We start from the raw sequence: 144,179 nt of genomic DNA on the forward strand, positions 1-144,179 counted from the left end.
TAATCAACTGTTCAACAGGTGTTTACATCTTTTGTAGTAAGTAACGGTCTAACAAACGTGTTGTCGAAATAGGATATAATTAAATTATGCCTCGAATAGGATTCCTATCGTGACTCGTGCATCACCTTTTTGACGATATTGTATAAAGTCAGCACAACAAGTGAGTCACAATATTATGATAGTCATGTTTACCATTGGCCTTATCTACTAACCACAACTACAGTCATCTTGAATGAGGTACACCTGAAAAACTGAATGGACGTCCTGTTTCATTGACTCATTAATTGATAACTCGGTGCAAATAATATAAGGGATCATGCCCAAACTACGTGTACCTTTTAAGGGGGGGGGGGGGGGGGGTCGGTAGAAGTCCATAAAGAATTGGGGCTAAGTCGCTCTGGGATGGATGGGATTTAGATTTTTGTTATATTGTTGTTGTTGTCGTTATATTGTTATATAATATTATTCGAGGAAAATGTCGTGCGATACTCCTATAGAGTAGATAATATAAGATGCGTAGACCGTTATTAATAGATACTCCGCATGTTTAAACTCATCGTACGGGGGAATATAAATGGGTAAAAAGTGGTCAGGTTGTTTGGGTACGTTCCCTTATATGACATCTGTCATCAATCTGCAAGAGGTTCAAGGAAAACAAGTTAGATTTCCTTTAATTCCTTATATTAATATAATAAATAATAAATAAAAAATATTATGTAAATATTGTGCAAAATACTCGTATTATAAGCAAGAAATTTATTTTTATTTCTTTAATTAAAAAAATATACAAAAGTATAAACTAGGCAACGTACATCACGTCGTCTAATAGCTTTGTCCACACTGTGCCTTTGTGGACATAGCTAATTCCATGTTAGGTAAAAAATTTACAAGAAAAGGTAGGTATCTGTGTTACAATATTATTACACCTACCTATTTTACCTTTATATAATTTATTAAGTTAGCAAGAAGAAAGTTGTTTTGATTACAATATTTAATATCAAGCACAAAATTCCCAAGTTCGTGGCAGTAAGTGACTCTCAAATTGAATTACGTTCTCGAAGAAAAAGTTTGCTCTTTTATGAGTGGCCCGTAACGTATCTTTGAGAACTTCTCATAAGACTTGGTGATGAGTCTCGAGAATTTATGCCGAGATTACGCAGGGAGTGTTTTGTTTGTAAGTTCCCCTTCGCCTCGGCACCACTTTCGACACCATGAGACTTAACATTCCTACTGTATCTTGTTTACAAAGTCCGCAATTTATTTATTGTACAAACATTCATTCATGTGTAGACTTCATAAACGCTTGAGCTGTAATTTTATTGAACGCAATATTCTTGATTTTTATTACTATTAGACATTTTTTGGAATTATTCCTGTTTATTTTACGCAAAATTTTAAAAACCGCAATTCTAATTTTGTAGCATTTTAGTCACTACCATAAATAAAGCCAAGATTTTTTATTGTGGTTGAATCCAAGGATAATTAAAATTGAAAGCCACAACAAATCCAAAACATCACCCTTTTCAATCGCACCATTTGAAAGTGTTGCTAGAGCAATATAAGTTAAAAAGATGAAGCGAAACGGCTACACTTTTCATACAAAATGGCATTGCCCTTTCAATTTAATGGTTATTAATGACCCTGGTTCATATTGGTCCACTCGTCCACTGCTCGGTATAAAGTGGCATCAAACGAGAGTGTTCGGTCATCGGTGTCCACTTGTATTATTGAGTGGAATCTGACCCTTTCACTGATGTCCATATCGTTTTACTGTAATAAGTGGCGAAATTTGTAGCTCTGAATCTACATATACTGTAAATTAGTAATATAAGATGTATAGAGGAATATTATGTAGAGACAGTATCTGGGAATAAGAGTGTTTCTAAAAGTTTAAGCAATGAAAAAAGTACGAGCCACTTAAAAGGAAAGAAAGAAATTTGAGTTTTTTGAGCTAAGCATAAATTATATTATACTCCTGTACTTAATTATTTTCGTCAAGTCTAACAAGATATTGTATTTTTTTCTAAAGTAGAGTTGACAGCTACGTATATCCTCACAATTTTCCTTGTAAACAATATAATATTACCAATACAAAAAACTAAACATCTGTTGAACAGTTGTTTTGAGACCATTTTGTACTGAATTTTTCTTTAATCAACTGTTCAACAGGTGTTTAAATCTTTTGTAGTAAGACCATTAGGGTCTAGTCATATTTTCTTAGCCAGCAAACCTCAATTACACAACTGCGAAATTGAAATGCAACAAGTAGGAGAGGCCGGGGTATTCTATGGAGCACGATTAAATTCTGTCACGTCAGGAGCACCGCGCTTGTTTATAAAATGACTCATATCGTGCCCTGTCGAAGGGATAGGCGGAATATAAATGAAGTGACTAATAATGACGAATTCAAGCACTAATAAAAGGCCGGTAACGCACTTGTGACTCCTTCGATGTCTACAGATGACGGTAACAGCACCTCATCAGGTAACCTATTTGGTCGTTTGCTGCCAATCTAATGGAACTTAAAGTTTTTAGCGAACTTTTATAACACGTACGTTTTCCGACCCTACTACAATACTTATATTTCTTGTACCATAATGTAGCTAATAGAAGTAAGGAACGATAATATTTGAATGCAACATAATTTAATAGTAAATAATCATACGATAAACTACTGAAAAATACTTTTAGCATGGTTAAAGTTCAAAATAATGTAATATATATTGCACTTTTTCGCTTACAATAATAATTATTATGCTCCTACTTTGCACTGGTTTTGTATAATTTAGCACATACAATTATTTTTTTGTATGTTTTGTCTAAATTCAGTTCAATTTAATTAAACAATAGAACTGGTCTGTGGTCCATTGTTTAATTTAATCATTTTATGATTATTGTCTAATTATTTCATTTTCCGACAGAACAAAAAGGTATAATGAGTAACAAGAGCACGACTGCACAGTGGCAGTGTACCTACAGTAATGCAAGGGAAGCAGGCAGGCCTCTTGTGTATAAGATCCTACTCTACCATTGTACCAACTCTTCTATAATGACTGATCTTGAGACTGGTTGGAAATTCATGTTACTGCTTTCAGTTGTTTGTACTGTAGTATATTTCTTTTAGTCTATAATACTAATAATTTTAAGCACTTACGTAATTTTTAATTATATACCTTGTATATTTTATTCCATTAAGGAAATTTGTTTGTAGATATTTTTTATAAATTATGTATTATTTAACAACTTTCTTTATTTTTAAATATTTGTTTACCAAGTAAGTATGAAAAAAGTATAGGAGCTACATAATACGAACGCTATATTATTGTGCCATTAGAATTAATGTCTTTTTGTACAATAATATATTTCTTTGGGTATAATCCTTATTATGAGTGTAATTGGGGTCTTTTTTTATAAGAAGTGTTGGGCTTGGGCCAAGTACTTTCATCCACTATTTTATAATATTATTAAATTACTTAAAAAAGAACGCAGCGCCATCTACCAAAAACACACAGAAGCACTTATTCAGGTTGAAGACAATTTGTGTTTAAGTTTTCAAAACCATTAACTGTTCCGCTAGATGTCGCTATTGTCTTAGCAAAAGCTTACGAAGCTTTCAACGAGATGGCTCTATATTTGTAGAGTCGTTTTAAACACGACTTTTTAACCTATTAGAGAGAAAAGTGAGTCAATTAATATAAAAATCTAGAGTTTTCTTAAAAAAGTAACTTAAATAAATGAATCATATTGTCCAATAAGAACGTTGAATTAATGTATGAATGTTGATGGGTGATTTGTTTGTAGAGCTTTACAAACGTGAGCTGTCGGCAGGTCGGCCGCCGATGGCCGGTACCAGCCACCAGGCCGGCAGTACCGCCAGTGCATATTTGTCCGCCGCGTTGACAGGTGGTTCGACGCCCCCACAGAAGTTTGTTACGCTCGCGTGTTTGCCCTTTGTTTATAACCCTCGGGGACGAAATGTATGATTATTACGTGTAAACTGGGATCCCGCTTTCTGCATCTCACGTCGTCTGCGATGTGATTTCTTGTCGTGAAAGTGTTTCGTAGAATTACCGGCTCAGTGTACATTCGAAACTAAAACTATGCACGGATACTTTGTGATATAAAACTTCGCCGCGTGAGACTTTTTGTAAGTATTGTGGTTATTTCTCTGAGGTGATGATGTTTTATGGATGGATGTCTGATTATGGATAATTTGTGTTTATCGAAGCGAGGTAGCCGCGGGAAGACGAGGCGATGTAAAGTTGTGGAGAGCGGTGTGGGACAGTGGCTCGGGAGTTGAATGCCCGCCATCGTGGCCGGTAGTCTCTACATTTGGCAGAAATCTAATCCACCTAACGATGCAATTGACGTAACAGAAAACGAGCAAAGAAATCTCTCCGTACAAACGAAATAACAAAGTTTCTTTTCGACTTCCTCGCATCGAATATTTATTTGGGTACAGTTGCGAAAGAAGATTTGATAACTTATGTAGAGTTTTTGTTTGAATTGAAATAAGTTTTGCCAATGATAAAATAAGCTGTGTAGAGCTAAGGTTTGTAGCAATGGAGTTTCACGTATAAGCTCTATCTGTGAGTGTAGTTCAATATTCTTTTATTAGTTTTTATAAATTAATATTAATATTATGTTCCTTTATTAAAACATTGTTTTAGCGTGCCTATCATCACTACCAGAAATATTATATATTTTCTAAGATATAGATAGAACGCAGGTTCAAAACAAATCAACAAAACAATATAGTTCTAAGAAATATTTTCAAGACAAATGTTTACGAAAGTAGTAAAAACAGGGCTATTTTGGTCTCAAGACTCTCAAGTAACCTAACCTAACTTAAACCTAACCTAACCTAACCCAAACCCAACTTAATCTAAACCTAATCTAATCCTATAAACATAATGAAAAGGTAAAAAAAAAATAAGACATCTATTTAATTGGTTGAATAATACTATTTAGTAGTAGCAACAATCTATGTTCTCATAGTTGAATAATATGACAACATAGCTCGTGAATTATAATTTTTGATGGTAGAATTCGTTTTAAAGATTTGATAGTTATTCTTTACATTTATATTGATACAGGCTGCTACACCGTGGGAAAAGTTTAATATTCATGACACAAGACATAACATATTAGACAAACAGAATGACTCACATGTTACAAACTTTAAGTATATTTTATTATTAAAATAGTTAATAAGTACAATTTTATTTAATCACATCAAAACTTTATAAATTCTTTTTCAATATCCTAACATTTTTTACAAAAATCACTCAGGATACTGATACGAACTTTGTGGACTTCCGATCGCTTTCGCTAACTCAACTTTTTTTCAATCTGCATCCTTTACTGGCCATTGAATCCTTACGCAGTTTCCTGTGGTGCCTTTTATATTGAAATCACTTGATTAGTTTACCAAACATTAAATAAATCACTTGATTAGTCTACGAAACGTAAAATTGATTTAACTTCATATAAAAATGGTATACATCAAGAATTTTTTACAGCGGCCTATTAGTGCAAAGGTTAAATTTAACCTAAAAATAATATTTGACCTTAACCTGAATTCAAATAATTTTGTGAAAAAACTCGAATAAATAGTTATAAAATAATAATAATAAGAGAGAGCTGATAACGTTATAATATTATTTTAAACATAAACGAGGCCTTAACTTTAGATAATATATCTATAAGTTTAGATTATATCCCAAATTACAAACCCAATAGTCAATACACAATATTTGTTGTGTCGTTGATTTATTTAATTAATGAAAACATAAAATGGAACAACCGTACACTATGAAAGTACCAATAAACTTTTACCGGCTTCCGATCCCAATCCTCACAACCAGTTATGTAAATTAAATTTAACCTAATAACGTCATGTTCATTGAGACATTATATACTTTAATTCGTAATTCCTATAAAAATCTGATTTGTATGCTGTTTATTATTTGTTAATTATGAGTTTTATTAGTGCAATGCGGAGTAAATATTATAAACGCGTAAGGAGCATAGGCATTATTTATGGCTAAAGGAATATGGAATAATATTATGATACACAAAAATTGCATTCAATTACACAGGCAACTTTATTAGCAATAGACATAATTTATAAAGTTCTACAGTCTTTTCTACAGCTTATTGATTAATGAGTTTTTTTGTATATAATATTTACGGTAAATTGCCTTTAAAGTAAAAACTAAAAACCTCTCTATCAAGAAGGGCTTACAAAGACTTTTTATAATAGTATGGTGCTGATAACTTTTACCATCTTTACGCAGTAGCTATCCATACTAATATTATTATAAATGCGTAAAATGTGTCTGTCTGTGGGTCTGTTACCTCTCCACGCTCAAAGCGCTGAACCGATTTTGCTGAAATTTGGTATGCAGATACTTTGAGTCCCGGGAAAGGACATACGATCAAAAATTTGCGGTTCTCACGCGATTAACGAATTTTGGCGCAACGGAGTTGCGGGCGTCATCTAGTTATTAATATGCGCCTTGAATCTCTCATGAATAGTCCTCCAAATACTGACATTAAACACTATAGATAAATGCATATCAGCAAGCAGACAGTAAGTACTTAAAGCTATAACATACGTCATGACTCGTGAAGCTATGCTCACATTCTAATTTGGGCAATTCCCACCTTTTCTGTCGATGTAATAATTCACCCAATGCGTTATTTCAGCAGATATTTTTCGGTTTCCGCTCCTTCGGGAAATCGTTCCTTCTACCTTTCGATTTGATTTGTCAGTGAAAACAGGATGTTACATTATTTCAATCGAACGATAAGTAATATAATGTATTAAGCATTTATTATGTCACGATTTCTTTAGAAATATCTTATATCTTTAAACGAGCAATTCTTGTGTGTATGTATATATATATATATTCAGAAAATGTCTTTTTTTTATTCGTTAAGTTCAAATAATTCCTAACTTGTGTAAAGTAATATTTTAGTCCATCATTGTTGTCACGGTGTGTCGGGGGACCGCCAATCAAACTACAACCTACAACCACCAAGTCGCTGTTTAACTATCTCGATTCAGATCGCTGTGAATTGATCCTTAAACTTGTTAAGTGAAATTAAACATCTACATTAGTGGTCCCCCGACACACCTTGACAACAATTATGGACTAAAATATTACTTTACACAAGTTAGGAATTATTTGAACTTAAAGGCAGTAAATATTATTTCATTACTTTTTAAAGTTGTTTTGGCGGGGGTTTTTTAAATTTCTTAATTTAATTTTATTTCATACTTTTTAAACTTGTGTTGGATATAGTGCAGAATAATTCCTATCAACAGAATGATATTCTCATGATTACCATCTATCAATGTCCTTTTCGATGAGGCCGTTAAAATGAGCCCAAAAATGAAACCTCCACTTTGGGTTCATACGAAGCTCGGTTCCTATAGAATCCAGGTGATGCTGCAGCAGCAGCATGTAAATATTTACTGTTTATACTTTATCTACTTCTTACTGGTTGTCACAATTAAAATGAGCCCAAACACGAAACCTCTGCTCTTAGTTGGCGAGGAGTTGGATATCCTATTGATTACCAGGTGATGCTGCAGCACCAGGTCAACTTTCCATTATTATGTGTATACGTATATTGTATATTCTAACTAGAATGAAATATTAAACCCATCAAACGACTACAAGTTGCTAACGGCCTTTCATGAACCAGATAAACTCTGATTGTCCAGGACTGAGCAACCTGATGCTGATGAATTATAGCTAAAAACACTCTCGATCATGTCAGCTTTCAAACAAAAAAAACTAGATCAAAATCGGTCCACCCGTTTGGTTGCTACGATGCCACGGACAGATACACACACAGACAAACAGACAGACAGACAGACACGTCAAACTTATAACACCCCTCTTTTTTGTCGGGGGTTAAAAATGTCACGAACTAGAATGCAATAAAGCCCACCAAACGACTGCAAGTTGCTAATCGGTTCTTCACGAACCAGATGAACCGCGATTTTTCAGCACGGAGCAGGCTGATGATGATGAACTATAGCTAAAAACACTTTCAATTAAGTCAGCTTTCAAACAAAAAAAATTAGATCAAAATCGGTCCACCCGTTTGGATGCTACGATGCCACAGACAGACAGACAGACAGACAGACAGACAGACAGACAGACAGATAGACAGACAGACAAACAGACAGACAGACAGACCGACAGACAGACACGTCCAACTTATAACACCCCTCTTTTTTGTCGGGGGTTAAAAATAAACCTCGACTATCGCTTATAGAGGTATAGAAAAGAAGCAGTCTCGCTCACAGAGGTCCATGAGAGAAAAACGACTCTCTCTAACAGAGGTTTCTGTTTCTCGCTCATAGAGGTTTTGGGAGCTTAAAATGACGGGTCCTAGCTATTACTCTCACTTATACAGTTTTCTCACTTATCCGGTTGTCACTTACCCAGGTTTAGCTGTATTATAAATAAATATTGTTACGCTCTATTAGCTCTATCTACTTCAGAGTATGAACGGTTTTAAATCCATTTATAATTTAATGGAAAATACTATTTTAAAGTATACAATGTCATTAGAAATTATATATTTTATTTAAATATGAACCAACCAAGCAGATAAATTAATATAACATGAATTTAACTTAGGAACCGCTATAAATCAGTATGATTTAAGCATTTTCTCAATTAAAATTTATGTACTTATTAATAAAATTATAATTAATAATATGCAGTTTTATAAAGTTAAGAAAATTATACATTATACAACAGTACAATTTTATTAAAAAATTAACCGAATTTCTTTTGTATCGGCGGAATTAATTAATCAAGCCGCCGCCGCAACAAAGTACAAAGTTAAGTAAATGAATTCACAAAATGTGACAATTTTTTATTTTTATTAAAATTGTATTAAAACTGTTTTATATTTTCTGACGTTTTAAAATCTCATTCTGAATATATAATTCATTACTTGTACAAAAATAAATATTTTTAATTCTTTTTACGTACATATATACTTACTATAACTCTTTTACTAACAAAAACTTTCATGCGGTGTACAGTGTAGACTGTAGAGTTTAGTGTGTTTTTTATGAAATAAGGGGGCAAACGAGCAAACGAGTCACCTGATGGAAAGCAACTTCCGTCGCCCATGGACAGTCATAGCATCAGAAGAGCTGTAGGTGCGTTGCCGGCCTTTTAAGAGGGAATAGGGCAATAGGGGAGGGTAGGGATGGGAAGGGAAGGGAATAGGGGAGGGTAGGTAAGGGAATAGGGTAGGGGATTGGGCCTCCGGTAACTCACTCAATCGACGAAACATAGCGCAAGCGCTGTTTCACGCCGGTTTCCTGTGAGAACGTATTATTTCTCTGATCGAGCCGGCACATTCGTGCCGAAACATGGCTCTCTCACGTCTAAATACAAATAATAGGACAAAACAAAAACGACTGTAATAATTCGCATATACAATGATGATGTTTTTATCAGTAAAGGGGTAAATCTCAATAAATGTTATAAAGTGAGGAAATAAAAACGAAGCAATAGGAATAATTACACAAAAATTTCCGCTCCGATAGTAGCCGCTATTAGCATAAACAGTAAATAATCGGAGCATAATCTGACATGCTGTACACTGCTGTCATATCTAAATATTGACAGAAACCTACTGTCTGTGCTGCTGCTGCCGTCTCGCTTAAAAATATTGCAGTGATCCTATTTCAATATCCCATTGACATCATATCGGAATGCTAATGAGCCCATACAAAAGTTCCCACAAACTTAGCTCTATTTGTGGGGAGGTCGAGACTCTTATCCCTGATAAGGACCGGAGATCGTGGACTGAGGACGCCCACTTAAACGGGTTCCTACTTCGCCGGCTGTCCATGAAAATTTTATGACTTCTTATTGAAAATCGAAATACTTCAACGGATTTTATTTTTACCGAACGAGCTCGGTTCGATAATTATTTTTAAGTGTTCGCTTTCAGGGAAACTTCAAAGGGAATTAAAATCGTAAAGCGAAGTAAAGGGGTTATGAAAATCTTCTAAACGGGGGTAACCTTTGAACGGGGACAATGAGTTTAAATTAATTTGTACGAGTAATTTTTGATTAACATTAAGAAAATCAAAAGAAGTAGCTGGAAGCTTTGAGAGTTACAAGGACTTAATGTGATTAAAAATTACCAAAGTCAAAATAAGTACTCGTACCTAGAGGCTAATTTAAAAGTTACAAGAACGAATTTTTATTAAAAATGCTCCTTCTCTTAAATAAACATCTCATACATCTTGTTGGTTGTTAAACGTCACATAGTGAGTTTTCTATAATCCTCTTAGTCTTGGAAATCTAAGGTTAAGTGAGGTCTCAGTCTTAAAGGTCGAGTATCTCTCGTCGGTTGAGGTTTCGCTGTCCCGGCTCCCGGTGTCCCCTCTTCAACCACTTAAGAAAACCTCCTCCACTTTGAGAAAGACTCATTAAATGTTATGCTACAATCGCTTCTCGATTGCTATTGAACTCTAATTTTGGACAAGACGTATCGCTAGTAGTTTTCTTTTGGCTGCTATTTTCTTTGTTTCTCAATAAGTGACGAATAGTATTATAATTTATATGGAGGTTTTTTCTCAAAGTAAGCAACAGAACGATAAGTTTAATAGCTGCTGTCAGTACTATTATGTTCACGATTGTGAAAATACTCTATATTCTATAAGGTACTATCGTTGGCGATATTTAATAAACTCTTAACAAAATATTAAGTAGTTAAAATTTTGTGCATAAAGAAAGGATATTTATCAAGCAACATGTTTTGAATGCAATTTTATTAAACAAAAGTATTTCGGTGATGATTGGTTATGCTAAAACTTTTTTTGCCAAATAGCGTAGATTAAGAAACTACTTATTTCAAAATTAAATGGAAAGGGATTTTAAGAATTCTAGGAAAATAAATACGACTGATAGAAATTAATCATTCAATGTTTCTAAATGTAGACTAGACTAGGGAGTCGGTATTCGGTAGAATAGGTCCGCTTTAGACCACATGGCTCCTTTGTTACAGTCAGTCAAATCGAGCAGACAAATGTGCCGGACATTATAATCAAAATTGAATATTCGCAGACACGAAAGCAGCGTGGGCGAGTCCCCTAGGGCTGCCACAAAATACGATTCCATTCTAAATAAAATAAAAACTCGCTAAAATAAACCATAATATTATAAGTAAAAGTATATTAAAAGTAAATGTTATAAAAACAAAATATTAACTACTAATAGCTCGCTAGGAAGCTCATACCCTAGTTGGACCAGTTTGTCCAGAACGACGTGTGAGTAAAGTTGTCATGTGTCAGCCCTACGGGGCGGACGGGCGCAGACCCGCTACAATGGAACCTTTGTTGCACAATGCCCATTTCCGATTACCAGATTGAATCGTCCCCGTCAAAGAGCCCCGCTTCCAATAATCGCAGGACACTATATATTTATTATTTTTATAAAAATCTACTTCTAAATATGAAATCTATGTACCTATAATCTATATAAATAAATAAAATATTTTTAAAATTTGTTAGTCTCGCTTAAACTCGAGAACGTCTGAACCGATTTTGCTAAACTAGTATTTAAAGCCATTTGCTAAAATATTATTTGCTAAAATAGTATTCCCAGCAACGGACGATTTTCAAGATTTAAAAGTGACAGGAGACATAAAAATATAGTAATTTAAGTTTTGAAAAAAAAATATATGTGTTAGTTAATGATCTAACACAGTGGAATTTATATTCCATTACACAATATCATGAACTTCACTCGATAGAAAAAAATCCCAAAGTTACCTCTTCTTGTAACGAAATGGCCATACTATGTCCAAATTATTTGGTATTGTGTGACTAAAAGCGTACCAGCCGAACCATTGCGCCTGCAATTTTATAGTTTTTTGATCGTCGTTTTTTATACATCAATTAAATTCATCAATCAACGAGTTAAAAAAAACGAAATGCCCTAAATATATATTCTTTGTCTTTAATTCAGTACAAAAATTATGTGAAAATTCTAAATAATTTGGACATAGTATGGCAATTTCGTTAAAAGAAGAGGTAAGTTTGGGATTTTTGTCTATCGAGTGAAGTTTATGATATTGTGTAATGAAATATAAATTCCACTGTGTTAGATCCTTAACTAATACATATATTTTTTTTTCAGAATTTAAATTACTATATTTTTATGTCTCCTGTCACTTTTAAATCTTGAAAATCGTCCGTTTCTGGGAATACAGCGCCATAAATGTTCAGGGAGTCCAGGGTAGCTTTTTATTAAGAAGTAAGTGATACCAAGGTTAACCGGGTTATCTAGTTTTTAATAATATTTTAGTTTCTTGTACGTGATCTTCAGGATCTCAAATTACATTGACCTTTTTCTTTTTGCAAAGTTTCAAGTACCGGCTAGAATTCAGAATTGAAAGCTTAGTTACAAGCATACACCGCACAATAAATTATTATTTGGTACCACAATACTTTCCTTATTTTACTTCTTATCACTCTGGGCCAGCTAATGGGAGCAGCTGGTGCACTTAACATTAAAACAATTTGAAAGTAATGATAATTAAAAAATAACATACATCTTTAAAGTACGTAAGTAGTGCCTGACCTGCTGTGATTTGAAAGTTGTGATGAACTTGCTTCTACTTGGCTTCTACACCTACATCATTCCAAATTTTTTGACAAGACGAAAAGATTAATCACAGGTATTTATTAATTTAATTTTAGATATTTAGGGCCTGTTTCCTGATAAAATAGAAGCAGTAGTCAAAGAAGCCAAATTCTTGGCTTTCAAGGAAAATAAAAATATTGATAACATCTTTGCTATATGTCTCTTACAATAATTAGATAAGTAATACTTATCTATACTTATATCATTAATAAATTTATTATGATCTAAATTATTTATATCGACAACCTGACATTTTGGTTGTGTGTCGCGATAATAAGTTGACAGTTGTGGATAGGCTATCCGGCACTTTATCAGGAAGTGGTGAAACAGGCCCTTAGGCTTCAAGCTTAATATCATCCAATTAATGTAATAATATATTAAAACAACATCCATTAATATCATATTGTAATTAATTATTTACTTCACTAGGAATTTAAGTTCAAAAGTTCAATTTTTTTTTTGTAACCAAGTTCATAATAAGGCTGCTTTTTAGCATTCGTGTTCTATTCCACATAAAATCGGGTTTGGAGTTAATAATGCAGTTTTATTCTTTAGAACGACAGTGAAATCCATTTTTTTGAAAACCCACTGTAGCGTATTCTAGAGTACAAAAATGGTTATTTTATTCCTTTAAGTGAGGTTTTGTATTTAGCATTTATGTACTAGGTGACCACAATATTTTCAGAAGATTTTATCACCTAGCACTCTCGGATATCACTTGTACCCATATATTTATAGTGAGCATAAATTGAAGGTTTTGCAACTAGCGCTCACTGGATCGGTTCCAACAAAGGGAATTCATAATAACGGGCCCGTTCACAATATATTTGACCGAATTAAGCCAAAGTGGGCTTGCGTAAGTTGAGTTTTACATAACATTTAGTTGATGAGGTTGAATTTTTCCTTTTAGGTCGGAAAATTTCTATTTTTACAACCCAATTAAATCAACAAGGTTAGATGAAACATGTAAACATGCGGATTTGGGATTTTTCTATATAACAAAGAGTCCTCAAAGTAAAGGCAACAGCAAAATTTGGTTATAATCCGTTGAAGTTATTGTTAGCAAAAGAAGAATTCAGAGCATTTATTGAAGTAAATATTTTGCATTAACTTGAAATGCATAAAAGAAAAACAGTAACTGGTTTTATTTTCGAATGGTTGTTTCCTTTAACTGTAGGACACAGTACAGTCTTTAGACAAAAGCACAGTATCTTATTAAACAATCTGGGAATTCGAAGTTTCTTTGGATGTTGTTACACAGATGGACGCATATCACATCTGCTATACCCGGGTGCTCGCAGTTGCGAAGTTTGCCCAATTCTCAGCGATAGCGTTATTAAGAGGCGTTACTGTGCGAGCGGCTTTTATTTCAAAAGCGGGAACATAGTTTCGGAGGGTTCTTAGTAAGTCTCGAGTGGAAGTATTAATGTCTATTCTATAGCTTCATTTTATTAACCGACACTCAAAAATGAGGAGGTATTACAATTTAAAATATGCATAATAGACCATCTTCGTACTAGACCACCCAAAACGAGCGCACGCACACAAAGACGTGATTTTAGATATCCTTAAGAGGGCGACTAATCCAAAAAATCGAACATCGTCCTTCTCTCTTCACACTCACGCCCGTCTTTCATATGCCAAGTGAAAAGGGACGACGCGGTTTCATCGCCAAATTAGTGTTTTCTCAATAACTCGATAAATATACAACATTTTAAAAATCCACTAGGTCGGTTTCTCAATAATAAAATTTTATACAATATGTTAAAATGGTAACTTAGTTCAATTCACGGTTATGGCAATAAATGAAAAATTCGTTAAAAAATTAGATGCATCTTTGTGATTTTTTCCTAACGAGAAATTTTTAAGACATCGTGTTTTTGTTCAGATCGAATTCTTGGAAATATAATGCAGTATCTAATTTTAGAAAATGAAACAATACGGGGCCCATTTTCAAGTATAAAAATGAATTATAAAATAGAAATTTTTGGGTTAGTCGCCCTCTTAAATTGCAATACAGTATCAAGTCAGAATGCGTGTAAAACTTATCTACGTGTTATGCGAATTTTATTACAAGGTCACGGCTGCATTTCTGTACTGTATGTTATTTCTACTGTGATTTAACTATGCACTGCTCACTGCACTACAGTGGAGTGCTAAGCGCGGCTTGTTTTTATAGAAAGTGCGATAAGCATAAATTTTTGAGGTAGCAAAACGCGAGGGCTTTCCAGTTCATTCATAATTAATACAAACAATTTATCTGTATATTTTGGCGAAGTGCACCGGATCTCATGCATCCTTCATACCCTAATGTACTGTCGGCAGAGCTGCGCTATTAAAATTCCATTTGGAGTGCGCCCTGACGCCGGGAACCCTATTTAATAACAACTCTTTAATTAACGCTCATTTCCACATCTACCTTATGGAACGCAACACGGTTTATGCATTTGCCGAAATGTAGTTGAACATAATTGTTCCGGCAAATGTTACAATTGTATAGCTAAACTCTTTGTTTTTCCCGTTAAAATATATAAAGCGTGCCACGGTTAGTAAAAGTTGTTAATAAGCTACAGGTACGGTTTAATTTTAGCGGTATGCATGCTATAATATTTAGTGCAAACTTTTTGTTTTTGTAACTCATAGCATGTATGTACTATCAGAGTTGATTCCTAGGCAAATGAGGGACTTACGTAGTTTGGTCGCCGTACGTCAAACCCAGCCGACAGACCTACGTGGGATATACGTGGGAGAGCCATGCTTCGGCACGAATGGGTCGGCTCGACCGGAGAAATACCACGTTCTCACAGAAAACCGGCGTGAAACAGCGCTTGCGCTGTGTTTCGCCGAGTGAGTGAGTTTACCGGAGGCCCAATCCCCTACCCTATTCCCTTCTCTACCCTCCTCTATTCTATTCCCTTTCTTACCCTCCCCTATTACCCTGTTCCCTCTTAAAAGGCTGGCGACGCACTTGCAGCTCTTCTGATGCTGCGAGTGTCCATGGGCGACGGAAGTTGCTTTCCATCAGGTGACCCGTTTGCTCGTTAGCCCCCTTATTTAATAAAGATCACAATTAATATTGAATTGACATGATCCGACCAAATAACGTTGGTCTGTCAACTGCCTTGGAATCAATGTCCTCCATGGTACTTTCCAAACAGCAGGAAACTGAACAAAATATTGGTATTCAAATTATTGTTTAGAATATTCGACAGGGACCCAGCTCATGCTAGTAATATAATATAAACGCCACATCACAAAATGATCCAAGATACATAAGAACTGAACTATGTTATTACGATCTATGTTACATGTAATAAATCATTACCATCTCAGGAACAGACTCATTCCTCAGAAAAAATTAAACTGTGGGCGGGGCGAGAGTTGGAGTGGCTCCGTCTTGGGCCGTTTGATCTTCTGACTGTTGAGAGAAGCCCGCGGGCTACCTGCGGTTATCGTACCCTCTAAAATTACTCATAATAATAAGTGTGGTTACTAATTTGAGAAATACCAAACTTCGAAACGGACGAATGGTTTCTGACTCATGTGAACCGGCGATAGTGCTGTGATTTTATTGGTACAATTTTTATGAGGAAAAATTTGGTTGTTTGTAGTAAACCTCTAAACTAATAAAAAGATTTACATCGTGTATACAGGCTATTGTAGATTAGCACGATAGACCTTGTCTATCAAACCACTTTTCAAATGTTTTAGAAAAGGACAAAACAGAATTGTATAACTATAACGTACGTGTTCACAAATTGTATTTTTTAACCGACTTCCAAAAACGAGGAGGTTATACGTTCGGCTGTGGATATTTTTTTTTTATGTATGTTCAACGATTACTCCACCGTTGGTGAACCGATTTTCAAAATTTTTATTTTTTTGTATAGGGTATTACTCCAATTTGGTACCATGTTCAGAAAAGTGGTGACCTGATGATGGGATCCATGAGTAATCGAGGGAACTCCTCAAAATTCAAATGGAAACATATGATTTTTTTGGTTTCATATGAGGCATATGTTACCAAAAAGTAAGATTTTGCACCAGAATATACCATGGTTCGAAGGTGGTGAACAGAACTCCTTACTCCTTATAGATACATGTTTGGGGGTTTCAGCGTTGTCTTAAGAACTGAAAGCATATACTACTATGTAAATTTCATTAATCATCATCATCATCACCACCATTTCACCATACATCCATGAGTAATCGAGGGAACTCCTCAAAATTTATATGGAAACATATAGTGATTTCAATTTTTTAAGAAGTATCCTAAGCATATGCTACCAAAAAGGAAGATTTTGCAATAAGATATACCATGGTTCCGAAGGTGCTAAGAGAACTCCGGATTCCTTATAAATACAAGTTTGGGGGTTTCGGAGTTGGTTTAAGAACTAAAAGCATATGCTAATATGCAAGTTACATTCATCATCATCATTATCACTACCACCAGTCACCACACCGTGAATTATCTAATTATAATAACCCTTATTATTGGTACTTTTAATCGTCTTTCAGAACGAAACCCGAATTTGTCGAACGATTTACAAAATTATAATGTTATTTCAATGTAAATGATTCGATCTTGGTGTTTAGGTTACCAAGTTAGCAATTTGATCATAAGATCTATGAGGTATGTTATTCTCCGTGGTCTAGTAGTTAGAGCGTCGCTCTCGACTCCGGAGGTCGTGGGTTCGAATCCCGCGTTGAAAACATGTTATTTCCTAGTTTGGTTAGGACAATGCAGGCTGATCACCTGATTGTCTGACAAGTAAGATGATCCATGCGTCGGATGGGCATGTAAAAAGTCGGTCCTGCGCCTGATCTCTCGCCAGTCGTGTCGGTATTCCGTCCCACTGGGTTATGAGAGTAAAGGAATAGAGAGTGCTCTTGTGTACTGCGCACACACTTGGGCATTATAAAAGTACTCCTGCGCACCTGGTCTGGTTTCAATGAAACCGGCCACCGTCACCGAAGCCGGTGTGGGGAGTATTATTATAATGATAGAAATAAATTCACTGAACAGTACTTTAGAGCCTTTAAAGACAGACGTATAAACATTAATTTTATCATTGCTTGATTAAGAGCGAGCTGTGGGATCCAGTCACTAAGCATAACACATTAGTCTGTACAAAAAACCAGCTTATTAAATATGACTAAAAAGAGTGAAATTATTATTTTTAACAAAAAATTAAAACCGACTTCCAGGGTAAAAACAATAATAATTAATAATGAACAAAAAAGTGTTAAATAATTCTTACTCTTTAATGTGCCTTATGCATAACTCTCCTAAACCTCAACTATTTATATATTGTACACAATCTGCATTATTTTGAAGTTGGTACCAGTCTTAAATATTAAAAATATTTTGTCATAGAACTCAGCATTCTTAGCTGGTACCGTCTTCAAAATAATGAAGATTGTGTAGATATAAATAATTGAGGTTTAGGAGAGTTATGCATAAGGCACATTAAAGAATAAGAATTATTTAACACTTTTTTGTTCATTATAAATTATTATTGTTTTTACCCTGGAAGTCGGTTTTAATTTTTTGTTAAAAATAATTACTTACTAAATTTAAACTTAGGGAGTTAAATATAAAGGGGTATGAAGAATTTTGTACGGAGCCTAGCCGACCTACTGTCTGCTAAATGTGTTTTTTCGCGTTCACGAATATTTTTTTCAAAAATGGATAGCTAACATCAATACAAACAAAAAATAATCTTGGACAAAACCGCGTAAGGTGTCACATTTCGAAGATTTAAGCTGCCAAAGTTGCAATATTTTAAATTGGTAAAACTTTAGCAGCTCATATCTTCGAAATGTGACTCTTTACGTGGTTCATTTTTGAAAAAATATTCGTGAACGCGAAAAAACACATTTAGCGAAAGTAGGTCGGCCAAAATCTTCATACCCCTTTCCCCACTGCTACCTAGTAAAAATTTAAATTTAAACACAGTTGATAAGTGTTACTTTTTAAGATGTAGTAAACAACGACTTTCGTTTCTGTAAAAAAATAATTCTGTACTTATTAACATAATATTTCCATCACCTCGCCGAACGTGATGAGAAAACATTTTCCGATCGTTCATCTTTGAGTCGTTTACTTGAAGACTTGCAAGTTTTTATTTGGAATCACCACACAAATTCCTTGGCACTTCACTTGAAACGTGTGGGACGTATGGCGTTATATCATTTGCAAGCAATTCGCAGGCGCTGGCTTCCCTCCAAGTGAGCGCTTGAGTCCAACTCATCTGTTAACTTTATTCCGAAGTCGATAAACTTCATGCTTCATGCTACATGCGCGTTCAAAAATGTGGTGTTAATTTTTAAGTTCATTTTTGGTAATATGAGCTATCGGGGAAATTGATTTACAAGTAGATGGCAGACCTATGTTATTTAGTGGTGTTATATCCATGTTAGTCATAATGTGTCGGCTGAGCTTGATATAATCTGACTAAATTGTAAAGACTCACCATCTAAGTATGTTTAACAATTTCTTTCATAGTAGGCACATCTAATGTACAAGCATGCTTTTATTGTAATAAAATATGAATACCTAATTCAAAAATATATTGCAAAGACAAGCTTTCTAACCAGTTTTAGTATCAGCAGTAGCTGTGGCCAGCGTGCGATACAAACATACTTTTGTAGGCCATTCGGACAATGATATGCAAGGTTTTGTATGGTTTTGTTGTTAATGAATATGAATAATGATGTGACAATACTTAAAAACTATTGTACTTATACTTTTTACAAGTTACGTCTCTCTAAAAATACTTGCAGCTATAGTTGCTGGTTTTTCAGCCATATTAAAAAAGACATTTAAAACCAAAATAAAAGTTATACACGTGATAAATGAAGTTTGAATATTTCATGGGCATCGTGGTTTTGTTAGAATTTGTTAACTTTGTTCGAAAAAATGTTATCAAACCATTTATTTTATTCATTTGATTTTTTCGATATGTAATATTTTAGCGACAAAAAATGCTATGTAACTTTTTGCTATAACATTAATATTGGTTGCTAGGTACTACTGCTTTTACATAAGAGGACCGAGTCCCTGCAGAATGTGAGTTAAAACGTAACAAAGTTTTTAACTTCTCATCATGTGCACCTAACTAGAATTCGGATTGAATCTAAAAAACGCCCTTGTGGTAAATAATTATCATCATCATCATATCAGCCTATTGTCGTCCAGTGCTGGACATAGGCCTCTCTCAATTAATGAACGCCAAGATGACCGATCTTCTGCTACTCGCATCCAACATGGGCCTGCAACTAAGCGGAGATCGTCATCCCACTTAGTTGGAGGTCTGGATAATAACTTATTCGATTCCATACAAAATCTCGTTAGATATTATCGACGACTCAAGACGAGAACTGATGAAAACTTACCCTCAACAAAGGTTCCTATTGTTTTTTCAGATACGTAGAAGATACGTAAAAGTGAAAAGGTATGTTTCATCTTAACCAGCTATCCCCAACCCGCGGCCCGCCGGGACTTTGTTTGTGGCCTGCGTGCTAAACCATTTTGAAATTCACTAAGTTTAAAAGTCTTTTACGCCCAACGACAAAATAATGTAAAGTCGTCGAGAAAGTCGTGAATTTTTTACACTTTTCAATCGTTAATTTTGAAGAACGTTATTTTTTAAACCTTAAACATTTTTGTTGCGGCTCGCGACACCAAGACCAGAACATGTTTGTGGCCCGCGTGAAAAAAAAAAGGTTGGGGACCACACATCTAAACGTTTTTAAGTGGGGATTAAGACAAGTGGCAAACCTTAACCCGGTTTCGAGGTTCATTTCAGTCTTCACTGGTCACTTTCAGCGCCTGGATTACGTTCAGACATGATGATACTTTCTTTGGTTTAGAATTTAGAGGGAGATTTACTTAAAGCTCGATCTCAAGTGTTTGTTCTATCTATTTAAATTTTAAACTATAAAACGCATTGACAACAAACAAGCTTATGATGATGAATGGTGCTAAGAATACTGTGAAATACTTTTTTAATAGCTTTCAAATAAAAAAACTTGATTACTCCAAAAATGGATTAACCGATTTTAATCTGCGTTTTTGGGCTACGGTACCACTGGCAGAGATCCGGCAAACTTATACTTCCACGTCCGCTTTTCTTTGGGTTTTTTTACACAGTGGTTTAATTTTGACCAGATAACTCTCTTATCTTACTTGAACAAAACTTTGAAGTTCGGTATAACAACACAAGAAAATGTAGTATGGGTTACATTTCTACAATAATATGTGGCTGCATGCTAACGGCATATACCTACTTCTAAATTATAGGAACTGATTATCGAATAATCCCGGCTTTACATTACGTTAATTTAAATGGTATCTAAACAATAAACGTTAATGAGGATTCTACTATGAATAAATTGAGATTATACAATATCGCATGGAAATCCCTATTTCCTAGTTTATCGCAGGCTTTCAATAGCTATTGATAATTTGTGATATTGCGCCGAATATAGAGCCGTGCCATTCCGTTCATTCATTTACTGGATTGAATAAAATGTATTCACTTTGGTATATTATATGCCGAATATATTGTATACGTCGGCACAAGGCACAATATAGTGATGTGAAATACAAAATAGTCTTTTCCGAGTTACACGGTTTTACCGCTTGAATTTTTCGAGCTGATTAACAAATCGCTAATAAATATATTATGTTATGATGGTCTGAATGAAACCACTTAAAGCGGATTTTCTTCATAACTTTTTTCTTATAATTGTTTTTTTATCATTATTAGTATTCAGGTTTGAAATAAGATATTGATTAATCACCAGATGATGCTTTGTTGCAACGAATTTCATTTATCGCCCGGGAATGACACATTTTTAGGTGTATATTCATTCTTAAAGCCTTGTCTAACATTGGGCCTTGTATCGATGTGTCACAGCACTATAAGGTTCATAAACAGTGTTCGGAGAAAATCCATGTTGATTGGCGCGGACATTCGGGAATCTTTCCGAGCACACGTAAGTGACTACTTATGTAAATAACACGATTTATTGAAATTTTATACATTGTTTTCGTATAGAGGACTGGGTTTGCTCCGCTTATTTTCAATGTGACCCTAATACTGTATATTGGCTGAATATATTTGCGGTTTGTATGTAAAAATATGTATTATATTGCGCGAGGATACAAGTATGTCTTGGATTTATCTTTAAGTTCACTGCTTTTATTCTAATGAGATTTTCATTACTATGTTTGCCGTTTTCGCCACTCGTGTATTGCGAGTTGCGATAGCCCAATCCCCTACCTTATTCCCTTCTCATCCCTACCCTCCCCTATTACCCTATTCCCTCTTAAAAGGCCGGCAACGCACCTGCAGCTCTTCTTATGCTGCGAGTGTCCATGGGCGACGGAAGTTGCTTTCCATCAGGTGACCCGTTTGCTCGTTTGCCCCCTTATTTCATAAAAAAAAAAAACGTGATGATCATCGTTCCTTCTACCTTAGTAGTTTTAGTAAGTCCTACTGTAATGGTAAAATCTGCCAAGACTGGAAAATTACTAAGTGTTGGAGTACCTATTGCTTCGGAAATCATACATTTTGGCTTCGCGTTACCACTACGTAAATAACTTGCTATATGAACGTGCAATTTTGATTATAACTAATGTGTCACATGGTTGTAACCCGAACACACACCATGTCATGGAGGTTCATGTGAAATTTTATTACCGAAATTAAAACTCACGTGTGTAGTGTCCAACGTCCACCAACCGGTTCCCCGTTAGGCATTTGCATATCCATTGAACTATTACGTCTGTACCTTCGAGTTTATTTCGAAGTCCGTCGAGCTCGGCGACGCGACGCGCGTGTCGGCATGCGAGACCGTCCGCCACCGACCATGCTGTATTTAAAACAGATGTATTAATGTATACGAAACATAAGTACTATATCTACATGTAACAAAAGCAAGTGATAATATTCGGATGTATTCCATAAATAGAGTTAGTTCACTGTGAAGGTAGGTAATTTTGTTTCTACAAATATGTGCGGCCAAATAATTCATGATTATTTGGCCGCACATATTTACAACATAAGAGCAATTGCTAATTTTTTCCCTCATAATTTGAACAATCCCTAATATACGTCATATCTGGCTAATATAATATTAACTAGCTATACATATTATCCACATCTTTTTGATTTCAAATCATTTTCCCGGTACGTATTTTTTGCGCACTGACGATGCGCGTTTCTGATGCGCACGTCTTCTGCGCGTTTTCATTGCGTTTTGGCAGATATAAAGTTTAAAACTTTAGGCTTCCTGGCGTTTGCTGGGCAACAATTTGCGTTTGTATCGATACAAACGAGCGTAAAAAAACGTCGTGTGGGAGGGCCCTAACCCTCCATATTTTATGTAAATTTCAAATAGTTACTTACCCGTTTCATCCAGTCATGTCTTCAATTACAACTTTTCCTTAATTAAATGTTAATAAAGCAATTAAAAGAAATCGTACATCCTTGACGACATGCTAATTTTACATTAGTAATAATTAATTATTATTAATCTATTTCAGATCATGATCTCGGGACCCAGCTACAAATATTGCTAACATTAATCAATCTTGTTCTCTTACTGACGATCAGGCAAAACTTGTTTGTTTTCCTATACTATTTTATTTATTTGTCACGGAAGGTTCTTCCAAATTAGGCTGTAAAAACTCAACTCTATCCTTCCTCTATCCCTTTTATGTCGACGTATGTGTTTCTTAAATATTTCGTAGTAGCGAATTGGTCCATGAAATATACAGTAGGAGCAGCGTAATGGATTACCCGGTACAGATGTAGTTGCAGCCATACATGTTTAATGTTATTGTTCCTCGATTGCTAAATAAACCAGTTTATTCCTTAATGAAAATTTAAAGCGTACGAAATATTTACCTAGTTTATAAAATGTCTTCGAAGACAACGTTTCTTAGGACGTGATACTTATTTACACAAAAATTTAAACAAAAAACGCAGGAGCAAAAAGCAACAAACCTAAACAAAAGCGAAATAGATAATAGTTACTAAATTCCTCTGCACGTAGACGTTCGTAGACGGACTCTGCTATTTAATTTGAGCCCTTTGCTTGAGTTTCTTTTGACTGCAAAAGTTTTCGTATATCTTTAGATAGCAGCTACAAAACGTTAATATCAATTTTATTACAAAGTCGCACGGCTCCGCTAGTGCGCTACTAGTATCTATTCTGTACAGTAATATTCCCGTTTTAAAGAGTCAGTGTATTGTCTTACAACTTTTCCCGTGTGTATCTTTATAACAAAGAAGGGAAAATCGCTTTCCGAGCATCTACTGTTTCACTTGAAGCTTCTTAATTAAATTATAACAAAAGACTCTACAACGGAGGAACAATTAGTTTACACTGATACATCATTCGACCTCGTAAAAGTGGCTTAGAATCTATGATTTATGAACGTCTCTCCATTGTACTCGTGATAAATGAAAGTTCACGTATTTTACAATCTACCGACGTTATAACTTATGCAAAGAATATAAATTCTATGGTCATAAACATGTAAGACTTTATTACTGCAGTCTATTGAGTATGCGAGGAGACATCTATGAATAAATCTACGTTGAAATTCTTCATTTGCATCGACACTATACGGCTAGTATTTACTGTAAACGAGTATATAAAATTCAAAAGTCACTCCGCCTCCATTTAACTTTATAAAAAGAGTAAAATTCCTGAAATTGAAGTGAAACTAAAAAACGGCCATTAATTAAAAAATCCATGCAACTTGGTGAAATTCGCAGCTCGCTAGGCACAATGGGGTCCGTCGATACTCGACACAATCGGGGAGCGTGGGCATGAAAATCCCGCCAAATCAAACCTATTAGGTGGGCCGCTACTAATTAAAAGAAAATTGTTAAAACACAGCGCCGCTCGCGCAGCGGACTAACTTTTAACGAGGATATATTTGGTTTCGACTAACCCTTTGGTAATTTTACTATTGAGTCTGGCTCCAAATAACTCTGTAATTGCCTTCAAACAACTTCGCTTTGTGGAGAGAATACCGATGCTTCATCTGTTTTGGGCGTACCTGAATGCCGGTGGAAAGTACTTTAATGAATTGACGAACTCAATATCTTATCACCGGAGCGTTCAAATTGTTTTGTGCGAGGATTTTAATATATGTACTTTCTATTTATAAAACTTTATAGAACTGCTAAGTTTTTAAATTAAAACTATATAATATAAGAAAACTTGTTCAGCAAATGTATGTGCTCCTTTAAAAATATAATGGGTAATTTAAGTAAAATTTGTGATAGCTATTGTGGAAATCTGGCTCCCCGCCAGACCTTGGCTTATAACCATAAAAGTATAATCATTAAATAATATGTCACCCACAAAAATAAAATCACACAATTTACTCAACCAAAATCCAAATTGAAACTGTAATATTTTATTAAGTGTTTCAAACTCTATATTTGAGTTGGTTGCTTTTAAATCTGCTATTTTCACTTTAATACTTAATAATTTTCAATTTTGTAATGCACGTGTGGTAAAATTGTTGTTTCTCACACTAACAGATCTCCAAAACATTCTTCAGTCCTAACGAACCACTGTTAACTCAAGATTTATTGCTGTTCCATTGCTGCATTTCTACAGCGAGTGTATTTCTGTTTCAGTGTCTGGCGGCAGAGCCATGATGGACTGCTTGTGTCCCGCCCCGCGCACCCTCGCCTGCCGCGTGGTGCTGCTGGACGAGAGAGAACTGTTCCACGAGATACAGGTGAGAAAGAAATAATTTATTGTATTTCACGGCAAAATGAGAGAGAACTAACTTATGTTGAAATGTGCTTCTAAATCAATAAATATACGCTAACTTTCTTTGAGAGCTAATTTTTTCTTAAAATACTTGTAAAAAAGCCTTAAAACATTTGTTGAATCAATACCGACGCAAACGTAGACTTATAATAAAAAGGGTTGACTTTAAAGAAAATACGTCGAAACCTCCCGAGGATACGGCGGTTTCAATTTCCCCGTATGATGAAACAACACTTTTTCTTCGTTTGCCGTATTTTCAAGTGCAGCTATTCCGAGACGAATTGAAGTGTACCCGGGGGTCGGGTCCTTTATATGCGGGGCCCGGGTCCGAGGTGCGGGCGATGAGTTCACTGAATCGTACGTCTCTATGAATATTAAATTGTATTTGCCGTCATTGTCGCGGGAACGACGCGTCGACCTGTTATTACGCGCTTCCTTCGCGATACGGATTACTATCTAGCTAATCTCGTAATCGTCTTATAGAGGGATTAATTGCCGTTTTCCGGTTTTCTATTAGCTTTAGATGCGATCAACGATATAAAACTTGGTATAAAAACATACGAATGTATATGATTGACAGTAACTTTATTCAGAAAACGATGAAACAAAAGTTGCAAATTGCTACAATTTCCAATAATAAAAGAGAATAAAGTAAGTGAAGCGATCACTAGCTCGAAGTTCATTTTATCAAAGCGATTGTTATGGCATATCAAATTACATTCCGAGATCAGTATTAAGCGCGCGGGGAGCCGTTCGCGCCTCTGTAACGAGGCTGTTACATTGTAAATAAGAGGAAAAACTCCTCAAGAACGCCTTTTATTTGAATTGTAACCCGAAAGTTTTCTTATTTGTCAAACGAAATTCTCCGATATATTTGAGACGGGAAGGCATGAGCGACGACAGTTCGACGTTTTCTGCTAAATTGTATAGTTATTTTAGATAAATCGGCTCTCCCTTTCCCTATCTGCGGGGTCATTTGTCTGAAAGCGGACTTTCCCGGGCGAGATTTGTTCGTATGATGTCGTGTTGGGCGGCGACTGGCGAGTGGTGTGACCGCGGCCGCACAGGGGGTGATTAACGCGGCTTATTGATGTTTGAGCTCCAATTTGTTTGAGTGTGTTTACGCCACGGACGCCGTTTTGTTACAAAAGTTACATTAACCGATTGATTTTTTTATGATTCCGAGACTTTACATATTGATATTTTTGACAATACATTATTATATGTTCGTATCCTATACCTATAAAAATATTAAATATCTCTCTAGTTTTAGATATCAAACTGACATTTATTTTTAACCGACTTCAAATTAAGGAGTTATTGGGTCTTAATTAGAAAAACTTTTCATTCTTTTTCAAAATATATTTAAGGTATTCAAGCTATGTAATAATGAATTGTATTAAGACCATTTATACGATGTAGCTGTATACGAAGTTGTATATTTCGAGTTGTATTTAATTAGCTCGACATAAACAAGACGTCCGTAAACTTTACGTCGATAATGAAATAACTCGACACGCCGAGAAGTGCTGAGGGAAATTATTATGAAGCTTTGTAATTTTATATAGAGACCGGGTTCCGTTCCTTCTGGTGAAGGTGACGAACAGTGGACACGAATATTTGTAGCTGCAACTAAAAGTTTTCATCACAAAGAATGCTAAAATGATTTAATGAAAGAAAGAAAAATTCGTTCTTCCTTCTGTCGTAATGTCTATACATAATATTTTTACGTTAAAAATATTAATATTTTAGGGTATTGTAAGTTTACCTTTAGATAAAAGTATGTCGTTGGAGATGAGATATCTAAGGATATTGCTCGCTACTGCGAATAGTAGAAACTATTATCTATTACAGTGTTTCCCAACCTTTTTCTGCCACGGACCCCTAGGAAATCATGTACCGTACAGGTTTTAGGGACCTCCTTAATAAAATAAACAGCAAAAAAATCGGATTATGTATGGTCCAGAGACGACACCGCGGACCCCCATACGTATGCTCGCCGACCCCAGGGGTCCGCGGACCACAGGTTGGGAAACACTGCTAGATCAAAGTACTACACACTATTATCAGTGTACAGGCGATAAATGAAAAAGGTATTCCTATAGAACGATTTGTATTCAATAACCAAGATAATTAATTAGGAACTTGACAAAATATATTTTTGGAAAGAGAGAGAGAGAGAGTTCACACGCGGCGCTCTGGCTGGCACAAGTACCAGCCAGAGCGCGGAAACGAAAAGGTCAATGTCAAAATGCGAGACACAGATGATGGCGCCTACGCCGGGCGGAAGCGCGGTGTTGCCACTTCACATATTATTTTAACTTAAGTTTGCTGCTACTTCACATGCTGGCCCCGTTGGAAGCGAAGGTTCCAAAACAGGTAGCGGGCAGAGTCGGTTGTAGGCGCGCCGTAGAGTCCCTGAGGTCGTCTGGATGTCTGCTACTCGCGCGATGCCATCTGAGCCAGGGTAGAGGTGGATCACACGTCCAAGCAGCCAGCGGTTCGGAGGCAATCGATCGTCCTTGACCAACACCATCTCGCCTAGATGAAGTTGACTGTGGTCACCTTTCCATTTTTGGCGGCATTGCAGCTCAGCAAAGTATTCTTTGTAGAATCGTTTCCAGAAGTGGCCCTTTAATGTGCTTATTCTTTCATATCTAGTCTGTAGGTGTAATGGCCTCTGATCATCTATTTGCTCTGGAATATTGGTCATTGTTCTTCCGATCAGGAAATGGGACGGTGTAAGTGGGATTAGGTCAGTGGGATCGGAAGAAAGAGGAGTTATGGGCCTAGAATTGAGTATGCCTTCTATCCCTACTAATAAAGTATACATTTCTTCGTATGTTAAATTGGTAAGTGTTAAAACTCTTTTTAGATGATGCTTAATCGACTTTACTGCTGCTTCTGCTAAGCCGTTAAAGTGTGGTGAATACGCAGGAGAAAATTTAAAATTAATCGCTAACTCTGATGCCGAGACACCTATCTCCTCACCACTCGCCATCAAGAACCTAGCCAGATCCCTGCTAGCCGCAGTAAAATTGGTTCCGTTATCGGAATAGATACTGATGGGCTTTCCCCTACGAGCAACGAATCTCTGCAGCGCTGCGAGGAAGCCATCTTTTGACAAGTCTGTCACCAGCTCAACGTGTACAGCCTTTACCGCCAGACAAACAAAAACGCAAATCCACGATTTAATCAATTTGCACCCTCTACCTTTCTTGTCAGCAATCAAGATTGGGCCTGCGTAATCGACTGCTACATTTAAGAACGGATACGTCATAGAAAGACGTTCCTTTGGCAAGTTACCCATGACAGGTTGGATTGATCTACCTGCGAAACGACAGCACTTAATACAATCATGAACTGTTTTTCTTGCTAGATTACGACCTGCGATTGGCCAGTATTTTTGACGAATAGTGGATAATAAATGCTGTGGTCCCGCATGCATAGTGAGTATGTGATAGTGTTGGAAGATTAATTTCGTAAGATGGTGTGAAGCATGAAGTATGATAGGGTGCTTGGTATCGTAACAATATTCCGAATTTGATAGTCGTCCTCCGACGCGTATCAGACCGTCATTATGCATAAACGGTCGCATATTCTGTAAACAATTTTTTGCAGGTAAGTTATTATTCTTTGATAAAGTGGAATATTCTTTAGGAAATATTTCCATTTGTGCTAATTTACATAATGTTTGATTAGAGGACACAAGTTCCTTGACTGTTAGATGTCCAGTGTATTTATTGTGTGAGTGACGGCAGTTATATATGAAGCGCTGAATATATGCCATGACTCTCTGTAGTTTGCAAAAATTTGAAAACCTTTCTATCCAATTTCCCATCTCACTAGAGACGCTGGAAGTTACTTGAGATGACAGTGCGACATCGCAAGGAATGGACGAAGCTAAATTTCTTTTATTTACCTCAGGTAGTAATTCTTCCTTTATTTTTACAGGATTCTCTGGCCATGTTGACTCGTCGTATTTAAGGAAAGACGGGCCGGACCACCACCTCTGCTCGTGCAGAAGCTGAGTGGCATCGAGGCCTCTACACCCTATATCGGCTGGATTGAGAGCTGTAGGCACGTAACGCCATGACAAAGGATCAGAACATTCAGCTATCTCGTCCACTCTGTTCCTAATATAAGCCTTAAGCTTTGAAGACTCTGTTTTAATCCAACTAATAACAATGGTAGAGTCACACCAGAATACCACCCGGTCAATGACCCTGTACAAACTGAGCGCCTTATTCACCTTTTTTGTAAGTCGTGCCGACAGTAGAGCTCCACAGAGCTCTAACCGAGGTATAGTAGTCTTTCGAGCTGACTGAACTCTACTCTTAGCGGCAGCTAAATGAACAGAGAATGTCTGATCACTAGAGAGTGTGCGAACATATATGCATGCACTGTACGCTTGACCAGATGCATCACAAAATGAATGAAGTTCAATTTTTGCCGAATTCCCTAACATACGTCTAGGTATTTTAAAATTGTTTAAGTCTGGCAACGCTTTAAGAAATTTTGACCATTCTAATTGAATTTCTGGAGGTAGTGGGTCCTCCCAGCCTATTTTACACTCCCAGACCTTTTTTAAAATAAGTTTTGCCTGTAATATATATGGATTTATAAGCCCCAAAGGGTCGAAAATCTGAGCTAGCGTGGACAAGATTGTCCGTTTCGTCGGCATGGACTGACTATGTGAAATGTCAGGAACTGTAAAATACAATTGATCATCATCACATGCCCAACGCAAGCCTAAAGCCTTTGTACTATTATCATGAAATTGGATTGATTCGTTCGCTCCAATTGCACCTTGAATTTTATTTAAAATTTGCGGGCTATTAGACCGCCATTTCCTTAGTTTAAATTTTGCGGATTCTAATTCATTTATTACACCCTTTGCTATATCTACCGTTTGGTTTATGGAGTCAGCACCCGAAATGTAGTCATCTATATAAAAATCATTAGCAATGGCTTTGCTAACTTGAGGGTCATTGCACTCCTCAGCCAGCTTTCTTAAGCACCTTGTGGCTAAGAAGGGAGCCGATGCTGTGCCATATGTGACAGTATTCAAGGTATATTTTGTTATTGGGTCGTTCGTGTTAAAACGCCATAATATATGTTGCAGATGACGCTGCGAAGGACAAATTAATATTTGCCTATACATTTTTTCAATGTCCCCACAAAGAACATACTTATGCAATCTAAATCGGATTAGAATCGAGAATAAATCATCTTGGACAGTTGCCCCTACCATCTGTAAATCATTTAAGGATTTCCCATTTGATGTGGGATTTGAAGCGTTGAATACAACTCTTAGTTTTGTACTAGTGCTCTCCTCATTGCACACAGCATGATGAGGCATGAAATATTGTGTGGGCCTAGTAATATGACCATGACCTACCTCACTCATGTGACCCATGTCATAGTATTCTTTAATAAAGGTTTTGTACCTTTCCTGTAAAATCGGCTGTCGCGCCATCTTTCGTTCCACTGCTAAGAACTGAGCCCTAGCAGAAATGTATGAGTCACCCAGTGTATCTGGATCCTCTTTAAAAGGTATTTTTACCACAAACCTGCCCTCACTATCTCGCCTTGTATTGGCAACAAAATCTTGTTCGCACTGTTTCTGTTCAGGAGTTAAACTCTCAGGTCTATTAATTGTTTCAGACTCGAAAAATTTAGACATCTCAAAGTGGAGTTGATTCTCACACAAATGATGGCAGTGGACGGTGAAGTGCTTAGGGATACCTTGATAACTCGGTACAGAACCTGAGACCAACCATCCCAGCTTCGTATCGCTAAGTGTGGGCTTGTGCTTACCCAGAGAAATGTTGTTATTCAATAAAACATTCCAGAATATATCAGCACCTAGCAGCATTTCGATTTTTTCAGGGGTGTGGAACATCGGGTCAGCTAAATTCAATTCAGAGGGGATTTGGAATGATGAGACATCAATTATCATAGTAGGCAAGTTTTGAGTTATGTGAGGGACTATAAAACAACTGACATTCGCATTGTATGGATACATGCGTGAAGCAATATTTATTTCACAACGTTTAGTTATACGTGAAGACTGATAATTTAATCCTTCTACCGACGCAGCAGTAGAATAAAATGGCAATTGCAATTTAGTGCATAAGCTTTCTGTTATGAAGCTTGCCGTGCTTCCATTGTCAAGCAAAGCCCGCACATGGTGTTCCTTCCCATACTTGTCTTTAACCTTTAGCAGAGCCGTCGAAAGCAAAACAACTTTACCTCCTGTATTCGACAGCGTTATGTCACTATGAGACGAGACAGATACGGGGGGTGCGAGCGACGATGCAGGGGCAGCGGGCTGTGGTGCAGCCGCTGCGAGGACTACGCTGGACGAGGTACTTGCAGCTGAATCCAAAGTAGAACTTGGCTGCTGTCCATGTAATAACGAGTTATGTCGTTGCGAGCAAATACGACATGGCCCTAATTTGCAATCCCTTTCTTTATGTCCTGAACGCAAACAATTTATGCATAAATCTAATTGTTTAGCCTTTTGAATTCGCATAGGAGTGGAAAATGATTTAAATTTAAAACATTTATAAATTGAGTGCTTGTTTTTACATACTGGACAAGCAAACCTACTAGTACTAGTATTAGCATTGCTCTGCTGCAGAGAGGTAATAAACGTTTTATGTTGTTTAGGTTTGAGGTTTGTCTCACCCATAGCCTCCAGCATGTCCGCACGAGATTTCAAAAATTCATAAAAATCTTTAAGGGTCGGAAGAACTTTCATTTTGTTTCTCTCTTCCTCCCATTCCCTATTTGTGCTAGGGTCCAATTTAGCAGCTACAAAATGAATAATGAGTATGTCCCACTGATCTGTAGGCAGCTTCAGGGTATTTAGAGCCCTGAGATTTCGATTAGTACTATCAATTATGCCCCGCAAAGCCTGGGCCGATTCCTTGTAAATTGGTTGCATATTAAACAAATTAGTGATGTGACTGTTAACTAACACTCGATCATTATTAAACCTATCACACAGCAAGTCCCAAGCAACTTCATAGTTTTCCGAGGAAAATTCAAGAGAACGTATGACTAAAGCCGCTGTATCCTTTAACGCAGCCCTCAAATAATGAAACTTATTGATATTTGGTATTGTGTTATTGTTGTGTATAAGAGAGGTAAATGTGTCATGAAACTCAAGCCAATCTTGATACTGACCAGAAAATGTAGGCAACTTAATAGTGGGTAATTTCAGACCTGTTGGTGCGGCAAGTACTGTACCCGTCTCGCTGCCCGTAGTGTTGCTCGTAGCATTAGCCTCTGCATGGCGGCCGCTCAGCTCGCGTGCAGTTGCCAATGTTTCGAAATAAGTGAGTTCGAACTCCTCCCGCTCCGTGAACTGATGCTCTGGAATTTGGGAGATAATTTCGATTTCAGATTGGATGAGATCAAATTCTGTGTACAATTCCTCTATTTTAGATAATCTCAAATTTAACTCACAAATCTTTACAGCTGAAAGAGATGACTCTAATGTTTCTAAATATTTTTTAAAATGTGTTAATTTTTGTTTACAAATACCTCGCTTCCTGATAAGTTTCCTTTCATTTTCCTCCACAGTGAGCTTACTAGAATCCTCACATGAAACTGACATATTTGGAACCAATAATAATGCAGCCAACAAAAAACAAAACAATACTTAAATGCGAGTGATGACGATGACCGATGTTGATGAGGTGCCCGATGTAGCAGCAAGATATGAACACGAAGCTTGTAGACTTGTTGCAGTCTCACTCCGCACAAAGGTGCAGTCTCGCACGTATGCCACACAACTGGAATTAGCAGTTACCCAGTGTATAATATTTGTTACAGCAATTGACATGCAAACTTTATACTGCAGCCGCTGTCTCGACAAAGAAATGCAATTAATGCAATATTTATAATAAAATTAGATTGAGCTTACAAATACTCAATGATTTTAATGAAACAATATTGAAATTTGTGCTAAACCACTCAATAATAACTAAGTAACCTACTTTGTATTATGGAAAGGTATTTTGTATTGTTTACCCTTTAAATTAGAATGTAGAACCAATATGTGCTTAGTGCATAAACTAGGCACAAAATATGCAACGTGTTTATCAGTATTTAAATCCAAAACTGAACCAATCTAGTACTCAGTTCTAGGTGTTAGGATTGGAATATGTATATGGAATGGATAAGTGAATGAACATCGGAATAAATGGAACAAACTGACCAAATTAACTGCGTGATGGGCCTCCGCCGCTTGTTGCCACGCGGTGTATCAGTGTCCTGGTGCCTCCGAGTCGTATGTTGTAGATGTGCGCCTGCACAGCGTGGTGGGCCTCCGCCGCTTGTTGCCACGCGGTGTCTCAGCGTCCCGGTGCCTCCGAGTCGTGCGTTGTGGATGTGGATATGCGCCTGCACAGCGTGGTGGGCCTCCGCCGCTTGTTGCCACGCGGTGTCTCAGCGTCCCGGTGCCTCCGAGTCGTGCGTTGTGGATGTGGATATGCGCCTGCACAGCGTGGTGGGCCTCCGCCGCTTGTTGCCACGCGGTGTCTCAGCGTCCCGGTGCCTCCGAGTCGTGCGTTGTGGATGTGGATATGCGCCTGCACAGCGTGGTGGGCCTCCGCCGCTTGTTGCCACGCGGTGTCTCAGCGTCCCGGTGCACCTCTTTTCTTCACGCCACTTTATTCCATTTAGCTGGACTGGTGCGGTTGTGATCGTCGGCAACGTGATGGGCCTCCGCCGCTTATTGCCCGTCGCCTCCACGCCCTCGAAGTAGATAGTGGAATTTGAACAAAATGGCGTGCTTGCTTCCGCCACGCCGCGCCTTCGTGTATAACTCGCGTGTGAAACCTTCTACAGGCGATAAATGAAAAAGGTATTCCTATAGAACGATTTGTATTCAATAACCAAGATAATTAATTAGGAACTTGACAAAATATATTTTTGGAAAGAGAGAGAGAGAGTTCACACGCGGCGCTCTGGCTGGCACAAGTACCAGCCAGAGCGCGGAAACGAAAAGGTCAATGTCAAAATGCGAGACACAGATGATGGCGCCTACGCCGGGCGGAAGCGCGGTGTTGCCACTTCACATATTATTTTAACTTAAGTTTGCTGCTACTTCACAATCAGCTTATTTTTTGTAATATTTTTTTTACCTTATATTATAGTTATAGAGTATTAACATGAGTAACCCTAGAAAGTGAACAAATATCAGAGTTTTAAAGGCGTTAGGTTATATTAATGCGCTATTGTCGCGGCAAATTGAGGAGTTTCACGGTCTGCTGCATAATGCACCTTCATTGTGCTGTAATGGCGTCTTCTGTTACTATACTGTTTCTTCTATTGCAACTCTCTGTTAGATGTAATAACGTTTGTATATAAATAAATTCCTTGCTATAAATAAATAATGTTATGTTAAAATGGTTAAATGTGTATATTCAGAGAAATTGTACGTAGGTTCTTGCCTTATACTGAGATAATTGTACTGCAATGTTTAATACTAGATTATTTTTAGTAGGTATAACAACAAAAAATATGCAATAAGAAGACAATTTTGAACTCCAATCATGCTTAGAGATGGCAGAACCCACAGCAGAACCCGTGTAGTTCGCAGGTTGCTGAATACGATCGCTGTCAGATTTGAGAATGGTTTATTTTTCGAGCTGAGCGCACTCCGCTGGGGCAAACGGGTTTGTTATTAAATCATTTATTATTCAATAAAACGAACAGTTTCCTAACAGACAGGAGTGCTGAATTCTTTACTAAGGGCACATGTATCGTTGTTATCGCTAAAATCAAACGAGGATTCATGATGTTCAATTTTAATACCAATAGTGTTTTGTTCACGAGAAATACATAAAATAAAAGAACAAAAAAGTTATAAAAAAAGTTTGATAATAGTTATAAAAACAAGTCTTTCTTTGTAATAATTAGATAAGTACACGTGCATAAAATATAATGAAAAAGAAACAATATTATAATACAGAAAATACAAAGAACAGATAGCTGGAAAATTTTCGCTTCCTTTTCCTTGTATTGATAAGACTTAAAATAAATGTTTTTTCTATTTTCTATAAAGGAGTTTGAGAATGAATTAATATCCTTATTGGTTTAATATAATTATTATTAGAGATCATAAAAATTAATAACATCTTTATAGGAAATCTTGTTGAAATGATAATAATAGACGGTTAGAGGCAAAAACTCACCATGACAGAAGATGAGTTTCCTTAACCCGCTGGCCACATATTGATTACACGGTACACCCTTGCCTCAATTGTAGGTCATTCTTTTTATATTAGGGACATGCTTGAGGCTATAAGGCTTATTAGAGCCTAATAACGTTGAGAATAACTAAACTGTTTTTGTAGTTTTATCAACTGATTTAGAGTCGGGATTTTTAAGACCTTAGAAGGTTTAAAATGTTTGTAAGACCAATAAAACCTTACAAAGGTTAACGCAAAATGAAACTAATATTGTCGTCTTAACAATGAAATATGAGGCATCGAAGTACAAAAGCTGCAGAGCTGCAGTAAGCTCTACCATGAGTTTAAAGCTGGTATTTATCGATACGACTACGTAAATATTTAGTATAGCGATTTTAGTTCTGCAAGGAACCGCTGGAGGCGGTTTTTTTCCATACAAAAAATTTACGTAGTCAGTATCGAGTATCGAGAAATACTATAAGCTTTAAACTCATGGTACAGCTATAACTGTTATCAAAGCCAACAGTGGCTTAGATTGCTACTTTCCGTTGACCACACCAGAAAACTTTTCCAGGTTCTAAGGGGTTTTCCAATTAGGACTTGACAATTTTTTTTAAAATAAAATTAAAACCATTTGAGATATTTCAAAAAATTTAGTATCGAGTTGATGCTCATATGGTCACCGCAGGCTCGTTTGCAGCGATGATTCTTTGAACCCAATTTTCTATGACTTTGCCGTACATTTCGGCTATTTCGCGTTTAATTTTAGCTCTGAGCTCTTCCGACGGCGTCGGCTTATCCAACGACTTGACGCAGTCCTAAGAAAAAAATGTAGAGGCGTTTAATCGCACGAAACCGGCGGTTAATCGACTGGTCCATATTTTGAGATAACACGCTCATCAAACTTGCTCTTCAATAAATCGATTGTAACGTGTGCTGTGTGGATTGTGGCGCGGTTCTATTGAAACCTCATGCTGTCCAAGTTCATCTCTTCTAACTCGGGCCAAAATAATCCGTAACATGGCCAATCTGTCTGTCTGCTAGGGCAAGAATTACGATCAAAAATCGGAGTTGACGCTCTTAAAGTAGTGGCCACCGACTCCGAATTTCTGTAGTAAATTTTTAAGATTTGCAGATGTTGTTCGCTCGCGTACTTCACTATGATAAAAATGTTAGGTATGTCTAATGAGTAATTACAGTAACAATTCGATGTTAAGTGAAAGGGTGCGTCCACAAACTAAATTCGAAATTGTCAAGTCCCTAACCCTTTACATATAATAAGATTTTGCCCCTACACGAACGACGATGTATTGCGGATTTAACATATCTCTTTAAGATAGCCAACAGCATGGTTGATTGCCCGGAGTTACTTGGCGAGCTAGGTCTGGTAACATGTCCCGTCAAAATGCGTAGGCCCAAGCTGCTCCATATCCCATTTGTTAACAGCACATATAGGCAAAATAGTTTCATTATAAGAGCTAGTAAAAATTATAATACGATTGCATATGACGCAGACCTAGATTTATTTAATACCAGTATTTCCAAAATGAAGAACAGTCTTGTTAAAAAATTCTTCACATCTTAATTTGTACCCTATGACTTTTGTATTGTAACGTACTGTTTTTGCCTTACACTATAATTACTTTGTTAACCACTGACTCCAATTTTGTATGTAAGTTTTTTTTTCTGTTTATCTGTGAAAACTTGTAATTGGCCTTCATGTTTGTGTAATTTGTATTTGCTCTTGTATTTAGCCGTAAGTTTTCCGAATTTAATAAAATAAAATAAAAAAAATAAAAATAAAAAAATAAAATAAGCTGATTCGTAGATTTTACTTTTCTATACCCCGGTTAACTTAGGTTTAACTTGTTAACTAGGAATAGTAGGTATGACTCATACACGCACATTCAACAAGTTATTAAAGTTGAACTTAAGAAATCGTGCAATATTGAAACTCAACAAAAAGTTTTTTCGAAGCAATTTAAGTCGGCCTAATTTCAGGGTGCGATCACGCAACAGTCACATGCAAGCCCGTGGGAGATCGGACGTCAGACCAGTCATTACTGCCAATACCACACTACTGGTCTTGTAGGAATCGCTGGCTTATTATGCTGGAAAGCAGACATTACGAAATGCTAATTGGCGATAGTTAGCCCCGCCGTGAGAATAAGATTTGTTCGTGTTCTTTCAAGGATTTTCTTTATTTGTGCGCAGCCGAAACACAAGTTGTTAATATTCCGAGAATCTCTCGGTATAATTGAATATGAAGATATCGGATACGGGTTTCAAATCACGTTCGAACTTAAGATTAAACTAGTGACGACTGACGATTACCACTGTCGAATTTCTGGCAAATTCAAACTACGAAACCACTTTCTTACCTCAATTGTATTTCTAACTACGTCGTTCGTAATAAAAAAAAATCTGCCGATTCTGTTATTTACTGAAACTGTTATTTTATAATAAACTTACATTTGTAAGTTGGGAATTTGTTACAATGTTGCATATTGTGTCTGTATTTCAAAAGTTTTTGACAGGACTTTGTAAGAAATGATAATTAATTGGAACAAAGCAACGACGTTCTAATAAGAATAGATTTGAAGCTAAACAAATTGTGACAGTAATAAATGGATTCATTTGTGAATTGTGACTATAAATAAACAAGTAATAAAGAATAATATAATTCTGAAGGTATTCGTCTTTCGTTGATATCTTGAAATATTCTCCTAAAAAATATATATATCCACAGCCGAACGTATAAACTACCAGGCGCGGTCCGAAGGGGGGGGGGGGGGGGGTCACAGGTGACATATCCCCCCAAAATCTAAGGTCAAATAGAAAAATCTCAAAATCTTGCCAAATAATAAAAAGGAAATTTCTAGTTTATCATATAACAGCGATATTTTTTTTTGTGTGACCCCCTCCAAAACTTCAGGCTGCGACCGCGCCTGTAAACTCCTCGTTATTGGAAGTCGGTTAAAAGTATAATCCTTATAATAGTAATGAGCTGCTTCTGCCTTTTGTTCCAGAAGCATGTAATATAACCACGATCATACGCGTGGTAAAATTGCCAATGTAATAGGAAAATAGTCGTTCTATCTCGTATACAGAGCGTTCCCACAATAGACTGTTCAGAGTCGAGCACGTGTATAAATAACTTTTATTGCTCACAGGATAACAGCACGGGGCAGGCGCTGCTCGACGTCGTGTTCCGACATCTCGACCTGCTCGAAACGGCTTACTTCGGCCTCCGCTACGTTGATCAAGACAACCAGACTGTGAGTGCCTGATTTATTGCACGGCCTGTTATATTTTTATGTCCCTTTAAATAACACTTAGGGGCGTGATGTTAGCCACGCTCCTTTTTTATTTCTTACGCGTACGCCTCGGTTACTCGCGTAAATGTTTCTGCCATTACGAATGCTTGCTTTGTGACAAATAATGTACGTGAAATAGAATATTACGAGCTCCGTTATTACATCTGCGCGAGTGAAATGTACATTTTAAATGGAATTCATTAGTTGTTATTCAGTGAATACGCTGAAGCATTAAGAATATTGTGAGAAATTCTTTTCAATTGCATATTTTCAAGCATAACGTTTGGAATTATTAGTTTACTCAGTTTCTAGATTTTCTGTTAACAAAATACATTATCATGTATTAAAAATGTTGCATTCTTTTATTAAATGTAATTACAGTTCCATCTACGTAGTTTTTCGTCTGTACACTAACAACTGATGCAGACGAAAGACAATACTAATAAAACCACTATAGTCCATACTAAACTCAGTTATAAACATTGGCTTGCCTGTAGGAAACAAGAACATATTTTTTTTCAGCATTGGTTGGATGCTGGTAAGCGGCTCCGACGTCAGCTGCGGGGTTCCGACACCCATACATTCTACTTCGGCGTTAAGTTCTACGCGTCGGACCCGTGTAAACTCCTAGAGGAGATAACGCGGTAAGTCAAAGGGCTTTATATTCGCCAGCTAAGCCGGTTACGAAAGTTAGCTGGGTTTGGCTAATTGGGGCTCACTGTTCGGCGACTGGCTAACTAGTTAGCTTAGCTAATTAAGCTCGCTAATTAGCTATTGGCTAAGTCGATAGACTGGTTTATTTTAATAAGGTATTTAAAATGGTAATTTTGAGAAACACAAAAATAGGTACAAAAATGTTAAGTGTTTCAAATCTAAAGAAGATTTTTACATAAAATATTATCCCCCTGTCTACAGTCGTTAAAAATATAAACACACTAATGAAACGATTTTAACATAATCCGAGACTACTTATGAACTCATTTCAAAGGGGTACGCCAAATCACACAAAATTTTCATTTGCGGTTCTCTGTCAATCCCGACTTTGATATAGAATTTCGAGGAGCAAATACTAGAAATAACTTTCCCGGCAAATGTATTATGGTAGTCCGTGGTATCTCTTTATATCATTAACAAATTGCTTGAACTAAATTGTTTAGTATTACAAAAAAAAAGGTGTTACCCGCTACTTCGTTTCGAAAAAAATCGTTAGTCGAGCAGGCACCGAATATTTTTATTCAGCATCATAAAATCTAATATATAAAATTCTCGTGTCACAATGTTAGTTACCGTACTCCTCCGAAACGGCTTTACTGATTTTAACCAAATTTTATATGCATATTCAGTGGGTCTGAGAATCGGCTACTGGGTACTTTTTATATTGATAAGTGCATTTGTTGAATAAATAACAGTAAATTATTACAGCTCGAGACTGACGGCGACCATTGTTTGTGCGACGGGATAGCGATGGACGTTGCCATGGTGACATACTTATTTAGTCACTTCAATAAAATAATACGGGCAAAATACTTTATATGGCAAAGAAACGTTTGCCGGGACAGCTAGTAATTATATAATATTCTGTGCCTTTTTCTCTGCACTTGAAATATCGCTTTAATGGTTTCAGTGTGATTACATTAAAGAGAGATGGATAGACAGATAAACAAATAGCTTTCGCTTTTATAATATTGATAGGTATTTATATGGATTAATATTAATATACTTACACATATTGTACGTAAACAAATAACATTTACAAAAATAACATCAATTACAGCAGTTCTCCTTGTATCAACGGAAAACTTTAGTATTCCAACAAAAATGGGGGACATCTTAATGCTACAATATAATAAATGACTTCCCCCGCCCACACAATCTCCAGATGTATTTATAAGACGAATATTGTGCCTAGAAATATTCCTTCAACCATCTCTAAGAAAAAGCAAACCTACTCAACTTTTTCATGAGTTATTCAGTTTCTTTGAGGCTTTCTGAACCGTAAAAATGTTTTTGAGCAATATAATTTAAATAACTCAATATAATATTATTATGTTTAATTGAAACTTTGTAACATTAATCTATACTAGAGATCGCCCAATGGTCGAAATTCGACCTTAGTTTCAACTTTCAACGACATTAGACTACTACATACCTATATTTTGTAAAAAAATATTGACTTTATCATTATTATTTTTTTCAACTCTTTTATACGTGGGAGAGCCATGCTTCGACACGAATGGGCCGGCTCGACCGGAGAAATACCACGTTCTCACAGAAAACCGGCGTGAAACAGCACTAGCGCTGTGTTTCGCCGAGTGAGTGAGTTTACTGGAGGCCCAATCCCCTACCCTATTCCCTTCCCTACCCTCCCCTATTCCCTTCCCATCCCTACCCTCCCCTATTACCCTATTCCCTCTTAAAAAGGCAGGCAACGCACCTGCAGCTCTTCTGATGCTGCAAGTGTCCATGGGCGACGGAAGTTGCTTTCCATCAGGTGACCCGTTTGCTCGTTTGCCCCCTTATGTCTTTAAAAAAAAAACACTTGTCTCTGGGACTCAGCTGATCTCAGACTGGCCGTGTAAGCATTGTCAAATAGTATCTCAGATTCAATAAAAAAAACTATAATCCATTTTCAATTTGTCACCTTGTTGTCAACAGACTTCAAACATAAATAAAAGAGTTTAATTCGTATGTATAGGCTTGTCACTCAAAAATCTGTCATTTTTCCTAGTGTGTGTGTTGCAGTGTGTGTAATGTTTTATTTGTTAAAAAAATGTATGATAAAAGCATAATTTCAAAATAATATTAGCTGCACTGCACTACTTCACCATGTAAACTATAACTGTGCAAAATTTCATTCATCTCCGTTTCCCCATTTTTCGTCAAAAGGGATACAAAGTTTTTGGCTCACGTATTAATATATAGATTTAATAATAATAATAATAATAGTTTATTGTCTTAGTAAATACATTATAAGGAAATGATAAAAGACAAAAGATAGATCAGGGTATTACTACAAATACAACAATAAGGTGCACAATCCCTACACGAGTCTTGTAATAGGTCTGCCCTGTTACGCACAAGTATGCTATCTCAAAAAACTCGAATTTGAGAAAAACGGCTCTAAAGTTTTAAACAAACATTTGCTTGTATTGTATTAATAAAAATGTGCTATAAACTTAAAACTGTTTGATTGACTTTGTTGAATGTTTCTAGAACATATTGTCATTTATATTTTTTAAATATCTGTAATACTTAATATTTAAATAGAGTTAAACGAGTTATGAATAACCATCACTTCATACAAACGTGGTTACGCGTCGTGTGATAATTTAAGTTAGAAGAGTTGCGTGCAATCAGCAGCATGCGATGGGTGGAAAACTTATCTATGTTATCTAATAGTTGTATTAGATGTGTTTGACGAGTGCTACCGAAAGGTGGTAAAAACCTCTGCAGTTCGACGCGGCGTTATGTCGCCAGATGTGAGCGTCTTTGTCAAATTTGTATGGATTTGACAATTTCAAAGACGTCTCACGTAATTGAGGTCTGTCAAATCAGTAAAAATTTAGAAATGCATCTATGCGTCGCGTTGTGGTCTGAATTGACCCTTACAAATGTCACAGACGCTCAGTTCGAAAGTTAGGCTTTCGATCTGAGACTATAAAGCGTCAGTGACACCGCAACCGATTCAATGCGGCGCACGTTTTTGAAGACTTTCAGTCATGGCGGCATACAATTTTCTCGTGACACGTGAGCCGTGTCAGACGCCATAGAAGTAGATGACACGGCTACCGTGTCACCCGCCACGTTCAAAAAGGTTTATTGTTTTTCTTGGTTTTTACGTGTTTATTAGCTTAATTTATTTAATTGAACCCAAACCATTGATGTTAACGGAAGGCTACGTTGTTTTGAGTTGATTTCGAGTAGTTTTACTAAGTTTTAACCTGAAAATGGAAGGTAAGCGATTTTTTTATTCAGGTGTTGCAAACCTTTTGTAGGTTTCAAAGTTAGAAAAATGAGTATATTAACTAGATCTGGGTTTCCGATGTAAATTATACGCTCGTAGATAAATTTAAAGAAGTTCGTTGTTAAGTTTTTTTAACTTCAAAAAGGAGGAGGTTATACGTTCGGCTGTGGATATTTTTTATGTGTGTTCAACGATTACTCCGCTGTTTGTGAACCAATTTTCAAAATTTTTCTTTTGTTGTATGGAGTATTTGTTCCGATTAATCCGGTTCCGAGTTGGTACCATGTTCACAAAAGTGGTGGTCTGATGATGGGAACCATGAGAAAATAAAAAAAATATATGAACTAGCCAATTCCATACATAAAAACTAAGTTTTCTCGATATAATATTATATAGATTTTTGATAAATTGGGTTGAACGAAAGCTGAAAAGCACGATAATTGGGTTTCAGTTATAAAGCTTATAGGACTACTTTTAATTGCAGGGAAACGTTTTATTCCTATGGATAAGGAAGTTTGCGAAAACAGCTAGTTAGAAATATTTTCGAAAGAAACAACTTAGATTAAAACAAAAATCGTTAGTGGATTAGTAATACTTTGATGACAACGCAAGTATTTTTCTACATTATTGTTTAAAAAAATTGCGAGAACTTGAAAGTCTAAAATAATATAGAATAATATGGGCTACCAATATTACTATAATATTTATATTCCTAAAGCAGGTCCGCAATTGTAGCAACAGACGGCACAGCTGCTGGAGCTTCTGCCAAACTTCAAAAAAATTTAGACGAACTATCTCGCTGGTTAAAATACTGGAAAATAAAGGCCAACGAAACAAAATCGGTCCATGTTACATTTAGCCTACGACACGAAACATGTCCCGAAGTTGAGCTAAATGAAATCAAAATCCCACAATCCGATGACGTTCGATACCTGGGCGTATATCTAGACCGTAGACTGACGTGGAAAAAGCACATCCAAACAAAAAGAAAGGCACTCGACCTCCAACTGCTAAAACTTCAATGGTTAATGGGCAAAAAGTCACAACTCCGTCTTGAAAATAAACTTCTACTCTTTAATAGTATCTTAAAACCTATCTGGACCTACGGCATCCAGCTGTGGGGTACAGCATCACCATCGAACATTGCCATCCTGCAGAGGTTCCAGTCGAAAACGCTGCGTATGATAACTGGTGCCCCCTGGTACATCTCAAACACTCACCTCCACAAGGACCTGAAGGTAGAAACTATTAAAGAGGAAATAAAAAGCGCCCTACAAAAATACTCCAAAAGAATGCAAAATCATCCCAACCTCCTGGCTAAAAACCTAATGAGCGAAGAGCCTAATGCAACATTCAAAAGGCTCAAAAGACGAGCCTCTCAAGACATGTTAATATAAACAGAGCTAGCACCGAAATGGAACGCCAAGAATGAAACACATAAAATCCAGCTCAATGTCATAAAGACAGATCGCAGGACATAAAGGAGATAAAAAAAAATCCTAAAAGTTTACTACTAAAAAGCCCGGCCGCAAATTATCCGAATTTCTGATCAAAAAATACATTTTGACACGTCAGAATTCTGATAACATGCGGGGTCCACAACAAAATGTATAAACAGAGTGCGTTCCGGCGGGGGTCCGGCGGGCGTACGACGGGGCTAAAAAAGAAGACAGCCCCCACTTTTTTCAATTCACAGAATATTCAGAAACAAACCCTATAGGCTTGTTTTACGTGGAAAATTAAAACGGTTTTGTTCGGAGTAGAACCTTCTAAAGTGTAATTTGAGGGAGATACAATCGCTTTCTAAATGACACGGCTCACGTGTCATACGCCACACGTTAAAAACCCATTAGACGCGGCTGCCATGTAATCCACAATGAATGCAGCTTTTAAAAAATGTTGACGGCCCCTATTTTTTTTCAATTCACAGAATATTCAGAGGCGAAGCCTATAGGCTTGTTCTACGTGGAAAATGAAAATGTTTTTGTTCAGAGTAGAACCTTCTAAAATGTAATTTGAGGGAGATTCAAGCGTTTTTTAAATGACACGGCTCACGTGTCATACGCCACACGTTAGAAATATGTATGACACGGCTCCCGTGTCATCCGCACTGAATCGGTTAAGTGTCGCCGCGACAGAGCGACAGATAGATGATCTATGCTGAATAATTATGAAATTATAGAGAACATCATTCGAGCCAATTAGGCCTGGAGATACTGACACAAAATTCTTGGTCATTTGTACCAGTATAGCGGTTTTACAGGGGTATAATTACGTAAAGGCAAAAAATTTTTGTACCAGGCTAATTTTTGCATAGCTAATCATCGTCGAGTAGCCATTTACGAAAATCACCTTGCCATACTTTTCCGACAGCGCCCAATGGCCGCCATTACACTGCAAAGGTGTCTTCACGTCCGCGTCGGTGCGGCCCGGCCGGCCGCGCTCACTGTTTCAGCGAGTGGCCACGCGTAACTATTTCAACTATAAGATAACAGACTTAGTTTGAGTTACAGAATTTATTGATACATTCTGCCCATCTGTATTAACTTAAATTGAATGAGTAATGCCTAACTGATACAATAAAAAATAAAGTTAAACGAATTTGTCATAAGAGATTCTGACTCACTGATAAATAATTTTTTGAAATTGTCTATAGTGCCATATAGACTGTACTGATTAAGACTATTTTGCAGTGGTTAGGCGTAACTCGTCTACTTTAAAATAGCATACTTGTGCGTAACAGGGCAGAGGTATAATATTGCAAGGTTGTATATAAATTCTCTGAAACACGCGAATTATGTAATATTAGAAATGTTCCCTTAGCAGTCAATTTATTACTGGATACGAAATCTTATAAGGAAAAGCCATATTATATGTGATTAATTTTTCAATATCTTGGATACATGTCACGAAATAATTAATTGCTGAAAGAAAATAATGTGGGAGGTGTATTTTCTTATTAATAAATACTAGCTGACTCATGCGAATCGGTTTACTTGTATCATCAAACAATTGATTCATAGGCCATCCATTAAAAAAAAAAGTCGTGACCTGTCAGCAGGACCTACAGAATATGTAGATCCTCCATTTGCCTTTTTATTACATTTTCAATTGCAGTTAATTTCTCTTATTTTCTATTAATTTCTCTTATCCATACTAACATTATTAATGCGAAAGTGTGTCTGTCTGTCTGTTTGTTGCCTTTTCACGCCCAAACCATTAAACCGGTTGGGTTGAAATTTGTTAAGGAGATAATACTTCGAGTCCCGAAAAAGTACATAGGATACTTTTTATTCCGAAAAAATGTACGATTCCTGTGCAATAAACGAATTTTGGCGCAACTGAGTTGCGGGCGTCATCAAGTAGAATATAAACAAACGATACGTGGGAGAGCCATGCTTCGGCACGAATGGGCCGGCTCGACCGGATAAATACCACGTTCTCACAGAAAACCGACGTGAAACAGCGCTTGCGCTGTGTTTCGCCGAGTGAGTGAGTTTACCCCCCTACCCTTTTCCCTTCCCTACCCTCCCCTATTACCTTATTCCCTCTTAAAAAGCCGGCAACGCACTTGCAGCTCTTCTGATGCTGCGAGTGTCCATGGGCGACGGAAGTTGCTTTCCATTAGGTGACCCGTTTGCTCGTTTGCCCCCTTATTTCATGAAAAAAAAAGCGAGATTTTATCTTATGACTTTGTGAAAACAAAAACTTAATACGAAATTTTTTGTAAAAAAATGTCCTCTTGCGTAATTTTTGCGCTTACAAGTGATGGAAAAACGAGCGCACTTGTATGACACCACTTCGACACAGTCCCTGAATTAACATAAAATATGCATTGCGCTCTTTTGACTGTTATCTTCGTAAAAATTGTCCTGAAAGCTATTATAATTATTATATTTGAGCATCAAATTAAGGGCGCCGGAGTGCTGTTTGTTATTTAAACAATGTGGTATGATTTTAAACGCACTTTAAAACATAAGTTTAATAATATGATAACAGTTTAGGAATGTTGGTATAAAATGATATTTTATTATCATTCTTTTAGGGTTTATGGTGTTATCTAAAGATATTGTTATAGTAGAATAAATAAGGCGAAGTTACAACTTAACGTTACCTAGACTATAAAGGCTAACATCTACCGGAAGTGTCAACAAATTAGTAATTGTATAAAAGTTTAAATTGTGCTTTTGTGAAATTCAATTCGAGTTGATACTGAGAGACCAGAGGGTTCCCGTAAAGATACACTTTCTTTAATGTGGTGCCATCAAAGCGAACGTGAAGGACTTTGAGAGTTCTATTTGCTCATATGAAACGTGTAGCGTTTGATCGCCGGCCGCAAGCCGCAGGCGAAATCAAATTAATAACATGTTTAAATTTATTTAAATCAATATTTACTGGTGTGGTTTAATAATGCAACGGCTCGAAAATAAATACGCTACTTTAAAGCGCACGTTTAGTTTGTCAGGTCTGTTTACTCCAATTTGAATCGAAAATTTATTGCCATTCAAACGTGTAATCACCAAGTCATGTTTTAAATATTTGTGGTTTTATGTTGCAGATGAATTTAATTCAATATCTAAAATAATTGACGGTATTAATAACTTTGTAGTTTTAGGTATTTTCATAGAATGGTCCATATAAAATAGATTTCAGTTTTAAGCGTTTACGAAACAGATGAAAACATACTAATGATAGTATTCGTGAGCTTTTACAGTTTACACTCTTTTGAAATGTCAAGTTCTTATTCCTGTATTTATGATAGCCAGCCTTCTATCAAAATATATAAACATAATATTAGATAAAATATTAGTTACACTAATTCGTTAAGCTTTTACACTCGTTGGAAAAGCGAAAAATGAAAATAAAATATTTCTTGTTCTCACCACAAATAATCTTACGTAAGTACCTACAGTTAAGTTAAAAAACATAATTGTCGATATGACATAGAAATGGAGGCTGGTGCCTAAACTAGGCGTAGCCTGTATTTCAGGACACCAGAACTCCATCTCAAATTACGAAAAAAAACTATCACGTTTTTAGAATCGTGTGTTGTTCTTATGTCAAGTTCTTTTTTCTGCATCCCTCAAAGACAGTCTACCTCTAAAAAAAAGACAGTCTACCATAAAATATGCGTGTACCTAGCATAATCTAATATGCAAAAGTTACAATATAATTCGTAAGCCCAAATATTTTTGTTCTTCTCCCTTAACTCGTACAGAAATTCCACTATTATATAAATACAAACCTTTCAATTGAATTTTTCACATACGGCAATCTAATAATTTATTTTATATCCTGCCTATGGAATTGCACCTGCTAATGAGGCTTCAATGGGCAATCAGTGCGTGGTGTTGATGCAATCAATCAAAGCACTTAACAGAAAAACTGGCATCACAACAAACTGTTGACGATTTGCCATCGGAAAATTTAATTTCCACACAGTAATTATTAACATTTAAAGTTTTAATGAAATTATTTTAATGATTGTTGGTGCTAAAAGCAAATTAACGGAAAATTGAAGAAAGATTTTTGAAGCAACAAAGCAAAATTTCTCTATCGATTATATTTTTGCAAATTTTCTGATTTTGAAACTAAATAAAATATAAGTCGACATAACATCTTTTCTATGTAATAAAACCCTGTTTAATATCTTCTATTTGTAGAGGATTCCGTGTACAAGTCTGTAATATGAAAATTTAATGAAGTTCATTGTTACGATGGTTTATTTCGTACTTAGATAACTAAGACGAGCCTCGGGAACTCGGGTTTCTTTGGAAGGGGTGTCTCGGAGTCGAACACAATCCTGCTCTAACACAAAAGACTTCTCCCCTTTGACGACGTGAAGCTATTTTTTAAGATACCTATTAAACTTACAGACATTAAAGATACGTCTTAATTTCTTTGTGAAACAAAAATCAACCCTTTATTAAACCTATTTTTAGTCTCGGAAATGAAAAATGTGGCGGTTTATAAAGCTTTGCGAGTCTTCCGCTGACTTAACTTGGAATGTTTGCATAATTGAAAAGAAAATATTCTAAAGCTTTGTCTATGCAATTTCACTTAAGTATAATATTATTGGATTGCTCACAACATTTTATTTAATGGACGGAAAACAAACTACGTTCAAAATATTATGTCTGTAGACCATAATATACTTTAGCTACTTATTATACTTGTACAGTACAGTACTTGCACATGAACAGTAGTGTCTACTAATATTTGGGTCAGATTTTATCAGGACAAGCGAAGCGAGCCCTAGTATATCCCACAACCTAAGCACTTTTGTGGTACACTTTACGGAAAAACTATCACGCCTATTGATTTCTGCTTTAACATAGTATTTTTTTATTTATATTATGTAGATGTGTTATCATGGATCAGTCAAAATTTGGTTACTATTAAAATAAAAATAAAAAAACTGTCTTAAAGATTAATACCACGCAGAAAAACGACGCGAGTCCTCACAAAGCTCGACTTTCAGCAGTTTCAGCTAGTAATAATAATAATCACCACTAACTTGCTTATTAGTTATTAGTTATTACATAAAATTATCTATACCTATTACATTTAAAACTCTTATGTTTATTGACTTGATGTTTCTAAGCCAGGGGTCACCAAATGGCGGACCGCGGTCCGCATCCGGACCGCCGACCCATTGTGAGCGGACCAAGTATTTTCGAAGATGAACTTCGTTTAAAATAAATTTCGGTCTCGACTTACTGCTGAACATCTCCAGGATTTAATGTCAATAGCTTGCACCAATTTAACTCCGAACAAGCAACAAAAATTGTCACTTTGCTCATTGATATGATTTTATTACCTTTGTAATTTCCGTAATTACCTTTGTTATAATTTTTTTATAAAATGTGTGGACCGCGAAGTTCGTTGCATTTCTCAAAATGGACCCCGAGCGAAACTAATTGGTGACCCCTGGTCTAGGCTATATGGCCTAGGCCCTAGACATTCCTAGATCGTATGTCTGTTTGATTCACGTGCTGACGCTCCTCGAGGAGATGTTCTCACACGTGACGTGATCACACGATCCACTTCGACACTCCTAATTAACTGAACGAGCGAACTAATTGGGAACACAAGACGCTGTATAATGAAACTTACAGCGCGTAAAGCATCAGAACAAGCGTGATACTAGTTACTACCGTCTCCTTGGAAACCGTCTCCTTGGAAGGTGTTACTGGATGTACCTACATACTTAATGCGATAGTTTGTTTGTCTAGCTTTGCCTCTTTACATTTAACAGCTGAAGGCATGTATTTTTGTTCATTAAGTTGCAATATACAATACATAATTAAAAACATGCTAATTTAAAGAATATATCTAGTTGATATACTTTTAATTAAGCACTCAGTCTTATAAAATATTGTTGGAATTAAAATGTTTACAGCTTAAGAGTCTGCTGAAAAAAATACATTACCTCCCTAAAATGTTTCATTGAAATTTGTATCGCGAGGTCGACGCTGTCGGGGCTGTTTCTAATGAGTTGCGAGACCCGTCTTCCCTCGGAGACACAATGATACTCGTAATATCTTTAAAAATCTTAGCCGTGATGGTCTTTTAATATATAATTTCCGTCTAAGGGCCACACTCCCCGCTCTACGAGCTTACAGCGTCGTTCGCGGACTCAAATTGAATAAACTCTACATTTCATAAATTATTTTGCTTGTTGAAAAAGTTGAGTGGTATTGAAGCCTATGGTGATTTTATACATAATATTTAATTAACTTGTATTCAATATTTTTCTATTCGTGTAATAATCTATTAAATTTTTCATGATACGATATTTTGAATATGGAATCGTAATAATTAAGCTATCCAGTAAATAAACTGCATTTCTTTTTACTCAGACACCAGAAATAATTATTTTTTTGATTTGTTTTTTATTAGTTAATGAAATACTTATAAATTGAAAAATATAATATCTCGTTCGAAATAGCTATAATAATTAATTAAATGTCCCAGATTTAAATTTACAATATCATGGAAATAAATACCTTTCTGTTTTGCCAGGTACCAGTTGTTTCTACAACTAAAGCAAGACGTTCTCCGTGGAAGGCTGCCAGTAAACTTCGATCTCGCTGCGGAGCTCGCGGCATATGTCCTACAATGTGAGTAAATAAAATATTTATTATGCGGATCTTTAGTAAGGTATACCTGTATTTTACTATTTTATTACATGTCGTTCCTTCTTCGATCTGTTCCGTTTTCTATCAAACATTAAAATGGCATTTATCAAACGAGGATTCGACTACATTAATATATTAGAAGTTGGAAGTATACACACATTTTTAATCTAACTTAGCAGTTAAAATTTTAAAGGCTATTTCAAAAGGTAATTTAAGTATCCTGATTTTTTTTTACAACTATAACGTAAATAGCAACATTATTTTGTTGAATGTCAAATGTAATATGTGAGCTATTACAATGTAGATCATACAAATAATTTTCGATAAAGATTACTCCCCTTATCCATAAAATATTGCTCCCTGCCCCATTGACCTTTCAGCTCGATTTAGGTTCGAAAACATCAAAAAACTAAATAAGAAAGGTTTTCAAGTGGAACGCTAAAAGGAGCAGGCTTTTTCAGGCGCCTTTTCTATATTGTATTTTTCTTTTGATCTTGATTGTAGGTTATAATATTATTATCACAAACTTTAAGTCAAAGGTCAGATCACTATTTTCGACGTTACTAATTTAATGACTATTCGTATTAGTTACGTCTATGTTCTATGTTACTTTCACAAAACTACATGTATTTTCAACCATCATTCTCTCACGTAGTCACGCTACGTTTCGCGTAGCGCGTAGCTCCATCCCATAAAATTTAGTGTCAATTTTACGTCTCAGTATTTACGGGTATGGGCATGGGGGTTTTGGAATCAGCCTCGTCAGGGCGATTACGACGATGGGATTAGGTACTCGATAAAGCTATACAAAACAACATCACTTTTTACGACAAAATACACAATAGTCGTACAAACATAGAAGTTTAGGTGAATATACGAGTATGATTCTATACAATTTCGTTAATTAACTGAATATCCTTATTTTGTTTCAAATATTAAATATAAATTTAAAAAATAAAATAATGAAATACATTTTATACTTTAAATAGTTGTATAGATAATGATTACTTATTATGTAACCAATAAACATTTATTCAAGACATAAGCTTGACAAAAGTTACTTAGGGGGAAACTGCAGTTTTTCACTTGCCTGCACTATAGATAATTAATGACAAGTGACAAACAACTTTAGAAATACAGTGCCTTCTCAACGCGCGTTCAAACATTTGGTGATACACATTGTATCGCATTGTATCGTATCACAAAGTGCTCGTGAAACAGACGTACGTTAGCGTTCACGTACCATAAAATTTTATCGGGCCATTTAGAAATTTCAGAGATTCTTGTGTGTATATTACTTGTTTATTGTGTGAAGTTGTGGCTGCGGCCGATGGACGATGTTTATTAAATCGATCCGTGGACGGTTTTCACGGGAGTACCGATCGCCATTTTGGTTTAGGCAATTTCAATGGCGGAACATTTTGGTCTTTATGTTTCATGAGTTTATTTGGACACTTCGAATGGTTTATTCATCTCAGTGCTACGAATGAAAAACAACCGTTTGATATTTATATATGACCGTTGAAAATGCGAACTGAAAAATTCTAGTACCATTCATTCGTTTACGAAATGTATCGGCTACAAAATATAAGACAAAGAAATAATTTTGCTGCTCTTTTAACTCTTTCTTTCTCTTTAATTATTGTTTTCAGTTTGAGTTTGATTTATGATCTGCAACCATCCTTGGCGTCAGCTTCGTTCATATCTATCAAAACTTGGAGTTTTAATTCCTGATTTTTAAACCCCCGGCGTAAAATGAGTAAGTTTGACGTGTTCGTGAGCTAAACAGGAATTTAGGAGGGTCAATAATAATTATTACTATAATGTATTCATAACGTTACAGTAAAATAAAAATATTAAACATATAACTTATAACAATGGCTTTATAAAATATTTGATAACTTTGCAAACACGTTAATCTAATAATATTTTTTTCTTTCTGAAAATTGACAAAAATATATTTTATTTTTTAAAGATCATCAGTGCCATATCTTGGTGTACGAACAAATTTCGAAACATAAAGATCATTATCCGCATGAAGCGTAGAATTGGTCAATTTTGAAACACAAAAAGGTAACAAGAGAATTCCAATTACCGCTCACGCAATAATCACTGTGCTCCCGGGCGACGGGCGATATATGCTCGTGGCCGGAGGCCAGAACTTAATGGCCGATTGTTTTTACAACAATAATAATATAATAGCTAGCATACGTTAGCCACTATGCGTGTATGTATAGTTTAGTTGTGATTTCATGTAATGAGCTTTATCGAGAGTTTCTGGTATCGTTTGGGTCACAAACAATCCAATGTAAGGAAAATGTAAGGTCATCTGAAATCCCGCTTTGGAGATTATTTAGGGACATTTAGTATGTTAATAGTTGATGTATAAAATCAATCCAAATATTTAACTCTTTGTCGCATGAAGACTTTTCTCTTAAATAAACACTAGCTATTTGGCCGAGCTTTGCTCGGTATTCAATGAAACTCGAATAAAATGACATTTTCTAAAAATGATCGATTTATCGCCCCCGAAACCCCCTATATACTAAATTTCATGAAAATCGTTGAGGCCGATTCCGAGATTCCAATTATATATTATATATATACAAGAATTGCTCGTTTAAAGATCATGGCTATTATTTTGAAATTTGAAAATTAGGATTATAAAAGTATCTAAATCTTAAATATATACATATTAAGTATAGTGTCATTTTAATACCTTAAAATATATAATTGATCCAAATGTGTAACTTTTTGTTGTATGAACATTTTCCCTCAAATAAACGTTGTTGCTCATCTTGAATTTTGAAAATTAAGAAGATAAATAAATAAATAAAATAAAATAAAATAAAATATCTTTTTATTCAAAATGGGTATCATGATACACTTTTTGAAAGTCGAACGAAGAAACTACGTTGCCTACCACCGGTTCGGGAACTACCCCGCCGAGAAGAACCGGCGTAAGAAACTCGCACGGGGCCATCTTTTGCAAAAAAAAATGGAAAATTACAATGTTATGGCTTACAGCTATGTAACAAAATTAAAAGAAAAGTAACCTGCATGGAGCCACCCTATTCCCAAGGTGTGCTGTCCTCGAAGAAATCATTGACTTTATAATACGCTTTAGCACACAAACGTTCTTTAACTGCTTTTTTAAATTTGTTTAAAGGTAGATCTTGAACATTTTCTGGGATTTTATTGTATAGGCGTATACATTGGCCTTTAAAGGATTTGCTTATTTTGGCTAGTCTGAACATTGGTATTGCTAACTTGTTCTTATTTCTAGTATTTACATTATGATTATCACTTTTCTTTTTGAAAATATTTATGTTCTTTCTAACATATAAGAGATTTTCCAAAATGTATTGAGATGTGACGGTCAGAATTCTTATTTCTTTAAATTTTTCTCTTAGAGATTCCAAAGACGACATCTTATAAATAGAACGAATAGCTCGCTTCTGCAGCACAAATATTGTATTAATGTCCGCCGCGTTTCCCCACAAGAGGATGCCGTAAGACATTATGCTATGAAAGTAGCTAAAGTAAACTAATCGCGCGGTCTCTACATCAGTGATTTCACGAATTTTTTTAACAGCATATGCTGCAGAACTAAGCTTATCTGCCAGTTTCGCAATATGTGGACCCCATTGTAACTTACAATCCAGCGTTATGCCTAGGAATACGGTGGTGTCTACTAAATTCATTTTCTCATCATTTAATAGTACATTGGTTTGTACTTGCCTAACATTTGGCAAGATAAATTTTAAACATTTTGTTTTATTAGAGTTCAAAAGTAAATTATTAGCATTAAACCAATGTACTATTTTTGAGAGAGCACTATTTACCTCGTCATAATTAAATTGTCGCCTCTTCACATTAAAAATTAGTGAAGTGTCATCAGCAAAAAGTACTATCTCATGCTTATCTTTAACAAGATAAGGTAAATCATTTATATAGATGAGAAAAAGAAAAGGCCCTAAAATGGACCCTTGTGGCACACCTAGTTTTATTTTGGTTCCATTAGACCTTATGGAGTTAACTTCCACCCTCTGCGTTCTATTTGTAAGGTAAGATTTAAGAAGTTTAAGTGCCGGGCCCCTTACACCATAATGGTGTAGTTTTCTTATTAGAGTATCATACTCCACACAGTCAAATGCTTTAGAGAGATCGCAGAAAATACCAAGTGCATCCTGCGACTCCTCCCAAGCTTCAAAAATACTACACAGAAGACTAATGCCTGCATCTGTTGTAGACCGACCTTTAGTAAAACCAAATTGATTATTATGTAATAAATTATTTGAGTTAAAATGAGCAAGTAATTGATTTAGAATTATTTTTTCAAAGATTTTACTTAAAGTCGGCAATATGGATATTGGTCTATAGTTGGCTGGGTCTGATTTCTTCCCAGCTTTAAATAGAGGCATCACCTTGCTGTGCTTCATTAAGTCTGGGAACACACCACTTTCGATACAATTATTAAAAACTAAAGCTAGGTAAGGGGCAATGATGTCAATTACTGATTTTATAATTTTTGTGGACATACCCCAGAGATCAGTGGTACTTTTAATATTGATTGATTTGAAAGTCTTGATAATATCTCTGGAGTCAATATCTCTAAAAATAAAATTGACATCACATTCCTTGACATGTTCTCTAAGTATTTTTTCTGCAACTGTAGGTGATGAATTTAAGTTCTTTGTAGTTGAGATTGGAATGTCTGCAAAAAACTTCTCAAAGACTGTCGCAACCTCAAGATCAGAATTAATTTTTTTATTATTAATTAAAAGTTCAAATTTAGAGTTACGACAGGCGACTTTTCCAGTCTCATCCGCAATTATTTTCCAGGTGGTTTTCACTTTATTTTTAGAGTCTCTAATTTTCTCTTTAATTTGAAGTGCCTTTGCTGCTTGACAGGCCTTTTTAAAAGTTTTTGAGTATTTCTTGACGTACAATTTAAAAGCTTCACTCCGGTTTATAGTTTTCTCGTTATACAAATCATATAATTTTTGTCTACTTACAATAATACCTGCAGTTGCCCATTTTTTAAAATTATTTCTTTTATTATTCAAACTGACCGTTTTAGAAGTAAATACAGCGTTATATTGCTGATTTACTCTATTGAATAAATTGTTAAACGCTTTATCTGGATCATTTGATACATTCAACTTCTCAAAACTTGATGATAATTTACTTCTAAATTTCTCAATACGTTTTGTATTTATAGGTATATATTCAATTTTTTCTTTTAAATTAGTATCACAATTTATATTAAATGAAGCTAGCTGTCCACAGTGATCAGAGCTTAATACATTAATTATTTCCTTCCTATAGGGAGTTATGTTGGTGAAAATATTATCTATGCAAGTCGCAGTTGTATCACAAATTCTTGTCGGCTCGTTGAATAAATTAATAAGGTTATACGATTTGAACAATGATGTGAATCTAACAGTGGTGGAGTTTAAGTCTAGTAAATTAATATTGAAATCACCACATACTATAATCTTTTTGTTAGATGCACACACTTTTGTTAACACTTGCTCCATTATTTGTTCAAAAGAATCATATAAGCCGGATGGAGGTCTGTATACGCTTACAATAATAAGGTGGCTCAGCTCGATACAGGCTAACTCAGCAATTCGTTCAGTTGACAGTCTAACAATATCCTTACGTTCTTTAAATTTAAGTTTTTTCTTAATCAATATTAAGGAGCCACCCCTAATAGCATTCTCTCGACTGAACGAACTTGCTAGCTGATGATCAGAATAATTAAATGACAATTCATAATTTTTTAACCAATGTTCTGATACACACAAAATGTCAATGTTACATTCATTTAAAAATAACTCAATTTCTAATTCTTTTCCTATTTTTCCCTGTAAGTTCTGATGCACCAAGTTTATATTAAAATTACAATTTTGTGTAGAAATCTTACTAGGTTGTTGGTGGTAGGCATTAGTATTATTATTTTTGTTTAATAATATACTGCTAGAGTGTGCCTCTGTTGTCCTAGAATCTAATTTAAATTATTTGGAACATATTCCAAGCTCTCAGTTATATATTGATTAGAATAAGAACACTGCTCAATAAAAGCAGTGGTCGGCTTAGCCAATTTTTTGGCTTGTCTTAAAACTATAAAATTGTATAGCCATTTAGCTAAATGTCGAGTTAAAAAATTAGATAAGAAATACTTATCATATGTCAAATTACCTAATCTAGAATTGAAAATATTATTAATGTCCACCACATCTATTTGTGGTAAGGTATTACTTAATACCAAACAATTTTGATTTGTTGCACTACATAGTAGGCTGTTCAGCTTAAACCTAATATAATTTTCCTTACTCTCGTGTGGCAATTTCTTTATATAAGGAAAGGTAAACAAAATAAGTCGACTAACGTTTTCTTTTCTACTTAATGTATTAATATAATCTGTCATTTGTTTTTTGTTTATCTTTCCCCTTCTCCCGACTAAGATAACTATGGTTGTGTTGGGACAGCAAGCAGAATTTATTGCCCGGCTAATTACTTGTTCAAATGATGCCCCGGGCAAACAAGTGCTAATTACTTGCTGACCCACACTTAATTTATTCATAAGTACACTAACGCTATGTCCTATTTCATCACAGTATATATTAACTGGGGCGTTGGTCCTATTATAATTATTTTTTGAGGGTTCAGTATGAGCCTTTACCTCTGAACAGGTAACTGAAATGTCAAGATCATGCTGTGAATGATTTACATTTCTGAGACACTGACAGTTATTGAGCAAAGAGTTTACTCGTTCCTCATTGTAGCGTCCCATTTCTATTAAACCATCCATAGCCGATATATGACAGACAATTTCTTTTTGCGCTAATTCATATTTAATTTTTATTTGTGTTAGGGAACTATGTAGTTCTGTAATTTCAGACTGAAGGCTACATACATCAGCCTCGTAGCTAAGCCTAGTATGTTCCAACTCTTCACAGCAGCTTAATAATTGATCTTTAACTATTTGTTTATTTTTTGATAAATTTTTAAGCTGCTTCATAATTTTTCGGTTTTTTTGTAGCAATTCTTCAGTTTTTCTAATACATTTTTTAACTTTAACATATTTTTTTATCTTCCTTTTACTGTTCATGGTGTGACAAGTCGTTATTGTGTCATCACCAGTCAAGTCAATGGTAGTTAAGTTATTTTTTGAAAGGTCCTTTACACTTCCCAGAAGTTCATCATATAAACTTTGTGTTTTTTCAAATTTTTTTGAATTAAGTTCACACTCTAGGGACTTAATATATTCCTGAGCATCCTGAAGCTTCTTTTTAATATTACAAGTGTCCTCTAGGCATTGTTCATATTCCACTCGGCAATTGTCAAAACTGTCCACAACACTTTGTAGTTCAATGTTACGCTCACAGGTAACTTCATATTGTTGACTTAATTTGTTAAGTTCTAATTTTAAATCAGCATTTTTTTGCAAAATTAAAAGCATTTCCTGTTCATTCTCATCGCGTTCAGTAAGTAGCCGTTGACATTGCTCCTTTGAGTCCTTTAGCTCCTGGAGAGCAACTCGGAGTTGTTCTTCTGTCCGGCGGGCTACATTAGAACGTGTCATCATTTTGCTAATTTATTTGTTCCTGATATCTGAAACTGAAAACAGATATTATTTAACGGGGTGAAAATATAAAGTGTAAGCGCACCTTCTGCACAATTATAAGTTGTCAGCCCCAAATTTTGTTTCAGTTGTACAGTATGTACACAGGAAACAGTTGAAATTAATGTAGCAAAATGAAGAGATGAAAAGAAAGTTATGTAAAATGAGAGAAAAGGATCAGGAAAGACAGAATAGACAGATTAAAGTAGTGACTGAAATCTGTGTATACTGTACTGAGATATTTTGTAAAACAAAATTATATTTTAATTGAACAAATTTGAGAATGACAGAGTATGTTAGTTATACTGTTTTAATATACTATATTGTAAGTGTTTCAGAGTATGTAAGTATTGTTTTTTTTTCTTTTTATCATCTGCTTTGCTTTAACATCAGTTAAACCAAGAGAGTGACGATGAAAAGATTGGTAATTTGTTTTAGTTAATAAATGTACTTACATAGACTTATATACGAAATTTGTTATAAGAGCAGTAAAATTATGATAGTAGCTAACACGGATTATGGTATATGAGTCGGCTAGAGTATGTCCATCATCTTTTTAGCTTCCACAAACGTTAAGCTAAGAGAGAACTTACAAAGCCAATGTAAACCTTGTTTGTAAGTGACTCAGGATAAGTTTTGTGAAGTGTTAGGTGTCAATATCATATAATATTGAGCAGAAAGTGTATTAGTATGTGAATAAAACACTATACTCCCCGGGTTTTTGCAGAATATCAGGAACAAAATTCATCCACTTTGATTTCGTAAAGTTCGTTAGCTTGCCGTCAGCTGTCACTTTAGAACTCCTTGGAAGTCCACATTAAAGTTCATTATCTAATAAAATTATTATTTTTTCTTGAAGTTTACACACTAAGCATTAGTTTTACAAACAATTTTAACACGAATTATCAATATAAATAATTTTATTACAATTTTTTAATCGGGAGATACAATTTGGCGTATTGTCACAAATGTTGCCACACGAGAAAAGTAATTTGTTATATTATATATTATATTATATTATATTATATTATATATTATATATTTAACACGTCTATGTGTTAAATATACTTTAATCATAGTAAGCTTCACAAAAATATATCAAAGGGAAGTCACTGCATTAATTTACTTTTATTATAGAATCTGACACTGGAAAACTTTTTCATTTTCATCTGGTGTGTTCTTTTTGTGTTCATCGATTTTACATTTTATTTCACAGTTCGCCTGTGTCTCGTGTTTCGGGTGTCGTCGACGTAGATTTTTTATGTTTTTGTTAATTAATGTCTGCCGCTATAAATTTCGCTTCATTCTGCGAAGTATTTTAAAACAGTCAAAGTCGAAACTTTAATACTATCTTATGTTCTATGTTCAGCTACGGATAGGTAATGTTAATAAAAATAATACATTGTTTTTTTTCCTTTAAAATATCTAGTTCAAAACTTATTAAAATAATTTAACCTTCAAGCGGGCGCGCGCTACTTTGTGTTGCAGTGGTCTCGCGTATCCTATCCTAAAAGACGTCTTAGGTGAATTTGGGAAACAAAACACTTTTCATTCAACATTATTTATTATTTCGTAAATTTAATTATTACTGTTTTAAGAAGTAATCAATTCAGCTAGAAAATTAAATGGAGTGGCTCAAAGTAGTTGTTTATCTTGTGTGAAAAAAAGTGATCGGAATTTTCTTATCCTAGTTCCGATTTTTTATTCATCTTAGAAATAACACTCGATGTTACGGTCTTCAACGACTTAGTTTTATAAATAAATATAAAACATGTGTCTCAATTATATGAAAACTACATATAAAATTATAAGAGAGGTGCGCGGAGTCTTTTCGACGCCGGCGCCGAGACCAAAACATTTGAGATCCTTGCTGCAAAGAGGGTGCGGAGAGTAAGTGTAAGCTATTTATTTTGTAGATAGATAAAATATGAAAAGCTACTGAGAGAATGATACGGATTCAAAGATAAATATTGATAATATCGACGAAAATGTATTGAAGGGAGTCGAATCGACGTCGCGCGACCTCTTGAAGGTTAAGAAGGGCATCGGTATAGTAATTCGTTTATTGCGCAGGAACCAAACGATTTTTTCCGCGATTATAACTTTCCTTTGTCCTTCCTCAATACCCATTATTTAATCCAGCTCTATGCCAATTTTGCGTTTTTACTAAGTATTAGAAAGTGTGAATGAACTCACACAAGCATTGGTCTAACACAAACATAATAATCATAAACTAATTTCAAAATTAATAAGATTTAAACAATCAATTTCGCGACACAATGGAGAGATTATTAGAATTCATCTCACATCTATTTCAGTCAAATGAGGTATTATCTGTCGAATATTGAAGCTGAATTAATATGGCGGCTGAACAATTCTAAAGGAAAATATTCTATAGCTGCATTCCCCGATAAGACGCAGATCTATGGAGTCTCAATCAGAGTCGAATTTATATTCTGTTTCAATGGAATTTCAATCTTCCGGCTGTGACATAAGACTTAATATGCTGAAAATGAAATTTTTGTAACTTATTAAAATCACATTACAAATGGCCGAATGAATAAATACCACAGAAAATCATAGGACAATGTAATATTAGGTATATTAAGTACGAAGTATTGGGTTTTACCACACATCAAAGGAAGATGTTCCTTGATATTAGTGAGACGTGGCTTCAATTTTAATTAAGAACTTCAAAACAGATCATTTAAAATATATTGTGAATATAAAATTAATAAATCTGTTATTATTAATTTTGTGGCGCGCCGGTACCCAGATATTTAATTAAAAGAAATTGAGCTATCGTTAATTACTTTTCAATTATTAAGCTATAAAAAATTGAGAACACAGTAAAATTTTATTAATTTTACTGTAGTAAAATTATTATTTCAACTTGAGCATATACTCATAAGCGACCCTGGTTCTTACCTATTAGGTAATAGCTGGGAATGTATGGTGGTAGGAGTAATACCTGATTAAAAAGAAAACTTCTAGCTGACTCTTTGCCTCTATGTTTAAAAAAGTTCTATAATAATACATTACAATCAGGAGGTGGAGCGGTAAAGTATATACAGTAAGTATACGTACAATTTCAATCAACTTTTAAAAAATATAAAATTTGTAAACTAGAAAAAGTGGTGAATTATACGAAGTACAATAACATTATATATAATTTCTATAAAGGTACATCTAAATGTAGATTCACAACTCAAAGTAATTTACCTTCGAAAATTCGGAAACTCAGAATCGAATATGCGATATTTAGATCGATTGGTTATTCTAGAAGCAAATGAGGCATCACGGGAGCAGCTCATTTGCATTTAGAACGTGCATCAGCCCTCGACGCCTCAGGGTAAAGCAGCACAACATTTAACGCACCACTTAACCTTGGAGAGCCTTATAAGAGTCGACTAGACAGCCAAATTACACTTTTAAAATCGTGTAGTTTCACGCAAGACTCCTTGTTTTATTTAAAATGCAATTACTTGTGTGGATCGACAGAAAGTATATGAACATTTGAACAATTATTATTTTTTCTAATATTGTGTAGATTTCTACTAGGTTACATTTTATGTATGTAATATTTTTGCTCGCTCGCTCAAAGGTTCAAATTTTTTCGTCACTGGTCAGGCTTAACTCCGTAAAATTTGACGACCAAAATTTTAACACCAAAATTTTAATTCCCGAACTAGCGACAGGTAGTCTGCTGCCGTATTTTTTTAATCCCGATTTAGCGAGCGGAGGGCTCATGGGAACCGCTTTATTTTTAAACTAGCTGTCACCATCAAATTCATCCGCTTCGTTAAAAATGGAATTATCTGTAGATATAACTAGCGCTCGACTCCTTTTGAGATTCCGTTCCCTCGCTTTATCTCCGCGTCTTCGCGGCTCTGCTTTCATATGAATAATTTTAAAATGTGCAAAAAGTACATTTTAAAATGTTTTCCCGAGGCTTAAACAAAGATATTGCAATCTTTTTGCCCGTTATCTTGGAACGATTTTCTATTCAACGACCCGTTTGTGAATCTTGATGCTTTTAAATGCAAATTTTTATACAGACAAACTCACTCTGTATAATTCAGTGCTGCCAAGTAGGCTCAGCGAGTTCACAATAATACATTAACAAATTTCAGCCGACACTTGACCGACTTTTTAACTGTTTTGTAAACCGATAAATTATTTTTCTTGCAAACAATATAGATCGTGAAAAATAAACATTATTTTTATTTATTTATTTTGTTCAAAACATACAATAATATTACAAAGTTACAAGAATTCTTGCTGCAAAAACTATAATGAATTTATCTGGACAAGATATTTATAGATACCTATTATGGATTAAAATATCTTAGATGATCTGTTAACAATATTTTACCCGAAAACATAATGTGCAAAATGTTTTATTTTATGGTAAGCCAAAAAAACCTAAAACAAATTTTAAAAGACCACATTATAATATTATATGGAACCCAAAAGCAAAACATCAAAAATGGAAGCAATAAAGAGTACATTAAAGTAAAATACTTCTTGTAGATCAATATCAGACTGAAAGCAGCAATAAACAGAAATAAATGGGTCCACAAGTTACCTTTTTACCGTCATACATAAAGATAGCTTCAATTCGAGAGTACGTTTGTCTTCGGCCAGTACTTTGGGAGGACGTTGTATTTCAAGGAACAACAAATGGCCACCGATTTGTTCGTGTCGAACGCCATTTAGTAAACGACTGTTCTCGAAGTCGTTTCTGTTGAAAAGTATCGTGGATAAAGACAATAGCAACAAGTTAGCTTAAGAAGCACTTCAGCACATTTATCAGAGACGGGCAATGGTGCGGACGCTGGAACTAATGGGACCGCGAAAACAGATTACTCGGGGAGTACCATTTCAATTGAGCGCGACAGAAACGCTCACTAAAATATGCCCGTTAAATGAAGCTTCGCAAGAAAAAGGAGACCCAAGCAATCGGAAACCAGATGGTGAAGGCAAACATTTTCCTTACAATTTACTAAAATAATTTTTATATAAGTATTTTTAAGCAGCCTGCTTAGTGAAAAAATAGATCCTTGTTTATCCTAATCCAATAATAATATTATGTTATTATGTATATTGTGGTAAATGTGTATTTGTGCAACGATTTCTGTACGAATGAAGATGCTAACAACAATAAAGCCAATTAATAACCACAAAGTGTAAGGAAGATTTCCAGTCTTCATTAGGATGTTGTACTGCTGGGAAAGCTTATAGAGATTTTTACTGTTTGTTGATTTCTCGCTCATACGCGAATCAATATTTTCTAAGCAAATTGGAAATTTCAAAGCTGACAAAAGTTTTATTCGCTCAAAATTTTACAATAAATTCTAGATTTTATCATTTTCAACAAAAGTACGAATTAATTTTAAATGCCTATCCTACCTTTATACAAGTTCTTATACTAGCTAAGATTTAGCTCAGAGTTAAAACGAACATAGTGTGATTTGCGTCCATAATAATAATTATGACTATTATAATTTTTACAATTAAATGCTAGGTGGCTAAACATACTTGAATTAATAATTTCAAACTCTATTGTTCTATTTTAAAGAGCCCGTGAGTGACGACGAAAGAGTTTAAATGTAGTCGTTAAATTATATTATGCGTCCCGAAACACTCAGAAACATAAGCCACGAAAAACTATACGTAAAAACAAAAAAAAAAATGTACTTACTGGCTGCAAATTAAATTTACACAATATATCAATAATAATATGTTCAGTATAATCATTTGCAAATAATATCAACACCATTAGACATTAAACAGACCTGTATTCTAGTAACAATATGCACAGTATAGTTAAACCTAATGGGGCGAATGAGAGCCGCAAGGCTCCGAAGAGTCGCGAGACTGAGAGCCGCAAGGCTACGAAGAGCCGCAAGGTGGAGTCTTCTCGGCTTGGCAAGGACGAAGGCAGGAGGTGCGATGAGGAGGGCTTCATACTGGTGGAGAGGAGGAAGAAGCCCGCCGCCCGCAACCATCGCGGCACCGCACCATATGTACCTGAGCTGCGTCTGCGGAGCGAGGTCCCCGCGACGCCCCTGTACATATCCCGCCTGCACTGGTCCATGGAGGTCCAGGACGTCGTGGACTACATCCAGAAGAAGACGACACTGCGCCTGAAAGTCGAGCGTCTGCAGTCTCGCCACAAGGTTAACTTTAGCTCCTTTGTGGTGAGAGTACCGACGAATCTTCTGTCGACTTTCGAGGCGCCGGAGTTCTGGCCGATGGATGTAGTCCATCGGAGGTTCCGGGGGAGACTCCGGAACGAAGCGAGTCACGTCACCGGCAAAATGTGACAGTGTTAGTTTTTAAGTATGTATAAAATGTGTATGTTAGTTTTAAGGTATTTATTATATAATTATATGTATGTTAGATTTAAGGTATTTGTTATATGGGCCTCTGATGCCTGAATTAAATGACTTGATTTGATTTGATTTGATAAACCGGGTTATAGTGAAGCCACAGAAGAGTTCATAATGATTCTGCCCATCTATAATGATTTAGTAGATATTACATTTTTTGTGAAATATTATGCATGTACATACATAATATTTCACAAAAAATGTAATATCTAGGGCCATCGAGGAAATTGATTCCTAGGTAGTTGACAGACCAACGTCATTTGGTCGGATCATATCATAATATTGTGATATATGATATTGAACTTTGACGTAACGCGACCAAACTACTTAGGTTCCCATCTGCCTAGGAATCAACTTCTCTGATAGTACATAACATATTGTGTTCCAGTTTGAATTGGGTGTCGATTTCACAATGCTAAAGTAACAGAGGTTTTTTTTTTCCATGAAATAAAGGGGAAAACGAGCAAACGGGTCACCTGATAGAAAGCAACTTCTGTTGCCCATGGACACTCGCAGCATCAGAAGAGCTGCAGGTGCGTTGCCGACCTTTTAAGAGGGAATAGAGTAATACGGGAGGGTAGCGAAGGAAATAGGGGAGGGTAGGGAAGGAAATAGGATAGGGTAGGGAAGGGAAAAGGGTAGGGGATTGGGCCTCCGGTTAACTCACTCACTCGGCGAAACACAGCGCAAGCGCTGTTTCACGCCGGTTTTCTGTGAGCCCGTGGCATTTCTCCGGTCGAGCCGGCCCATTCGTGCCGAAGCATGGCTCTCCCACGTCAATCTTTTTATTCTGTTATTACGAGGTCTCATGAGGCATGTTTATTACTTGCATCAAAATTCAAAAGCATTAAAACTTCTATCGCAAGAATGATAACTGTGACGTAACAGATAAAGGTCATAAAAGTGACAAATTCTCCCGGGTGCGCGTGTTTTCGGCGCCAGCTGCGATTTGCGACAAAAAAGATATGGACGGAAAATAACTGCGAGCTTCGTTTGCTTAGTTTTTTTACCACTTCAAACATGGTGGACTTTTTATTTTCTCCTTATGTCCGTCGATAATTAACTCCGTGATCTCTTTGACTGTATATGGACTTAAACTTTCTATAGGACATTCCAATCAGCGATAAGGGGCTCGTTTTTGTGAATTGAAAGTTTTTGCCCGACATACTGGTAATCTGGCAACGATATAACAAGTTAATTATTTCTAACTGGATACGACGTTTTAACCTAGTGGATTAGGATTAAGTCTGATCCGATAATAAAAGTGGACGAGTCAGCAGCCTCGGTTGAGGCTTTTGCGGAAAATTAATTGAATTAAAGTATTTGCGAGGAATTTACAATTATTAGAAAACGTCTCTTTAGTATAAGTTATTTATCACAAAAGAGTTAAACTTTTACGATTCTATGTATCTTTTGGCACTTTGGTGATATGTATTTTCATGACACTTAAATAAAAAAATCGGCCAAGTGTGAGTCGGACTCGCGCACGGAGGGTTCCGTACCGTTATAGAGCAAAAAATGGACGAGAAATAGTGTTTTATGTATGGGAATCCCCCTTAATTTTAAATATCAAGTGCTTACCTGTTGCCATTATTAATATCTAGCAAAAAAGGCAAAAAAACACGTTCGTTGTAGAGGAGCCCCCTTAAATATTAATTTTATTTTGTTTTTAGTATTTGTTGTTATAGCGGTAACAGATATATACACAATCTGTGAAAAATTCAAAAGATAGATTCTTCGTCGTTCTTCGTTCTTGATTTACAGCCTGGAGATACATAGACGGACGGACGGATGGACGGACGGACAGACTGACAGACATCGAAGTCTCAGTAATAGGGTACCGTTTTTACCCTTTGGGTACGGAACCCTAAAAATGACACTTAAATGACGTTGACAGGAGGGCCAACAGCTGTAATCTGTCAAGTTGAACTTTACAAGATGGCGGCGTTAGGGCCTTATCACCTACCGCGTAGAGCGGCGACACAGTGCAGATATTTTGATTGGCCGAGAGCATTGCCAAAGCAACTGTATCGCCACTCTACTCGGTCTGATTTTGGCTACGCTAATATTTTTAGGATTGTCCCGTGAGTACTGTCTCTTGTTTAAAAGATGAATTCAAGATTTTCAATAAGTTTGTCGTTTATCAGCTGAGCTTGGTGACTATGACCCCCGACGGCAAATCCACGGCTACGTGTCGGAGTTCCGGCTGCTGGCGCACCAGACCCCGGAGTTCGAGGGCAGAGCCGCCGACATACACAGGACACTCACGTGAGTACCTACAGTCTACACAATAATTATTATGTTTCATACTATTACGGTCAATTCAGGCCGCAACGCGACGCGTGGATGCATTTCTAATTTTGTATGGATTTGACAGATTCGCAAAACGTCTTAGAAATCTGTCAATTCAGTACAAATTTAGAAATGCATCTACCCGTCGCGTTGCGGTCTGAATTGACCCTTATTGTGTTAACAATAGTTATAGGTTATAAAATACAGGGTGCAATTAAATCTATGACTGCCAAATTTTTTTAGGGCTTAGGTATTATTAGGAGAGTCCATTTAACTAAAAAATAGGGTGTTAATTTTTTTACGATAACATATTTTATCCCACTTAAAATCATTGCAGAACGGTCACTGGGGTGGCGCAGGGGGTTGAGCGCGCGCGTGGGCATGTCACGCGCCGGCGAAGCGTAGTGTCCATTAATTATGGTGTTTTTTAGGATAACTTTCAGAAGCTATTTCTCAACATTTTAGTACTGAGTAATTATAAAAGAAAAAATACGTGTAGGTATTTTTATTTTTAACCAGGATCAATATAATATCGAAATTTGGCTGGAAGGTTTAGTTGCAACCTGTATATCATTATAGCACCTACACACTGCGTGCAGACGAAACAGTTGTACCTACAATGTTTCATTGTCTAATAAGCCACTTTCTAATGAATCAGGCAAAGATAAAATATTGTATAACTAACGACGTATGTTTGGACTTTAGACATGTTGTTACTAGAAGAGGGTAGTTAGTTAATTTAGGTAACTAGGGAATGCAATCTCGTTCTCGCGAGATCTCGGCCTTTTTTAGCGAGATTGATCTTGGACGAAAAAAAGGCGAGATCTCGCGAGTTTGACGAGATTGCACTTGAGCATAAAAATGTCTTATTTGAAGCGCGGACTGACACGGACGGAGTTGCGATCACGGAGTCAAAACAAAGATGAGCTGGCCTAAGCAACTGTGCACTCTGTGCACTCTGATTCGCAACTAGGTCCTGAATTTTGACTTCTCGTTGTTTTGTTAGTTATAAAAGATTTATTTTATTACTAAAAAATTGTGTTTGATAATTCTGGACGTCACATTGTCGTGGACGCCGGCTTCCACGATAAAACGTTGAGTGTACGTTAAATGCCCGTTAAAAAATTTGATTTTACGCACTGCGGACGTTTTGTGTGGTCCAGAAGTGTAAACGTTGTGATGTCCTCTAACGTGCACGTTCTAAAGTTATCGTCGACGGAAATTTAAAAGCGTCTCCATATATTTCCATACATTTTACTTCCCTATGTTATCGTTTTACCGCGGACGTCCACGATTATTACCGCCACGTTCAAAATTATAAAAGCGCATTAGAAGAGAAGACTGGCTGTTTCTTTTATTTGTTATTTGATAGATAGTAGATACGTATGTCAAAGTTTAGTACTTAAAAATTATAGACAGATACATCAAACAATGTTTGATGCATAAAATTCTATTGGAAAAAATCGTGAAAATGAATGTTAATCTTTATAATACTTATAATATTATTTATTACTCTTTTTTCGTAATTCAAATATTGTGATTATTTGCAAAAAAAAACCCACCAAACTGCTAATCTCGCGAGATCTCGAAATTGGCGAGATCTCGCGGTATTGTATTCATAAACACGCGGGATCTCGCTTGAACCCCAATCTCGCAAGATTTGCATTCCCTAGGTATAACCCGCATAAAAGCAAGTAAAGCAAATAGGAGTTACATTTTATTCAATAATATTATTTTCATAATAAACTTTTTTGCCAATCATAAACTTGAACAATGAAACAGAGAACAAAATACAACGTAGCACTGTCAACTATTTAAGAGTCTAACAATAATAGGTATGATGACAAGGTCAAAGATTAGCGAATTTTGTTAATAAAATAAAGAAATTACGGTAAAAAATAAGTGTTCCCAAAATTTCAGCTTGAAAGCATTTGTATTTTTTTTGTTATGCGCCTTCATAGTTGGATATTCAAGTCGAATTTTTTTTCAATTAAATTTCATAATATTTGTATACAACTCGATAACTTATCCAATTATAAACAACTTTTGTTATGAAACCACTTTCATAAACGCAATATTTAATATACCTGTCGAACAAAGTTGTCTCCCGATGCGTACAAACTACGAAAGACTGACGTCATACTTTCGTAGCACTTTGTATGGAGCGTTTCGGGCAGGTCTTTTTTATGAGATATTTGAATTGTCATATCTTGGTGAATTTTTAAGCTATCAGAGTCATTCTTTCAACGATGTTTCTATTTTTTAAGTGTCTTTCAATTACCGATAAGAAAAAAAAGTTGTCATCATGCATATTATTATGCTGCTCGCTGTCTATGTAGGTATACTCAATGTAATTATTATTGCGATATCCGAAAAAAACAGCACGAGGTCCATAATGTAATTATGGTTTCATTTTGCGTTAGCAGAAATAGGGGTAGTACGTACACACGTGGCATAAACACGAGTACAAAAATAATTTGATTAATGCTCCGGCGACACACGCACTGTTTCTGTTATGTAATAGAATAATAACCGTGACTAATGATATTATAACAGTTGGAGGTTACAAATTAATAATATAAAAGGGTTTGAATAACCCAAATGGCCTTTGGGTAGATCATAATGAACAAAACACTTTAGTGACTCAACCGACACATTACAGGTTTGTATAGACATTACTATATTTTTACGACCTTTTCTCATTAACAATAGCAACCCTGCGAATTATGCTCATGAAGCCCAAATTTTCCGTACCCCGAGAGCAATATTCGGAGAAAACGGAAAAAATCGCGCTCAAATAAAGCTCGCAGTGAAATTCATATTGAAATAAAAAAGTGAGTGTAAGCATACTTAATTACTCAAACTTTATGAATTACCAGCGATGAAATTTCGAGCTCCGAAGTGAGGGTTGCAGTTCGAGCGAGCCGCGAGCCGCCAGCCCCGGAAATTAAACTTCGCCACCTTTCTCCTAATTGAATGAATTTTTAACTATGCAAAGATGCAGCCTGCGGCAGCCGCCGTTTACCGCCACAAAGCGTCAATTACATGCAAATTATGTGTACCCCTCCACGCCCGCCATGTCTTTTGTCGCAAACACCTTTAATAAGAAAGAAATTAACTAAGAATGTATTTAATTGCAACACTGAGACTTTGCAGAGGTATTTCGCCGGCGCAGGCAGAACTCAGCTACCTGGACAAAGTGAAATGGCTCGACATGTACGGCGTCGATCTACATCCCGTGCTGGTGAGTACCATACGTTTTCAACATTTTTACACCACCCACCAAAAATATAAGCCCAGATAAAAACATACTCAATGTCGTATAATTGATATCTGACAATATTTGCGCTGACAAAAATCTGTCCTGTGAGACTTTCCCAACGTAAGACAAAGACAACAACATCATGTTAATTAAATTATAATTATTTTTAATATTAAGTTGACAAAAATAAAATATAATTAGAGTATGTCACTTACTTCATAGAACAACATTACAATTGAGTGCAAAATATTATGCAAACAACATGGCGTTTCTTTCCCTTCAGTCCACCACAGAAACATTTACTTTATTCAAATCTGATACCACATTGCACATACAAAATTCAATTCATTATTCGTACACAAGAGTCTTTGCCGTCCGTCCTTTTACAATATCACTGAACAAATATTCTTTGTGCAGGGGGAAGACAGCGTTGAGTACTTTTTGGGCCTCGCGCCAAGTGGCCTGTTGCTTTTGCGAGGGAAGCACACGGTGGCCACCTACTACTGGCCTCGGGTCTCCAAGTTGTACTACAAAGGAAGATATTTCATGATACGCGTTGCGGACAAAAATGTAAGTGAGCTTGTAATGCTACAAAAGGGTAACTGGTTGTTGTGCTTATGACTGTGTATGATGTTTTCATTTGATTTCAAGCTTTTCTTTTATGACTTTCTAATAACAATACATCAATGATACACACCAAGAGAATGGGATACAGTCCCATTCTCTTGGTGTGTATCACAGAGCACTAGCGAATGACATCTATGTGTGACTTATCTGACTTCCAAAGAGGAGCAGGTTCTATAATTATATATTCGGCTGTATAATATATTTTTATCTTCTTGACATATTTTGACGCTACAACTTTTATTTAAAAACATAGTAACAGTTTTTATATTTCATAAAATAAAATGCTGAAAAAGGCTTAAACATACCTGCATCAACCCGGCAAGGCAGCAAAACATCGCGGCCACTTGACCCGGTTCCCAGTCTGATCGCAAGGACAGATAAGCATTTTGAATAGTGCGAGATAGAGACGAGATCTACCGCTGTCTAAAGACATTCGCAAGAAGCAATTAAAGATAAGTCATGTAGGTCTGGCGGACCATTCACCTCCAGTGCCGTAAATAGACTTTTTTGCGCCCTGTGCGAGCTTCTGTAACTGCGCCCTTATTTTTTTTTTTTTGATATTATAGGTACCCAGAGCAAAATATGGCTATTACAACCACCAAAAGACCAATTACAATAGTAGTAGACACTAGTAGTAGTTTTTTTAAAGGACTGATCTGGGCAAATAAGCAGACGAGCCATCTTATGTTATTTGTTAAGTGGGCCCTTCGTAAGTTACGACTTACGAGTATACCACCCACACTGTGCAGTACTAAGGGCGCAGTGGGAACTTATCGGCAAACTGAAAAAATTATAGTCCTGCCTGGTCTAGCCATTCGTGCGCCCCCCAGAGTCTACGCCCTGTGCCTGGGCACCGGTGGCACCGCCCTATTTACGGCACTGTTCACCTTTTGCGCTCCGATGACTGTCGTCCCTTTGAAACGGACAAAAAATGAGGAAACGATCTCGATATTAACTTTTAATATATTCTCTGTGGAAAATAAATTTTGTTTAAAGGAACGAAATTGCTTATCTTATTTATCGCGAGGCGGAACTGGGTTAAATCTTTTTGTTTCGGAGCATCTATCAATCTTCCGAGAAACTATTGGATTTGTTTTATCTTTTGTCTTAATTAATTGAATTATACGAGTGCCTTTAATAAAACTCGCCTCGGACGTTCCATTAGCATATAGATTACAATAACTTGAATTATTCTACCCCTTTTTGATACTTTCATAAAATGTCTTGATTATTTTAATCTGCACAAGAATTTTATCGTCTTATTTTAAATTTAAATAAAATTATAGCTTTGATAAAATTACTCGTGAATTGAGTAATTAAGAGGAATCGTAATTATTATGTTTTCATTTTCTCTTACATGAATAAATTAATTCGATTTTTTTCTAAAATAAAATACGAGAATAGAAAACAGAAAATTAGGGCCAACATCTCAATAAAATAAAATAAAACCTTTCACCACACTAGCTGAAATGAAATAAACTACTTTACTTAAAAACTATAAGATTATACAGTGAATTATTATTGTCTGAATATTAACAAATGAAGTGTTCCGGTCAGAAATTGAGTCTGCATTGCGATAGGTGTTTATGACCAACAAACAAACCAACATTTTTACTTGGGGTTCAATTAGGGGTAACTTAGTTAGAAACTCTTCTCTTATGATGCGCATCACCGAAGTTCGGTGAAAGAAAGAAAATTCTGCCATCAGGAAAATTCAGTTACTCAACTTAAATGTACAGAAAGATAAAAAATCGTTATCGAGTTTTGTGCGGCATAATCCGTGCTTATATTATAAATGCCATAGTGTATCTGTCTGTCTGATAGTCCGATCGTGTAAATGTAAATTTTGGTATATAGACACCAAGGACATAGGATAGCTTTAATCCCGATGACTAAAATATTTGCTCAATATAATAAAATAAATAGTATTATTGATCTCGATGTGTACCCTGATAAATATTTTGACTTTACGAAAAAATTAAGAGTCTCATTTGTTTAAGTTTATATTATTTTATTTAAATTAAAAATTTTGATGAATAATAATTACATAATATTATTGTTATTAATGCTATGTACACCGTAGTTGTCGTATGCATTAGATATAATACAAATTGTTATTTTAGTTTTAAGTAAAAAATGTATGCGATGTGGTTGTACTTTATCAATAAATAAATAAATAAATCCCGGAAAAACGTACGATTCCCGCGCGATATTTGAATGTCGGCGCAACGTATTTGTGAGCGTCATCCAGTATCACATAAAATTACCCGACTAAATTACGTAGGCCGCTGCATATCATTTCTCTTTAGATACTTATTAAAAAAACAAACTCCTTCAAACATCAAGGAGGTATTAGTTTACCGCGTGCGTTATAAAAATGAGTAAAGCGTAACATCAAAAGTGGGACGTTTAATCCTTAATCTATATTCGTCAGGCCTGTGATGGCTCCACGGGGGGGGGAAGGCATTAAAGCGTAACAGATATAAAAACCTTTTTATTGTATTTTTATAACAATTTCGATATTTTTCTTCATGATATTGTGTTATTCTTGAGCTGATTTCAATTTATATTTTGAAATCTTATATTGATTGCTGATTATAATTTAGAAATCTTACTTAAGTAATTCAAAATGATTTGATGAAATTATAAAACCCTAGATTTAGAGCCTGTTTTACCACTTCCTGATAAGGTTATCCACCAATTAACTTGACAGATGGTATGGACAGTATGGAGAATCTGTCAAAAAAGTTGTGAATAACCTATTAGGCACTTTATCAGAAAGTGGTGAAACAGGCCCTAAGTGTTTTATGAATTTATTACGAAATGTAGACTCTAGAAATATCCCATAAAACTAAAATTATCATAATATTATAGTGACGATAGTACTGTTATTTACTTTGTAGTGTTTTTGTATTCTTTAATACTAAACTAAGAACACCCTAGTACCTAATTGTATAATGCTGTTGCTTACATCATGTAGTACTGGAGGAACTTAGTCGGCAAATGGCACTTTGATTAGCCCAGCTTTGCGAGACGTTTGTCGTTTACCTCAAAACTTAATGCCAAGTTTCATGACTAGTTAGTCGCACTACTCCTTAGTAATGTTAATATTACGTAAAATACGACGCTTAGAGGTAATATTAACAGGATAATCTATGGCCGGTCGACGTCCCTTAAGATAAGAAATATAAGGAAGATTTATTGTTATTTATTAAGTTCTTAAATGTTACATAATTAATAATGATAATATATGAGGAGATAACAATATGCCCATTATTATCAGGCATGTGTCTCTACAAAGAACAACTATCTATATTACGACTTTACTCCCCTAATTATAGTGGCCTAGCATGACCACAGTAGAAATGCTAAAGAATAGAAACAAATAAAATGCCACTTTATGACATAGAGTATGTCAAAAAGTGGCATTTTATATTTTTAAATTTTTAGATTATAGTGTATGTCATAAAGTTGCATTTTATTTGAATATATTGTCGGTCGTGGTTAGCCGCGATAAAGATCGAAACGGTACCTTTAGTCTATCTCTACAGTGTTTCTATTCTTTCGCATTTCTATTGAACATGCATACAAAGCATGCATGTTCAATCATTTATTGTTAACAGAATGACACGTCAACGTACGGGTTCGAGTCCCCGACGCGGTCGGCGTGTCGCCACCTGTGGCGGTGCTGCTCCGACCACCACACCTTCTTCCGCCTGCAGCAGTCCTCGCCGGCCTCTGCAGACATCTTCGCTTTGGGCTCGAGGTTAAGGAATAGGTATGTCAAAGAATAAGTACCATCAGAGAAATTGATTCATAGGTGGAGGACCAACGTTATTTGGTCAGGTTATGGATGGTTAATGTTAATCGTTATAATAAGTCAGCTAGGCTTATCATAACCCGACCAAGCTACGTAGGTCCACCATCAGTTTCTCTGATAGTATTACGTTAAGAACAAGTGAACTTAAATTCAAATTTGGAATTCGACTCATGTATTCATATACATAATATATTTATATTATTTCCTATTTTTTCTCTTCATCATAATATTTTGCTAAAAAGTTTACCTTTAACACAATAAAACTTTAACTTTGAAGTTTTCGGGAACTAACAACACACATTTTGCAGTGTCACTTTGCCTCTCTACTTTAATTTACCAGTTACACGCAGTTAAAAAGTATGTTAATAATATTATTGCGTTGAAACGTAATGGTAATTGATAAGAATTCTGTCGCACGGAAATAATAATTGCTATACTGTCTGTAACGATCGCGTCCGCCCACGGGAAACCTATTTATATTTTCATTCCCTAAACAATTACAGTATTTTCCTTAATTGAATTGCCTTCAAAAATCCCAAACCATAAGGTTATTAAAAAGTCAGTCATGATATCATAACTACTAAAAAGCATTCTGATGTCATATTAATAGTAAGTGAATTATGACATCGCCCCTTTATTATGGCAGAAAAAAACCACTTCAGCATTACAGTTCTTTATTTGTAAAATAGCCTCTAATGTAGAGGTCATATTTTTACCTAATTAATTTGTCCACGAATACCTCAAACCTAGCCCTAAACGCAGATAATGATATCATTCGCGTAGATAATAAAACCATTATGTAAAGTTAATACTAATGAATTGGATTCCTTTAGCGCTATTATTTCTAAAATATTATAGGGAAAGTCGAAAAATATGTTAAGCTTATTTCTGACTTTTACTTTAAAAACTGGGGTCACTTTTTGCGTAGCAGAAGCGGAGTTAAATAAATAAATAAGATTTACTTTAGTTAAAGAATCACTCAGCAAAAAACCTTTTCAGGAAAAACAGTGACAGATAACAAAACTATTAACCCTGCTACTGCCATGTCACGTTATAATGATTTAGTGTTTCAAGTCATGTTTACAGCAGCGGCAGGGGCCGGCCGCGGCCTCCGCCCGCGTTCACGCGCACGCCATCGCGCCGTATCGCGCGGCCCCACTCCCTGTACTCCACGCATGATGGTAAGTGTATGGCCATAAACTTGGACGGCGGCGTACGGCATGTATGTACATTTATATTGTTCAGTACATTTATATTGTTTTTTGTGTATACATGTAAACACAAAAAACAATATAAATGGACTGAATACTAGTTTTTACATGAATGTACAATTAATTTGTTCTATTATGAACATATATTACAGTCAGATACCAAATCTATATTTAATTTTAATTAATGCTTAATTTATTATTATTACTAAAAAAATACTAACTAAGATTTCTTTGAATAGAGCACTCGACGCGTTATCGCCTACGCCGCCGCCCAAAGTTCGTGCCCCGGCGTTTCCCCGCCTAAAAGGGGTATTTTAGGGTTATTCGGTATAATAAAAGAAATAATTACTTCTTTATGGATCTTTGAATATGAAATGTTGAGGGGCTCTTTTATGTTGGTATGGTGATTACTTTTTAGCTACGTCGGGAACACGAAATTACAGGCCGCTGTAAAAAAAAATTTACAAAATAAATTTTAACAAAAATCTTAAATCGCTTAGTATTTAATAAAGAAGGAGAGGCGTAAATTGCTTCGGACTAAATAAATATGAACCGTAACAATTTTGTCCCAGTAAAGGGCTTGGAGATTTTTAAATTCGTATTTTATGAAGCCTTCATTCCAGTAAAAGTAATTAAGCTCCAAAATGTCGGGCGGACTATTGTTTTGTTACTCACTGGAATACTCTCGTTTTGAACTCGATCCGCTTAAAAATTTCTCTTGTTTCAGTGCCAAAGTTAGAAGACTTGAGAATAAAAGACTGCCCTCCAGAAATAAAACAACCTACCTCGGTACACCGCCCCAATTCGTAAGTACATTTTCATTTATGTTAACTTTGTGAATAATATTACGTTGCCCATTCACCGATATTCTTTCTGCCCCAGTTCACTACAATTTTGTTACAACTTCCGTCTGAAAATCGAGTGCTATTACGGCGTGAAAAATTCTATAAGAATTATTTTTTCGGTTGACATTCTGTATGCGACGGCATGGAGTGCTGAATAGATGTGTATGTGAGAATGTATGCGACTCGCTTTTGTGTAACCAATGCGTTGCCTAGACACTTCTTACTATTTAATTTTTCATGGACTATTGTAGGCTACGGGAGGAGGAATTTAGAATAAAATTCTGGATGTACGAGTATAGTCACGGTATATTAACGGAAGAACACATATAAGTACACTTCAGAAAAAACTAAAATAGACTCAAAACAAAATCCGCCGACAATTCTCTTTTATATCATACCACGGAAAAACAGTTGAATTTCGAGGCGTCGCTTCGCCATAGACAAAACATAACTTCCTTTCTTTTTTTTACATTTCTAAACTAAAGGTGCAGTACGGTGGCGGTCGCGTCGCCAACAGACTATAATATATTTTGTATGTATATGTTTATGCTACTTATACTATCACACTCTAATATTATAAAGGCGAAAGTGTGTATGTCTATTGTTATCACTTCACGACAAACCACTAAACGGATTTAGATGAAATCGATATGGAACAGGATCAAGCATATTGCTATATATTTTGGTCTCTCAAAAGTGCAGAGTTCACATGGGATTACGTAATTTAAGGATCAAATATACACCATAAAGTATTATCACTTAATTTCGTTGCACCAGGGTTAAGGGCGGAATATTTTACATAATATTCCGCCTTAACGATTTACAAAGTTTCATTCTAATAGGTAAGGGTACACCCTTACCTATTAGAATGAAACTTTGTAAATCGTTAGGGAAGTTCCCGTAAACAACAGCCTTATTAGTAATAGCCTCTTGCGCTGGGACATCCCTCTAGTCTGAGAGACAAGTGGTCTCCCTTGCGGAATAATTTTACCCTACAAGTTACTTTGTAGCAGACAAGTTGACGTTTAGTCACTACAGACTACAGTATCTTCTCTTTAATTTATTTTTCTCTGATATTAAAAATTTGATGACGCCCCCCAAAACTCGTTAATCGCGCGGGAATAGTACATTTTTCCGGAATAAAAGTATGCTATATCTTTTCGCGGACTCAAAGTATCTCTATACCAATTTCAGCAAAATTGGTTCTTTTTTTTTATATGAAATAAGGGGGCAAACGATCAAACGGGTCACCTGATGGAAAGCAAATTCCGTCGCCCATGGACACTCGCAGCATCAGAAGAGCTGCATGTGCGTTGCCGCCCTTTTAAGAGGGAATAGGGTAAAAGGGGAGGGTAGGGAAGGGAAGGGAATAAAGGAGAGTAGGGAAGGGAATAGGGTAGCGGATTGGGCCTCCGGTAAACTCACTCACTCGGCGAAACACAGCGCAAGCGCTGTTTCACGCCGGTTTTCTGTGAGAACGTGGTATTTCTCCAGTCGAGCCGGCCCATTCGTGCCGAAGCATGGCATTCCCACGTTTAAAGTAGTTTTCAGTGGTTTAAGCGTGAAAAGGTAACAGATAGACACACTTTCACATTTACATATTATAATATTATTATTATGGATGTACTTTTTGTTGCATGTCTGCCATATTATACCACTTAAATCGTTAAAACTATAAAATATGCAATTTTGATGTGGACATTGATAATCGAGAAACAAATGAGAGTTATTGGTCAACTATTATTTTAGCAAAATGTACGGTTACCGATTGATAAACGTAGTATCATTATATAAATAAAAAGAAAACACGAATATTATCTCAGTCGAAACGACACTCAAAACTTTATAATAAACTTATTATTTGACCTATTCACAGTGTTAAAAAGAATTTAAACATTATTCGAGGAAAAAGAAAATAAATATCCTATTCACATGGAACGTACTTTAATTCCCATTGTGTTATTTCTTTGTTTACTTTACAATGGCATTATCTAAGGGATGTGTGGGGTTAACACCTCTTAATCGTTCTGCCTTTAGATTTTATTCAACAGGACCCTACTTTTACGGGAACGACCTTTTACTCTTTAAAAGCTATAAAATATAGGTTGTTTATTTCGAGTAAGATTGTTTATTTACTACGAATTATACAAAGTAAAACATACAGTAGAGTAACAGCTGCTTTTGTAAAAAAATATACCCGTGTAAAAATTACACAGATATTAGTTCTGGACTAAGGGACGTACTAATCGGTGAAAATGCATTATTTTGCTATTTTAGCTGTCTAAAATCATATTGTGCATGCGTTCGATTAAAGCGACTTAGTATGATTATTACTGATATTATTCTATTTCTCAATGGAAAAAATATCACCTATACCTACTGTACTCGGCGAAACATGGCGGTAGCGGTCATTGACCATTTTAGCCTAGGCGCTAAATGAGAAATTTTCGCACTGTATTTAGAATATTTAAGAATAAAATTGACCTCTTATAAAGACACAAATTATTACAGATTCATCGGAAACTTCTTGATAACTCTTAGAATGATAATCTTCAACTTTTTATGAGTTCGAAGTGATATGCTTCATATTCAATTCACATCGATGCAGGCTGATCACCTGATTGTCTGACAAGTAAGATGATCCATGCGTCCGATGGGCATGTAAAAAGTCGGTTCTGCGCTTGATCTCTCGCCAGTCGTGTCGGTCGTCCGTCCTACTGGGTTATGAGAGAAAAAGGAATAGAGAGTGCTCTTGTGTACTGCGCACACACTTGGGCACTATAAAATTACTCCTGCGGCCTGGTTTCAATGAAACTGGCCACCGTCACCGAAACCGGTGTGGGAGTTATTATTAGTATCTGATTGATCAGTCTGTCTGCCCGTCTGTCCGCGGTTTTGAAACCGCGGACAGACGGGCAGACAGACGGATGGACAGACCGAATCTATAAGGGTTCCTTGTTGACTACGGAACCCTAAAAATGACAAGTTTATTAACAGGGAGTCAATGACCGCTACTGTCTCGATTACCCGAGTACACCTTAGTAGTATTGACATAAAATTATATTTACCATTAAAAACAATGACTTAATAACAAAGTTTTAATGTTGAAACTACTTACAAGTTGATTTATAGGTACTCTACCTTTATGACATATTAATTCTAGTTTTACAACAGGTTCGCTTCATCTCTGAGCAAAGTTCTTATATAGACTTATAAGGCTGATTTGGCGCGTGGCTGAAATTAGAACTCTTGCCGCCTGTATGTAAAATCCCACCCTAGAGACTACTGCTTTACAATAGCGCTCTCCTATTAATTCCATTCAAGTATCATTTTTATGTGGCTGGAATATTAACTAGCGCTAGTGTAATTTTAGAAACCAGTTTCCATGCCCACATAACAATGTCATACAAAACCACATAGGTAAATAACATAGAAGTACATATTAGTAAAAGCTTAACTGCAAGCAGCTATCTTCTGTATTAAACATAAAATGAAAAAGCATTGGAGTAAAATATAGTTTAATAACTAGCTAAGCCTATATAACTAAGCCGAACTTTATGGCATTAGAATAATTTCTAATGCCATAAAGTTCGGCTCCAAGTATCTGAAGACAATTTTAGAGAGCCTCCTAAGTCTTTACTCTGAATTTTAACTGGATGCTGTAAAGCATTCATGTTCTAATCCACAAAAAATTACTCATTGATTTGTAAATGGAGTTATTTTCTTTGGACGATTTAAAACAAGACCGCATTCAAAATTTAACGAACAAAATTTTTGTGGGTAAGGACAATAATTGGCCAAGTGCGAGTCGGACTCGCGCACGTAGGGTTCCGTACCACTATAGAGCAAAATTAGGCCAAAAATTGTGTTTTTTGTATGGGAGCCCCCTTAATTTTTTATTTTATTTTAATATTATTATTAAATATTAAAGTACACGTATAATTAAGAACTTTGAGAAAAGTTCAAGTACTTACCTGTTGTCATTATTGATATAGAGCAAAAAAGGCCAAAAAAATCACGTTTGTTGTATGAGAGCCCCCCTTATAAATTAATTTTATTTTGTTTTTAGTATTTGTTGTTATAGCAGCAATACAAACTGTGAAAATTTCAGAATTCTAGCTATAGCGGTTCTTGAGCTAAAGCCCGGAGACAGACGGACAGACATCGAAGTCTCAGTAATAGGGTCCCGTTTTTACCCTTTGGGTACGGAACCCTAAAAATGCTGGGCCTGGTGTCAGCATACTACCTCAAATCCGCGCCAAAGCATCCCTGTAAGTGTATAATCTTTACGGCTGTCAGGTCGGTGTCGCATTATGTATTAGATCAAACTCGGGATTCCCACCTGTGACACCGTTTGATGTACGGCTCCGCAATTAAGCCAGCCATGCAATTCTAGCTAATATCTAAACGTCTATGATTTACATTAAGCTTAGCAACATCATCAATTCTCACGGTGTACATGATTTATGTGAGTAAAAGATGCACACAGATACTAAATATATTGTGTCTGTGTGAAATATGTCTAGTGTTTGTGGTACTAATATTCGTTTGCCTATATCGCATATACGTAAAAACCCACTGCCTTGTGTACCCAGTGTTCATCTCGTCAACAATATGAATGTAATGGTACTTTTCGAGCTTCAATGTCTTGTCGTTTAGGCACCGTGGCGTTTCTAGGAAAATACACAATACATACACAATACACAAAAAAATACATGTACATCTTCTTCTAATATATAGTACCTGGATGACCGAGCTTTGCTCGGTATAGCAAACACTCATTGTCTTCGTGTTACTTAATAACGCCATCTGCTGGTCGTTAAAACAATTAGTTGCTAACATAATAGTATTATTATTCGCCAATAGATGTCAGAAAGAGTCATATTTTTCAGTTTATCGATTATCGATAAAACACGAATAAAAAGACATTTTCTGAGAATGATTCCTAGCTAGACCGATTTATCGCCCCCGAAACCCCCTATATACTTAATTTCATGAAAATCGTTGGAGCCGATTCCGAGATTCCAATTATACATTAATATACAAGAATTGCTCGCTTAAAGATATACGATAACATTCTCGTGTCACAGTGTCTGTGCGCGAACTCCCCCAAAACGACTCACCGATTTTAATGAAATTTTGCATGTACATTCGTTAGGCCTGAGATTAGCTTTTTATCTCCTTTTTATATTGATACTAGAAATAATTTATATGGTAAAATAGCGTTTGCCGGGTCAGCTAGTAAGAATATAAACATGGATAAAAATGTACGTGAAAATGGACATCAACAACATTTTTCTAAACGTACTATGTTTCTCTTAACTTTCTACCACCATGAAAGACAAAAATTGATGGCCACTTAAATTGTTGATCAAAACAACTATTAATTTGCAGAAAGCACCAATTAAATCACTGCAAACGGTCGACTAGCGCCATTCTCGTGATTTACGCACCCATTACATGATACTTTTTACCGACCTAATACAATGTTACTGATGCATCACTAGTACACATAAAATTCCCATTTGTATAACTATCTACATAAATTAACAACATACATAAAAACATTTCCTAATGAAAATACTAAAAGTTTTTATGACTACCCCCCTTAATTTATTATCAATAGAAAGATCTAAGTCCTTGTCTAAAACGTTACAAATATGGCTCGAAAGACAAGGATAAATTATAATATTATAATATTGTAGTGTAGTATTTATAGTAGATATTATAATCTTAGATTAGGTGTGACCATATTATGGTCTTTGTTATAATATATCAAAGTGCAAGCAAGATTTACACAACAAATTTAGCTACTTACAATATGTATGAATAAATTATTACTAATATTGCTAGATACAATTTTGCGAGCATAAAAAATTATGAAGTCTTTGGACTTAACTTGCAATATTATAAAAGTGGAATGGACTTTTAAGTAAATTAGACAACGTCCTACTTATAAAGTTTATGAAAACAAGGTTCGCCAACGTATTGCGTACAGCTTTAAATATTCAGGATTAAAACAAAAACATGCTCATTTCATTCAAATTCATTGTATATTTTTTATTCTATCCAAATATTATGTAGGCCAAAGTTTTGTCTTTATCATTTCACTATTTGCCTTCCCAGAAAGGTCTTTTGAGAATTAAATTTAATATTAAAATAAAGTTAAATTTAATATTTAGAAGCTAACAGCTATAGTTCTTGATGCATATGATTTATCTGTTTATTCTTACTCTAATAACAATTTAAAAAAATTGTCTTTTAAAATTAAACTAAATTAAAATATCTATCGAAGATAATATTTCAGACTATCATTTATTTATACATACTAATAACAATTAAAAACAAGTTTACCATCTGAAATAAATTTTATTAAAAAATTTAAGTGATTTTCCAGCTTTTAGTTCACGGAATGTAATAAAGCAGTTTTTGTAAGTTAATTTTACTGCTTTGTCGTAAAAGAAAATTAAAATCGATTACTGTTAACATGAATTCTAATGGCCGCATTGTGTTGATGGTGCGATAGCAATAAAATGAAGCATTTTCAAGCAATGAAGCAACACAATATTATAACTGCGTTTTATTACTTCAATGATTTAAGTATATATTTTATGAATGAACAACCATACGGACATTTAAAAATCTTGTCCCAGGCACTACAGTATTTGAGGAGTGGTTACTTCGCTCTGAAAAATACTGTATAAATCATCCTTATCAGATGTAAAGGCCTAGTTTTTATGAATGAAGTGAATCAGAAAATTTAAGTACAGTCTCGTGTATTTCTGAGATGTAAGAAAACATTAAAATGATAATTTTGAAAATGCCAATGAAAAACATAAATGTTTTTATATTATTCCCAGAAATCGGAGTTCTACATTTTGGTTTCCTTCCTAGCTAGCTCGTTGATAAACTTATAGTATGTTTTTAAAATATTCCCTTTTAACTTCCGTGTATGAAGAAATAGAGTGGGTCCCTAGGGAGGTCATTATTTTAAGGTACACCAACATTGACATGGGCATTAAATGCCCTTTGCACTTAGCAGGCTAATGGACGAAGCTTTTAGTGAAATCATTGAGGAAACTTTACTGCAGTTATTAAAATTTTTATGTTGTCTATAACGTCCTTAGGGTGTACACTGTACACGTTGTTATCATAGAATTATAATAGACTGAGATTGTGAATATGTAAAATCGCAGTGGTTCTCGACGTACAATCTAAAGTTATCTTCGAGTCTCAAGACATTTTAAGGTTTATCTTAAGTTATGTACATTGATAAGAAGAAAAGTTTGTTTTTCTTAGAAAGAAAATCTTAAAAGTTATCAAAAGTTTGTTTTTTAGAAGATTTATACATTCTGCATGAATTTGTGGAAACATTAAAACAATCGAAATTTAAATTTACAAATTAAAGTTGTTACTAATATGTATTCTGTGCTTAAAGTTTGGTTGAAGAAGTGCCACTAACTACTTTTAATATTCATAATATCGGTTTTATTTCGTTTCTACCACTGAATGATACAGACCTATGTCCACCACTTTCTGTAAGACAGTAACAACCGAACCTATTGGACACCTAGCTCAGAGGATGTAGCGTCGCTTGAATTGAATTTTGTCTTGCTACAATTTTTGATGCTATTGTGAACAGACGCTAGCTCTTACCTTTCCTAAATCAAACGTCATAATTCGTATAGGACGACGATTACCACCAGCCATGTCCGCCGCTCCGTCCACATCGCACCCTCTAATCACAGCCTATGTCCACAGCATAAGCGGCGAAGGCATCCCCGCGGTCGGCGGGTCCCCTCGCTCGACGCGGTCGGCGCCGGCCCGCCGCGGCCTGTACTCGGCGTCGCCCACCGCGCACCGCCCGCCGCCCGTGCCGAGACACCGCTCAGCCAGCGTCGACTCGCAGAGTTCTAACGACTCTAGGTCTAACCGCAAGTAAGTGCTCTATATCTTGGTAGCTAATGGTGGTTTAAAGGCCCTGATTAGACAAACTGCTTCAAACACTAATTTTTAATTGTCGAAAGGAGCGAAATGTATAAAAATACTAGATGACGCCCGCATCTTTCCGGGATAAAAAGTATCCTATGTCCTTTCCCAGGACTAAAAGTATATCCATACCAAATTTCAGTCAAAACGGTTATGTGGTTTGGGCGTGAAGAGGTAACAGACAGACAAACAGACAGACAGATAGACAGACAGACAATAGTAAGTATGGATAAGCCGGTAGATATGAAAGCTGACACATGACCAATGACCTAATTTTTTGCCGACGGGTAGCCAGTAACCGGAAGGTATGAGAAGAAAATACTCTAACAGTTTAATGTTTAATTTAAATTTCAAAAAGACGATCAAGAAAATAATATTATGTAAACGTTAACACATAAATTAGTTTCATTAATATCCCAGCTTGCAACCACATCCTAAAACAAGTGCGTGTCGTGCCACGCGCAATATAGGGTTCCGTGGTACCGCTAGTTTTTGATAATATTTGTATGGACAATGAATGCACATTTATAACGTGTTTTACACTACTAACAACATCAACTCAGTTACGTTCAAAGGATATTGAACGCAAAAGTTCATTTGTACTTCTACGAATACACTTTTTTAGTTGATCGACTATTACTCAATAACCTTATATTATGAAGTTTTCTTAGCCGTGATAGTTTTCCTTTTAAATTCAGCATATTTCCTAGTCCCGCGAATTTTTTCACATTTCCAGAAGCAACCGTTAGGCTGGTAAAAGGGACACTGGACTCCGATTTTTTCTACTTTAAAACTTTTCACAAATGAATCCCTAAATCGGAAAATGATCATTGAATACTCGTATTTTTTTTTAAACATTTCTAACGACACCTCACATGGTGGGGTGGACGCGAAAAAAATCACCCTCGCATTGATGTGTAGGGGAGGTACCGTAAAAAAAATTAAAGATTTTATATAATATATCATTCGGCATCATTAATATGTGCAATGTGCATTCATGTCGAATTACAAAAACCGCGTACAGACAGGTCCATCTGTCTGTACGCGGTTTTTGACAGGACAGGACGGACAGACGGACAGACAGACGAACGGACAGACAGAATAAAACAGTAACTATAAGGGTTCCTTGTTGGCTATGGAACCCTAAAAAGTCACGTCAAGACGGATACAATGAAGCAACCGAGTACAAAATACAAAATTAAAAAATAGCTTAGCAGCGTTTTAAATCTTAATGTCCCCTCGTCCATAAAATTACCGTCTCAAACGTCAGTATTAATCGGCGCTTCCTTTGATCCCGCCGATTCGCACTGGCTCCCGACTTACACTTCCTTTATTAAATAATAAATATCGGATCGGCATTCGACGCTGTCCGCACTGTAGCGAAATGTTACAACTTTTATCTCCGTATAAAATATAAAAATTATGTTCCGCGAATCTTTGAATACTTTTATTTTACGAATACAATTTCCTGTAGAATAGAAATCATTCCATCAAAATAAACATGAAAAAAGTTATTATGATAAGAGTGTTCGCCAGAAAATGTGTTATTTGTATTTGGCGGATGCTTTTTAATAAACGTGATTTCTATTGAAAACGCCTATGTTCTGAAATAAAACCCAATATACTCGTACTAGCCTGCAGTACTCTAGGCATCATAATATTATTATAATATCCGCGATGCTGTGTGCTGGTGTGCCACTGTGCGACAAGTGTGACTTTAGCCTCATAATAATGTTATCCCAACAAAATCATTGCACTGCTAGCATCAATAGTATGGCGTCGAATCTAGACGTCATAAGCACTGGCCAGTATAATACTGGTCTAAATTTCGGAACCTATCCATAGTAGATAATTTTATGTTACGTAAATAACAATATTTTGATTTGTGGTGTTTTATGACTCGTCGGTTTTGTCAATAGACATAGACACCGGTCGCGGCGGCAGCAGTCGGACGCGGAGAGCGAGCTGTCCCGGGGCTCCGGCCGGTCCGGCAGGCGGCACCGCCGGCACCGCTCCCGGCACAAGCACGAGTCCGGCTCCGAGCGGGACGACTCACAGCCGGACACCAAGTGAGTTAAGACTAACATTTATAGTCTGAGAGCTCACAGCTATTGAGTATACCATAGCGAAAGAGCTGACCGATGGACACACCGAGTGTCATACCCATCTCATTACTTTTTCTTGGAAAACATTGGACTAGTATTTTGAAGAAGAATACCTAAGTAGGTATAGGACTATTTTGATAGTGTAAAATATTTGCTAGAAATGTTTTATGCAAATTAGCTACTCGCACAAAACCATAAAACTCAATTCCATGTGACTAAACGACGGAGCTTCTTAATAAATTTTCCATGTTTGGTACAAAGTTAGTGAAGTTAATGAAATTGCCAATGCTAGAAGTTCGAACCAACTGCAATTAATATGTTACTTATTCAGTGGGAGCGGGAACAAATAAAAGTTGGCACGAGTAATTCCCGAAGTAACTTCGGTTGTCTTGATTCTTATCGTTGCAGAGAATACGAGTTAATTGACTCAGAATCACAATGGAAGGAGGTCCTGAGGCAGACGACGGCGGGCGGCGGCGTGCAAGTGAGTACCTTATGCATATGAGGAGTAAGTCCAAATTTAAATGTCGCGAGGTTTTTTAATGTGGATCTAAGATGATTGACTTTGCAGCTATTTATGGGAATAGCTTTTATCACTTAATAGTGCTGGGTTTTACCTGATTTAAAATATACAATGTTGTTTTATTAATGTAAGCGTTTATGCTATGAAAAATAAAATGTTTCTTTTTTATTGTGTAGGTGGCGAGTGTCCGACGATCACAGGCGGATGCAGAAGGCACCAATCGATCATCACACAGACCTCGAAGGCATAGGAAGCATCGGTAAGTAGAAAATATAGACGAGACAAAGAAATATAACATAAGGTTAAGCAATTTCGCACAAAGGTTTTCGGTAGCTTTTATACAATACACATAAACATCTAAAAATTATTGTATGCATTTATTCAAAACTCTTAAGTAAAACTTGCATCTAATCACAAAAAGTGAGGTTAGCAATTTGCTTTGAATTCTTTGCCTTTGCGAAGATTGGATGTAAGTCAAAGGGTTAGAAGCTGCCCAAAACTTAACTGAAGAGCTTTTAAAGCGAGATAAGCGGTCACCTGACACGGTTCTCTAAACTGGCTATTAGCGTGTCACCCACAAAGCAAACAAGAAGAATATCAAAGAGCCGTTTACATGAATTGTTGGTTTTAGCTTTTTTGCGCAAACGTTTTCTTATATTCTAACAAAATATGAGTTTTCTTTTGCCAGCTAGTATATAAGGTAATCCGGTTCTTTCATTTAAATTAAAAAATCGTTTTTGTGCAGTTTATACAATTGTTTAAATGCAAGCTTTGTTAATTTCTATGACAAGATACGATATAAACGACTCATTTTATAGCAGACTAAAGCTTTTAATCTATTTTGTAGGGACTTCCAAACAATATAATTATTAATAAAATAAATAAATATTTTTTTTGCTTCTGTATAAATTTAAAACAGATGTTTTCCGAATTGTTCTACCTGTTTTATCACAATTCACCATTGTATCAATAGCAAAAGGATCTAATTCTGCAATTCTTAACTATCTTTATCTCTCTTTTTCTCTTTATCAAGGTCACGATCTGGTTCACCGAACGACAAGAAATGGCTGCCGACGGAGCTGAAGCAGCACCTGGAGTTCTCGCTGGTGGAGACGGCGGGCATGACGGAGGAGCAGCTCAAGGAGATACCGTACACCGTGGTGCAGACCAGTCACGCCCGGCACACCAAGCTCCGTACCTCGGGCAAGCACAGGCAGTGAGTATACGACCTTATTATTACAGGGTTATTTACAAGATATAACGCAAACTAATTGAAGACGTTAGTGAATGAAGGAGGTATGTAAATGTCAATTTATACTACATGTTACAGGATGTAACAAAACTTAGGTGGGATTTCACCAAACACACATAAAACTTAGTTCCCATTGAACGCGTTCATGCTGCGACGTAAAATCTCGTTTTGTTTCGATTGGATTTCACAAACTTCTTTTGATCGCGATTATTAAATCTAAGTTTACGTGACGTCACGCGATTTTTTTACATGTTTTCATCATTTTAAAGCCTTTTCACGTTATTTTAACTACAAAATAGCAAGAAACAATACATAAACTAACAATCGCATGTGTAAAAACTATCATCTTGACAATTCTTTGTCTATGTTTTTCGTTCCGCCATGACAGGGCTTGAACGGGTTTTATAGCGTTAAACTTTGGAATTTGGGCGTTCAGAAGATAAAACTCAGATTTGCTGTGAACGCGTTCAGTTTATACTGGTCAAATGCATTTCGATGTTATAATCGCGTTTATACGTTTTGAACCGGTTCAGAGTGCTTTGAACGCGTTCCATTTCTTTGGTGCAATCACTCCTAAGTGATAAGCTGTAACTTTCACAGTGAAAATTCAAATAAAATCCTACTTTATGACGTAGACTTCATCTATGTCATAAAGTGGCATTTTAATTGAACTTTTGTTGATCGCGGCTAGCCGCGGTAAATATCGGAACGGCACCTTCAGTTTATCTCCACTGTTTGTCTATACTTTCGTATGTCTACTGTAGCCAAGCTACGGGTGCAGTTCAAATCACTAATTAGTTCAAACGAACCCGACCCAATGGATTTATCATCAATCATCAGCCAATTATTCGCAGTTCATCCACCGTTCCCAATAAACGCTAAGTCAATATTAATGATATCAAGATAAGTTCTCAGGGCTCAGACATTATAATCCTTGGAACAATTATTATTTGCAAAGTTTTAGTGAATAATTAATTTTAGTTCGTCTTTAATAGTAGCACCTTAATTATTCAAAGAAAACTTTATTATTAGTAAAGTTTTATAAGAGATCAAATTTTTGACGTCGGAATTTTACAACTAGAATAGTTTATATAGTATGCCTCTTATATTTTGTATAAATTAAACAAACTTTGTATTAAGGATGTATATAACATTTATACATTCAAAAATTCTGATCTAAATTTGAAATATATAGTAGAATAAAACATCCTGCATCGATTGATACCGAAAAATCAATACCTTACCGACAAGTTACGTGAAATAATCCATTTTAAAATTTCCATTTATCATATGTAATGTTTGCCGGAAGTGTTACAATTTTTGAGAATTCGTCAGAATTGGGAACTTTGTATCAAAGATAAACAGCTAAAAAACTGCTTATTAATTTCTTTGTACGATTTGCGATTTTTTAAGCTCTGAATGGGGTAGACGTAACTTAGTCCAATTCAACCCCGCCAAGACACAAGTCTGCGCGTTCACCACTAAAAAGTCACCAATGGTCGTTTATCCTCGTTTCGAGGGCACATCTTTAACCATCTCCCCTAGCATTGAGATACTTGGCGTCAACATATCGAGCGAAGTCCAGTTCCGATATCATCTTGAGGGTAAGGCCAAATTAGCCTCAAAGAAGCTTGGCGTTCTTAACAGAGCGAGACAGTACTTCAGTCCGGACCAACGCCTACAACTCTACAAGGCGCAGGTTCGGCCTCATATGGAATATTGTTCTCATCTCTGGGCAGGGGTGCCAAAATACCAACTGCTCCCTCTGGATCGTATCCAACGAAGGGCTGCTCGAATTGTTGACTGCCATAGTGTTTCAAACAGCTTGGACCCCCTGGAATTACGCCGAGATGTTGCTTCACTCTGCATCCTCTATCGGTTGTATCACGGGGAGTGCTCTGAGGAATTGTTCGGAATCATACCACCTGCAACTTTTCGCTATCGTCCCACGCGAAAAACATACCATCCTCATCACCTTGATGAGTGGCAGTCTTCCACAGTGCGTTTTTCGCGTAACTTTCTGCCGCGCACTGTAAAACTCTGGAATGGGCTGTCACCAGCAGTATTTCCGGACCGATACGACCTGCAAACCTTCAAGAAAAGAGCGTATACCCTCTTAAAAGGCCGGCAACGCACCTGCAGCTCTTCTGATGTTGCGAGTGTCCATGGGCGACGGTAGTTGCTTACCATCAGGTGACCCGTTTGCTCGTTTGCCCCCTTATTTAATAAAAAAAAAAAAAAAAAAAAAAGCCCAAAAAAAAAAAAGTGGGTTCACCGGTAATTCTGAGGAAATATTTCAAATTGAAATTTAAGAAAATTATCCTTCGAAGTGTGCGACAAGACTTTATATGAACTTGGGCGGGGGCGCTGCTGGTGAAGAAGAACTGTCAAATATGTCGTTTTTGTATGTGCCAGCGTTAGTTTCTTTTTTCGCCACCTGCATTTAAAGCTTTGCCGAGCTTTCTTGGCCGCCATTTGCGGTAGTCAAATTACAACAAAAATTTTTACAATAATAAATATCGAATAGTTCTTTAAAAATCTATTATAAAAAATCATTATAATTCATACTAAGTGTCTGGGTGACCAATTTTTTACATATTTTGTACTTTCATAATTTAATTGGATGTAGTACGGAATTTGACCTTATATACATCCTTAAGTTAGTATACTTCCATAGCTTATACCTTTGTAAGTGTAGGTCAATGAGTTTCTAAAATACTAGAGTAGCAATGTCTTACAAAAGATTCTCAGAAATGCGTAACCACTTTTTTGTTCAAAAGACAATGTCAAGTCATATATTCGTTATGTCATTATGTATGTGAGATATGCCTGCAGGCATCTTCGAAGTGGCAACGCGTTGCTACCGTAAACTTCCAATCTAGTTACGTTAGTAACATAGAATATCATTGGTGTAGGTAGTAAATATTATTTTAAGTTCCTGAAAACTACAGTTTCTACAACTCAAACTGTATGATTATGCTACGCACGTAGCACGCTGTAGCGCCGTCTACGAAACTCCTACGAGAAAGCTCGAACAAGGCCGTAGGGTACGCTGTAAATTTTTAAAGTGTTTTTAACAATTATATTATTATTTTAAAAGCTGAGAGTAAATTTAATTTATATTTTAGATAACTATGTAAGCGAATTGAAGCAATAAATGTAAATCATTTTAAACCACACAAAGCTTACAAACTTTCCCCCATTTATGATACTTTTTTTTGTTAATTTAGGGACTGTTAATCATACGATATTTAGTTCTAAAACAATAATAACCTTAACCTCCTTCTCTAAAGGACTGATCACGGCTCCCTGTCGCGACGGGAGAAGGGTCACAAGAGTGAGAACGTCGCCCCCCCGCGCCCCGCCTCCAGCACCAGCGCGCACCGGACTAGCGACAAGCATGGACGGTAACTATAGACAAATTCACATTTTAGAATATAAACTTCCACCCTTTTAATATGGCAGGCTGCATATTGCTATTATTGCTATTAATGGCAGAATAATAGCAATAATATCTTTTTTTAGGTTTTAGGCTGTATACTTTATAATAATCTATACATATAAATAAAATTGGAGTGTCTGTTTGTAATATTGAAAGAACCGTTTTTAACTACATGCATATGAATGTTCATACGGTACATATGCCCAAATAGCAATTTTTAAAATTTTTGTATGTCTGTATGTCTGTCTGTTTGTTCCAGCTAATATCTGAAACGGCTGGACCGATTTTGACGGGACTTTTATTGGCAGATAGCTGATGTAATAAGGAGTAACTTAGGCTACTTTTTAACCGACTTCCAAAAAGGGGGAGGATATTTTTTACTTTTTTATGTTTTACCTATATCGTACTCCGCCGTTTGTGGACCGATTTTCAAAATTATTTTGTTGTTGCATAAGATTTGGTCCATTTTGTTGACGCGGACGAAGTCGCGGGTAACAGCTAGTATGTAATAAAATAAGTATGATATACTTAGTTGCAAAAAGTTTGTTATACTATGTTTAAACTTATTTTTTAACGATTTTTTTTATGTTTGTAATTAGTGGGTTTTGACAGTTACTTTATAAATAGTAGGTATGATACACTTAGTTGTAAAAACTTTTTTAAACGATGTTTAATCTTAGTTTTCAGTACTCTTGAAGGGCGTCTGGTAAAATAACTTGAGCTATTTTTCCATAATGTAACCAACGTAATCTCTTGAAATGTTCCAATAATTCCTTACCCACATTAGAAATATACGATTTGAGAGTTATATTTTATCTTAACGAGATAGCGGTATGCGATATCTGTGAACGAAGCCCGACCATCCTCATAAGATACCTTTTTGGCCCAATAATTCTTCTGTCCCTTAACCCTCTATTTAATCACGATAAAATATTACCAGCTACCTTTACACTATTGTATTTCAGCAGGAATTTAAAATAGTTCACTCTAGCTTGACAACAAATAAATTCTCAATGTTACTAACATTTTGGGCATAAAATATGCTGTTGTAGCACTTTGGTTGGGTGGCAAATGACAGTTTGATAAAGTATAAAGCTGCGTAAAAAGCTTTATGCGTCAATAGACTCAACATCGGGTCGTTATATAATATACCCTCCCACATCAAGTTATTAATATAGCTAACGAACTTAACTTATTTAGTTTGCGAAGTTCTCAAGGACGGTAAATTTCAGGCGCGTGTACCCGAGTTACGATGAGACGTTGGAGCGTGCCGGCGACGACTTCCTCACCAACAACGGGTATAAAGGGTCCGTCACACACCTCAACAACAACCCGTACAGTCCTGTCACCAACAGCAACAGTAACAGCTCGAGCGGCGAGCTGATCGGCAGCGCGCGAGTGTCACACGAGCACACGGACTCCGGACTCGGAGCGGATCAAGACTACGCGTATTCTTCGGAGAGGTAAGAATGTTTTACATGGCTCTATACCTGCGTAGGTAACATCGAGAAACTCGTTCAAACTAGGGCCTACGTAATTTGGTAAGTCAGTCGGGATTGACATAAATCCCGACTGACTGATTACTACGACTTATAACGAAATTTATAACGATCAAATAACGTAGCCCCACTAATGTCCTATAGCAGGGGTCACTAATTAGTTTCGCTCGGGGTCCATTTTAAGAAATAAAATGACCTTCGCGGTCCACACATTAAAAAAATTATTATGCATTTACAAATCAATGAAAAAATGTGTTAACTTTTGTAGCTAATTATCTCTCTGATGTTAGGAGTGAAATAATTGATGTAAGCTATTGGAATTTAATCCTGGAGAATATGTTCATCGAGACCAAAATTTATTTTAAGCGAAGTTATAATCTTTGAAAACGCTTGGTCCGCACATAATGGGTCGGCGGTCCGGATGCGGATCGCGGTCCGCCATTTGGTGACCCTGTCTTATAGCAACGCTTACAGAAATATTAATTAATTTAAATTTAAATTATTAATAACACCATAACACCAAAATAAGGGTTGAAGAAATTAATGGATTAAAATATCATACTCTCTCGTTCATCAATTGTACGAAAGATGATAGATTTGAAAAAATCTAAAAAACATATTGACGTAGGCCCTAAGAGATAGAGCAGCTAGGGGCCTAATATCTGAGTCAAGTTAAATTAGCAAGTTGGAGCAACATTTCAATCGCAAAGTAAGACTTTTTATATTATTACCCTCTTTCCGATATAATATAAACACACTTTTCAACGCGAGTTTGCTTTTCGAAATTTGATAGTTACTTTCACACAGAGTGTCTTTTAGAAAAGTGCACAAACGAAAATTTTAATCGAAAAATAGAAAACGGGTATCTAGCATTGAATCTCGGGACGGCTTAAAGCACCTCACACAAGGCTTGGTTGCGCGTAGGAAAATAAATGTATCCGTTTTCCTAACACTTTCATTTTCATTTCACACTACAAATGGCTAGTCATCCAATTGAATATACCTCAAATTTTTGGGAAAAAAGACGTCTTTATTAATGAACTATGATTACTGTTAGTGAATTTAAAAAATATATAAGATGTAACAGTTTTAAATATGTTTGGTATGTACTCGAAGCATAAACAAGATTACATAATATTTAAAATGTCGCCTCCGTGGTCTAGTGGTATAGAGCGCGGCTCTTGACTCGGAGGTCGTGGGTTCGATTCCCGCGTTGGATACATGTTATTTCCGAGTTTGGTTAGGACAATACAGGCTGATTGTCTGACAAGTAAGATGATCCATGCGTCGGATGTAAAAAGTTGGTCCTGCACCTGATCTCTCGCCGGTCGTGTCGGTCTTCCGTCCCACTGGTTATGAGAGTAAAGGAATAGAGAGTGCTCTTGTATACTGCGCACACACTTGGGCACTATAAAATTACTCCTATGTAGCTGGCCTGGTTTTATTTATTTATTTATTTAACAGTTTATTGCACACAAAAACATTTAACAAATTATACAGATGAAGAAAAAATTATAAGTATGTAAGTAATACTAAATTATTATTATACATATTATGTTCAACAAAAAAAAAAACAAAAAACTACACTATACTTACTAATAATAATAACAAACTTATTAAATATACTTATTAATAATAATAATAAAATTAGAATACATACTACATACTATACTATAAACTATAAATATTTACTAAAATAAATACATACTATATGTATATTTAATAATGATAGTTGGATTCGGTATTGAGGTAGTGCTCCTTTAAGCGTCTTTTAAAGACAGTGATTGTAGGACTATCACGGATGGCGTGGGGATTCAATGAAACCGGCCACCGTCACCGAAACCGGTGTGGGAGCTATTATTGTTATTATTTAAAATCTGCTGTTGTTTCCTAATAAAATAATTTGATAGTTTCAAAATAGCCTCATTTAAAAATGAGGTTATTTTAAATAAATATTCAACGCCAATGAAAAGTGTCGACTCAGGTTCAATTAAAAGATGCGATTCAGCCGAAAATATCGACTGCGTTCATTCCGTCTGAAATCACCTTTAAATAACGAACTCGGCGGCATTGTGTTCCCAGTAGATTGTGTGTTCGCAGCAGAAATACACGCTGAATGCTACAAAATCTTTTTTCGAACCGGCGAACTTGCTACGGCGAAATAACTAAGAGCCTTCAAACGAGCGCTTTTCACTACCCACGTCCTATCTACGACTTTTGTAAACATCAAAATAGCCGCGTTGTCCCGCCGGTCGCAAAATACGTTTGCATTCTCATCGACATCAAAAGTAATCAAACACAGCGGCCCTTTGAAGCTCAGTTGCTACTTTTAGTCGCACGCTGTACCGTGTGTATACTGTATAGCAATGTTTTTCAAACTGTTGGTCCCTCGGGGTCGCGAAGCTTCTGTAGAGGGGTCGCCAAAGGTTAAAATGACTATTTTATTTAAAAAATAAAGATTAAGGATACAATTTAACAGAAGAAAATCTTCAAAAATACATCCATACTATATACTATAATATTATAAATGCGAAAGTGTGTCTGTATGTCTGTTTGTCTGTTACCTCTTCACGCCTAAACGGCTGAACCAATTAGGCTGAAATTTGATACTTTGAGTCCCGGGAAAGGACATAGGATACTTTTATCCCGGGAAAATGTACGGTTCCCACGCGATAAACTAATTTTGCAACGCAACGTAGTTGCGGGCGTCATCTAGTACATGATAAAAAAACAAAATATTTTGTCATTAATAAGTTTGAAAAACACTGCTGTATAGTGTATAGTGTATGCGCCGCCCAATACGATTCCAACTTTTAAAATTACTTTGTGACGCAACTGGGTCAAACATACGTTTACGAATGACTTACATCCATTCCGTCGAATTGAAGGCGCTACAATCTTTTGTGAAGAAAGTACGTCACAGTTTAAATAAAATTGTGTTTCTTGCCATGATCATTTTTCTGTTTTCTATTAAAGAGTTAAGAGAAGGATACTTGTCGATGGAGCTTCCGTCATTCCTCCCTATCCTTTGCCAGCACCGTGTTTATTATCTGGAAAAAATGCGAGAATAATCATAGATAATAATATTATAATAGGTCAAAATAAAAGGAACATTGATGTTGTTTGAACACATAATGTAAACATTTACTAGACTGTTTTACCGTGTTGAGAGCCATGCGGCGACCGGAGAAATACCACGGGCTCAAAGAAAACCGGCGTGAAACAGCGCGTGGGCAGTGTTTCGCCAAGTTAGTGAGTTTACCGGAGGCCCAATCCCCTATTCCTATTCCCTATTAAAAGGCCGGCAACGCACCTGCAGCTCTTCTGATGTTGCGAGTGTCCATGGGCGACGGAAGTTGCTTCCCATCAGGTGACCCGTTTGCCCCCTTACTTTATTTAAAAAAAACTGTGCGATCAGAATGTGTGTCATAATGTAATCAGAACTACTGGCCTCAAGTCGATACGAAGTTCTAAACCTCTTTCTTTGGTATAATAATAATAATAATAATATCTATGGACGCTTCACACCACGTCATAACTGAAGAGTGCAGCTTCTACAACCAATTCTTTTTCAGGTCGAGTGACAGCGCCAAGTGCGGTGCGAACGGCTCAACCGCCCCAGTGAGTAGAGTGTGGCGGGCGGGCGCGGGCGGCGCGGGAGGGGCGGCGTGGGGCGCGGGGTGCGGGCGCGCGGTGCGAGTGTCGGCGAGACCGCGACTGACGGCGTCGGGCTCGCAACGGTCCCTGCTGTCGGTCGCCAGCGACAGCGCCGCGGCCCGACGCCGCGACCCTGCACCCCCCACCTACCCGCAGGCAGACTCGGGCTTTTCTCTATTTGTGAGTGGGCGCTTCGCTTCTAACATCCTCCTGCGTTCCAAATGCCATTTTGATAGTAGATCCTAAAGTAGAAACTGTTTGGTGATATGCAGCTAGCCTTAATCATAATATAAACTATCATTTAATATAATTATCACTACCAGAAACAGTTTTTGTAATACGCACTGGCCAGCTAGTCTACTGTCGCATAATATATCTATCTTCATGATATTATAGATTTTAATAGAACTAGCCCCTTTAGGCTGTAAATCTTACATTAATATCAAAATACATTTTGCATCCCAAGATCATCTTAATTCAACAATGTTTAAATTCTGCAAAAAAAGCAAGAAAATTAGTCTGCATAGAGTTACCTGTACACGTCGGTCTACTTTGTCATGTGCCAAGAAAATTATGCAGACTTCAGGTGTAGGAAAACGACCTGTGAACGTAAAATTTGTCCGCAAGAAAGTAAATTTCTTTGAACACAAGTACAAGTATTAAAAACACAACGTAAAGATATGATCATAAAATCATTTTCGCAAATAATATTTGGAAATCTGACATTTTAGCGACAAGTGTTTGTATTGAATATTTTTGTTAATGGCATTTGGAACATTCAGCAGATATTTCGAGGGTCGCTGAGATAATATTGTAAAAATGCGATTTCCATTCATATTTCATGACAAAGATTCTCAAAATATAATGTAAATACCTTTTATCGAGAAGGACTTTTTTGGAAAAATTACGATCTAATGTAGAATTTTGGAATTTATTCATAAATCTGAACTCGTATGTTAAGTATTTCATTATGGTTATAGTATATTATAAAGTATAATCTTAACCAAGCTTTCAGCTTAAGGGGCCTTAACGGTACAGAGTGCTGCAGTGGAAAATACAAAATTGTATCGATAAAAGACTTGATTTTAATAATAGATATGGACACTTAAGCACTATCTTTCTGGCTGTGAAGCTCTTATTTTAATATTATATACATACTTCAGTGAGGTGTGCAATTGTAGATATTATATTTTCATAACTGATACGAGCATCTGGTGTGTGGCCTATTCAACTGGTCGATATATTTTGACGTTGAAATAATAAAGAACTCGGCAATTGCGCTGCCGTGGCCCTACACCAGATGCTCGTATAAGGGTGTTCATAGCTTACTAGTGTGATTGGGATACAGAGACATGCTAGCAACAACAACATAATGGTGGGCGAGAGCGGGTCGCTGGCGCGGCGGTACGCGCGGCCGACGCGCGAGTCGCGCGACTACAACGCGAACTTCGCGCGGACGCACACCCGCCTGGCGGGCGCGCCGCACTCGCACTTGCGACACGACAACACGCTCGACATTATACTAAAACCGCTCATAGAAAGCACGCAGTAAGTAAGGACCTGCGATGTGTGTCACGTACCGGAATGAAGTAGCTGCACGCATTGTTCGCCCCGTTCCGGGTTGCTCGTGGCCGTTTTTGTTTCGCATGCGTTTTGGTTTGTAGTATTTGTGATTATGTGCATCCACTAACTCTGACTAACCTCGTCTCCGAATTGTGTTAATTTTGTTCTGTGTGATTAATTTTTTTGTGTGCATTTATATGTTATCAAGTTTGTCTGTGTTTTCAAGGTTTTGAGGTAAATTGGTATATATAAGGACTTATTTTACACGCAGGCTTCAGAGCAATTGAATACATCAAGTGAGGCACCAGGCGCTGCGGAATCCGCTTTTTCCACATCCAGCGACCTCAGCAAACCTCCGGGCGGGGCCGAAATGAGCACGGAGTTATAAATACTGGAAAGCAAAGTTTGTGTTCATTAGCAGGCTTCTACTTTTTCGCTGAATCTACACCTTTAATTATATCTCGATTCAATATTTGAAGAATCTTTACTATGTATCTATATTTTCTTTTGTTTAACGATATACTACTGTATCTCTAAGGAAACATGTTAAATACGTACGTTACTGAGATTACTGTAAAGCTACTTTTATACGTATTCGTATTTCACTACAGGTAAAAAATATTATACGTGTAACGATTGTCGCATTTTGTAATAGTGATTGTAACATACTATTTGTACTAAGTGAAGCATTTATCTGTTAATATTAGTTTAAGTTCATGTTGTTTTTATACAAACTTTGTGTGTATTAAAATTATCTATAAGTTCGATGCCAAAGAGGATCGTCTACGCGATAACTTTTTGCATAAATTAATGAATAAGTTGACAAATACTGATTTTATTTAGGCATTAAAATAAACAAAGCAGTGGTTCCAGACTGGTTGTAACTTCTTTTTTTATTGATTGTGGTGTAAAAATCGTTAGTAGGCTGGGGTGCAATCTTGTTTATCGTATAGGAAAATTTATTATATTTTGTTCATACTGTGTGGCAATTTTATTTGCAGTTGTTAACGAATTACTATAAAATTGTTCCTTTTATTTTTAAGAGACTTCTAGACAAGAAAACATCGAGACGAGAACTTATTTCCATCCAGGGCGAGGCAGTGCCTTTCAAAGCAAGCAACAGTTTGTGAACCACTTTTGTACTAACTTAAGAATATGTTAAAGTTATTAATTAATAATCGTTTTTATTAAATAATTTACTAAAATGAAATTACTTTAAAGAAATTCAATAATAATTTTCATTCCTCATAATTCTAGATTAAACATATTTTATAATTATGTGCCTGTGTCCATATTATGTGCCCATTTTGTTTTCAGGGGTCTAAAACGTAAAGGCACTTACCATGATTACGCCCAAGTCCCAACCTATATGCGTTCTGAATACAAGACGTCCCATATCGCTCCCCAAGTTATGTCAATTCAGCGGGTTGCTTTACCCACAAAAAGCTTTTTACCTACTTCCGAATATTACCAGCTAATAAAGGCAATTAAACATTTTATACCCAAAGTCTAAAAATTATGATACCCAAAATCATTGTTTCTTTCACAATTGCCTTGTAAGATTACGATTGCATTCTTAGGTTATTAAAAGTTTCTTCAAGTTAATATGAGTGCGAAATGTATTTCCCTAAAACGAGGTGCTTAGTTATTTTCGGTGTGCTGTAGCCTGGCTGTAGGTATCACCAGTTTCATATTGTTTGTTTTATGTAATCTAAAGAACGGGTATTATTTTTACCATACTTTTCTATTTAAACCTAAAGACTGTACAGTTGTTATGTAGTTTAGTTTTAAATAAGGGAATAATAAAGTAACGTTTGCTCTACGACCTATAATTTAAGTAAACGATTTATCTTACCGTATTTTCTTTTAGGCTATAAAATGCATTTAATTTTTATAGCCGAATTTAATTATTTCTTTGACGAATTTAAAAAGCAATTAAATTATTTCTTTGCAATTTTCATTTTACACATTTTCAACGCTGAATGCAATTTTAAATTTCTTTTAACTTAACCTACTTTTTTCAATTTCGTTTTACGACTGATAGTTCCGTCCGTTTTTTGCAGGAAAAACTACTTAACACAATTATTCAGATTTGAATCCACGAATCAGAGCAATAAGTGCTTACTGTGAACTTTTACCTTTGGCGAATCAGCAGATTCGTTAATTATATTTTTTACAAAGTAAAAAGAGTATAATTATTTATTTGCAATGCAAAAAAAAATTAAGCGAAAATATTACACATCATTGTCATAATACTCATTTTCTACCGAGGTAGAGAAACGTGCATTTTTGAAATGACTTAAAATCTTTACATAATAATAAACAGTGAAAGAAAATACTGGCAAGGTAAATCGTAGCGTCATATTGCTATATGATTGTACTCGAAATATATAATGGTTAAGCCGTTCCAACATAGTTTTAGCCGGGTATCTACCAGCGAACCGACATTACAATATAGTTACTGGTGTTGGTGTCGTTATGCGACAAACCTCGCTAGTCGCTAGTGAATTCCCGGCTTTACATTCCGTAATAATCATTTGAGAGACGCTAGATGTATCAGTCAATTTATACAGTGAGACTGAACATTTTCCTATGTTCTATAAGATTTGACAGGTATGTGTATTTTTTCAAAATAACTTGACTCTTCTGTATTAAAACTTATGATAAGAACCGAATTTCATTTATCAATCCCAATTCTGTAGATTATATCATAACGCAAATTTTAACGAGAATAATTATGGTTGAAGTATCAGCTTAGATCATTACGGTTTCGACAATTATTGAAATATTAAAGTTACAAATCGGTTGTCGATAATATAACAAAGGGCGAAGTATTAATTGAGTGAGTCTGCCCGGCAACGGTCTCCACGCGACCGCCATTACCGTTAATGAGGAGGCGTCGCCTTAACAACATTTTTTGCAATCTTTACCTCTTAAAAGGAAGTTTTCTTTTACGAAGTTGCCTTATTTACAGAATCTGTTTACAAAGGATGTTTTAGTTTACAAAATACATTCTTATAATGTAGGTCAGATGGAAGTTGCTTTCATATACCTATTTTATTAAAGTCTTTTTTGCACTTGACTACTTTATAGGTAAGATGAAACAGTACCGTAATGGTTTTTTTTTTTATGAAATAAGGGGGCAAACGAGCAAACGTCGCCCATGGACACTCACAGCATCAGAAGAGCTGCAGGTGCGTTGCCGGCCTTTTGAGAGGGAATAGGATAATAGGGGAGGGTAGGGATGGGAAGGAAAGGGAAAAGGGGAGGATAGGGAAGGGAATTGGGCCTCCGGTAAACTCACTCACTCGGCGAAATACAGCGCAAGCTGCGCTGTTTCACGCCGGTTTTCTGTGAGAACTGAGTATAAATTAAGGTTAAATTCAATCGTAAAATATGATTCCTATTATTGGAAGTAAAACATAATAATAATATTATGGCAAAAGTTAATTAGTACTAATTAATACCAGACTAGCGCAAGTGTTTATACTAAGTTTTTATTAAGTATTTCATTAAAAAAATGAGAAATCCATAAAAACATTTTTTTTCGGAGGGAATAAGCTGCCAGCTAAAAGCGCCGTTTAGGGATACTTTACATAGTAACGACACACTTTACATTTTAATATGTAATGCAGTACCGATGCCCAACGCTATTAGGAGCATTTTGCTTGGAAACTTGGTTATTAAGTAAAGATAAGAATATAGATTAGCGAGACAAGTCTTTAATCTTTGATTTTTTTAATTATCTTTATTACTCTATTTAATTTATTAAATTAAAATAATTGTTCTCTAATAAGAATAGTACTTATTCTTATTAGAGAACAATTATTTTGAAACATAAATATAAGTAAAGGTCTAAACTTTGATATTTTAAAAGTGGGGGAGCACTCACCGGGGGCATTTCTACGCTTGTAATGTGACGTTACAGCGTCGAGCATTGCAATGCGCACCTAGTCACAGAATAGATAATAGTACAAGTAACCTTGTAATGATACGAAACCGAGCATTACAAAAGTGTAATTTCTTTATACAACTTGTAACATAAACTAACAGCTATAGAATGCTCAAAGTCGAATGTTACACATGCAATTGCTCGTCAGTCAGGGAGATAGTATTGTAATGTAATGCTCAAAGTCGATTCTTTAATGTTACCTTACACAAGTAATGTAATGCTCAAAAACGAATCTATAATGTTACATGTGACTGCTCGCGGTGAGGGCGGGCATATTAAGAAATAGAAAGCATCGAAGTTAACATTTATAAAAAAGTTAAAATGTGCTGCAAGTAGATTATGCGTCCCTTGTAGATAGCTATACCAAATATTTTTTGTAGCGCACTTCCAATGTGTTTTGTCTACAGACATAATGTCAGTGTATTCAAAACGTACATATATCACTTTGTTCGGTCTGCATAGACGTTCACCGCGGGTGTTTAAAAACGCTATTATACTACATTATTTAAGCTTTAAACAACATGTTTTCGAAGGGTGCCAAGCTTCATTTGCATCGCTCGTCCAATTTATCGACAAAAAGACAAAATAAGCGACGGCTCGTCTGAAACGATGTCCACTAGCCAAGGGGAAAACTCATTACAGTGTTTAATGAAAGGGCCGGCTCGTGTATGATTACTGGTTAATTGAAAGCCGTAAAATCAAACTACATACTCGTTATGTACTCTAATGTTAACAACGTCGCACGTTGCTAGAATGTCGCTAAAATAGATACAATCGTTTAGGACTGATGTAGGATTTCTTGCGATATTTATTTTTGTTTAAAAGATCTAAATTCTAAACTAAATCAGTAGATCTTGTTTCCTCCTACCGTAGTAACTATTTAGTAATCTGTGCTCCTACCTAATTTATTATTAAAAGCTCTTATTTTTAACTTGCTCTGTATGTATGTAAGTATGTATGTTCGGGTGAAATTTTGCATACACGTTTAGTTTGGATGACAATGCACGATATGGTGGGTGACATCACTCTAAATCCAATATGGCCGACCATCCAAGATGGCGAAATAGTTATTTTCTATGCAGTCCTACGATATGGATAGTATACGTAGTATACGTACAATAGTATACGTGGGAGAGTCATGCTTCGGCACGAATGGACCGGCTCGACCGGAGAAATACCACGGGCTCACAGAAAACCGGCGTGAAACAGCGCATGCGCTGTGTTTCGCCGAGTGAGTTAGTTTACCGGAGGCCCCATCCCCTACCCTTTTCCCTTCCCTACCCTCCCCTATTCCCTTCCCTCCCCTCCCCTATTCCCTATTAAAAGGCCGGCAACGCACCTGCAGCTCTGCTGAAGCTGCGAGTGTCCATGGGCGACGGAAGTTGCTTTCCATCAGGTGACCCGTTTGCTCGTTTGGCCCCTTATTTCATAAAAAAAATTAAATGAAAGGACTTTTCGAGAGTGCCCTTTGTAGGCTCTTATTATCATGCAAATTGTATAATATATTGAGGTTATGAGTTATATAACTTAATACTTAAACATTTTAAGGATAAATTTATTTTCTTCATTTTAAAGTGTTTAAATATAAGCTTTTTTTTAAAAAGTATTTTGTTGATAATTTATAATCATTGAAAGTAGAAAGTAGAAACTATGACTCGTGTAGGACAAATCTTAAGCCGTCTGACCTTTTCTTACCCATTCCCATTCTTCATCATCCATCGGTTATCACAACCATCAAAATTGGAGTAGTAAGTATCTTATTGCAGAAACAACCGATCTACTTGAGTTCTGGATAAAATGTAGAGTAAATTATAAATATAATAAAAGATAAATTATTGAGTCACCGTCACAAGGACTACCTACTGGACGAATTTTGATCAAAGTAAAGTTTGGATTCTGGACACACACCACTTTTTATCCACAAAATATCAGCCATATTAGTTATTATACAATTGTCCTGTACATTTTATTCGCAATGCTGTTTAACAGCTGCTATCAGCCCTATCCGGCTCGGTAATGAGAAGGTGCTGATTAATTAAGAGATACTTCACGTAATTAGTATTCATTATCACTGAAAATGCCATTTACGCCGCATGAAAAGCCCCACTGTAATTTTATTTAGTGCATTTTATTTGCGTTCGCTGATATGGCGAATGGTACACGCTCGATATTTTTTTGCATTTTTGCATTTTCCGGGATAAAAAGTATCCTAATATGTCCCTTCCCGGGGCTCAAAGTATATCCATACTTAATTCAGCAAAATTGGTTCGGCGGTTTGGGTGTAAGGAGATAACAGACAGACAAACAGGCCCACTATCAAATTTATAATATTAGTATGAATTTGGATCGCATTTATTGGATGGTATTTAAGCGGGTGGGAAAAATCAGGCAAAATTATCTATCTAATAATTCTATAGGTGTACTAATTATAGACTACTAGATGTCCCGCGTGGCTTCGCCCGCGTAAATTAGGAATTTTACAGAAACCGTACATTTTCCCATAAAAATATTTCCCCCGTTTTTCCCACATTTTCCAGAGTTTCTTCGGTCGTATTAGTCTTAGCGTGATAATACAATATAGCCTATAGTCTTACTCGATAAATGATCTATCTAACACTGAGATAAGTTTTTAAATCGGACCTGTAGTTCTGAGATTGACGCGTTCAAGCAAACATACTCTTCAGGTTTATAATATTAGGTAGGTATAGATTTTTTAAATTATCGCTTGACAAACTCGAGTCTCGATCTAAAAGACTATGAAATAGTATATAATATGGTAGTGATGATGATGATGATGATGAATGTAATTTGCATAGTAGCATATGCTTTCTGTTCTTAAAACAACGCCGGAACTCCCAAACTTGTATCTATAAAGAATCAGGAGTTCTCTCAGCACCTTCCGAACCACGGTATACCAGGTATATCTCGGTGCAAAATCTTACTTGTTGGTAGCATATGCTTAGAATACTTCTCACGAAACCGAAGTCACCACATGTTTCCCTATAAGTTTTGAGGAGTTCCCTCGATTACTTATGGATCACCACTTTTGTGAATATAATACCAAATTGGGATGATACCCTATATACCAAAAGAAAAATTTTGAAAATCGGTTTACAAACGGCGGAGTAATCGTTGAATATAAGAAATAAAACATAACACCTCCCCTATTTTGAAAGTCGGTTAAAATTGTAGCCTATGTGTTATTCTGATGTATAAGCTATATTATTGTAAAGTGTCATTAAAATCCGTTTAGTAGTTTTTGCGTGAAAGAGTAACAAACATCCACACATCCACACATCCACACATCCATACATCAATACATCCAAACAAACTTTCGCCTTTATAATATTAGTAGGATACCTAATTATAAAGAGGAAAAGTTTGTTAATTGTATTTTATTTATGTTTGTATTATATAGGCTCAAAAACTACTGAACTGATTTTCAAAATTCTTTCACCTACAGAAAGCTACATCCTTTGTGATCAACATAGGCTATGTTTTATTCAAAAAAATATTAGTGGCAAATAATACCAACAGGTAATTTGCCATAAAATGACATTATTTTGCTTGCGCTGCGAAAAGTATTGATGACGATGAAAATATTGATACAGTATACCTTTATAAAAAAATGTTCTACATATTTATAGTATTCATCATTATCTACAAAAAGGTCCGCGACAGGGAATAGAGATGGAAGGACGTCATGTGTTTTATGACATCATGTAAAGAAAATTGCGTTAGAAATTTAAATTTTATTAATTGTTTGAAAATTAAAAATTTAGTAATCGTTTACAATGATAATTATTTCTGTTATAAAAGTAATTATGTTCTGAATTCCGATCAACGAAATATAATAATCAATAGTGCCCAGGCACAGGGCGTAGACTCTGGGGGGGGCGCAAAAATGGCCAAACCAGGCAGGAGTATTATTTTTTTGGTTTGCTCCCGATAATAGTTCCCGCTGCGCCCCTAGAGCACGATCCCAACAGTAAAATATACCTATACATTGCTTTGGGTAATATAATACCTAAAAAAGCAAGGGCGCAGTTGTAGAAGCTCGCACAGGGCGCAAAAAAGACTGTTTACGGCACTGTCAATAGCCTATTAACTCCCAAGCGGCACCCGGGTGCCGCATAACAATCGAAAATCTATTGTGTCTGCGATTCCCACGATCGAGATAAATAACAGACTAATCTTCGGGTGGTTTAAAAAACTTTAGCAAGTTGAAGATTTCAGTCACAAGTACGCTATTATACGCATCTCGACTCTCGAGTCTCGAGGCCGTATTGCGTGGTCGTGATGATGAGTCCGGTCCTATGGCCGTTTGCCCACTGCCGCCGTTGCCGGGATGTCACCGACAAAAATATTAATAAAATGCCACCTTATGACCTACGCTAAAAGTTTCATTTTGCTCTACGCCACTACGAGCTGTGGCAGCATGGGTCGCTAGACCAATGTCGGTAGAAAATAGTATAGTCGATGATGTTTCGGTGGCGGAAGGACAAACGGCCTACGAGCCGATCTAGTGGAGCCAAGCCGAGCCGTGCCGTGCGCAGCCGAGCAGAGCCGCGTCGCCTGTGCTGACTGCTGAGCCGAGCCGTGCTGAGTCGTACACAGCTGTACCGCCGTGCTGCCACAACTCAAGTACTTATGTAATGTAGTTAATTTCAATAGTTCTATTAATGTTCTACGGTTTTAACCTTATGAAAGAACCAGGAACCTGTAACAATCAGTGGCGTAACTATATACCATTTGGGGCCGGTGGCTAATTGATGAAGCTCAATTATTATTAGTAAAAATTGTCACGTTAATAATGAATAAAAATGTTTCTGAGAGCTTTGCTAGAACTGCCATCCTATTGTTACGCTTCTGGTAACAATATTGTTGATTTAATCTCTGTACAAAACCAGTAGAAACTGAGATTCCGATCTTACCCGTAGTTCGTAGTCCGTAGTATATATTATATTAAGCAGACACACCACGATTTCCCTCGCTGATGGTAAATCTTTCTTTTCAGAAGAACAGTATACCTATCAACGCTATCCAGCAGCATCTAGCTACAAACTATTAATTACATGACAGATGCAGCCGAACCTGCAGGTAAAAAATAACATTACTTAAAAAAACACTGTCGCAGGGTCCAATCAAAATAGCATAGCAATAAAATCCGATGCAGCTTATTACATAATACAAAAGTACACACAGGATACGTAACGTTTCCTTCATTAAGCCTTATCTTTGTATAGTTATTTGTGTAATGTCGAGATATGTAGGTACCTTAAGCCGTAATCACACTGAGTGCCTGTCGCTATACATTAAATTTAAGCAGGGCTTACCCTTAGGCGGATATTTAGTGACAAAGTATTCGCTTGAAAAAAAAACATTTCTAAAAACTCATTAGGAGACTTAAGAAAATATTAATGATGTTTTACGGAGTTATTGATAGATTGCTCGCTATAATTCCTTTATCACTTTTTAGTAACTCGTAGAGATGTTAGTTTTTTTTATAGATCTATTTTGATTATGGGACGTAATATCCCTATGCTCCGATACAAAAAAAATATATATATTTCGATGAGATAAATAAAAAGTAGCTTATTTGTATGAAACTATTTGTAACGTTTGTATTGAAGAAGTAAATGCAAAAATTAGCTCCAAAAGCTCCATAAAACTCGTGCACAAAACCAAAATGTGCAATGAGGAACAAATTGAAGCGACAAAGGCCCGAGCGTGCATCTCGAAATGTGATTTGTTGTTGATAGATGTTTTGAAATGATTCAGACTCGAATGAGACGTCACATGTACCGGCTCCACTGAGCAATTAGCCTTTGATAAAACCCGTCACTAAATCATATTTGCAACAGCGTTTCCCCTGTTGGAGGCAATTTCGAGAGGGGCCACGGCGGAACGGAAATGAAGTTCTCTTTGTGTGAACTTTCAATAGACGTCATCAAAGGTAATATTTTAATAAATCCCCCCTCCAAAGTAGCCGGTCGAATCTACCCGTAGATAGTACTAAAACTCGCATTTAAACGCACGCAATAAAATTTTAACAAGTGTTTCGAGTGCAATTTTCTTCGAGTAAAAGGGCAAAACGTTCTCAAACAAGAAATAAATATACACTGTAAATGATACTGCGCGAAGTATTGCGAGCAAAGCTAAGAGTTGAAAGAATTTAAAGTAATGTAAACACGAAAAGTTTGCTTTCGAGTTGAGGCAACTCGAGCCGGAAGCACATTCAGAGTCAACTGCCTGGAAAAATTAATTCGAAGCTGCGGCGGGAAGGGCCCCCGCCCCGCGTCCCCCGCGCCCGCCCGCCGCCGCCTCGGCCTCGCACTTGCTTAATGCTTTGCGATCACTCGTCACTTGCGAAATCAAAAGATTATGAAAATTTACTTAAATAAAATATTCCAACACTTTTCGTTCGTAAGATAGAAATTGTTATCAAGTATAGCGTTTATTTGTTTACCTCCACAGCAAAAAATCTTCTTAAATGCATCAAAGAATATAATATTATGATGTCTAATTTGTCTGTTATTTTAAAACTCGTAACAAGATGTTATGTGATGTAGGAGTGGTCATGGAATAATATTAAATAGGTACTAAAGTAGTTTAAAAAAATTAAAGTAATTGTTAACTTAAAATGTTATGTAATGTAAGAGTAGTCATAAAATAATATCAAATAGGTACTAAAATAGTTTAAAAATTAAAGTAATTGTTAACTTAAAATGTTATGTAATGTAAGAGTAGTCATAAAATAATATCAAATAGGTACTAAAATAGTTTAAGAATAGTATATAAACAGAACGTCTCTCCCAAACCGATAAACCTTTTAGGTTTTTGTATGGGAAACTATGTCATGTTTTTCTGTAAGTTTATTGTAATGCTTTGAATAAAGGAATAAAAAAAAAAAAAAAAAAGATCTTCGAAATCTTTAGACAACGAATGAACGGGCGCTTTTCTTTACTTGAACCAAGATTAACCAGTTTACATGATAAAAAGTCACGCGAGCAACATTCATGCAAATCGGCCATTTTATTAACGCCTAATCGCTGCACGTTTGCAGAACAAAAAACGTTAGTTTTTAGTTCGCAACTCGTGCGTACCTCGACTAATTGTATTTGAAGTGATAAGCATATTAATAAATGCAAATTCTCGCTGCATTGTATCGCAGGGGGCGCAGTCGCAGGCAATTAGCACCGTGACAATGACATTCAGAACGTGTGCAAATAGAGCCCGGCCCTCCCACACGCTATCCCATGCTATCCCACGCTCGATAGACGACACCCAGACGCGACCCCACTCTCGACACGGGCTAAGAGATGTGGGAACGTATAATAATGATGATTTGTGCCTCGTAAAATGTGTGGATTGTAATTAGACGGGCTGACTTTTTATCGTCTGATAACTTTTACCTGAAGAATGAACCTTGTGGTTAGATATTTTATGAAGAAAACACCTAAGTAGCATTGCTCAAGCAAATTAAAAATCGTCAGAATTTAAGGCTCATTTTAATTCCTCGCTGACCGTCAGTGACGACATCAAAATGTGTGAAACTGATATTTAACTCTTCTTAAATAAAATATCGTTCGTTTTATTTTATTAAACAATCTTCTATAAAATAAAACGAAAAACTCAAATTCTTTTATCAACACATAGGTATAATATGTAGATTTGATAGAATAGTTAGAACCAGCCTGCTTAATGAAATTACTCGAACGTGTCGGATAGCGTCGGGTCGGATCGCGTTTGACGAACGTTCCCGGCTCCGCGCAACGTCATACAACTAAACTTTATTTCTAAATATACGATTCAAATCATGCCCCCAACTTTTATTTGTTTTGACTTTCCGAGCCTGCAGTTTCAGCGATTTCGATTGCAGCAAGTAAATACTATTTTTAAAATATATTTCTACTAGATGACGCCCGCAAATCCGCTGCGTCAAAATTCGTTTATCTCGCGGTAACCGTGCATTTTTCCAAGATAACAAGTATCCTCTGTCTTTTCCGGGACTCAAAGTATCTTCATAACAGATCTCAGCAAAATCAGTTCGGCGTTTTGGACGTGAAGAGGTAACAAACAGACAGACACACTTTCGCATTTATAATATTATTTGGATTTTTAGCACACCCCTTAAAATATTGAATTACCTGCTAAATGTCGCTGGTGCTAAGTAACTAAATAACAATATTTTTCAAGTAGTAATTAAATAACTTCACCCTATTTTTGGGGCTCCAAGATGTTTCAGGGTTGCAGCTCACAAGCTACGAACGATACGCGTATAATATCTTCATATATATAAAATTCTCGTGTCACAATGTTAGTTTCCGTACTCCCCCGAAACTGCTGTACTGATTTTTACCAACTTTTATTTGCATATTCAGTAGGTCTGGGAATCGGCTACTGGCTACTTTGGTTGCAAATAAAAAATAAAATTTGAAATTATATTGATTAGTGCATTTATTAAATAAATAATAGTAAATTATTACAACTCGAGACTCGAGACTGACGGCGACCATTGTTTGTGCGACGGGATAGCGATGGACGTTTCCATGGTGACATACTTATTTAGTCACTTCAATAAAATAATATGGGTGAAATACTTAATATTATATAGCAAAACAACGTTAGCCGGGACAGCTAGTTTTAATTATAAAATTGCGGCCCAAGCGGCTTTGGGCAATATTTTGATGTACTAGAATGCTTTACATGAAATTTAACAAAATAAGGCGTTTATTTCGGTATGATTAGCCTTTATATTTCTAGCAGACTTTTATATTCGAAATTAGTTGAAATCTATTTAAATACTTTACTAATAAACATATTAACCTATTACCCATATCAACTATCATTTGCATTTTCTTAAACCTTGTATTACTTGTACAATCATTCGTTGCAAAGATATTGAATTAGTAAAGTACAATGTCTTTGCTTTTGTAAGGTTCTAATAACATAATATTGTTGGAGTACGTTTTCTTTATTTTATAAGCATAATCAGGATTCAGGATGCAAACATCGTCTGGTTTGATTATGAACACGAACAAAACTACGGTCCCCCTTACGAACTTCTCCCATTGACGTCGCACGCAATGTTCGTGGCGCGGCGGTTCATTAGAGCTATTAGCTGGACTTTTCCTATTTAGGACTCCATAAGTCCTAAGCAAGTATGTATTGAAGTATAGAGGAAAAGGTATGTCGTCTGTGAATTTTTAACCTTATCAACGTAGTTATGAAACCTGTATCTGATGTCGGCAACTGAATTTTTATCGTTTACCTCAATTATTTTGAAAGCATAATACATACAATAGACTATCTACGTACTAGACTTTCGCCTAGTATTTATTATTTCCAACCATAAAATAAATTTATTTTGCATCCCGACCGCTGGGCAAACATATCAACAGAGTGGGTACCTGAAGATGGAAGATGTAGCCGTGGAAGGCCTAGGAAAAGATGCCGCGATGAGTTGGAGGCGTACCAGCCAGGCTGGCCAACGGTATCAAAACAAGTGGGAGACCCTGGGGGAGGCCTTTGCCCAACAGTGGGATAGTAGTTGTAGTATAATAGCTAATCAAAATACATTTTTTATATAAACTGAACCACCGAACCAAAGACACAAACGCAGTTCGCCACCACAACGACTATTAATCCAATAGAACGCTTTACAACCCTTTAAATATTTCAATCACGAAATTTGATTCCAAAATTCAAAATGTTCCCCGCTTTAATGTAAAATAATCTCGCAAAATTACTATCGCGAGATCAATTAATTTTGCAAAACCATTAAAATTAATAAATCAGGAAAGGCTCTACTACCACCTACAGCTACTGTAAATTATAATTATTGTTTCTCTTGTGTCTGTGGATGTTCTATTAATATTATAGAATATATATGTCGTAGGATGATTTGATAAATCCGTGTTTTCGCGAAATTCCTAGAATTTTCGCGAAAATTCTAGGGATTTCGCGAAAACACGGATTTATCAAATCATCCTACGACATATATATACCTAGTATTATTATAGGTTTACTGTATGTCACTTCTGTTGCAGCAATATCGATAGTAAATACTCTTTTATCCGATAACTAATCAATCGATAAATTATAATATTTTGATAGTAGATCACGCTTACAACCCTTAAGCGTGAAGAGGTGGCAGACAATCAGACATATTTATACTTAACTTTCGCATTTATAATATTTTGTAATAGTAAGAATTATAGTCCCCTAACTATAAATACCCACCCAAATCCCAATACATACTGTATTGTTAAAACATGTGTAGGTACTACTTGTCTGCTAATCTAATTTCGTAACGCACCTATCAGTGAAGAACAAAACATAACATTATCATTCATTTCTCATGTAGGTGTGCTGTAGTGTGTGTTATGTTTTATTTGTTAAAAAAATGTATGATAAAAGCATATTTTCAAAATAATATTAGTTCGATGCACTCCTTCACCATATAAACTATAACTGTGCAAAATTTAATGCACCTACGTTTCCCCATTTTTCGTAAAAAGGTAAAAACAAAATTTTTCGTTCGCGTATTAATATTATGATGATGATTAATATCCGAGTACGGCAGTTATACTTCAACAAATCACAACTTTGCAATCGCAAAATGAAATCATTTATTGCATAAATTATCACAGACGCACAAAGGCACTACAGTACAAGTTTCAGATTACCAAAGGGTGTAGGATTATAAAGGACACCCAACTCGATATTTGCGCGACTGGCTTTGCTATCGTGTACAGTACAGTACATTATTATTTATGACTATAATATTACTTCATAAGCTATATAATTATTATAAGGCTTTATGATAGCCTTTATTGAATCTGTAATACGACAAAAACGCATAGTATGTTATTTTGATATTTATTTTTCAATACAAGATGGATTACAAGAAGTATTTTAAGTTAGTATAATATTTTTTATGTAAGTATGAAAATTACATCCTATGTATATCTGCTTATCCAAGGTCCAGCAAAATTACAAAAGCTTGTTAGAAGCGTGAAATGGGACCATCGAATTGTAAAAATACCGTATGCATACAGATAATATGACGCTACCTAAATATGAAAATAGATATAGACTACGCAAAAGGTCGTAACGCCAAAAACACAATTTTACAGAAGAGCGAGTTTTGCTGTGCATAAAGGAAAGCTTAATAGATATTAGGTTTATTGTTTTTTAATGTTTTTTTTAATTATGTAATAGTAGATGTTTGGGCGTGAAGAGGTAACAGATAGACAGACACAGTTTCGCATCTATAACATTATTAGTATCCATATTATGGATATGGTTATCGAAATTTTAATTTTATAGTTATGTGGTCCTTGCAAAGGTCAAAAAACTAATTTTGCTCTAAAAACGAGTTACGACATTTCACGTAGTTGCTCTCAAAATGGTGGACAAACCATGCGGGCTGGGAATGCTGGGATCGATGTATGTATTTATCTTTTGTTTATAATGTCAATAAATGACCGCCCCCAACGTCTGGGGGTCTGGACTGCGGCGAATAACATCAAACGCTACACACCGAATGTGCCGCAAATACTACTGTATACTCTTTATACGAGTGTTGGTATGGACCAGCGGTTTTCGAACTTTTTTGATGGCGGAACCCTTTTTAGAAGTTACATTTTTGACGGACCCTAACTTACCGGACGGACTTAAAAAATGGAATGTTTTGTCTTTGAATTAATTGTCTCCATGCAGGTGTCTGATGACACAAAAAAAAAACAATTGCTTGGGAAGCCCTTACAAGACTTTTACAGGTGCAATGGTTCCGCGAAGCACACTTTGAGAGTGACTGGTATAGATGCAGCAGGAAATCTCTGAAGTAAATAACATAATGTTTATTTATTAAACAGAAAAATTTAATGTGTGTACTTGCCTACTATTTAAAAAAGGAAGGACATAATATTATTAGGTCCTTGTTTTTCTTTATTGTTATTTTTATTATCCTTCCTTGTTATTCTTATTAAGAACAATGCATTGTTTTGTAATAATTTGATATCAGGATATAAAATGTTGCGGCCTCAAATTCGGATTGATCTTACGTAGTCAATGATTCATAATAATATGTTGTAATATTCTTATAATATATTGTAATATATATTGTATAGAACGTTAAATAAGAAACAATATAACCTGCGTATTTATTCAAAGCTAGGTTTCTATTGACGTTCGTAGGCTGTTTGCGTTTAATCAATTCAAAATTTGAGCGACCATTGAATAGTGACCAAATAATTATTGCATCGATAGTTGATTTCGGGCACGCCTGATGTATTGTCCCTTGTCCGAGCCGGCCTCGGGCGATGGTATCGTTAGTCGCATCGGCATCTAATAGGGTTGTCAACTGCACTATTCCACCTCATACGAGCGAGCCTCACCACGGGAACAAACAGCTCAGGAACACGGCTCAGCTGCCAACCCTCGCACCTGGCCGCAGCCGAGCCTGTTTACTATTAAACTTAGCTTTGTTTGAATATAGACACCATTAATGGATTTCCATTATGCATTTTGTGGTACTGTTAAATTTTAATGAGTTTATGTTATCCATCCGTTAACTACGTCGTCGGTACAAACATTCCACGTAATATATTCATGGAAACTTTATTGGAAAAAGACATTGTTTGGACTCCAAGCAACCTATTCAGATGATTTACCTTGTGATATATTCACTATACAGTTCCTGTTTAAACATATTAATAATATCATCACAATTCCCAGCAAATCTTAAATATTATAAGTAAAAGTCTTCAGAGAACATATTATTTTGTACCAAATTTACTAAAATATAAGACTTTCAGATTGCAGAAATCAAGCAGGTAATAATTATAAGAGGTATGTTTTATTAATTAATTCGTACAACTTCATAATGAGATGTTGAAATTGTCTCACAAATGGTTTTCGACTTAGCAGTTTCGCGGAATCCCTCATTTCCTATTTTCGCTTTCAATTATCACAAATGAACATTTTCACATCTCCCGGGGTGAAACATATCAAATAATTTGTTTGGGAAAGGTAACAATTCAATTTAACGGTACAACAGAGGCCGAGGGCCCTCTGATCCTATCCATACCATTCTTATCCAATTTGAATAATTGAATTTAATTTTTCAATTTAGAAAAAGTCTACGAGATTATTGTTTTGTGTTTTTTGTGCAAAAATAAACAATGTGCTGAACACAAAAGATATAAATCTATATATATAAAAAAACTCAAAGGTGACTGACTGACATGGTGATCTATCAACGCACAGTCCAAACCACTGGACCGATCGACCTGAAAAAAAAAGTAGATGATAATGACGTAGGCATTCGCTAAGAAAGGATTTTGATCAATTCTACCTCCAAGGGGTTTAAAATAGGGGATGAAAGTTTGTATAAATATAATAATACTTCTTAACGCGAGCGAAGCCGCGGGTAAAAGCTCGTTAAAAATATAACCTTTAAATATTATTTATTATTATTCTTTTAAATATCATTATGTTTGTTTCTTAACATGTTTAAAGTTAAAAGTAGCTTAAATACTTGCCTTGTTTTCTTACATAAAACGTTCAAGGAATAATTTTGTAACTTGTGACAGACGTAGAAGATAACGTTAAGTAAAAAAGTTTTACGTTAAATAAAAGATCTGAGGGCCGTTTCGTAACTTTATTTTGACAACAAAATAGAAAATCGCTGTAAATCTTGTAGATTTAGTAGGGTACCGGCGAGTAGCTCAACGATATGCGATATAATATTATTGGGCCCGGAAAGGGTTCCATGTTTCCTAGGAAATTAAATAAAAGATTTAAGGTTCTTTAAATCTCAGGATTTTATACAGTGTGTAACAAAAACTAGTGATAATACTTTAGGGTGTGTACATGTTCCTTGTAGAGAGTTCACTGTGAAAGTAGCAGCTCGGAAAGACGAATTTTTTTTTCACTTTTGTATGGGCAAGGGCCCGAGCGTCACGAGTTTCCCCATACAAAAGTGAAAAAAAATGTTGGTCTTTCAGCGCTGCTACTTTCACAGTAAACTCTCTACAAGGAACACGTACACACCCTAAAGTATTATTACTTGTTTTTGTTACACCCTGTATAAAAGCGACCATTTTGTCTTATACTCGTGTTACGCGTTCAAATATTAAGAAACGAATATAATATTACGAAGCTTAATATCCCCTTACCACAGGTGCTGATGCAGGCATGCAATAGAAGCGCGATAGTCTTAATGAGAAACTTTCTGTGAACTCTTCATACTCATACTCAAACCGCTGAACCGATTTAGGTGAAATTTTGTACGTAGGTACTTTGAGTCCCCGAAAAAAAAATACAGTTCCATTACAGAAAAACGTATAGTTATCGCGCGATTAATATGATATGCAATAAAGAAATCAAGCTATACACATAAAGGTGTAACAAAACTAAGTGATAATACTTTAGGATGTGTTCACTGTGAAAGTAGCAGCGCTGAAAGAGCTATTTTTTTGTGATTTGTATGGGTAATTTCATGACGCTGGGGCGCTTGACCATACTGAATCAATCAGTGGTTTTTATATAAAGAACACATACAGACCCTTTAAGTATTAATACTTTGTTTTGTTACACTCTGTATATAGTATTCCTCATTTTGAATATCTCCCATAGACAGCGCCAATAAATTAAGCAATGGAATAAAGAATGAGGGATCGTTGTCCAGTGATTGGCTGAAGCAATATTTGCACGGTGACCATTTCATTAAGTGTCTGGATGGAAAAAATCAATTAGGTCCGTTTAAACAGCGCTGTTGACTTACTTAGTCTAATGGAAATCGCGGCTAATGAATCACTAGTTTGTGAGATAAAATAAAAGGGTTTTAAACTTTATTAATTACCGATGTTGACCGAAATTTCGTTGCGCATAAATACTTTTAATAATTGGAAACATACATTTTCAAATATAAATAATATTATGGGTCAATTTAAGATCGACAAAGTCCCAACGCCCAATGTCAGTCAATGTAATTATTGACATATAGGAGATATTTTAGATGCGAATTAGAACCATATCTCACCGGGATGCCACGGCGACATGACCATTGACATTACGATGGCAACGTCTAACGTCTCTGCGTTTCCGGAAAGCAGTGTTATTCTCAAATTCTATGAAGATTTAAGAAAATACCTTGAATAAAAGTTCAATTAAATCTGAGGATATCACTAAAATCAGCGACTGATTGAGTGACGGAGCATACAAAGACGTCCAAACAACTGGCAACTTCAACAGTCGCCGCATGCAAAGCGGTCGGCTGTGGCTACGCTACTTGGCAATGTCGCCAGTCAGTAGCCAGGTGAGTTACCCGTCATACATCTTAATAGAACTAGATGTCGACGCCACTGGCCACGTCGCCATGGCGTCCCGGTGAGGTATGACCCTTACGCATCAAATGAGTTTACCATCCACCTATAAAAAAAAATATATCTAAATTCTAATGTAATTTGTGGTTAAAAGCTATTAACTATAAACTATGTTGATAGGCTGGCTATATTTTATACAAACTTCACAAAGCTCACAATACTTAATGAAAATGATAAAAAATTATACAGTTTTCACGCACACGTCGGCTTTGCTTATTCAAACATAACCTATAGCGTGTATGACTGGTATAAAACGTTAAACACAAGAGCATGTTAAACACTTCACCGCTATAAACAAGATCATAAGCTATTACTCACTAAGAGATTTATAAGATCATTAATTAGTTCTAATTAGTGAAGTTGCCCGTATATTGTCATTTCAGTTTATGTGTTTTTCCCTCGTACTTTATTACCTTTAATTATAAAACTTTTAGTGGACTCCTTAATGTGTATTCAAACTTTTTGGGTCGCACGATTAACATCGATAAATAAAACTGTTTATCGCGCGCTTAACGATACTTAAAAATACAATTTAATAAACAAACGTTTGTTAAGTTAAATTAATTAAAATACATATATCTAAGTTGTAAGAGAAGCTATTTCTTTATTAATAAGTGCGCAAAACACTGACTTAACTTTCCATGAAAGTTTAAAAATAATTCGCCAAGTAAATACTTTTAGAATATTAAAATATTTTGTAAAATACGCAACAATTTAGTGACGTGAGTACAAAAAAGCTATTCAAGTGGCTATGAAAACTGAAACAATCGGCGCGCTCCACATTGAGCTCAGCTTTTGCCACAATATACCTCGCCGTAATGACGTCAATCATAATCATCAGTTTAAGTTTATGATTATATGTATATCTATACATATTAGTAATAGCTGTTTTCCGAAGAAAATAAAATAAATATATAAATAAAGGTTGTAAATGTATTATGTACTCAAGTATTTTTTAATCATTTATCCCTTGTGCTTAGTGAAGGGGGTAGAAATTGATATTGTTCTAGAAAATCGCGACTACACTTATTACACACTATTATTTTTTGTGACAATCTACGAAAGTTCCGCTTAAACAATCACAAAACCGCAATATCTGGAGTGACCAATGCAAAGTGCAAGTGTAGTAAATACAAACTACCAATTAATATTTATAAAACAATAATAAATTATGATCGGGTGACCTATCCCAGGATTCAACGACGTTATAAAGCGATTTTATCATATATTGAGTCGAAAGGCTTACATATTATAATTTCTTGATAATTTTATGGCTTACCTCAGCAGTAAATTAGTACTCTTCATTGGAGCATCAGAAAAACTTTAACGGCCGTACTCAAAGACTTTTTGATGTGAACTCCATACGTTTTCTGTTAAACGAATCTTTAAATTAAATACCCAGGTAAATAATTACTTGATAAGATATTAATTAAGAAATCAAGTTCCAGCGTATCTCAGCTTACTTCTACAATTATAACACAATTACCTTGATTAAAGATTGACGACGAAGACGGCTTGTTTACTCAATACATCCCTTTGTTCGTAACTTCACAGACAGCTGCAGCCACTATGCCGTGAATAAATATAATTTACATTTATTACTTTATCTACGCCGTCAGGACTTTAATAACGGTCTTCGTTACATCCTAACTTAGCGCCAGAATACTTAAACACTGAATAACTTTATCGACTTCTTATTCGATCGACAAAAACGTTTGTTTCTTTTATTTCAAGCTATATGCCGTATAAGCTATTGTAGCTGTACGTTTTATAATATATAACACATAGCAAATAGTCAGTTACTACCAGAATGAAATCTAAATTATTATACCCATTGTTGTTTATAAAGCCAAGTTCTAAATAAAATACTTGTACTAAACATCACAAAGTTTTGTAATTAAAATTTCGGTGTAGCCATACAATTTAATTTCCAACTGAAACCTGAATAAATACCAATACGAATATAAAGGTTTACAATTTCAATGATAATAATAATTCTGTTCTGAAACACTTTCTCCCGGCTAAATAATGTGTAAATGAGGGCGAAATCTGCTACTTAAGGTAATAATTTCTTCCAAGTCAGTTAATTGGTTGCCGATAATTTGGCCTCAATCGTTTGTATCGAGGCGTTCCAAATCTTAATATTATTTTTCCTTAAATACCTAGCCTCGTGTTTTGCCATCAATATTTTTAAAAGCTTATTCTAACTTTTTTCAAAGACGTGCTCGCTAAAAGTTGTTGAAGTAAAAAACATTTCTTCAAATTTTTGCTAAGTAAATCAAGTACTTTTAGTTATTCATGACTCTGATGATTTCTTTTTTATTATTTTGTGGTGGAGGTAATATGATTTTGATACGCTCTAGAGTCTAGGGCCTAAATAAGTGATCGAATTCGAGCTTGATAAGTGTAACTAAATTTTTCTAGGTCGCGAGTGACACTGGGTACTTCGCAGTTGGGTTTTTTTTCTAAAAAACCTTGGGCTAATTATATTTTATTATTGTGCTCCCAAAGTGGTAATGCGATACAATAGAAATTTCGTTATTTTTCGGCAACGGTCGCATTTCCCGAGCGTCGAAAGTCGTCGCTGCAAGCGCTGTTTTAAACTTAATTTTAAGAAAAACAGCGCTTTGCAGCAACGTAGAGGTGCCTGACGTTGCTTGACGTTACTATGGTAACGCCGCGATGGCTTCCCGGTATTTTCGTGATTACGACAATTAGCGAAGATTTGCATGCGCATTATTAATTTGGGAGTACTGTACTAGCTATTCCGGCAAACGTTGACATGTTTTTCCACATACGGTGTAAAAATAAACTTGAATCGTATACGCATACGTAGAAAATGTTATCACAATCGGTCCAGTCATTTCAAAGGAAAGGCAGTAACACCGCAACAAGAGGATTTTACATATTATTAATAGATGGAACCTTTGTATTTCTTGTAAAGGGACGAGCAACAATCCATAAACCAACCGCTTAGGCCATCGTACTCCACAACAATTTGTACAGAATGTGCCCGGCTGAGGGCGGCTAAGACCCGCGTAATTATACTACCAAAGTAATGTGATGATGCTTCTTTTAATGCCATCTGAAATACGCAGTTTTGTTAAAAAAAAAAATTATGTTGGATTAAATATTTGGATTTGTCTTATCGCTGTACCTGTTATGTTATTGTTATAACACGATCAATCCATACTTATCCAATATCCATACTTCCAGACTAATATTATCAATGTGAAAGTGTGTCTGTCTGTCTGTTACCTCTTTACGCCTAAATCACTAAACAGATTTTGCTAAAATTTGGTATGGAAATACTTTGATTCCCGGGAAAGGACATAGGATACTTTTTATCCTGAAAAATGTATGGTTTTGCCATCTATACTCCACTCGGGCTAACTTGTTGCTAGCGGTCATTAACTCCCTGTCAAAAACTTGTGATTTTCCATATAAACCGCGATTGACAATGAACTGTCAGATATTGTCAATCGTGGTTTGAAATGGAAAATGACAAGTTTTTGACAGGGAGTCAATGACCGCTAGCGACAAGTTAGTCCGAGTGGAGTATAGTAAGAATCTAAATTCCATACAACGGATGCACGTATCTGCATGAAAAGTAGTTTTGGGACAGAAAAATCTATTTACATTAATTTATTTTTTATCGTCGCTCAGCGAAGCGATAAAACTAAATGAAGAGTTTGTTTAAACGCGCTAATCTAACGAACTATAATGCCTATTTTTATGTAATTTAGCACAAATATAGAAGAGGCTACAGAAAAGGACCTGTGCTACTTTTTTTGCAGAAAATTGTACGGCTTCCGCACGGAGCCGCAGAATATCTAGTAACTTATATAAATTAGTCTACTGTACCGTGTTTGTTATAATAATACAATGCCAGCTGAGTAAGCTATTATTCTATTACAGTAAATCAATAATGTAGTGAAGCTAAATATATTACCAGCCATAAAGCTAAATCAATACGAATGAATAGGTCAATCGGTATCCATCAGCTTTAAGTTACAGCCAGTTATAGTATAGTCAACATGCAGTAGTCTAACACCAAATTATCTTGTAAATTACATCTACAATTCTACATCCGCTTAATCTTTTGAATTAAAATGTGTTTGTTAGTTACCTTGAGAAGATTAAACTGCTGCACCATTTAGACAACATTTCATATGAATGGATGTTCGCTGTCTGAACCCTAGCTGCTTCGCATTTTATTTCAATTACATACGATTTTTTTGTAAGCTGCAGATTACAAAATATAGTTTAATAAATAATCATTCACATTATTATATAAATGCTTAAATTATAAACTACTAGATGACGTTTATCGGGAAAGAACCGTACATTTTTCTGAAATAGGTATCCTATGTCCTATTGCATATTAAATAACTAAACGAGAGAGAGAGAGATAGAGAGAGATTGCATGCAGTGGTTAAATAGTTTTCTTAGACTACTACTTGTAATATATACTAGACCAAGTCCTTTGCCCCTAACCAGCCTAATTCGTATTAACGTGGCAGGACCGTGCGCTAACCGTCTAGCCCTTCTTGTTCATATCCGATTGCGTTTGCTTAAATTACACACCAGATAGGCTTTCAGTCCCACAATAAATTAAAGACGTAAGAGGATGAAGTGAGTAACTAACAATTTGAAAATTGACGTTTTTTGCATAAATGAAGGCTTTCGGACCGGGAAAATGATTTAAGAAAATGTATAAATCTACATTTCTACTTACTACTTAGATACATTAGATAATGTATAGCCGAATATTAGCCGAATGATGAATTAGGTAAGTAAGTTATAAGGTTTGTTCAAATTAAATAGGATTGTTCAAATTCAGTAATTGTCTTTATATTTAAAACGTTATTTATCCACTTCATTCATTTGCGTCTTCAAATTCTCATGTGCAATCAACTCTAAAAACTTAAATACGTAAAACGAACTGTTTCACAACTATTTATTTTATATAAATGGCAAATAAAACAAAATTGAAACTGCTCCTTGAGTTGTTGAAGTTTTTTTAGTAATACAATAAAATGTCATGTGTTTGATTCGATCGAAAATTAGTCAAATTACCAACCAATTGCATACAAAACATAATAGGGTAAAATACTACTAAAACTTCATAGTTGACATAAAATCAGTCGTGTATCGAAAAACGGTTTGTTATGAAGGAGTCGTTTTGGCCCAACTTACCCAATTGATTTTCCATGTTGTCCATCACTATCAGTCTACTTCGCCAGTATTTCGGTAAAATAAGAGCCGTCTGCTCCAATTAGCTAGTGACAGGTAATTATTTGCTCCAACTTCCAAGAAAGGTTAAATGGCTAGTTAAATCTTGTTAACAATAACCATCCACAAATACTGGTACTACATTACGTTTTAAAAGATTTTTTACGTCCCTTGTCTTAATTATTAATCTTAGTTTATTTTTTTATAAAATCTGTCTTATTATCTTTATTAGTAGGTATTCGTCAACCAGTTCAGCATTTCATAGCGGTAATAGAGATACTGCATTCAATCACTTCAAACTTCCAATACCTCTATGTTTTCGTCGACAGCTATAAAATATTACAGCAAATAAATAAACAGGCAGAGCTAATTATTTCGGAAGAAGAACAATGAGTGTTTTTATGATACGCAATATAAAGCTGCTGTAATGAGCATAAAATCGTAACGTGGACGTCTGTCGTTTATGCCTTTATGGCCATTTATACAAACAACGGGGAGTCGAGAGGGGAGATCTGGGGAGCACTGGGGAGTAGAGGAAGTTCCGAGCAAAACGGGGAGTATCAAGGAATTGCAAAAAGCAGAAGGGATTCGCAGATATCATAAAGCGGTCCGAGCGAGTGATTGTTACTTGTGATCACTGAACCGATTCTTGTTCGTACTCGATTTTCTTTAATTGTATTTTATTTTCGCTTAGTGGAAACTGTTGTTGTGCCTTAGAAGGGATTTTAATGTACTATCAGAAAAAAATATTGAAAAGGTAGACGTATGTAATTTGATCGGAATAATATATTAAACAGACCGACATCGGTAGGAGGCACTACCACAATAGACATAAGGACCAGTAGTTCCACTGCAAAGAGACGGACAGGTTTCAATATCCGTCAAATTCGTCGGGTTTCACTAGGATTATAAGCGGATTGTGCCTCGCGCTGGCTGATATAATTTATTTTTAAATATTTAAAATAAAGATTTCAAAATTGGATTCTGACAATTTTAATCGCATGTGCCAAAACACAAACAACAATACGACCAAAGAGGAACACGTCCACCGAATATGTCATAGTTTTAAATTCGTAGGTAACAAGTTAACAACCCTAGCGACGATTTTCGTCATAATACGTCAAATTTAAAAATTTCAACATCAGTTCTAAGTCGGTATACTCTATCATTCTGTCTACTCTGGCACTACGCCTGTGCTACGCGCGTGCTACGAGTGTGCTACGGTCATGCTACGCCTGTGCTACGCGCATGCAACAATTATTAGTGTGCCACGTTCATGCAACGTCTGTGCTACATCTGTGTTACGCGCGTGCTACGAGTGTGCTACGCGCGTGCTACGAGTGTGCTACGCGCGTGCTACGAGTGTGCTACATTCATGCTACGCGCGTGCTACGAGTTTGCTACGTTAATGCTACGCATGTACTACGCGCGTACTATGAATGTGCTACGTTTATGCTACGCCCAATGCCCATGCTACGTTCACGCTGCTCTACACCATATACTACGGAAAATATATTAAATCATTTTAAAAAAACAAATCCATACTAATATTATAAATTAGAAAGTGTGTCTGTCAGTTCGTCTGTCTGTTACCGATTCACGCTCAAACCACTAAACCGATTTTGCTGAAATTTGGTACGGAGATCCTTTGAGTCCCTGGAAAGGACATAGAATACTTGTCATCCCTAAAAATATACTGATCCTGCGCGATAAACTTATTTTGGTGCAACGGAGTTGCGGGCGTCATCTAGTTAAATATAAATTAACTATTTTCTCAAGCAAGTACTCCTTTCTTCAAAATTTGTGTAACAATGGAATATTCCTGTGGTCTCCAACATTTGTATTCAAATTTTCCTTCAGTGAGCTCCTCACATTTCAACTTAATCAAGTCCGTTCAAAGGACCGCCCCATTACCTTAACATATTGCTTCGTCCGCCGCGCGCCCACTCTAGCCGCGATTTAGACAGCTCCACTTTTCACCACATGCTTGTAAGAGAGTACAAAACTAGTAAGTTAAGTTGTTGAAGGCAATAGAAATAATGCATTGAACGCTCAAGGGAACGGATTTGTTTCGTTTAGGTTTTTAATTTTGAATTCATTTAAAATAAAACACTTTAAATAAGCAAAATATTGGTCAGCGGAGTCATAGACTTCATGGCTAGCAGACTAGTGGTGTGCCGTTGTGGACGTACCCTTAGATAAACATTTCAAATACCATTTACTATAACTAAACTAAAGGTCAATTTATACTAGCGCAGAGTCGAAGCGCATCGAAGTGAATTCCCAAAAACCGAACGTAGGAAATTCAACCATAACTCCAGAGCGTAACGCATACATTACTTCTGCGAGACTAATCAGCGTTGGTCGAGCGCATTCGCGCGAATTCGCTTTTTAAATTCTCAGAAGTAATGTGTGCGTTAACAACGCTTTGGATTTAGGATGAATTTGTTATGTTCACTTTTGGCAATTCGATTCGATGCGCTTCGACTTTGCGCTAGTATAAATTGACCCTAAAACGTGTCAATAAATGCAGTATCGAGTTGATACTGGGCTGGCTACTGCACTATACAAAGTGTATCAAAACAAAGTGATAACACAAGGTTGTGTATGATTCCCCTGTATAGAGTTTACTGTAAAAGTAGCTGCGGTGAGAGGGCTTAACTTTTTTTTTTTTTTTGTAAGGACATAATACTCGGGCGCTTACTCACACGCACGCACGCACATACTAATAAAAAATACTCTTCCAGTGCTTTTTTAAATTAAATAATGGTGCAAACGAGCAAACGGGTCGCCTGATGGTAAGCAACTACCGTCGCCCATGGTCACTCGCAACATCAGAAGAGCTGCGTTGCCGGCCTTTTAAGAGGGAGTGCTGCAGAGTGCTGCTACTTTTACTCTAAAAGTCTATATAAAAGACATATACATAATTACACACACTTTAGTATTATCGCTTTGTTTTGTTATACCCTGTATTTTTATTACAATGGCTAGCTCGTTAAAAAACTGCAGTTGTTGTTTTTCATGAAATCCAAATTATATTGAAAACAAAATATAAATTTTAATTCACTCGATTTGAATAATTAATAGTGTTTGAATCATCGAATGTATTGTTACGGAAATTTTACAAATTAATATTTTAATAAGGCAAAAATTATCATATTGAACACAACAAGTTCAGTGTTGATTAAACTATGATGATGAATAATTAATCATTGTTATATTATGATTTTTTATAAATGTATGATGATTTCTATTTATAGAATTCGTAACAAAAACATTAGTCGACGAAAAATATACATACATTTTTAATTTTTTTTATATTTTGTGTTTTTATGTTTTACTTTTTAAGTTCTTATGTTGCGTTTTTATGTTTAGCGACTTTGTAATTTGTCGTCAACAAACTGCTGCGCAGCTTGGCAAATTTTAATGTCTGTTGTAAAATGTTAATTTACTCTGAATAAAAAAAAAACCTACTAGACAAGAAAGCCAGAAGAAAATTTTCCAATAACCGAGATCCTAAATAAGTACGATTAGAATAAAAGCCAGACAGCGAAGCTTGCCAGAACTGAAAATACGTAAGTATCTAACGTAATTGTAAAAATGTGGAAATTGAGATGTGGCTTTGGTTTATATTTACGGGGTAGCGACGTCTTCGCTCTATTCGCTTACTTGAGCCCCGAGTACTATTCTTTGACGTCGTGGCGTAAATAATGATATTTGGTTATTACGTATGTATTTTCTCGTAACTTATTCATCCGCCGAGGACAAACAAGCACGGAATTATCCATTTCTCTTATTATATTTTCTTATTCGCTTTCAATAAAATAAATATAATAGTTAACTTTATACAGATATTAAGTTACATCAGTTAATTAAGGGCGTGACAACGATAGTTTTAATTATCTTAGGGTCAATTCAGACCGCAACGCGACGCGTAGATGCATTTCTAAATTTGTATGAATTTGACAGACTTCAATTATTGCGTGAGACGTCAGTGAAGTCTGTCAAATCAATAAGGTGTCAGTCAAAATAATTGATTTTCGATTTTGCGCCGGTCGCCTGCGCAGATCAAAAAACTGCACAGGTCGAACCCACACAAATTCCGGTCTACCTGCGCAGGTATACCTGCCTCACCGTAGCTATGGCAGCCATATAGTCATTCATTGATTAGGTAGATTTTCAATCTTTTGTTTACATTTGCATCAAAATTATTTAAAAACGGAGTAAGTTACACTCCATCCATGCATCAATCCATAAAAGTGCACAGACTAAAAGTATCGTATTTAAATTGTTACTTCCTTTTTTATGAATGTTAATTTGCTAATTTTCCGAGTTGGCAAAGTAGTCACATTCTCAGACTTGTATTTATGCGAAAATTATATCTTAAAAGCGTACATAAAAGAGACACAAAGTTGTTTTACGTTTCAACGAAGTGCATTTCATGGAATGCGAATTACAAAAATTAGTACACGTCCTGAAAGTTTTTCACTTCAATAAGTTTTAAAACATCCTACAACTTATACATACAAAAAAACACAAAGGGATAATACTGCCCAACGTTGTGTGAAGGCTTACTAAAATAATAAGTGAATTTCATATTATGAGCAAGGACATTATCAATTCCACTTTATTTCAAGAGTGAAAATCATACAGCATATTTGAGGGTTACCAGCTGCCTAAGCTGTCTTGAACTGAATGAATGGCTCAATCTGGCTCGGTGCATGAGACGTATAACTCCAAGGCTTTGGGATAAATCAATACCTAACCCCGCCATTACCTAAATACGCTATTTGAAGGCTCCGAGGGAAACCAAAACAACCCACACTCGGTGATGTTCTGAGTAATTAATTACTACGAATACAATGAATATAATAGCGGGTGTAATATGTCAAAAACTTTTTTGTGTCCTATTTTCAACCCCCAACAAATATGGGTGTCATAAGTGTAACGTATCTGTCTGTTTATCGGTGTCTGGGATCAAAGTATCCAAACGGTTGGACCGAATTTTTTTTTTATGAAATAAGGGGGCAAACGAGCAAACGGGTCACCTGATGGAAAGCAACTTCCGTCGCCCATGGACACCGCAGCATCAGAAAAGCTGCAAGTGCGTTGCCGGCCTTTTAAGAGGGAATTGGGTAATAGGGGAGGGTAGGGAAGGGAATAGTTGAGGGTAGGGAAGGGAATAGGGTAGGGGTTAGGGGATTGCGCGTGGTTTCTTTTGTTTGAAAGCTGACGTCATGATCGAAAGTGTTATTAGGGATAGTTCATCATTATCAGTCTGCTCATTGTTAAAAACATTTGGATTTATTTATTTATTGAGTATTTTAATATTTTTTATTACTTTATAATAACTTTGTAATGAAACTCAAACTAATTTTGTGAAATTCGTCCTACTAAAATGAATTAATATTCAGAAACAATTGAGGAAAATCTGTCGTCGTTGAGGTGGAAGTTGCAAAGGTTGCAAGGTATCTAAGGTACCGCTCGCAAATTAATTCCGTCCCCGGTCTTTGATCTCACCGCATTGTTGCTTTCAGCACAAATAAGGCTCGGCATACACGAGCGACAAGTGACCGCGACATGATAAATATGAGATTTCTGTCAAAAAAACTGAGCATTTAAATATGCAAGTTGGAAGCCGGCTACATGAAGTTGCAGCAGACGAAGTGTCGTCGCGACACGTCATTTCTATGTATTTCTATGAATTGTCGCTTCGTGTCGCTAGCTGCGCAGGGTATTTCATTGACATACATCACAAATCAGTAGTGTCGCAACGACACGTGTCTGCGGTTGCTTTATGTCGTCCACTGCCAACTGGCACCTTAATGATTAGTATTCGATCCTGTTAAATACACAAGCTAGTCAAGATTAACTACAGACACGGCCATTCTTGACAACTCATAACGATTATGACGCGTATCTGACTGGTCAGATAGATCTAATAAACTAAATATCTATAGAAAATATTATGAGATTAATAATTACAATAATTTTGAGGTTTCGAAACCTCTTTTTCTAAAAACACCTGCGACACAACAGGGCTTTTAGCCTTCAGAATAGAACTAGCTTGAAAACTTTGAGAACACTTCTATGGATTTGAGTCCGGTCAAGGTTAGTTGCGACTTCTTATCGCTCATCTGCGCAAAACCTAAGCACAACTCCACGGGCCTCTTCCTTCATAATTCTCAGCCCCTAGAGCATCTTACAACTAAAATAACTACGACAGTTAAAGCGTAACTATTAAGTTTATTGTTTTGTTTATGGGCTACAACTTACTTCCTTATTATGCTTACATAACCATAATCAAATTTCGTAGAAATATGAAAATCCTGATACATTATATTTGTACATACACTTTTAGTACTAATAAATTACCAAGAAATCCTTTTGTGGCAGACATACTAGAGCCTTCCTTCTTTTATGTACCTATTCGGAAAATCCGTTTTACTTTTTATAAAATCTCCAATAATTCCAGCTTATATTTTCTTTTTCAAGGACTTGCGACAGTTGTCCGAATTTTTTTTTTGCTCGTTTGCCTTTTATTAAAAAAATATCTTAAAAAAATTCTGAAAAATTAGAAAAGTGTGAAAAACATTGGTAAAATGCATGCGACTTTCAGATTACCATTTCTGTTACAAAATCGAGTAAAAACCGGCGCCGTTTCCACTCATACGTTCCATTATGAAGTTAAGCCGGGATTAAGCCTTAGATTCACACGAGGTGCTTTCAGAACCTAGGGCGCTACATTCTGAGACCAAGTCGGGAGGTAAACTTAGGTTTTTCGCTGTTTGTCGCCATCAGAAAAATTGATTCATAGGCACATGGCGGACCTACGTTATTTGACCGCGTAATGTTATTAATTGTGCTCTGAAATTTAACAATTATCAACATAATTTGACCAAATTACGTAAGTCCCCCTTTTGTCTAAGTTTCTTCTTGTATTACTGAGCAGCATTTTTTCTATATTTATGTTCATTCTTATCACTTCATATTCAATCATAACTACAAAAAATGTGCCATAAAATATTTTATTTACAATAAAGTCTAGTTCATAAGGAAAATAAATATAACAAAGTGTCTGCAGTAAAGGATAAGCCAGCAAACGGCCAGCATTCAATTCGCCACTACTTTCCAGGGGATTCCACACAAATATCGGCCTAAGCCTCTGATTTTGTGTTGTATAAAGAAAATTCCCTTGCAAATACATTCGCGCGTGTAATTGTATTATTGCATTTTTATAGTATCTGAGAAATTGATTCAAGGGGACGTCCGTAATTTCGTCGGACTTTGTCAAATCTGTGTAAATCGCGATCTGGACTAGATATTAACCAACCAAGTAAAGTGGGTTCGTCATATACTTACGAATTTATTTATCTTGTAGTATGTTTACGAAAGAAACCTCGCTATATGTGTTTATTCAAACTACGCACTGCCGCGCGGAGACAACACTCTACATATTACGACTTAATAATTAGAAGTATTATTTTATTATCATTTAATATTCCTTAATTGCTTCCTACAAAGCGCCAGCCCTTATGAAAACATGACGTTTCCGTCAAAGTTTACTGAAACACTCAGAATTGGATGAGTTTATTCCAAAGCCGTCATATGTTTGAAACTCGTAAGCTTATCCCCTTATTATCGCCGACTTCCTAAGTTGAAGCGAAATTAATTTTATTACATAACGCTAGCAATGTGGTTCCAAATAAAATTATCTCGGTAATAACGCTTAATGTGACACAGTTGTAATATAATCTCATATCAAGGCGTAACATATAACAGGTTGTTTAGTATAGGATATATTACTGCAATGTTTTCACGCTAGGCGGCAGCACCAGCACGTCTGTACCATAAAGTTAATATACCTAGCGGAATAGAGAAACAAAGGCCTGAGCAAGAGAGATGTCACTATCAGTAACACTGCGTGGTAAAAAGAGACGTGTGATACATGACAGCAGCACTCTTTTTTTGACGTCCAGTCGGCACGTGCTGCTCGTTGACAATTTAATCTCATAGAATTCATGTTCAATCATGATTGTGTAAGTGTATACGTACACATATTTTTTACACAGATGAAAACCAATTTCGGTTTCGTTTAACAGCTCGAGATTGTTGCTCTATATTCTACTAGGTATATTAACTTTATGGTCTGTACTGGTGACTGTTTAGTCAACATAAAGTTTTGCTCTACGTTCGACAACGTTTCTGTCAATATTCTGTTAAGACGTGTGCAACATGTCGGATTTTCGTCTAAATATTTACTGTATGTGTAACTAACGCCCTCTGTTTGAAACATCAAAATAGCATTAAGTTCCTCTCGCATCCAAATAGACCTGCGATGGATTTTGTGGATCACATAAACAGTAATAGAGCTAGTGTCATAACCGAAGCGATTCTATTTGGGAAATACTCGATAAGACTTCGGGCGCTCCGGCGCTCCCTATTGGAGCTCCTGCTTTGAGAATATCTCAACACTAGATTAGCGCTCAGCCGTGATCCTGCATATTATTATCGTTACCTTCAACGTTTATTTAGATTTTTATTTCACTGAGCACTAAAGTAACAAAGTTATGTTTTAAAAGTTCAGGTCGTGCGCGTGTACGGAAAATATTTTGTGAAACTTTATTTGAGCAATATTTTTAGAATGTTTGCGTTGAAATTGTTTTGGAGTAGTTGAATATAGGTGAGTGATATTTCGGCACGAATGGAGCAGCTTCATAGGATTAATACGAGGGTCTCGCAGAAAACCGGCACGATAAATATACCATCGAGAAAACTGATTCATAAGCAGTTGACAGACCAGCGTCATTTAGTCGGATCATGTCAATTCAATGTTATTTGTGATCTGTCGGCTTTGTTTGACATAACGCGACCAAACTACGTAGATCCCCCATCTGCCTAGGAATCAACTTCTCTGATTGTACATATAATATGTAATTGTCATGTCCATCTGTCCATCAAACCTGTTACTGTATTCTTTGTTTGCTTTTTGTTTCTTGTGTATTTTTTATGTGTGTGTGTTTTAAAACTACTTGTTAATCTAGCTGTAAGTTTTCCTAAATAAATAAAAATAAAATACCACGCTTAACAGAAAAATCGTCTGCTCGATTCCCGGTTCATATAATATTAGAATTTTAACAAAATAAACTATCAAATTTTATTTTATTGTATACTAGCTGTTGCCCGCGACTTCGTCCGCGTGGACTTCAGTTTATAGCGCGCGGTGTCAATAAAATTGGTGTCAAAAGCTTTTTCGAAACCCTGGTACCCCTTAAATCAAAATACCCAAAACAGCCGTGTAGTGTGCACGTAATATGATTTTTTTTAAATTAAACTTTTTTATACCAAGCTTATTTAGCGTTACAACTTACACAACTTAGCTGCATAATGCATTACACAACTTTAGCTTTGCCCAATACCCATAAACTATTTAGTATATTTTATTATTGGTAGACAGTTGTTTCTGATATCTATGTTGGTAAGTGAGTTATTTAATAACATGTATAACAATCGAAAGAATCAAAACATTAACTCAATATGGTACCACCTTTTATAGAAATACATATGAGCAAGCGATAGCGCGATCTAGGCGACCCTTGGCGCCATCTGTTCCAGTTTTTGGAACTAACTTAATTTGAACAAATTTACGCATAAACACCCCCTTACAACCCCTTTTTCCAGTAAGAAGTAGCCTATGTCCTTTCTTAGGCTTTAGACTATCTGTGTACAAAATTTCATTACAATGGGTTCAGTAGTTTTGGCGCTGTTGTTTTTGAATTTGATATCTAAGTTGGTAGGTGAGTTATTAGTTAGTAACGTGTATAACAATCGAAAGAATCAAAATATTAACTCAGGATGGTACCACCTCTTATAGAAATACATATGAGCAAGCGACAGCGCGATCTAGGCGACTCTTGGCGCCATCTGTTCCAGTTTTTGGAACTAGCTTAATTTGAACAAATTTACGCATAAACACCCCCTTACAACCCCTTTTTCCAGTAAGAAGTAGCCTATGTCCTTTCTCAGGCTTTAGACTATCTGTGTACAAAATTTCACTACAATGGGTTCAGTAGTTTTGGCGCTGTTGTTTTTGAATTTGATATCTAAGTTGGTAGGTGAGTTATTAGTTAGTAACGTGTATAACAATCGAAAGAATCAAAATATTAACTCAGGATGGTACCACCTCTTATAGAAATACATATGAGCAAGCGACAGCGCGATCTAGGCGACTCTTGGCGCCATCTGTTCCAGTTTTTGGAACTAACTTAATTTGAACAAATTTACGCATAAACACCCCCTTACAACCCCTTTTTCCAGTAAGAAGTAGCCTATGTCCTTTCTCAGGCTTTAGACTATCTGTGTACAAAATTTCACTACAATGGGTTCAGTAGTTTTGGCGCTGTTGTTTTTGAATTTGATATCTAAGTTGGTAGGTGAGTTATTAGTTAGTAACGTATATAACAATCGAAAGAATCAAAATATTAACTCAGGATGGTACCACCTCTTATAGAAATACGCATGAGCAAGCAATAGCGCGATCTAGGGGACTCTTGGCGCCATCTGTTTTGCATTTTTGGAACTAACTTAATTTGACCAAATTTACGCATTTTCACCCCCTTACAACCCCTTTTTCCAGTTAAAAAGTAGCCTATGTCCTTTCTCAGGCTTTAGACTATCTGTGTACAAAATTTCATTACAATCGGTTCAGTAGTTTTGGCGTTTGGCGTGAAAGCGAGACTGACAGACAGACAGACAGACAGACAGAGATACTTTCGCATTTATAATATTAGTATAGATTATGTGCACACTGCACAGCTGTTTTTGGGTATTTTGATTAATTAAGGGCCGCGCTACACCGGAATGGCAGCGGCGAGGCGAGCACTTTCAGCGCTGCCATTCCGGTGTAGGACGGTCCTAAGAGGGGTACCACTTACCAGGGTTTTAAAAAGTTTTTAAATTTGACACAAATTTTGTTGACACCGTGCGCTATAAACTAAAGTCCACGCGGACGAAGTCGCGGGCAACAGCTAGTTATGAATAAAAACAATAATATATAATAAAGTAAGTATGATTAGTTCTGTTACAAAAATGAAGTAACCCCTTTTTCCAGTAAGAAGTAGCCTATGTCCTTTCTCAGGCTTTAGACTATCTGTGTACAAAATTTCATTACAATGGGTTCAGTAGTTTTGGCGCTGTTGTTTTTGAATTTGATATCTAAGTTGGTAGGTGAGTTATTAGTTGCGCCGTACTTGGACTTGACCTCACTCTCCCGGCCATACTGTCATCCATGGTCCGGTCGAGAGAAGCTTGGGAAGCGGTCTCCACCTTCTGCGAATCTGTTTTATTGCAGAAGGAGGCTGCCGAGAGGGTTCGGGAGGCCCAAGAGGACGCCGACCCCATGAGAAGAAGGCGAGGAGGGCGTAGGCGCGCTCAATACGAGCGCCAACTCCCGCCTTAAATGGGCTCGGGCGACGGATTGGGGAATCCGCCGCCCATTGCACGAGCTCGACCGGTTGAAGAGCGTCCGGTGCCTCGGACTGCTCTCCCGGAGATAGCGGCAGCTGTCGTAGACAGGCAGTCGCACGGCGGATGTTGCTGTGAAGCAAACGCCGCTAACTGGGCCGCTGCAGTTTCGCCCCTGGCGGGTCCGGCGGCCCAGCAACAAGCGGAGGAGGAGGCACCGGTGGGTTTTAGTGGGTAAACCTGGGTGCTCTTCCTTACCACAGCACCTGGGGAGTCCCACATATCCCGGCGGCCTTTTCCCCCGGGCCGTCGGGAATGCGTAACGCATTTCCCACTGTTATAAAAAAAAAAAAAAAAAAAGGTGAGTTATTAGTTAGTAACGTGTATAACAATCGAAAGAATCAAAATATTAACTCAGGATGGTACCACCTCTTATAGAAATACGCATGAGCAAGCAATAGCGCGATCTAGGGGACTCTTGGCGCCATCTGTTTTGCATTTTTGGAACTAACTTAATTTGACCAAATTTACGCATTTTCACCCCCTTACAACCCCTTTTTCCAGTTAAAAAGTAGCCTATGTCCTTTCTCAGGCTTTAGACTATCTGTGTACAAAATTTCATTACAATCGGTTCAGTAGTTTTGGCGTTTGGCGTGAAAGCGAGACTGACAGACAGACAGACAGAGATACTTTCGCATTTATAATATTAGTATAGATTATGTGCACACTGCACAGCTGTTTTTGGGTATTTTGATTAATTAAGGGCCGCGCTACACCGGAATGGCAGCGGCGAGGCGAGCACTTTCAGCGCTGCCATTCCGGTGTAGGACGGCCCTAAGAGGGGTACCACTTACCAGGGTTTTAAAAAGTTTTTAAATTTGACACAAATTTTGTTGACACCGTGCGCTATAAACTAAAGTCCACGCGGACGAAGTCGCGGGCAACAGCTAGTTATGAATAAAAACAATAATATATAATAAAGTAAGTATGATTAGTTCTGTTACAAAAATGAAGTAAAAAATAAAACGCCATCTGTTTTCATATATTAAAATTAAAATGTTGATTGCATTGATATATTTTCTGGATCGAATATAGGCCAACACGGTACACTCGTCTATAAGATAAAATGGATTGATTATTATTATACCAAGTGATAATATTATTAAACATAATATTCTAACGTATTAAAAACTATAAACAAAAATATAATAACTAATAAGTATGATTAGTTCTATGTTACAATGAAGTAAAAAATAAAACGCCATCTGTTGAATCGTATTAGAACTAAAATGTTCATTGCATCGATATATTTCTGGATTTTTTATAATATTATACATAAAATATATTTAAGATTTTTGAAATATTATTTTAATACACATCCAAGACCCAGGAACATTGAAAACTTTTTGTTCCGCCTGCGGGACTCGAACCCAGGACCCCCGGGATGAGCGCTGGCCACGCGCAATGCGAATTAATTTTCATCGATATTTTCATGGAAATAAGATATTTTCCCACATCAAAATGTAGCCTATGTCCTTTCTCAGACTCTAGAATAACTGTGTACAAAATTTCATTGCAATCGGTTCAGTAGTTTTGGCGTGAAAGCGAGACAGACAGACAGACAGACAGACAGAGATACTTTCGCATTTATAATATTAGTATAGATAAATATTTACATATAAAAATAATAATACATTTTAAGTAGGGTTTACACAAACAATAGATACCTATAAGTAGCGAGATTTTCTACCGTCTACAAAAATAGAATGGTTATTGTACACCAGGAGTCACTAAATGGCGGACTGCGGTCCGCATCCGGACCGCCGACCCATTGTATGCGGACCAAGCATGTTCTTCTTTAAAAATTAATTTCAGTTTCGACATACTGATGAACTTGTAGCAACAAAAATTGACACTTTTCTTATTGTCAATACAAACAAACACCTTTGTAATTTCCGGAATTACATTTGTTTATTTTTTTTAATGTGTGGACCGCGAAGGCCATTTTAATTCTTAAAACGGACGTCGAGCGAAACTAATTGGTGACCCCTGTTATACATGTTTAAATCATGTCATCGAAAAATAAACAACATAGTACCTGTACTCGCGGGATTGGCTGATAACAGTAGTATGTCTTACACAAGCGAATTTTACGACCTCTTAAAAGTCAGCTTCATGAAACAATCATCGTACAGGGAGGTCGTAAAAATCTTTTATGTGCTATATTCGCTAATCCGGAAGCAAAGCTTGCAATAAAATCGTTTTTGTGAAACTTTAGATGAAAAAAAATCAAAGAACTAATTACGTAGGTCGTTGAACATTAAAGATTTCTTATGTTTGTTCATACTTTGAGCACTTGACATTTTGCCTTCGAATACTTTTCTTATTCTCGACGTTTCGTCAGTTCAGGCCACACGTGACCACGACCGTCCACGAAAGTACTCAATAAAATCCGCATGCACTCAAAACTTTGAACAATAAGGTGGAACGCAAATATTCACTGAACACGAAATGGAACCAACGCAGGTTCTAATTAAGGGATTGTATTAGCTTCGTACTGTCATAACAAACCACTGACAATCAGATAACGCAAATGTTACCACCTCCTCATCAGCGAGGCGCGCTCGCAAAATATTAATTACTTCACTACGATGTCGAGGTGCTCAATTTACATCACGGCGACATCTACACCCGAATCGAGAACGCAATTCGCTCAACTTTATATTGAATTCTCTGAATATTGATATTATATAAATTCCACGTACGTCAATAAACTAAAGTTATAGGTCTAACTATTAAACTACTCGTTTATGTATCGTCGAGGAAGTTAATTCCTATGCAATGGACAGACTAACTTTATTTGGTCGAATATGTCAATTTAATGTTACTTGTGTTCAAATCTGTCAGCTGGGTTTGACGTAATGGCTCATTTTCATTGGTCGATAGGGCCCGCATGCGGGGTGCGGGAGATTTCTGAAACGCATGCCACAGGGCCCGCATTCGGGGAACCGTTTTCATTAGTCGATAGGGCCTGCATGCGGGGTGCGGGAGATTTCTGGAAGGCGTGCCACAGGGCCCGCATTCGGGGAACCGTTTTCATTAGTCGATAGGGCCCGCAGGGCTGGGGAGAACCTCTGTGTTCGTCGCCAGTTACAGACGTTCTTGCCATGGAACAACAATTGATGTTACGCGGAGCAATTTTGACTGCCTGTGATTTATTAAAGAAGAAACTATTGGCGTCACTGAAGCCGCAGAATATTATACAACATAACATCTGCTTTGACAAGATTGCCGCCACCTAGGTGTTTGAAACTTTGTATTTATATATTTTGTTAAACCTCAAACTTACAGAAAAATTAGTGCCATACTGTTACAAATCGTTCGAATTACGAATGAAATCTTAGGATTTTGAAAAAATATTGTTCACATTCACGACTTCCCACAGGTGTGGCATTATCAGACTTCTATTTATGATCATACAGGGAACTGTTAAAAAAAGTTTCAGGGTGGTACAAATAAAAAAAAAACTTCTTTGCAGTAGTATGGCGGCCATTGGGAACTGTCGGAAACGTGGCAACTCGCGTCCCGCAAGCTGTATATCGACCGATGAATTTCATTGGTCGATATCACGGTCGGTATAAAGCATGCGGGCAATCCCCGCAGGCGGTGTAACGAACACGTATCGACTTGTAACTTTCATTGGTCGTTATCTCGGCTGCGGGGACTGCCCGCATGCTGTATAACGAACGAGTTAACGACCAATGAAAATGATCCATAACGCAACCAAACTACTTAGGTCCTCGATTTGCATAGGAATCAACTTCTCTGATAGTACATAATATATTCGTGTAATCACTTTATAAAGCTTCATAACACCATTATTAATTTTTACAGAATACTCGTACATATTATATACTTACTTTAAAATATGATGAAAAATAAAAATCGATTATAAAATCGGGACATTTAAATGAAGGCAAATAAAATATTATGGACGTACTTTTAATTGATCATATCTTTAGAAAGAAATAGCATCTTTATTACAGTAAGTACTGACTAAACAGTCAAACGTCATGCCACCACACTTAGGACCTGTTTCACCACTTCCTGATAAGGCTATCCACCAATTAACTTGACAGATCAAGTATGGAGAATCTGTCAAAAAAGTTGTGAATAGCCTATTAGGCACTTTATCAGAAAGTGGTGAAACAGGCCCTTAAAGGTTAAAAATTAATAGAGTATTCGATATCATTTTTTAAATAAAATGTACAGGAATATTTGGTATAGTCATACGGGAATAATTTTGAGAAAATTAAAAAACACGGGACAATGCGCTTTTCATCCAACATTGTAAATTACATCACAAAACATCACTATTATTTTCAATGCTTAGTTTAATCAGATTTTGGACAATAAGCACAGAAACACCTCCATCAGAAAAAAGTGTGTCGAGTCAGATTTGACAGACTTCAACTGCGTGTGACTTCAGGCAAGCCTGTCAAATCCATACAAATTTAGAAATGCATCTACGCGTCGCGGTGCGGTCTGAATCATAAAGTTAATATACCTTGCGGAATAGAGAAACAAAGGCCTGAGCAAGCGAGATGTCACTATCAGTGACACTGCGTGGTAAAAAGAGACGTGTGATACATGACAGCTCTCTTTTTTTGACGTCCAGTCGGCACGTGCCACGTTGACAATTTAATCTCATAAAAATTCATGTTTAATCATGCTTGTTTAAGTGTTTACGTACACATATTTTTCACACAGACGAAAACCAATTTTGGTTACATTTGACAGCTCGAGATTGTTGCTCTATTCCGCTAGGTATATTAACTTTATGGTCTGAATTGACCCTAATATGCGTTAGGTAACTGATGTGACAGACAAAGACATTAAAGCAGTGTATAATGACCGGTTCACACGTATTAAATAGATATAAGTAGTAACTAAATTCTAATTGTCATCTAATTTAATACATACTAAATTTTAACTTGCTACTAAATTTTGTGTTTAGTTAACAAAATTTTAACTTCATTTTAAGATGTTAATTGCATATTAACATCTTAAAATGAAGTTAAAATTTTGTTAACTACTTATCAACTTAATACGTGTAAACCAGCCATAACTACTTATAAATTATAAGTTATAACTTGTATTGCACAAATATTTATTTGATAATGGTTAAGATAAAGATATTAATTAAACTTATAACACCCCTCTTTTTTGTCGGGGGTTAAAAAGACCCTCTGTAATACCCACTTCTCAGTAATAATGTTTTTATTGAAAAGGGTGTAAAAATATAATATATTTAATTCCGGAGCTTAGATAGCTTGTGTGCTGGCCGACTTGGCACAGTATCGTTTCGTTACGACTGCTACAGAGCTCCTGGCCATGAAGTTTTCTTTATGGCTTCTTTATAGAATCGCTAATCTAAATTAATGGAATTGACATTAGACGAGTCGAACGTCAACGGTGAGGTAACAAAAGCCAATTATGTCAATTCCGTACATTTTGATCGGCGATTCTAAAAGAAGCGATAAATAAAAAGTCTTGGCTAAAGGGCCAGTAGTGGGTACAGAACGTATGTTTTGCCGCACTGACGTCGATTCCTGGTTTCGTGAGATTAACAATTTTATTTTTACCTGAATTTCTAGTTAATCCATGAACTGTACTTGTTAGAGTTGATATTTAAATAGTCGATCAGAGAGATGGATGACAATGGATATTATGGTAGTACTAAACATGCTTTTCAACAGCATTATCTAATCTAGTAGTATCTTACACTAGCCTCAGCGTGCCTAAAATGGTCACATTTTGCAATTCCTCTCAAATCAATTCAGAAAATGAATTGTCAAAACTGTGCAACTGACGAATGTCAAATTAGTACGAATTGTGCGAATTACTAGACATGAATTGCAAGCAGAGTGACCATATTACGATTTTTAAAAATGAATCACAATATTATGATTTATAACATGATTCATCAAAGCGACCGCAGAACTTTTACCTCTTACTAAATACTAAAAATATTTACACAGGGTATAACATAGACAATATATTGTATATATCTATTCTCTGTGTATATATTTTTTTCTTGTCTGGCAGAATAGGAAAAATCACATGACAGACAAAATGGACTTGATAGTAGTCTGCGCATACTCTGCGTAATATCTTTATTAGCAAGAGAGGTAGATTTCTGTATTTGTTCAGCTTCTTATAATTATCATTATCCTACTAAATGTATAAATGGCGTATAATGTACCCGTAATTTATTTTCATACTAGATGACGCCCGCAACTCGTTTATCGCGCGGGAACCATACATTTTTCCGGACAAAAAGTATCATAATAATATAATATAACTAATTTTCGGCAAAATGTCACTTGCGGTAAGTGATATTTCCGGTGTCGATATGTCCTTTCCCGGGACTAAAATTATTCCCATGACAAATTTCAGCAAAATTAGTTCAGCGGTTTGGGCGAGAGGAGGTTACAGACAGACAGACAGACACACTTTCGCATTTATAATATTTGGTATGGATATGGATTTTATACAGCCGCAACGGTTGTACATCGCCTTAATATCTAAATGCGAATCATACAAACCTCCACATGATTTCCCGCGAGACGTAAAGCATTACAGGCTACCTACTTCTAAAGGCTCGCAACTTTCTTCGACCCTATATACTGTATATTTTTATACAACATACATAATCCTCTCTATACTATGAAGAGAAAACTAGCTGATTTTGATAAAAGTATGCACAGATATTGATGGCTGGTGGCTATACATATATATTTTCTGTAAAAGGTTTTTCATGGCTTTTTTGCAGGGGTAATCTTAATTATCTAATTTAATGTAAGATTTATTGCTTTTTAAATTTAAATAAAATATGGTTTAATAGAATAAAACTGTAGTTGGCTTGCTCAGAAAGATTACTTCAGAAACACAATCTGCGAATAAATGTAATTTGAAGTGAAGCCGCGGGCTAAAAAAGAGTAAATCGTTATTACTAACGGTAAGTGAGCTTTATATAACTACATAGGTTTTCTAAAATAAAATATTAATTTATTCTGTAATGACTTCATTAAAACTGAATTCAGTTTTCTCAGACGAGTATCAATTAGTTACAAAGTAATTAGCAGGTGAAGCGAAAAGCAAAAAGGAAGTAATTTCAGATTTTATATACGAAGCAATAGCCCGTAGACGAGGAAACACTTACTACTGGTATTAAATAAAATAAACTACGGTATCTTAATAAGGCTTAAGCCAACATGGATCACTTAGGCCTGTAGTAATAAACCGCTCTCATACTAATGCTCACACCGCGCCGTCTTAAGTCTTAAATTATAAGTTTGATATCTAAAGCGTATAGCTAACTTAAGGTACATGTAAGAAACAGCCTCTCAAGTATCACCGACATCACAGTAACTTAAGTACCGAGTTTCATTTATAATTATTACGTTCGCACTCAGTTGATATCGGTACTTGAGTACAAAGATAGAGTCAAATTCGCTATTAATATTTTACAATACTTTTTGAACGTCGAGTCTACAATTATTATTCATATTGTTGTAACGGGCATAAGCCTACCACCGGTTTGAATATAAACGAACGACAAGAACCACTTAAGACTATATTTTGCAACGATCTTTTAAAACAGCATATCAAGAATGATCGTGAGCATAATCTCAGTGGTAGGAGCGGTTTATTAATAGGGGCCTTAGAGATCCCCAGTACTGTGCAGTTATCGCTCTTGACTATTTATTCTCGCCCCACGCCTTTGTGTGGGGAATCTCGGAGCCTTTGAACCGGCTGTATACAGAACAACCAGATTTTCCAAATATTCCTTTGTTCGTTACAATTCACCTGAGACGTAAGATTTGATCCTACGATATTGTTTTGTACGAACAGTTAGTTTACGGTATTCGATTATATACAAAGCCTATGGAGTATGAGTATGCCACTATATGTTTTGTATGTGGTGGAAAATTTAAAGAGATATTATCATACAATATATTTTTTGTTCATCTCATGAAAAGAATATAACAATGTTAGAAAGTTTGAAAATACCTAGTACAGAATATATAATATTTTATTGTAATTCAAACATTTATTTCCGTATTAAGTTAAGTTTGCTCTCTAGTGTTTCGCAATAATGCTCTTAAGCTATCAGAAAAATAAGGCAAATGGAAGTTGCAAAGAGCGGGCTGAAACACAGCGCGCACTGGTAACCACACATTAGTGGCTTATTGAAAGTTATTTCAAAGCCGTGAGCCATTACTCGGACAAGGCTTCGGCTTATTTATAAACTTGGCTTCAAAGTTTCCAAGGAAATACCACAAAAGGAAACATTGTGGTCATTGTACGCAAATATTATATAAGCTGGAATATTATATTAAGTAGAGTCAGTACCCGTGTAACAAGACTTTTAAACTACACTTAACGAGGAAATATGGACCATGCAGGGTTAAAGATTAATAAAATTTCTTTAACTATTGTATAATTATTAATTATTAATGTTATGGTTAATGTAGGAGATAAATATAAACCCGAATATAAAGGACAATACATTTATTACACAGCGTATTATACAAAGGCAATATGGCGACAAGACGCGACCAGAAACGGAACCGTGAAAAAGGAACACAATAGCGCCATAGGTGAGCAAAATAGGAACTAATTAACAATCGTTCAAAAAATATTATAACAAACAGTTTAGAAAATACTTTGATGTTTTATTTTCAACAGTTAATATTCAATTACATTTGAGATAAGTTACTCCATAATCCTTCGATCGTGGATTCTTGGAAATCTATTGTAATTCTATTGTGTCTCACTCACCGGTGAGCTTATGAGGCTTGATGAGTTAAAA

At 36.0% G+C, this 144,179-nt stretch overlaps 1 protein-coding gene across 2 annotated transcripts; it reads left to right on the forward strand.

The window, feature by feature from the left end:
• Nucleotides 1-3,888: 3,888 nt before the first annotated feature.
• Nucleotides 3,889-99,881, forward strand: LOC121730212 (band 4.1-like protein 4). 2 transcript variants are annotated; one of them, XM_042119161.1, is made up of 21 exons: nt 3,889-4,147; nt 25,373-25,476; nt 38,893-38,997; nt 39,559-39,680; nt 51,026-51,123; nt 67,317-67,437; nt 70,618-70,705; nt 71,141-71,293; nt 74,974-75,128; nt 76,257-76,351; nt 77,109-77,187; nt 84,988-85,164; nt 87,135-87,284; nt 87,729-87,804; nt 88,020-88,102; nt 88,877-89,059; nt 92,389-92,502; nt 93,770-94,000; nt 97,612-97,873; nt 99,042-99,241; nt 99,528-99,630. In XM_042119161.1, exons 2-21 carry the CDS (start codon nt 25,390-25,392, stop codon nt 99,541-99,543), a joined length of 2,595 nt encoding a protein of 864 aa, XP_041975095.1. In that variant the 5' UTR covers nt 3,889-4,147; nt 25,373-25,389; the 3' UTR covers nt 99,544-99,630. The 2 variants fall into 2 exon arrangements, with proteins under 2 accessions (XP_041975095.1, XP_041975096.1); XM_042119162.1 differs by lacking the exon at nt 99,042-99,241 and having other exon boundaries at nt 97,612-97,657; nt 99,528-99,881.
• The last annotated feature ends 44,298 nt before the right edge of the window (nt 99,882-144,179 follow it).

Source organism: Aricia agestis, chromosome 9, assembly GCF_905147365.1.
Source record: "Aricia agestis chromosome 9, ilAriAges1.1, whole genome shotgun sequence".
Lineage (NCBI taxonomy): Eukaryota > Metazoa > Arthropoda > Insecta > Lepidoptera > Lycaenidae > Aricia > Aricia agestis.

What these genes read in the sequence shown, in the direction of transcription:
- LOC121730212 (XM_042119161.1), top strand. Translation starts at nt 25,390, where the DNA reads ATGATGGACTGCTTGTGTCCCGCCCCGCGCACCCTCGCCTGCCGCGTG. An exon ending in TACGCGTTGCGGACAAAAAT is followed by an intron (nt 71,294 to 74,973) that starts GTAAGTGAGCTT and finishes TATTGTTAACAG; the next exon opens with AATGACACGTCAACGTACGG. An exon ending in TCGGTACACCGCCCCAATTC is followed by an intron (nt 77,188 to 84,987) that starts GTAAGTACATTT and finishes CTATGTCCACAG; the next exon opens with CATAAGCGGCGAAGGCATCC.